At 41.6% G+C, this 144,179-nt stretch overlaps 1 protein-coding gene across 1 annotated transcript; it reads right to left on the bottom strand.

Moving 5' to 3' along the window:
- Nucleotides 1-15,200: 15,200 nt before the first annotated feature.
- Nucleotides 15,201-119,418, bottom strand: LOC126298939 (diuretic hormone class 2). The gene is made up of 4 exons (XM_049990537.1): nucleotides 119,375-119,418; nucleotides 40,383-40,472; nucleotides 25,418-25,525; nucleotides 15,201-15,470 (listed from the first exon to the last, which is right to left on the bottom strand). The coding sequence occupies exons 2-4, from the start codon at nucleotides 40,469-40,471 to the stop codon at nucleotides 15,305-15,307; spliced, it is 363 nt and encodes a 120-aa protein (XP_049846494.1). The 5' UTR covers nucleotide 40,472; nucleotides 119,375-119,418; the 3' UTR covers nucleotides 15,201-15,304.
- Nucleotides 119,419-144,179: the final 24,761 nt, after the last annotated feature.

Raw genomic sequence — 144,179 nt, forward strand, 5'->3', positions numbered from 1 at the left:
CCGATATGGTTGCACTATCGGTCTGAGGGTGGCATTCATGTATCGTACAGCCGTTACGGCGCCTTCCATGACCACTAGTGGCGTACGTCGGCCCTACATAATGCCATCCCAAAACAGCAGGGAACCTCCACCTTGCTGCACTCGCTAGACAGTGTGTTTCACCGGGTTGCATTCAAACACATCTCTGATTATTGTGTGGTTGAAGACATATGCGACACTCATCGGTGAAGAGAACGTGATGCCAATCGTGAACGGTCCATTCGGCATGTTGTTGAGCTCGTCTTTACCGCCCTGCCTGCTGTCGTGGTTGCAAATATGGACCTCGCCATGGACGTCGGGAGTGAAGTTGCACATCATGCAACCTGTTGTGCACAATTTGAGTCGTAACTCCTCCATGTCCGAACAACATCGCTTTGGTTTACTCTGAGACGCGTGGACACTTCCCTTGTTGAAAGCCCTTCCTGGCACAAAGTAACAATGCTGACTCGATAGAACTGCGGTATTGACCGTCTAGGCATGGTTGAACTACAGACAACACGAGCCGTGTACCTCCTACCTGGTGGAATGACAAACTGATCGGGTGTTGGACCCCATCCGTCTAATACGCGCTGCTCATGCATCGTAATTTACATCTCTGGGCTGGTTTAGTGACATCTCTGAACAGTCAGAGGGACTGTGTTCAAATGGTTTAAATGGCTCTGTGCACTGTGGAACTTAACATCTGAGATCATCAGTCCCCTAGAACTTAGGACTACTTAAACCTAACTAACCTAAGGTCATCTCACACATCCATGCCCTAGGCAGGATTTGAACCTGCGACCGTAGCGGTCGCTCGGTTCCAGACTGAAGCGCCTAGAACCGCTCTGCCACGGCAGTCGGCTAAATGGACTGTGTCTGTGATACAATATACACAGTCAACGTCTCTCTTCAGGAGTTCTGGGAACCGGGGTGATGCAAAACTTTTTTTGTTGTGTATTTACGTTACGTTGGGACATATTACTCCATAATGAAAGGAAGTGCAAATTAGATCAGTTGTGCGTGTGTGTTTCGTTTAAATACTCAGAAATAAACTGGAATAGTGGACCATGTAAGTTTCGGGCTTCATATCTCCAATGGGAATTGATCCAGAGTGGATGAAGGATTAAGGTGTCTGTACCTTAATTTTCAATAGTTTGGAAACGGACCACAAATACAAAAGTGGTCGACCAGCCTTGAGGAAGTTCGACGCGTCCGTGCCAAATCCGAAACCATACCCGAAAACCTCGAGAAAGTGTACTATGTGGAACTGTAGCATCAGAGTTTGAAGAGACAAGTAGGCAAGGTAAAGTTCCGCATTCTGCCCCTGGACCGACCTAACGGACGCGACCGAGCGCCGTGTTATATACATCTACATGTGCATCTACATAGATGCTCCGCAAGTCACCGTACGGTGCGTGGCGGAGGGTACCCTGTGCCACCACTTGTCATTTCCTTTCCTGTTTCACTCGCAAATAGAGTGAGGGAAAAACGGCTGTCTGTATGCTTCCGTATGAGCCCTAATTTCTAGTATCTTACCTTTGTGGTCCTTATGCGCAATGTATGTTGCCGGCAGTAGAATCTTGCGGCAGTCAGCTTCAAATGCCGATTCTCTAATTTTTCTCGCCCGCCTGCTTAGGTGAGTGGCAACATGCTTGCTTCCCATGCACCGACCTGGGTTCAATTCACGGCTTAGTTGGACATTTTCTCCGCTCGTGACTTGTGTGTTGTGTTGTCCTCATTATCATTTTATCCTCATCATCGGCACGTAAGTCTCCCAATGTGGCGTCGCCTGAAATAAGACTTGCACTCGGCAGCCGAACTTCCCCGGATGGGGCCTCCCGGTCAACATACCATACGATCATTTAATTTCATTTAAATTTTCTCAGTAGTGTTCCTCGAAAAGAACGTCCCCTTTCCTCTAAGGATTCCCACTGAGTTCCCGAAGCATCTCCGTAACACTGATGTGTTGTTCGAACCTACCGATAACAAGTCTAGCAGTCTGCCTCTGAATTGCTTCGACGTCTTCCTTCAATTTGACCTGGTATGGATCCCAAACACTCGAGCAGTACACAAGAATAGGTCGCAACAGCGTCCTATATGTGGTCTCCTTTACAGGTGAACCACTCTTTCCTAAAATTGTGCCAATAAAGGGAAGTCGACCATTCACCTTCCCTGCCACAGTTCTCACACGCTCGTTTCACCTCTTACCGGTTCGAACCGTTACGGCCCGATATTTAAACGACTTGACTGTGTATAGCAGGGCACTAGTAATACTTTATGTGACCATTACAGGTTTGATCTTCCTACTCATCCGCATTAAATACATTTTTCCACATTTAGGACTAGCTGCCATTCATAACGCCATCTGAGCGGCGATTAAAGGCGTGTGGAAAAGCTAAAGCCATCGGCAAATGAGAAGAAAGGGTACTGTACGTTTTGTCTAAGTCTTCTTGTATCTTCCTACAGTCACTCAACTTCGACACCTTACCGTACACCACGGCATCATCAGCAGACGACCTCAGATTGCTGCCTACCCTGTCCGCCAAACCGAGTATGTATATAGAGAGCAACAGCGGTCGTGGTCACACTTCCCCGGGGCACTCCTGAGGATGTGTTTGTCTTTGATGATATTGGGTTCTATTATTTAAGGAGTCTTCGAACCACTCACATATCTGTGAACTTATTCCATACGCTCATATATTTGTTAACAACCTGCAATAGGGCAAAGTTTCAAACGTTTTCCGGATATTTAGAAATGGAAACTGCCAGTATATAATGTGAGAAAAGGGCAAGCTGGTTTTCGAACGAGCAATGCCTACTAAAACCATGCTGATTCGTGGACTTAAGCTCCCCAACCTCAAGAAAGTTTGTTGAATTCGAACTGAGAATATGGCCATGCCAGTGTCGTCACGGGAAGAGGCATGGAGGGCTTTGTGGGCAGCACACGTTGCAACTGGTACTCATCGGCGGAGTAGCTCCTCAGTTAGGATCACGAGGCTGAGTGCAGCCTGTACAGTCCCTCACCGAGGAAGAATCCCTGCCATTACCGGGAATCGAATCCAGCTTCCATATATGGCAGTCAGACGGCCTACCACTCAGCTACGGAGGTGGACAGAGCGGAGGTTAAAAGTGTGTGAAATAGCTAACGCCATCGGTCGACGAGAAGAAAGAGTACGATGCGTTGTACACGAAGAGTTAATTAAGACAGTCCTTTGCGCGAGGTAGAAGTTGCATTCGCGACGTGCGTGCCAAAAGTAGATCAAAAAGAAATGTCTCAGTAACATTTTGCGCTGTTTCAATTAAAAGCGAACTCATTTTATGCATCGATTTGTTACTATGGATAATATGCTTGACACCTCAACAATACCTCGTATCTTGACAATAATTCTCCAGTGTCCTCACTGCAACACGTGTTTGATATCAGGAAAAATAGAGAAATACAAAGAACTGTGAATGCTTTTATATGAGAGATATAACTGCGTACTACTAGTTGTTACATTGTAATGTTTAAAAATATCTTAACGTCGTACTCTCGTAAGTTGCCTTAAAACTGAAATGGTTTTGTTCACTTCATAGTGTCACATGTCGTTCACAGTTATTGTGTTTGTAGTCAGTCACATTACTGATGGACAGTACTTCGAAGATTAACACATTTTTTCCTCTACCTTATCGTGCCTAGTATTTTATGCAGTCTATATTGGTAACGCTGTCACTGAAGTTCCTTATCGTTCACCGTTGTGGGTATTGCCAATTGTTTCTTACTAGTGCTCTGTTACATGTTCTAAGTTAGGAGGCAGTCGATATTTATGCGTTTATTGATTTGTTTGTCACTCTGCTTTTCGTATTTCAGCCATAAGTGGAATATCCTCCACGGTGTGTAGGTCTTGGATCGTCTGCTTCACATCTGCTGTGCAGCAAGCTACATAAATTTAAGTATTAACTGTGTTTTCTTACTTGTCACTTCTTTTTCTGTGTGTCTTTGCTTTTAGGAAGCTTTAATTTTCGAGTACTAGCAATTGTGTCCCATAGATTTCGTGTTTGTTTTGAATACATTCCAGAGACAGTTAGTGCTTATTTTCATTGTTTCCAACAAGAAGTGTCTAGTAACCACACTTTAGTCAGCTATCAGCCGCCTTCAGTGAATTAGCAGTCTACCTAAAAGTTGATTACTTAACTCTCTACAGTAAATTGTTGATTTATTAGGATGGATAGGTTGCTTGATTGCTGTGTACGGACGCAGGAGGAGCTGGCCACAGTTCGCGAAGAGCTGAACGTGCTGATGGCCGCGGTTAGCCGTCTTCAGGCTGCTGCCTCGGAGTGTAGCGGCAGTGGGGAGTCTGGTGCGACGCATGGTACACCCCAGGTGTTACACGCTTCACCCACTGTCCCTGCTGTCGAGACATCTTCGCGGGTACCGGGCGCTGTTGGGCCACCCTATCCCCAAGGGGAGTGGAGGGTTCAGCGGCGTTCACGGCGCACGAGGCGGAGTGTCAATGTGGAGGCTGGCCGTGAGGCATCGCCCGCTCTGCCTGGACATGTGTCCGCTCCTTCAGCAAGGTCCGAGCAGGCACACGGAGGGAGGGTTTTATGGTGACTGGGAGCTCCAATGTTAGGACGGTAATGGAGCCCCTTAGGGAAATAGCGGAAAGGCCGGGGAAGAAGGCCAGTGTTCACTCTGTCTGCTTGCCGGGGGGTCTCATCCGATATGTGGAGGAGGCCCTGCCGGCGGCGATAGAGAGCACTGAGTGCACCCGACTGCAAATTGTTGCTCATGTCGGCACCAATGACACCTGCCGTCTGGGTTCAGAGGTCATCCTCAGTTCATATAGGCGGCTGGTAGATTTGGTGAAGGCGGAAAGCCTCGCTCGCGGGGTGGAATCAGAGCTAACTATTTGTAGTGCCGATCCCAGAACAGGTCGCGGTCCTCTGGCTTGGAGCCGAGTGAGAGGCTTAAACCAGAGGCTCAGACGATTCTGCGGAGATCTGGGGTGCAAACTTCTCGACCTCTGCTATCGGGTGGACCTGAATAGGTCAGGAGTGCACTACACGCAGGAAGCGGCTACAAGGGTAGCGGAGTACGTGTGGAGTGCTTATGTGGGTTTTTTAGGTTAGAGAATTCCCTTCCTAGGTCCGACAAGACGCCTCCTGAGACGCGACAAGGTAGCAGTAAGCAAAACTCAACAGGTAATGACAATATTAATGTGGTAATAGTAAACTGCAGCAGCGTCTATAGAAAGGTCCCAGAACTGCTCTCATTATAAAACGGTCACTATGCCCACATAGTAATAGGGATGGGAAGTTGGCTGAAACCAGAGGTAAACAGTAATGAAATTCTAAACTCAGATTGGAATGTATACCGCAGAGACAGGCTGCACAGTGTAGGGGGAGGCGTGTCTATAGCGATAAAAAGTGCAATAGTATCGAAGGAAACTGACGCAGATCCGAAATGTGAAATAATTTGTGTGACGGTCACGGTTAAGGCAGGCTCAAACATGGTAACTGGATGTCTCTATAGGCCCCCTGGCTCAGCAGCTGTTGTGACAGAACACCTGAAGGACAATTTGGAAAATATTTCGAGTAGATTTCCCCAGCATGTTATAGTTCTGGGTGGAGCTTTTAATTTACCAAATATACACTGGGAGACTCAAACGTCTATAACGGGTGGCAGGGACAAAGAACCCAGTGAACATTTTTAAGTGCATTATCTGAAAACTACATTGAGCAGTTAAACAGAGAACCGACTCGTGGCGATAACATATTAGACCTTCTGGTGACAAACAGACCCGAGCTATTTGAAACAGTTACCGCAGAACAGTGAATCAGCAATCATAAAGCGGTTACAACATCGATGTTCTCAGCCGTAAATAGAGATATTAAAAAAGGTAGGAAGATTTTTCTGTTTAGCAAAAGTGACAAAAATCAGATTTCAGAGTACTTAACGGCTCAACACAAAAGTTTTATGTCAAGTACAGATAGTGTTGAGGATCAGTGGACAAAGTTCAAAACCATCGTACAACATGCATTATATGAGTATGTACCAAGCAAGATCGTAAGAGATGGAAAAGAGCCACCGTGGTACAACAACCGAGTTAGAAAACTGCTACGGAAGCAAAGGGAACTTCACAGCAAATATAAACGTAGCCAAAGCTTTGCAGACAAACAAAAATTACACGAAGCGAAATGTAGTGTGAGGAGGACTATGCGAGAGGCTTTCAATGAATTCGACAGTAAAGTTCTATGTACTGTCTTGGCGGAAAATCCTAAGAAATTTTGGTCTTATGTCAAAGCGGTAGGTGGATCAAAACAAAATGTCCAGATACTCTGTGACCAAATTGGTACTGAAACAGAGGATGACAGACTAACGGCCGAAATACTAACTGTCTTTTTCCAAAGCTGTTTCGCAAAGGAAGACTGCACTGTAGTTCATTCTCTAGATTGTTGCACATACTTTCACCGAGGAGTCAAGCAATATATTGCTCCCTCCTGCGTATATCTCGCGAAGAGACCATGAGGATAAAATCAGAGAGATTAGAGCCCACACAGAGGCATAGCGACAATCTTTCTTTCCACGAACAATGCGAGATTGGAATAGAAGGGAGAACCGATAGAGGTACTCAAGGTAACCTCAGCCACACACCGTGAGGTGGCTTGCGGAGTATGGATGTAGATGTAGTATTACTAAACACAGATGTGTAATAATGCTGAAAGTAAATGATAACTGGATGGACTAACGATTATTTGAAGACTGTCTGGTACTCTGTTACTGAGGTTTCTACTCTTTTATAAAGTAAACACCAGATGAACCGTTCACAGTATTTTGCATGTTTCAGTTGGTAATATTATCGAAGATGTTTTCGTAATGTGGGTTAACGCTATATGTGAAACTTAGCAATTCGACCAAACACGTCACTATGTCGCACCATGTGTTAACGGCAATCAAAGTTCGTTTGTATAATCTGAGCCCGCATCTCGTGGTCGTGCGGTAGCGTTTTCGCTTCCCGCGCCCGGGTTCCCGGGTTCGATTCCCAGCGGGGTCAGGGATTTTCTCTGCCTCGTGATGGCTGGGTGTTGTGTGTTGTCCTTATGTTAGTTAGGTTTAAGTAGTTCTAAGTTCTAGGGGACTGAGGACCATAGATGTTAAGTCCCATAGTGCTCAGAGCCATGTGAACCATTTTTGATTAATCTGAGTTCATTCTTTACAGTTACAATTTGTGTTAAATAGAGGTTACAACAAATGTTTTCGAAGAGTCACTTTCACAGTTCTTCACGTACATCTAGACTGTAAACGAGGTTCTCACGTGTATAAACATTTTTCTACTCTGAGTGACGTTAAACTTGAAATCACAGTACTGCAGCTTTTGGGATCGCCTTTATCTAAGCAAACGATGAGACGAAACAGTGTTTAATAATAACCATTTATTATGTGTATGTATGCAGGGTGTATGATGACAGCTTTAATAAATTTTGGTACGTTGTTCGAAATAACATTATGAACTATTTTCAGTGAGTAACTCTTGTCCAGAGACGCTTCATTTGAGCGTTGTGGTGGAGGATGGATTGTCGAAGTTTGAGAATGATCCTGGCGTGGTGATTTTATGGTTGCACCGTTTCATCAAGAATATCAATAGGAACAGCATGCAGTTCCGTAAGTCATGAAATGTGTTCAAATTTTGGACATCCTACTTCTCTATAGAGCGTAAATCGGCGCTACAAAGGTGTACGCACATGACTAAATAAGCGCGGTTAGGTGCTGGGTACTTCATTTATCAGATGGATGCGAGATTCGTGCAATGTTCTCATGTTATGTTTGAATCGTAAAATCCAGCAGACGTTCCGAAATACTTCAAAGAAAATAGTCTAGAGGCATAAGCTCTGGTGACCGTGATGCAGCGTCGATGTGGTAGGTAAGTAACTGGTGAAATGTCAGTAGGCCGTATCATCCACCTCTCCATCTACATCCATACTTCGCAAGCCAAATTTGGTATGTGGCGAAGGGTAATTTGTGTATCACTGTCTCATTGCCCTTTCCCGTCCCAGTTGCTTCGGGTCCATGTGAATAACGATATTTGGTCAGCCAGAGAGTGATCTCTAATCTTTCTAATTCTACCTCGACGGTCTTTTCGCAAGATATACGTCGAAGGAAAGAATATATCAGCCGTTAACCGTCTTGCTGATAGTAAACCATCCTAGCTTGGTCATTTCCATAGACCTGTGGAATTACGAAGTTTTCAAGCATATCGAATACATAAGACCAATGACAGTTTGTTTCATGAAGAAGAAAGGGCAGTACACTTTCAATTTACTAAGGGCACAAAACACATTAAGTTTGCGACTGTCGCGAACGTGTTCCAGGGTTGCATGTGGATTTTAAATGCCCCATATTCTGCAGTTGTGGGTGTTTAACATGCCAGTGATATAAAATGTTGATTCATTGTTGAAGATTATTGCGTTCAGGAATGTCTCGGCGTCCTCTATCCGATGCAACATTTCCGCACAGAATTCTCCACGAGCAACTTATCTGCATCACTTATGTGCTGTGCCATTGTGAATATGTATGGTTTCAAGTGTAAACGTCTACACAATACTTTCCAATAAGTCTTTTGTGGAATATCAGTCTCATGAGACGCACGTCGCCTTAATTTTTGTGGACTGTTGGCAAAGCTCTCCCTAAAGTGTTCAACATAATAATCAACACGCGATAGACCTGGTGATTTACCGTGTCGGTGTGGACAACCAATCTCAATGAAGTTCTTGTGCCAATAGTAAATTGTAGGCCTGCTTGGAAGTTCTTTAGCGTTTCGGTGCGAAAGTAACGCCAAAGAGTCACTGCAGAGTTCGTTTCATGAAACCAAAACACACAGCATGACGCTCCTCAGCAGTGAAAGTAGCCATTTTTACTGCGTACTATTCTGGCTCTCCTGGTGACCGAATGCACTACGTGAATAAAACTTGAGGTTATTTGGTACAAAAAGACATATCTATCGATTCTGTAAATTATCTCAATAAATTTCTGCATCATTTCAAAGTTGTAAAGTCCTTTTTGATTCAGCCAGTATATAAGTTTATTTTAAATTACTCCGGGATTTCAGATTTCAGAAGATGACTACCCAAAAACTACAAGACATATAGAAAACAGACATATCAGTGGATAGAACATTTCTCCAAGTTTTTAACTCACATCACATGGGCACAGTTTGTGACAAGGAAAAAGTGAATACGGGAGAAAGAACGAGTGTGTGCAGTTCATTGAAGTTGCAACTGCCGGGGATGATGCAACGAGAGCAGGCAACTTTTGAAATCTGTTCGTTGGGTTGCCTATCTGAAGGCGCGAACTCATTCATTGCTACATTACGGAGTGGTTTATTTGTGTACATGTTCTGAAATGTCTGCCCCATAGTGGTGCGCTGTACAATTATAGCATGACGAATCAAGACTTCAAAGGATGTTCTATCGATTAATAATACGTGTCCTTTTTCTGTATGTCCCATAGATTTCGCACAGTCGTCTTCCGAAACCCCTGAGGTACTTGCGAATAACACCTTCTAACCACTATCGATGTTTTGATACTCTGTGCGTACAAGATGGTTTGGAGATGATGTTCAGGATTGTTTGATTAGTGCTTTGATACTAGGAAACTGTGATCTCCAAGAACACGTTCCTGTGATTTTTGGATGTCTGTGCGGTAGAATCTGTGGTACAATGCACTGTTCACTAGTAAATTTGCTGTTAATGCGAAGAATCATTCTATTCGTCGAACTTTCCCTGACAGCTTACAGACGGTTGTGTAGGGCACTGTGGAAGCATAGTCTCCACCCTGCACACACTGAATGATGGAGAGGGGCAGTGTGGGGAGCAAGTTTTACCTAACTTCCAGAATTAGATTTTCAGTCTGCAGCGGAGTGTGCGCTGATATGACACTTCCTGGCATGTTAAAATTGTGTCGGTCCCGAGTCCGAGGCTCGGTCCAGCACACAGTTTTAATCTGCCAGGAAATTTATCTACCTAAGTTGCTACTACACTAGTGCTATATGTCTAATAAAGAGACTGAGCGGATGACGCAGTGGTTAGCGCAGTGGACTCTTATTCGCGAGGCTGACGGTTCAAACCCGCTTTCGGCTCTCCTGATTTATGTTTTCTTTATTTCCATAAATCATTTCTGGCAAATGCCAGGATGGTTCCTTTGAAAGGACACGGCCGATTTCCTTCCCAATCCTTCTTTCATCCGATGGGATCGATGACCTCGCTGTTTGGTCCTCTCCCCAAAATAAACTAATCAATGAACAGTAGACGTGACCTAAGGAAGTAAAGAATGCTTAAATGTTTTGCGATGGTGCATTATTGACATGTTAATTTTCGTGAATGATATTTACTGCTACAAATTTTGAATCAGTTCTCGAAAGCAGTCCTCAGTAATATCTTTCTCACTTCATTTCATATTCTAACCTCCTCTATGAAGCTTAAATGTATCCCGCGGTAGGCCGGAATCGCCAATCGCCCCATTATAAGTTTGAACAATTAAGTCCGATAGCGCAACACTACATTCATCACCTGTATCTAGTCGTAACGCTACAAAACAATACAAAATGGAACGAGCATGTAAGGATTGTAGTACAGAAGGCGGATGGTCTTCGCTTTATTGGCAGAATTTTAGTAAAGTATAGGTCATCTGTAAAAGCAACAGCATTTAGGACGCTACTGCAATCCATTCTTGAGTACTGTTCGTATGCTTGGGATCCACACCTGCGCGCATTAAAGGAAGACATTGAAGCAATCCAGATATGGGATGCTAGATTTGTTATCGGTAGGTTCGAAATACGCAAATATTGCGGACATGATTCAGTAATTCAGAGGGGATGGCGGCGTTCTTTTCGTGGAAAACTACTGAGAAAATTTAGAGAACCGGTATTTGAAGCTGACTGCAGAACAATTCTACCGCCGCCAAAGTAAATTTCACGAAGATAAGAGAAATTAGGGCTTGTACGGAGGCATACAGACAGTCGTTTTTCCCTGGCTCTGTTTGCGAGTGGAACAGGAAAGAAATGATTGCTAGTGGTACGCAACGGACCATATAGTGGTAGCCGGCCGCGGTGGCCGAGCGGTTCTAGGCGCTTTAGTCCGGAACGGCGCGACTGCTACGGTCGCAGGTTCGAATCCTGCCTCGGGCATGGATGTGTGTGATGTCCTTAGGTTAGTTAGGTTTAAGTAGTTCTAAGTTCTAGGGGACTGATGACCTCGGATGTGAAGTCCCATAGTGCTCAGAACCATTTGAACCTATAACCTTGGCAGTGGACGTAAACTAACACCAATGGCTCGAAAATACCTGACTGCCGCTGGATTTTAACGGTTTAGAACTTGTGAGCTCAGCAATCAGGAATAAACAGACAAACAGAATGTCAGTTTGAGAATTTCGATTGTTGGATATGCTGAACGACGTACTGTCGGTAATAAAATCTAATCTCTATGTGGCCTACTTTATCGTTCACATAGGCAAGACAAAGTTATTTTAATCATCACCTTAATAGGGCCTTGTCCTATGTCGCACGGTTTCCTATTATTAAAGAGGTTAGTACTCCTAAGCGCATACAGCCTTCAATACTTCATTTCTCCTGAACGTTTTTCACGTTCTCAAGGAACTTTGGGAAAGGGGAGGGGTGATAAGTATTACGCATAGTCGATGATCTGCCCTCAGTTCTGTTTTTTAAGTGGTAAGGGGACGAATACCATTCGAGTTTTAAAAATTTTTCTCTGGTCTGAAATCGTATCCAAACTGATAGTTAAAGTTTCCTGGGTGTCTAGCCTATCCATATTTTTGTGAGTCGTCAACCAGCTCCGCTTTCCTAATTTGTTACATTACAACTGTACAGTTATAGTGTGTTACTCCTTTTCTCCTCCTCCTCCTCCTCCTCCTCCTCCTCCTCATCATCATCATCAACAACAACAAAAACTCTCCATTGTATACGCCAACTGACTGTTATAGTTTCTCTGGAGGAGGTGATACAATGTTATGAGGTTTTAATAGAATATTTGGTAGCTCTGCTTAATCTAATCGGCTGTGGTGTCGTCCGAAGAACGAGGTGTCACGGCAAGGTTGTTATCTCGCGACGGAACCACAAGCAAGTCGCTCCCAGTTGCAAGGACGAATGACAGATGTTGTCGTAGACACAGACTCAAGAGTTTCCATTCGCCACTGCTGGCACAGGCTTGCTTATGGCAGAGTGGAGTGCTGCTCAGCCCAGTGTGCAGTCATCGCCGAAAGCGACAGCATCGACTTCCTGCAGGCAGCAGTGCGAGAATTGTATTAGACAGCATTCTGCGTATTAGTTGATAGCCAATTGTAGTTCAAGATTAGAGACTATTATTTTTTACTGTATCAAGTGATAAGTGAGTGTTCAGTGACAGTAGCAAATATACATGACATCCTGTGACACTGGACTGTTTCAAAGTATTCCGACTTGGTTAAGTTTTAATAAAGTGATCTAATATTGTATATGTGTAGTATCAACTCGACTTCATGCAGAAGTAACCTAGGAACTGTGCTGACGAGTGTTATTTGGTCCTGCACAACAAAGGTCGACGAGTCTGGAGACTTTTCATAGCGTCCAAAATACTGTTTCTATATTTTTGTGTGTCCTATAATGTGTTCAACCATGTGTGAGCATGTACGGGAAACGTTTCTAAACGAAGCTGTTTAATTTGAGGCGCAGCAGATTGAACGACTGCTGATCTGTGTACAAGCAGCACCACAATCGCTTGCTGCACACAGAGATCGCCAGCTCAGTAGTGAAGTCGAGGACTGGTCAACAATTGAAGCCGACTTCTCCGCTTACAACGTTAGAGGTACGGAAAGCATGGCTTTTTTTTCTTCCGGTAGTCGGAGCCAACGTGTACTGTCCATGTTTAAAACTGTATCCAGATACTCGGCCAGAAGGTATTAGTTACAACGAATTTGTTCGGCTTCTAGGTGATCATTTTGATACTCGGGTTCATGTCGCTGCAGTGAGGTTTAAACCTTTTAGTCTCAAGGAGCAGCCTCCACAGACTTTGAAACGGTGGATTGCCAAACTTCGGGGGCTAACAAAACATTGCAGATTTAAGCGTTCTTATGGACTCAGACTGATGCTCTGTTATGTGATGCAGTCACGCAAAATGTGTCAGATGGATGCATTCACGCTGCTCTTCTAAAACTGCCATATATCGGTCTGAAGTAGTTTTGTCTCTTGTGGAATCTCAAACTATTGTGGACACAACTGAAGTTGACTTTTAGGCTCTGTCTATTTCTGTTGTTAAAAATCCACAAGGAACTCAGTATAAAATTCGTGCTACTGTTACAGTGAATAAAAGTAGGGCTCTGATAACAGTAAATGTGAAGGTAAAAACTTTAAGTCTTGTAGCACGTGAGGCGTACTATGTAAGTCCTCTCGCCAGTGCTTTCAGAACGTGACAGAAACGCCTGTCGTTGTGGTGATGCACGATGTGTCCGGCGTGGTAGGCACGCAAACAGAGTGTTTACGAGGCAGACAGGTCACACGCTGCACTGGCGCACGGTTTCAGCAAAGCTTTGAGGATGTGATGTTGTGTCGGCATTGATATTAGAGCCAGCACAAGCAAAGGCTCACATTTACATGTCTCAGAAATCTCTGCTGTGAACAAACTTTATGTCCATTTAAGAATGGCTCAAACTGCAATTCAACTTCAGTTAGACAAAAGTGCATCTGTTTCTCATATCAATAGAGGCATACATGAAGGGATCAGTAGCACATGGCTGCAGAGGCCTAGTTTTGTTTTGTTTGCATACAAAGGGCACAAAATACCAGTATTTGGTTTGATGTTACAAAATGTGTTTGATTTTATGTACTCAGTTCAAGGAACAGTGCAAACATTTTTGGTTTAGATTTGCATGATTTGTTCAATCTGTACATACAAGACAATGTGTTACAAATCAGTGTTTCATTGCCTCCTACAAATTATTCTGACTTACGTAATAAGTACAGTGAACAGTTTGAAACAAGTTTAGGAAGGGCTACAGATTTTGAAACGCACATTACTGTTAAAGACAAAGCGTAGTACATTTTTTTCGCGTAAGGCGCCTTCCCGTGCAGTTCGTTAGGAAACTGCTTAGGAACTGCAACGACGGAAAGACAATGGGGCTATACAAACTGTTTCTGTAAGTCAGTGGGCATCACTTTCGATCATTCTCAAAAAGCCACCAGGAGGTTTACGTCTGTGTGCCGATTTTAAACCCACAGTAAACCAACATGTTGTCGTGTATTCATTTCCTCTCCCATGTCCGGAGGAATTAAAGGACAATTTGGGACAGGGCAGATACTTTCCCGTGATTGATTTACAAGATACATACTAATACCTACCGCTGGACGAACAGTCCATGCAATATTTTATGATCATCACTACCCTTGGAGTGTTCCAGTTTCAGAGACTACCATTTGGAAGTACCTGCGGCAATTAATAAGAGTAGAGGGCGTGTTACACAATATAATTTTTATGTCTCCTGGACGTAACAAATTTTTTTCCAGTGTGTTCGTATATGAAAATTTTAATGGTAATTTCGGTTTTTACTTCTTACCTGATTCGTTTGTCCATTTTCCTAGTTTACTGCTTGTGGATTAAATTTGAATTAATGATGTGAAAGTAAATAGCTACTGACTTTAATCTTTTGATAGTATTTTGTGTGTTATGTTTGCATCAATATTTTCATTTGTGTTTCCTGATCAGTGTTTGGTAGTAAGGTCCATTTCTTTAAGCCATTAAAATAAAAATATATTGTACCTCAACTATCATGTTGTGTGTTGCTTAGATAGACTCATTTCATAATGCCGCACCCAGTCCTCTAGTCTGGTAGACAGGGGAGAAATATCTACGGATCGAACACAACTTTTGATAACAATATACGCTGCCTTCGAAGTCACGGAACTTTCTGGCACTTGCCAATGAAACGGCCTTGATAATCATTTCGAGTACTGCAAAATGCATCTGTGTCACTGTTACCAATAAATAAACATGTAAAAATTTTTCGTACTTCTTCGGAAAATGTAAACAATAGGTCATTACTGAGAGCCACATAACATTTACCGCTCCGTGTTGACGACGTGCGCATTATATTGTGGTCGCTCCGTAGACATTCCAGTGATAGTGAGTGGGAGGTAGTAAATGAAGACACAGGCAGCTGTCTACAGAGTGGTTTATTAGATGACTCAACAGTAAATAGACGGTGAGTGCGGTACTACGGTAGGAGCTACGGTCGCGCTACGAGTGGTGTCCGGCGGGCGGCCTACGCGGAGGTGTGGCCCGCGGGCTGCTGCGGCTGCTGGTGTGTGTCGCGGCGCCTGCGGCCGGGCCCTGCTGCGTACTGAGCTGCTGCCAGGCCCATCAGGTGTTTAGCCGCCTGCGCGCCCGAGAAGCCGCGGTTGATGCCCAGGTCCAAGCCGCGCTTCGCCCTGCAACAAGTTCCGTCACAAATGCAGACCTGCAACAAAACAGCACTCGCTGTTACGTATCACCCCATCTCTCGTAAGAAGCCAGCAAGCTCTCGCTGCAAGATTAGAGCAGAATCAGTCTCCCCCGTGCAGAACGTTTCAGGCAGGTCCTACAATGCGGCTGTGGCTGGCTGGAAATCGGAATAGTCATCTTCACCCCGGAAAGGTTCTTTGTGAGTCGAAAACCCAGCTATCAAACTCCCAGACGTCCATCTTCCTCTTGTCACCTGGTGTAGGTTGGACATGGAGAACAGCTGCTACTTTATTCAGCTGGGAATGGCGAGACTCTCCAAACTGTCACTGCAGTGATGTGTAGTGTGGGGTGCGTACTGTAAAACCTTCGGTACACACCATCAGATTATTTGACTTGTCGCTCTAATGAAGTATGCGAGTGTCAGCAATATGTCTCGTGGTCTTATCGTGGCGTGTTTATCTTCTGCCGTTAGGTCAGACGATAGAAATGCCACTTGCACGCTTAGAGTAGCAGATTGAAGGTGACCAACTTTAAACAGAACTTGATTAATTTTCATACACATTTATTAAAATAATAACAAGCATAAAAATAACTTAACTTGGTTCTAGATGCTATTTAAATTGACAATCTGAAGTTCTGAAGTTCCTTTGGTCTTGGTACGTTAATCTTATTCTCACATATATCTCATACTTGACAAAGTGTCTATTCATTTATCTTCATGGCTATGTACAGAATCTGATAATCTTATTAGGTGCAGACTGAAACTTGACTATAGACTAATGCAGACTGGTACAGAGTGGTGCAGACAAATGCAGACTAATGTAGACTGACTAATCGGAGGTCTGAAAACTCGTTATAATACCTCGAGCATTCAGGTATCACTGTGCGAGTGTGATCCGCGAGGAGAAAAGGTTCTACGTTAGCAGCAATCTTATTGACTGCATTACATATTAATACGCGGATCGGCGGAAGCAGAATTTGGTCCGTCTCTAAGACAGCGCCATCTCGTAATGCGGAGACGGACGAGCTCTGCGCCTGCGCTGTTGTGCTTAGCGGGGCGCGCTCTAGTGGGAAAGTTGTGTACGCGCTGACTACGCGGAACTATGTACACAACATGTAGTCTATCTATACGTGGTTTAACAATGAAATTCGAAAAATACTGAGGAAGCAAACCGTGTTGTGCTCTCGGTTCAAATGAGAAAGAGCAAATGACGACTGACTAAAAATTGTGAAGATCTGTGCATTTGTAAAAAGATCGATCCGCGAAGCATACAGCTACCACCGTTATACCTTTTGCAACAGACGTTGCCGAGAATGCGAGAAAATTCCGGTCCTACGTAAAATCGGTAAGCCAGTCTAAGGCTTCTCTCCAGTCACTCGTTGACCAGTCCGGTGTGGCAATAGAAGACAGAGAAAAGAAAGCCGAAGTTTTAAATTTCGTGTTTAAGAAAGGAGAGTCTTACAAACATACCGTTGATTGACATTAGCACAGACACCTGTACGGAAGACATAGTAATAGGCATCCCTGTTGTAGATGAACAACTGAAAGAATTGATAACAAATAAGTTACCACGTCCAGATGGATCTCGATTCGATTTTACTTTACGGCATTGCGTTTATCGCGAATCTCTCACCCATCGCAAAGTCCCAAGTGACTGGAAAAAAGCGCAGATGACTCTTGTGTATAAGAAGGGTAAAATAATGGATTCGCAAAATTACAGACCAATATCCTTAACACGGATTTGCTTCAGAATTCTACACATTGTCAGTTCGAATACAATAAGTTTCTTTCTTTGAGACGGGAAAGCTTCTGTCCATGAATCAGCACGATTTTAGAAAGCACCACTCATGCGAAACTCAGCTCGCCCTTTTCTCATGTGATGTCCTGCGAACTATGGAAGAACGGCAACAGTCAGATTCCATATGCTTAGATTTCCGACAAGCATTTGACACCGTGTCCCACTGCAGACTGTTAACGAAAGCACAATCATTCGTAATAGGTTCCGCGTATGTGAGTGGCTCGAGACTTCTTAAGTAACAAAACCCAGCTTGTTGTCCTCTACAGCGAGTGTTCATTAGAGACCAGGGTATCGTCAGGCGTGTCCAGGGAAGTGTCACAGGACCACTGTTATTTTCTACATACATTAATGATATGGCAGACATGGTGAGGAGCAATCTGAGAACTGTTTGCTGATGATGCTGTGGTGCACCGGAAGGTGTCGCCGTTGAGAGACTGTAGTTGGGTAGAAAATGACCGGGACCAAATTTTTAGTTAGTGTGATGAATGGCATAAAAATGTGAGTTATTGCAGATTAGTGGGAAAAAATCCCGTAATTTTCGAGTAAGACATTAGTAGTGTACCGCTTTACAGAGTCACAGTGATTACCTATCTAGGCGTAACGTTGCAGAGCGACATAAAATCGAAAGAGCATGTAAGGATTGTAGTAGCGAAGGCACAAGATCGGCTCTGATTTATAGGGAAAATTTTAGGAAAGTTTGGTTCAACTGTAAATCAGATCGCATATAGGACACTAATACGACCCATTCTTCAATACTGCCCAAGTGTTTGGGATACGCACCAGGCCGGATTAAAGGAAGACACTGAAGAAATTCAGGGGCGTGATGTTAGAATTGTTACCGGTAGATTTGAACAACACGCAAGTATTACGGTCTGTCTCGAACGGAAAACAGATTCTTGACGCTGCTTGCAACGTAAAAAATGAAGGAATAATTGCCGAATGCTCTGTCCGGATTCTGGACTAACTGAATTAAAAAAATATGTAAAAGCATGTTGTAAGAGAAGAGAAGTAGTTTAGCTGTAGGATTGAATTTTCTCATTTAGAGAGGTGAAGGGCAATCTGTTTACTTGTTAAAAACCATTCAACAGCCAAGACCGCATAATTTTTTTTATATTTAAGATAATCGATTTCCAAGAAACTATGCTGTCATCATCAGGTCTTAAAATCTTTTTGTTGCAAAACATGTTCATTCTATTCTGACATCACAAACAAGTGAATTCGCACTCTTTAGAATATGCCCAGCATTTGTAAACAATTGCGCTTTAATGTACCACGTTTGGATGACGTAAGAATCAACTGTGAACTATATATATATATATATATATATATATATATATATATATATATATATATATATATATATATAGCTGTTGCACGAGGTGCTTTAGGCTTTTTAAATATTTTAGCAATGACAAACCATGTATAATGTACCGTTTTTATGCACTTGACATTTTGTGCGTGATGTCAGCGTAAAATGAACAAGTTTTACAACGAAAAGGTTTTAAGACCTGAAGATGACATCATAGTCTGTCGAAACCAGTTGTCTTAAATAAAAAAAATATTTTATGCGATGTGGGCTGTTGAACGGTTTTTACTTGTAGGAAGCAAGATTATGGAGGCTATATGAAGACAGAGGATTGTGAAACGTGGGCTGTACCGGCTAAGAACCCTTTCCTAAGAAAAAAAATTCCCTGGTGCCTAATATTGATCGGGATTAAGCAAGAACTATCTAACATTACCTATCTAGAGCACCTCACAGTATAAATGTGAAAAATAGGCAAAAAGAAATTTTCAGAACTAAACATTAGTAGCATTTGATAAGTGACGATACAGCAGGGCGCTAAAATAAAATGAAAAGACCAAATGTGAGAAGAACATTTTTCAAGTGGAACAGGCAAGGAAACATGCCACAGAAATAACCTTACTAGAGGAAGGAAGTTGGAGATGGGACATGTCCAGGAAATATAGGTTTCTTTAATGTGTAAGTAAAGGGATCATCGCCTAGTACTCAAACTAAGAATACACGGGGTGCGAAATAACAATTTGACCGAAAGTGTGGAGCAGAAAGTCAGGGCCAAACGAAGGAATGGACTACGGCGCTATTCCTGGTTCAAAACGGTGATCAGTTTGAACATTTGGTCGATGCACTTACGTTAATTAAGTGGTAACAAGTCTGTGAACAAGGGTATACTCATTTTTCATTTACTTTGACCTTTATAGGACATAATGAAACATGGAACATGGACATGTGAGTATTCTGATTTCTAAAGAAGTTCCGTATGGTACGTCACCTAAGTACGATACACGTGTAAGTGATGTTTTAAGTTTTTCCTGTTCTCATCGTGACGATTAGCTAGTCCACACATTTTGTTTACGTATACTTTTCTGTGAGTTACATTTGATTCTGAGTAAAGGCGTCCATATGTCAGATTTCAATTACGTTTCTATAGCGGCGAATGTGTTCCTATATTCAAAAGCCTTTGTTTGATGTTGTCTTTCTGCTCTACATTTATGGCCAAACTGTATTTCCGCACCCCGTATAAATCTTGAACTACACTTGAATGTTACCCGCGAATTAAATGTTCAAAGGAATTTTGGGTTGCAGCCGGTCGTCGTTTGCTCCACTCCACGATATTTCGACTGGGGACCTGCCCGGTATCCCATCTAATACTCACTACATGGAGAAACTTTTCGGCAGTCTTCGGTGGTTCACTTGACGATGACTGACAGATGCCGACTCAAAACATTGTAGAGTGTAGTAAACGACGACAGACTGCAAAACCGAAATCACTTTGAACATTGAAGTACATATTATAAAGCATCGATGATATTGTTTGGAAGAGGAAGAGATTCGGTCAGACTTGGGAAAAGCTGAGTATGGCACGCTAGATCGTCTGCAGACTGCAAAACAAAAAAACAGGTTATATACTCTTATTCTGGAAAAATGTTGGAAGATTTCGTTGTAGTATTCTTGTAGCCGAACCATTCTGCCAAGACAGCCATTTCTACACAACTTCCGGGTAAACCTAATATATCAGAGAAAGGAGAACCCTGCTTTTTACTGAAAAATGTTCTTCCAGTTTGAAAACGTCGTATAGTTATTTAACTTTGCGAGTCGGAAATGGAAAGCTTTCTCACTGCATTTGTTTAGTAGAATGTAAAAAATAACGTAAATCCACGCACTAGGTATCTAGAATACTGGTAGTAAAAATAATGGAGCTGAAATTTCGGAAAGAAACGTTGTCTTGCTTTCGTAAATCCTAAACGATAACGCATAATTGCAAAAAGAGACTCGTGTCTTACATAGCAATCAAATCCGGCTCTGAAATCAGTAATTACATTCTTATCACATTTCCGCTGATCTCCACGTACTAATTGTTCTTTCTCGTCTGATATTTCAGTGTCCTGTAGATATTCGTCGGAGAGATTGCTGCAATCCCTCCGACATCTCTATCTGGAAAAGAAATTCTTCCACAGAGCCCGGATTACGATATTGATCTCAGACGTCATTTGCCTAAACGCCTTCCGCACCTATCAGGCAACTAGGACTCTTAAGACTTTGTACGGAAAGGGAACAACCTGTAGACGACGGAAATACCAGTGGCGAAGTCTACATGGAAAATTTGGAAATTTGAGATAAGGACTATGGGACCAAACTGCTGAGGTCATCGGTCCCTAGGCTTACGCTCTACTTAATCTAACTTAAACTAACTTACGCTAAGGACAACACACACACCCATGCCCGAGGGAGGACTCAAACCACCGATGGGGATGGGGAGGGGGGGGGGGGCGCGAACCGTGACAAGACACCTAAGACCGCAAGGCTGCCCGGCGCGGCAAGCCTACATGAAATCTTCCCTTTAACAGTAGCAAGTTGATCAATAGGTCTTTCCAGTCTCACGGATCTATAACGTGAATCTATTTACTTGTCTGTATAAATATAATACTGGAGCTTTATTTATGCGTGATATATGTCTTCATGCTGCTATGAACAACGAGTAAACATCGCTGTTATTTTGTTGTCTCAAAGATGTATTGTACCCAATATAAAATAAAAACTTAACTATTTGAAGAGGCACTGAATAACCTAAATATCAGTACATGCTACTCTTCCGTTGACTTATTACACGAAACATTAAAGTCCTTTATTGCATCAGTCACCTTTGGAAAGACAGGGATGAAAACGATCTCATCACAGATTACAAGCAGTCGTATCAGAACATGTGACAGACATGATGCCATCAGTAAGTCAGAATAGAGTCTTATGCTATTTACAGCGCGGACAAGTTGTACAGTTTGCTGCTCTTCAGATCAGGCTTAAGCAGGCGTACAGGAACCTTCAAAACCTCCACATTTTATGAAATTCACCAGCATAGCTATTGACTGACACAGGTACTTGGGAAAATCAATCAGCTCATGATATTTTATTTCATTTTGTCTTTTTTATTCCTGCAACATATTCTGCATCTGCAAGTCATGTATGCCGCCGCTGTGTCCGAGCGGTTCTTGGCGCTTCAGTCCGGAATCGCGCCGCTGCTACGGTCGCAGGTTCGATTCCTGCCTCGGGCATGGACATGTGTGATGTCCTTAGGTTCGTTATGTTCAAGTAGTTCTAAGTCTAGGGGACTGATGACCTCAGATGTTAAAGGCCCAATGTGCGTAGAGCCATTCGTAAGTCATATATGCTCTTAATGCTCTAAGATGCTTAATTTAATCTGGTACACACATTCTTAAATAAATTCTCCAATCTGTATCTCTAGTCGTGCTCCTAATAAGTCTGTTTCTTTTTAGTTTTATATCTCTTCTGCGAGACTATAATCACTTTAATTTCGAAGGTGGTTTAGGAACAACACATTCTCAACAATGTGTTTGTTATTTCATGAAATAAAGTCAGCCTCTTTTCTGTTAAATTTGTTCCTTATCGAGGCAATACTCTGTTTTCTTTTGAAAGAATGTATTATGCACAAAACTGCAAATGTAAAAATCTCGGGCCGGTCGGTGTGGCCGAGCGGTTCTAGGTGCTTCAGTCTGGAACCAGGTGACCGCTACGGTCGCAGGTTAGAATCCTGCCTAGAGCATGGACGTGTGTGATGTCCTTAGGTTAGTTAGGTTTAAGTAGTTCTAAGTTCTAGGGGACTGATGACCTCAGATGTTAAGTCCCATAGTGCTCACAGCCAGCCATAAAAATCTCGGTAGTTACATTTCGGGAAAAGGCTACTTGAACATTGTGGAGACTGGCTGTGTTGAATTAATTGGCCTATCTATTCCAAACAGATACGTTAAGAATAGTACGTAATTTCGAAACGGAATAAGTCTGCCTTAATATCTCCAAGATGCACGTCAGCGGAGCGAATTCGGCGTTTACGAACAATCGCCATTTGTAGACGTTAGTAGTTTCTGTTGTGGATTCGGTTTCCACCATTATGATTCTAGTCGTGTTTCTGTTCCTGTTGTGACAACGAAAGCGACGGGAACAGACATTCTAACTGTTCCTGTGTACAGTAGAATACGGCTCGTGGGCAGTTTGTATTGCTCTTTGCCGTTCGGAACAGCAGTCAGCTTAACAGAGCGGAGACAATCTCCCAACGGTATTTGCCCTCGATACGTAGACCTCGCACTAATCTGCATGCCTTGCGAGATAGCGTTGTTTGAGTTTAGAATTTACTTTAGCCACATTCATGCTGGAGGGGGCCACAGTCTGTAACGGACGTTCCACAGCTCCCCGCTTCCTAAAAGACTTTTTACGAGCAGAGTTCTTTCAGACGCGCCGCCGTATTCATAACGCACTACTAACGAGGGCAATAAATCGCGTCGGAAAGTTTAAAAACAATCACAAAGAAATCTCAACTACTTAGGAATTTCATTAACGGGAAAATAGTGGTATCATAAGAAAAGGATACACGCGAATCTAACCTGCAGAAGAGTAATTATTTTCAGAGAGAGAATCCTCGGGGAAATTATTACACCCTTAGAGTGTTACCAAGACTATTGTCACTTGAAGTAAACTGCGAAAATTTAATGGTGTTGAGCTGCAGAAGCAATATTTTCCAAGTCGCTGAGAACACTCTCTAGCACTGCGGATAAGGTGTAAACAAAACTCTGCAAATAAATTACGTAATGGGCGCATATTTCTTGTTTATATATCACTTAAATTATCATAACTTTGTGAAACAAAGACTGAAGCTGCTTGTATATTGAGTTATGTTCGGGGTTGATGTAAAGTGTCCGTTAAATGAAATATTGTATGTTTTGTAGGAGTCGTTACAGTAGTGAAAATCAGTACAAAGAAAGGTTCTTAAAAAAGTAAAGTACCCAGGATATATGTATCGAATTTATTATGAAGGTACTCGATACATATCTAACGTAAACGATCATAACGAAATTACATAGTTTCTTTCATAACACGAGTAACAAATATAAGGCGTTTGCATTTCCTGGATGGAAATTGGTATAAAGGCACTCACTATCCTGTTGTGGTAATGCATGGTTAGTACTTTGTCCAACACCGTTCTTGTTAATTACCTCAAAGATTCTCTTCGGCATTGAATTTGTTAGGGTTAGTCGTTCTTGCAACGAAATTGTCTCCCACTCTTCTCGTATCGCTGTTTTCAGCTCACTTGCTGCCTCAAATTGACTTCTATTTCGACAAACACCAATTGCAAGTATTCCCCAAAGGTTCTCACGAGATTCAGGTCCAGGCTACGTACAGATCTGGGCAAGACATCGATATACTTCAAACCACTTTTTTGTTGAACAGAAACATACATAGATGCATTATCTTCTGGAAACATTAGACTTTCGTTCCCTAGGTCGTATACACTGTAATCCATTCTGTCTCTAGTATCTTAGTGTACATATTAGAGTTCATTCTAGCGTTCACCCAAGCAATGAGTTATTTACCTTTAGTGCAGAAGACTGCGCAAATCATAATTATACCACCACCAAAATTTCTGCATACTGAAATACATCCAGACAATCTAAATTAAACTTATTTTCATCTCTGAAGATCACTTTATCCTACTCTCAAGTCCATGACGTGTTTTGCAGCAATCTCCAGTCTAGCCTGTTTATGTTTGGGTGTTAGAGCAGATTTCTGCAGTATTTTCTGGAAAGCAAGATGTTCTCGTTTGACAAAATTTCTCGTACACGTCTGGCAGTTACTGGTAACTGCAATTCATCAACAAGTCGAGAAGAATAACGATTTGTGGCTCTTGCTTTACGCAATGTAACAGTTTGGATACCTCAGATAACTTTCTACTTTGCCCATATTTTCCGTTGTGTCAATATCGTGAGCATAATCTAATGAAATTTTATCAGTGTACTTGAACGGTTAGTCTTCTTGGCTATTAGAGACTTCCATTTCGTTCTACGCACGTTTTTTGCTTTTTCATCACATGATAGCTGTCTTCCGCGTGACACTGTCACAATAATGGTTTATGTACGCGATACACATTGTCACTAATGGTGTCTATTTCCCATGTGCAGGAAACACCGAGTTCCACCCTCTACCATCTGAATTGATGTCTTGTTATATACTGTAATACTGACATCAAATGCTATAATCAGTGTACTGAATTCATACTCTTGTATATACACTGTGCAGAACTATTGCAACCGACATTGTTGATTTTCCTACAAATGTTCATGCCTTTATGCTGATTTCTACTACTATATATGTCCTTAGTCATCGAAAATTTTTCAGTTATAGGAAGGTAATTAAAGTCTGGTTTCTGTTCATCACGTATAGTGAAACTTTTGTGTACATAAGCAACAAAAGAATTAGCAAGACTACACGAGTGAGACACGTAACCGAGTGCAGATTGCTGTACTCAACACATAACGCAGCGCAGTGTTGTAAAATCGATATATTTTTTTCGAAACAAATAGTGTTTAGTTACGATACCATGCTTCAAGCAACACTATGTACGTTTATCAGAGATTCTTACACAAGTATTTCATGATAATAAATATGATCTGAGCCAATGAATTTTCTAACGTTTCATAAAAACACTTCATACAAGTCCTAGAACACTTATTCCAGCTAAGATAGTTTATGGTCAGTCATTGACTTAGAAGTATTTATCCGATTTTCGTCCTAGGGTAATTTAAAAAGGTGGTTTGGCTCATTGACTTACGCTGGGTCTTCAGCGATGCTGCTTGTCTGTCGCAGCTTGGAAATCAGCTCCAGGATGCTAAGAAGGGGCGCAGTTTGCTCCATCTCGTAGTCTGACACGTAGTTGTTTCTGGAAAACAGAAAAGGCAACTGTACGCAATATCTTACTATCTCTTGCGCCACATGATTGTTTTTAATTATAAAAGTTAATATATTGTTCTTTATTGATCGCTTTTTATTTTCATAGACCACACAAATTAAAGCGTTTCGGTTTAACCAATCGTAAGAATCGCTTTTAAAAGTGCAACGATAGACAGCATCTTGCCAGATTACTATGTACGAAAACGTACCATTGACAATTTCTATTATGACGGTGAACGCGTGTTATAATTTTATTTCATTTAGAGACGTTTTCAACTGTAGAAAAATGTACAATTAGCAGCAGCATAAGTTAGTAGAATTTTGCTGTAATTTAGGTCGTTTATTGTACATGAGGCCATTGGATTACATTTTAATCGAGGCAGTTTCATCTGAATTTTGATACTGAAAGACTGTCCTAGATTGCAGAAAGCTTTTTATTGGCTCAAAAATGACACGTTTCACGCAGCTAGAGCATCATGATGTTATCACGTGCAGTGTGGGTTGTCGGTCATAGCAGCACCGAGTAAGGCACCACTCACAAACTCTTAACAGTGTATACAATGCATGAGTGCGGATTGGGCACCAGCAGTTACCTATGGGGCCATGCTTACAGTTTTTGAGCATGTCCTTACACTGTGCTGCCATGACTGACTAACCGCAATTCACGAAATAACCTGATGATGCCCTACCCTCTTAAGAAGCGTCGTTTTTGAACCAATAAAGAGATTTCTGCAACCTGGGGTCCTCTTTTACCATAAATCACAACAGAAGGTTGCTGTACTACCACGCCAAAATAAACTGGAATAAATTTCATCTGAAGTTGTTTCCTCCGACTACATTCTTTCCATTATGAGCAGAGATAAGATTGGCTTCTAATCATTTACTTGAAGTAACTGACCTGCAGACTACCATTTACGTGTTATGTGCATGTAAAACATGGAAGAGTGAGTATCGAAGGAAACGTGTAAAACGTAGTAACAGTCAGCACTTCATTCCGAGAGAATTACGAAGAAAGTAATGCACCGCATTTTTTTTCTCAGCCGAAAACAATGATACAAATTCGGAACGTTACTTGTGTATTATTTGAAGTCTCCCGAGTGAGAGCGCCAAGTTTCCGTCACTTCCGACAGATAGCGTAGCTGCAGGACAGTTTCAAAATGGCGTCTATACAGTGGCGGATTTACATACAGGCACGGGCCTAGGAGTGGCACCTTAAGGGGGGCAACAGTTTTTGCTCTGTACTCATTTTAACCTTTGACGTTTTAAAATAACTGCGCTTACAAACGACAACATTTTTTAATATTGTTAGACAACTTGCTAGTTTAAATAAGCCTTAAGAACGAAATTCAACAATACAAGCTTGGGAATATATATAGTTTACTTAGTGACTGAATGGAAATTTAACATTGGGTTTCTGTCTGGTATCATCTTCATGATTGTTCAAAATATTTTGAAGTAAGCTGTCAGGACAGCAATCTACAATACAATGTCTGAAACGTTATTATTCCGAGAATGTTGTCGGCTCCTACTTAACCCTACCATATATTCTCCGTGAAAATACCGGGACCCCTGAAAAGCTGTGATAAACTAATCAGCAGTTTCTTAAATACTGTAACATGTGTGGGCCTCAGTATGTAAAACCCAACTGTACTTAAATTTCTTGTACAAATTATGGGGAATTATCAAGTCAACCCTCCTTTATTGTAATTAACGTGAAAGCTCTGTGATCTTCAGTATCTGTGCTTTGATTTAATGACTCCCGTTTAACAAAACATGTTGATACTGGGAATTACATTTTTAAACACATGTGTATACGGAAAGAACATAAGCAGAATATCTAATAATGTGTGAAATATACTACACAACAGTTTAAAAATTTTCTTTATTTATTTACTATGTTACTTTCTTTGGAGAAAAAAGAAGAAGAAACCAACTTTCGTTGTCTCATTTACTGTGCTGCAGCCTGCTTTGTGGTTGGTTGGTTGGTTGGTTTGTGGGATGAAAGCGACCACACCCACCCTGTGCAATCGGATGGTACGTGGCATTGCAAATTTTATATTAAACTTCTGAGCTAAGCTTTCGTTTCTTCGAGGAAAGGCTATTTTTATTTTATGTTGGAAAAAGTGGTGCATTTGCATTTAGACATAACAGAAGTGTTCACACAAATCACAACGCACCACACCAACTGCCAAGAAGACTACTTAAACTTTGTAGTCTGTCCACTCTGCACACAGAAACCGCTAAAATGTTATAAGAATAAGTGAGATAAGAGTCGACCCAGCAGAGCTCACAGCAAGAAATTGCGAAAATTACTTGCTTTATAAATTAGAGAGACATACTTGCGTTCCAGCTAAAATTCCGGTGACGCGGGAAACAGAAGCCAAAAAAAAGGGACTGTCCCGTTTTCTTTACGAGATGAGTTCCAGCCTGCAGGTGTGCTTCTACTGTTCACTGACAACAGAGAAACAGGCGACAATGCAATTAAATTATTCTGCATGGTCGTTCTGTCATAGCACAGCCACGTCGAGTAATCCGAGTTGGTCAGTTCATCGCTCCGTGTTTAAAGCAAAAATCTTTGTGCTCGTGTGCCGTGTTTAAAATAAAAAGCTTTGTGCTTATGTGCGGCGCAGTACGATTGGAACTGGATTCAGACTTTCTTTCTTTCCTTTTACAATTTTTTTCTTTTGTTTTGACTGTTGGTTGACAATTTTGTAAGCGCCTTAACACGAATAACAGTGAAAAAAGCAAACGTGCAAGATTAAGTGGTGCGGATTTTCGGAAATTATCGAAGGAAAGGCGAGAACGAGAAGCCAATGTTCTAAAAACGCTTGGCAGAGTAGATAAATTTTTCGCAAAACATTTTGCTGGTTGACTGCGAGTTCAAGTAGTACGGATGATATTTCTGGCACTGTAGCTGTTGTAAAAAAAAGTAAATAGAGACGAAACAAAATTTTAAAATGAGGAAAAGCAAGTTGTTCCTGATTTCTAGTTTCACGAACCTAAGTGTCGAGTCAGACATTACCAAAACAAATAACCTCGTTAGTGATGATCGTGCAGAATGCTGTGTCAATGAATGAACAATCGACATTCTCTTACCACGTGGCATTAATCAAAATTCTAACGGTGATTTTTTTAATTCAAGAAGATCAAAGGAATGGGGGAAAGAAATACAGTAGAAGAAGAATGGGTAGCTTTGAGGGATGAAGTAGTGAAGGCAGCAGTGGATCAAGTAGGTAAAAAGACGAGGACTAGTAGAAATCCTTGGGTAACTGAAGAAATATTGAATATTTATGAAAGGAGAAAATATAAAAATGCAATAAATGAAGCAGGCAAAAAGAAATACAAACGTCTCAAAAATGAGATCGACAGGAAGTGCAAAATGGCTAAGCAGGGATGGCTAGAGGACAAATGTAAGGATGTAGAGGCTTATCTCACTAGGGGTAAGATAGATACTGCCTACAGGAAAATTAAAGAGACCTTTGGAGAAAAGAGAGCCACTTGTATGAACATCAAGAGCTCAGATGGAAACCCAGTTCTAAGCAAAGAAGGGAAAGAAGAAAGGTGGACGGAGTATATAGAGGGTCTATACAAGGGCGATGTACTTGAGGACAATATTACGGAAATGGAAGAGGAAGTAGATGAAGACGAAATGGGAGATACGATACTGCGTGAAGAGTTTGACAGAGCACTGAAAGACCTGAGTCGAAACAAGGCCCCCGGAGTAGACAACATTCCATTGGAACTACTGACGGCCTTGGGAGAGCCAGTCCTGACAAAACTTTACCATCTGGTGAGCAAGATGTATGAAACAGGCGAAATACCCTCAGACTTCAAGAAGAATATAATAATTCCAATCCCAAAGAAAGCAGGTGTTGACAGATTTGAAAATTACCGAACTATCAGTTTAATAAGCCACAGCTGCAAAATACTAACACGAATTCTTTACAGACGAATGGAAAAACTAGTAAAAGCCGACCTCGGGGAAGATCAGTTTGGATTCCGTAGAAATACTGGAACACCTGAGGCAATACTGACCTTACGACTTATCTTAGAAGAAAGATTAAGGAAAGGCAAACCTACGTTTCTAGTATTTGTAGACTTAGACAAAGCTTTTGACAATGTTGACTGGAATACTCTCTTTCAAATTCTAAAGGTGGCAGGGGTAAAATACAGGGAGCGAAAGGCTATTTACAATTTGTACAGAAACCAGATGGCAGTTATAAGAGTCGAGCTACATGAAAGGGAAGCAGTGGTGGGGAAAAGAGTGAGACAGGGTTGTAGCCTCTCCCTGATGTTATTCAATCTGTATATTGAGCAAGCAGTAAAGGAAACAAAAGAAAAATTCGGAGTAGGTATTAAAATCCATGGAGAAGAAATAAAAACGTTGAGGTTCGCCGATGACATTGTAATTCTGTCAGAGACGGCAAAGGACTTGGAAGAGCAGTTGAATGGAATGGACAGTGTCTTGAAAGGAGGATATAAGATGAACATCAACAAAAGCAAAACGAGGATAATGGAATGTAGTCGAATTAAGTCGGGTAATGCTGAGAGAATTAGATTAGGAAATGAGACACTTAAAGTAGTAAAAGAGTTTTGCTATTTGGGGAGCAAAATAACTGATGATTGTCGAAGTAGAGAGGATATAAAATGTAGACTGGCAATGGCAAGGAAAGCGTTTCTGAAGAAGAGAAATTTGTTAACATCGAGTATAGATTTAAGTTTCAGGAAGTCATTTCTGAAAGTATTTGTATGGAGTGTAGCCATGTATGGAAGTGAAATATGGACAATAAACAGTTTGGACAAGAAGAGAATAGAAGCTTTCGAAATGTGGTGCTACAGAAGAATGCTGAAGATTTGAAGGGTACATCGCATAAATAATGAGGAAGTATTGAATAGAATTGGGGAGGAGAGAAGTTTGTTGCACAACTTGACCAGAAGAAGGGATCGGTTGGTAGGACATGTTCTGAGGTATCAAGGGATAACCAATTTAGTATTGGAGGGCAGCGTGGAGGGTAAAAATCGTAGAGTGAGACCAAGAGATGAATACACCAAGCAGATTCAGAAGGATGTATGTTGCAGTAGGTACTGGGAGATGAAGAAGCTTGCACAGGATAGAGTAGCATGGAGAGCTGCATCAAACCAGTCTCAGGACTGAAGACTACAAAAACAACAACAAGATCAATAGGCGATTAAACCAGATATTTAAACAAAAATGTATTTTACCGTAAACTTTTAAATGATGAGTCAACTTTGCGCGATTTTCTAGTATAGTCCTGTAGCACCGGTGCTGTTTCTTGTGCACCATGTAAATTGTTTGGAGGTAAGGTCGCTATTGCTACTAATGGTACTGCAGATCGGAAAAATATTTCTAATATTTTATCTCATCATGAGAATTCACTTGAACACAAAATTTATGAGTTATCACTCTTAACAAGAAAAAAGTCACTTGGAATAATTGATAACCATTTCGACTCATATGTTGAGACAGAAAAAATGTACTGGCGCAGTATGTTGAAAAGGGTAGTGAAGAAGCTAACAAATCGTGGACTTCCCCTACGTGGACACGTGGAAAGATTCCATTCATTACGCAATGGTCAATTTGTGATGTCTCTTGAACTTATAGCCGAGTTTGATGCTTTTCTCGCAGAGCACGATATGGAAAGCCAGGCAGAGACATACAAATTATCTTTCTTCAACAATCTGTGATGAAATAATAGATCTTTCTCAACGAATAAAAAGAATTATCATAAGTGAAATAAAACAGACCAAATATTTCTCCATAATAGTAGATTCTACAGCAGAAATTTCACATATTGATCAATTATCTTTCATATTGAGAAATGTGAACGAGACTGGTGAACCTGTTGAACGTTTCCTTCTGTTTTTATCATATCCAGGATACAAGTCCGAAAACTTAGCTGAGGCCGTACTAAAGGTCCTGTCTACAAATTCCATTGATATTACTGACTGTAGGAGCCAGTCATATGACAAGGCAAGCAAAATGTCAGGAACCTACATTGGTTTGCAGGCACGCATTAAAGAGCGAAATCCGAAAGTGCAATGTGCGTCTTATGCAGCGCATTCTTGGAATTTAGTCGGCACTTGTGTAGCTGTTGTCGGGGAGCATGTTCATTTTTTAATCTAGTGCAAAACCTTTGTAATTTTTTCTCTGCTTTTACACAATGCTGGGATAAACGTTTTTCTTCCATGAAACCAGAAAGCGAAACGGTAAAAAGTTTGTCAAAAACACGTTGGCCAGCAATAGAGGAAACGTGTGTAAGTCTATATGAAAACTGGGAGGGTGTTATCAGTGCCCTCACACATATTGCCAAAAACACGTTTGAAAAACCACTTGTGCGAAATGAGGCGTCAGGTTTATTGAATCAACTAAGCTGACTAGAAATAGTATTCATGATGACAGTTTGGAAGGACATACTCCAGAGAGTTAATAGCGTAAATCTGAAATTGCAAAGTGTAAGAATTGATATTAAAATAGTGCATGAATTATATGAATCACTTGTAGGATTTATTGTATCTATTCGTGGCATGTTCGAATATTATGAAAATAAATCCATGGAGATTGTGACTGATATAGACTATGAATGTACCTATAAAAGATCACGATAATGTAAACTTCATGATGACGAAGAGGCGGACTCTGAAGAAGTTTTTCTGACGGGAAGGGAAAAATTTAGGGTCGAAACATTTCTCCCAGTACTCGACAACTTGTGCGCCGAACTAGTGAGAACGAAGGAAAGCTATTGAATACTGTTGGAGTCCTTCACAGTTTTCAGTAACCTTAAGAACAGTTCACCTGACGATATTGTTGAACGTGCAGCAAAAATCCATGATACAGATTTAGAGCCTTCCTTCCCTAGTGAATGTGTACATTTTGAGGAACTTTTGAGTTCTTCTAAGATTAGTAATATACCAGTCGAAATGAGTAAATTTTTACGGAAAGAGAGGTTACAGTCCGTGTTTCCTAATGGTAACATTGCTCCTAGAATATTTCTATGTATGGCACTTGCAAATTGTTCAGCAGAAAGCTCGTTTTCGGCCCTTAAAAGACTGAAATCGTCCGTACGTTCTACGTTGTTTGAGGCGAGACTGAACGCCTTGTCCGTTCTTCACCTCCAAGCCGACCTCCTAACTGATAACCGTCTGAACTGTGAAGATATGATCAACAAGTTTTCTGCCGTCAAAACCAGACGCAAACTTTGCTGACTGGTGAGTTTGTTTACTTATTCATGTCAGTTTTAAAAATTTAAGATTGTAATATGATTTTTATTATAACTTAGGGCACGTTCATTGGATTTACAAACTACGTATTACCTGTTTGTTTTACAATTACCTCGTTTACGTGCAGACGTGACTGGAGGCGCCCGACGCCATTAAACAATACCCGAATGACCCGTTCCCCTCGGCGCTGTTCAGTCAGGACGGCCGAGGTGGCCGAGCGGTTCTAGGCGTTACAGTCTGTCGCTACGGTCGCAGGTTCGAATCCTGCCTCGGGCATGGGTGTTTGTGATGTCCTTAGGTTAGTTAGGTTTAAGTAGTTCGAAGTTCTAAGAGGCTGATCATCTCAGAAGTTAAGTCCCATAGTCCTCAGAGCCATTTGAAACATTTGTTCAGTCAAGTCAACTGATGAGTATTCTTGGCGTCTGCTGAAATGTATAGTTATCGCGGAAATATACATTATCGGAGAGTACGCTTGGATGAAAAAGTGTTAATAAATAACCTATTTCAGTTCTGTAGATAAACACGTAAAAGCTTTGCTAATACCGTTAGAAAGAGCTATGGTGAGAGCAGTAGCTGCAGTACAACCCTGTTCAGCCCTTACATGGTTAAAGGTATTATGTACATTTATTATGCAGCATCTAGCTACACAGACACTAATGCTTTACACGTTAACTATTAGATTATAAAACAAATTTGATTTTTCCACACTAGTCTGTAACATTATGTAATAACAAATCCAGTTCTGTGTTTGTTCGTCTGTTTTCAGTTATTAGTTCGTGCGCCGAAATCTCTATTTCATTTTTATTTCTTACGCTTTCCTATAGATTCACGTATTAATACCAAACGCGTTTTTTTTATCTGCTACACGTTCAAGTTATTAGATCGTAAAACGACAGTTTAATTGTAAGTTTGAACGCATTTCTGTAAAAGTGCGTATCAATTTCTAATGTACGACACGTTCGCTTCAATTCGTAACAAAACTTTATTTTCATTTTCAACGGTTTCCTGTAAAAGAAAATATTAAAAGTGAATATATAACAAAAATCCGTTGTCTCCACCACACTCTGCTGAATTTTTAGGCCATAAAAGAAAAGTTATTTTCCGTGTGTTCGTTTCTATTGTCTTTCGGAAGAAGAATGTGTTAACACGATGCAGTTTTAAGTTTGTTTTATCCGCTGCCGTACAATACAGTTCAGGAACCATATTACAGTTTGATTGAGCGTTACTAGACCGCTGACGAAACGATAATTTAATAAAGATCCTAAGGGGTGGTGATATACATCAACGAGGACAGTTGAAAACGTGTGCCCCAACTGGGACTCGAACCCGGGACCTCCTGCTTACGTAGCAGACCCTCTATCCATCTGAGCCACCGAGATGAGTGCGACTGCAGAGATTTATCCCTTGCACGCTCCCCTTGAGACCCACATTCCCAACTTAGTGTCCACACACAACATCCGTAGTGAGCCTGCCCATTACACTCATTACTCGCGGCAGACAATCTTACCGAGTCCCGTAAGAGTTCGGGCAATGCGTGTGCATCCAGCACAGAAGGAGAAGGTCAATGGCCGGTTAGCCTTAGCTATATATGAAGATGGTATCTGTTCTTTCGGACATGTCTGAAAGAACAGATAACGTCTTCATATATAGACCGCTGTCGCCTCCTTCAGAACAACGAATAGCAGAGTACGGAAACAGCTGACAGCGCTCCCACCCAAAACGGCAATTGCGAAGTGATCGGGTAATATTAATTATTTAAAACATGTTTTTTGGGGAGGGGGCGCATATAATATTGTGTGCCTAGGAGCGCAAAATTTTTGAATCTGTCACTGCGTCTGTAGGTGATGTACTTTAAAGGCAACGTGCCGTCATTGAATTTCTCATTGCAGAGATAGAAACAGTGAAGGGAATATTCACAAACTCTTGTGTTAAGTTTATGGAGCATCTGCTGTCGACAGAAGTACAGTCAGTCATTGGATATGAAGGGTGAGGTTACCAGAAGGCGGTTCGGCCGAGCTCCACGATTTGCAGCGGTAGGGTAGAGTATATACGGCTGTCACATCTGACATGTTGCAGCGAGCTGATGTCATTCGCGAGGGAGGACAGACGCATTACGACTCGGCAGTGGGCATCTGTCAAGGATCCACACAGTGAAGCACTGGCTCCGCCACCAGCACAAGGATTGGTACCGACAGGGCATAAATACCCTTGTTTCGCGCTGGAGGAAGGCCACAGAACGGGATGAAGATTACGTGGAAAAATAGGGTGTGTAGATAAAACACCATTCTTTAGTGTATGTAATTATCATTATGTTCGATAAGGAATTGTTGAAGAGAAAAATTGCGGTGCATTATTTTCTGGGCAACCCTCGTAGTACTGCATATGTCCCAATACTTATCTCAGCATTTAATCTCTTTCTTGTAGTTTTAGTTGTGTTACGCAGACATCCCTCGACAAAAGAAAGATGAACGAGAAACTTGTCTGAAAATTTTGAATGTATTCTAAGAGAGCTACGTAAACGAAGTTTTGAGTGTAAATAATATCCTTTTTGAAGTTACACACCACACAGTTTCTAGCATATGGTACCTGGTGGTTTATAGGAGTAATCTACAGTGACCCGAGAGGGTTGGATTAACGAAGGGACGAGGAAGGCAATCTTGATGTTTCCAAATAGAAGAAAAATCTTTTCATACATTAAGAATTTTAGTGATTGACAGTGGAGTACATGATATATAAAATCCAGCTTCTATAAGAATGTCGAAACTGGCGGGCACGTACTTCGGCTCCAGTATAGGGTGGCTTGGACCACGTCACTTTGTATCCTGTTTATTCACGCGTGTATTTAGTACGTGCATATATGTTAATGTACAAGTCGAAAGGACTTGACAGGAAATATTTATATCTTACGATAAACGAAACGCATCTGGAAGAGAAGTTTTAACGAGTCTGCGTTATGATACATCGTTCCATAGGTGAATATTGTACGAACTGTACTAATTTGCTGCCTTAGTTGATTAGGGATAATCACTAGCTTAATTTTTCTAAAGACTACGTTCCTTTTGTTCTTCAGACGGTGCCGTGGAGCTTGGTTTCTTACTCTGAGATAGATGGGACAAGTGCCATAGCATATGCTGCTGATCAATGTAGTTAGTCATCTTTCTTGCTCTGAACCTTAGCTTCTCAGTTAGTTTTTGTTGCAGAGGAACATTAAAAGACATATTAAGCTATGCTTAGCCGAGCTCACAAGAGAACTTTCAAGTTAGCAAGTTGTCTCTTAGTGCACATGCGTTTGGACCACGATATGCGTGTACTTCGTTTATGTCACGTCCTTTAACAGCGTCCAGTGGCGGATAGATGCACTGACGACCCATTGCCTCAGAGAACGGCTGTTGTTTCATCAGTTAAGTGGTACAAAATAAACTGAAACTCTCTGTACTGAAAATTAAGTGGTGGAAATGAAGACCAGAGAGAAATGTCCTAAGGAGCACAATTTTCAAAAGGGAAGTGCGTGACCTCGAAAGCTCAGAGACGCAAAACTCTGCGTCTTACCAAGAGAGACATTTGAGTGGTCACCTATTCAAGGTCTGAGAGAGACTGCGAAGAAACAAAATAGCGATATAATAGGACCAAAAACACGCACAAGATAACAAAATATTCCAATATCGATGCGTACTTCTTTAGGTAATACTTGCACCAAAGCACAAGCCTATGTTGCACTAAAGCTAAACTCCACCCGAACAGGCTATGAAGGCGCGACGGTACCGACCGGCCGCTACGTCATCCTCAGCCCACAGGCGTCACTGGATGCGGATATGGAAGGGCATGTGCTCAGCACACCGCTCTCCCGGCCGTATGTCAGTTTGCGAGACCGGAGCCGCTACTTCTCAATCAAGTAGCTCCTCAGTTTGCCTCACAAGGGCTGAGTGCACTCCGCCTATGTTACACTATGCAAGGCAAAAGGCGCCTAATGACTTGAGATACCAACTGAACATGTAATTAGTGAGGCGTTTGATACTGGGCTGCCTGAATGCAGGAAATATGTTGAATGTGAAAACGTGACTTTAGTCAGATGTGCACATTGTTCTGTTCCACTTTGCTTTTACTACTTCTTTGAGATCTGAAACCTCAACTTTGAAGTCTCGAATACCTCTGCAACACTATCAAGTCGACAGAAAAAGTTTATTGTTCAGCTAGCATTATTATCTTAAGCAGAGGAAATATAGCAATTAAGTCACGACATAGAAATGCGTGTGTTTTCATTCCTATTATGTTGATATTTTTGTGTCTTCGCCTTTCTCTCTTAGATCTCGAATATGTGGTCATTTAGATGTCTGTCGTGGTAAACCGCGCAGTTTTGCATGCAAAACGCTCATACCCCTGTTATTGGGAGGGACGATTTGTATTCTAAGCACATTTTCACGAGGCTCTGAGCGTCACAGGTCACGCACCTCCCTTGTCAGTGTATGTGTCTCAGCATTCGCAGAACTGTGATTCTACAGCCTGTCTTCCTGTAGGTTCCATAGTGCCACCTAAATGAGCAAAATACATTGTTCTTTCCTGAAGGGACCAAAGCATTAACTACAAACGTGTCATACCGAAAGGTACGGTGTTGTATGGAAAATAATTCAACAAGTAATCTACAGTTCTTTAACAAAAAGTGAAAGCAACTATTTTTCGTTTCGATACATTATTCACTTTCAATTACTATCGACATTTGTAATCCTTATACGCTCGCACTGCTCAAGTCATTGCCATGCCGCATAGAAAAGCATGTAACAGTGTCCCATCAGCATCTGGCTAATGTCGTAGCTACCGGTCACTGTCGGCTGGAACGATGTCCTGGAAAAGCAGCATGACTAAACGAGAGTGCAACCTTGTGTTCTTCGAAGTGCTTGGTACCGTTCTGGTGCTTCTCCCACTATCGACTGTCGGGACGTGTCAAAGTCAGAAGTCCACACATTACCTCCCCGGCTTCACCCTGTATCTCATTAGCTGAAGCTAAAAGTTTCATGCTATTCACAGCTGTCAGTATATAATCTAAAGTACTAGCTTACCTCATTATTATCCAAATGGATTGATATTCGACTTAGCTATGATCTCTTACCCTAACTGCTAATTTTGTTGGGACACGTTGCAGTACCACATTAAAACGACTACGGTAGTGGATGGTTCAGACTAGACAGTAAATTAACTTTTTAGTCAATGATTTAGTATCACCACTAAGGGGAAAACAACGTCTGGGAAAGTAAGCTGAGACATTATTTAACTGGAGGCCAAGTGTCGAATGTTGTGGAGTGTGCACCGCAAGATGATTCTAAACCGTGGACGAATCAGTTAATAAATCTTTCAGTAATTTGTAAGAAGTTGAATAATTTATTCCAAAGGAAAAAAAGAGAGAAAACTGATCCCATCTTACTCGATCGAGTCCATTAACTCATTTTAATAAACTGCTCTGCTATATAATTTTTTTATCACTTTACTAAATTACTGGCCTAGAACAAATCAGCTCTATCTTATACGAGATTTTTGTTCAGATAAAAACACTTCTGTTTAAATGGTGGGAAGTTATTACATGGGAGCCGGTGTCATCTCTCTGCAGCATCCAGAGAAGGAACCTCCCAGTCCGATGTCTCCGTTCTTTGCAGAAGTAGTCTATTTCGCAGAAAATATCAGACCGCACCACACATCTGCTCTCTCACTTGCTCTCTATATTGCTTTCCCGCAAAGGCCGGTTGACTTTTTGTCGGTTATATTTTGTGATTGTGAGAGCAGTTCACTTCTGATACGGGGTCAGTGTCATCGCTGGAAATAGACCAAAGACCAAATACATTTTGCAAGGGACGTTGTAACATCTGTAATCACATTAGAATCTTATTTTCCATTAATTTTTATCAGCTTTCTTTTAGTGTTTTGATACAGGGTGGCCAAAATAGGAGTGACAACGATAATTCTTTGAAGTTTGACACGAAGTTAGTTACTCTAACCTAATGTATCTCTTTGGAGTAGATGTTGGAAATGGCTGCAGATGACGTCGAGGTGACAGCACTGTGCGTGGGTTCTCAAAATGTGAAATGCGTGTAGTAAGCCTAGCTCTGTCTGAAGGTACGCAGTATTCTACTGTAGCTCTTTCGGTAGTGAGGGCTATTTGAGTACGCCTGACTGTTCAGCTTGACCTACCGGCAAAAATTACAGAGAAAAATCTGTCAGTCTTGGTACCAGATCTTATGCCTTTGTTGACTGTTCTCCCCTCCACGAATACCCCATGAACGCCACCGAGATTAGATGGGAGATGCATGGTATTTTCGAATATTCCTGAAACTATCCATACAACCGTCAGTCGGTTTGCTGTCGTCATAAAATTCCTCAAACGCTTTTCGGGCCATTTTCGTTTTTTACACCCTGCACATACTCTTAGTTCTGGTTTAAACTAAGCCACTTTAATGATTTAGTTTGATAAAGCTATAGCTGCATCCCCCCACAAATTCATTTCCAATTGTCGCGCAGCTGACCTTGTCATCTCTGTTTCTTGTATGTAAGCAGAATAGCTTGTTAGGGAGATGATACAACGAAATAATTTGTTATTGCATATGTGAAACAGGAGCGCATGTTGACTGAAATGCCTCCTGTACAAAAATAAAACAATCAAATTAGCCAAAATCTCTTAGCTGAAAAAGATGATAATAACATAGAGCTTTCGAGATACTAGTTTCATCAACTTTAAGAATGAATACAGGAGCTTGTGTAAGGGCCCTCAAACTGTTTACAGTATAACACTGCTTCCAATTTGTTTTTGTACGTGCGGCTTCACTTAGAGGGGAATCGGTACACTGGATTTTAGTTCCTATTTCTTATAACAGAACTAAAGCAGTGTCTACAGTTGCGAGTTCTCTAAGAAAAACTTTGGAGGTTCCTTGGATATTATATCAACCAGTCTTTTTTTGTATTAATTTTGCCTTCACTTCAGTTTTGATTTTTTCTTCTTGCCCTCTGAAGACAGGCCTTGCCACAAGATTTTCTTGCTTGGTTCGCCCTCACTATCCTACAGCACACGCTTATGAGCACTCGGTTGGTATTCTCTCATTTAAAAGAAATGCCGGAACTCTGGTGATTCGACTAAATTAATAGCTTGTCGTAACCCAATCCACAGTCAGATAAGCTATGGGGTTTGCCTGGTTTGTGAACTACTAACAAGTATGCCATTTTGGTCACTGCACAGAACAGATGTCAAGAACCCAACATATGTTGTGGATGTGGATACTGTTAGCGTCATTTTCTCACAAGAAAATATTTAACGTAAATGACCTTACGCAACCGTTAAGTTCGCATTCATGGATCGCAACGCACCAAATCGCATATGCTGTACTTTTAATTTTCTTTCCCAACACACATTTGGCCCTATGGCAAGCTATTGGGAGAACTTAAATACGAATTTGCATGTTTGGTTGTTACATTTCCATGGCATTGGAAACTAAAAAATATTATACGTGCAGTGAATGAGATAGAAAGCCACCAATTTATGACGGAATGATCCATTACAGAATTACACGGCCGAGTAGAGTTAATTGGACTTGAAATGTGCTTCAGACAATGTGTGTGATTGTACTTACGAGAGTTGGTTCGCCCATGCTGGCCTCGCTGGGGTGACGAGGAGCAGGACCACTGCGAGCAGGGAGGTTACCAGGCTGGCGAGATGCATGCTGTAACACACAAACAACCACACCGCTTGCTAAACAAATTCCATGATCATCTAAATAAAATACATCACCTCAAATCGTTTTAATTTTATTTCTGCTAACCAGTTTCGGCTATTTAATAACTAGGGTCAGAAAAAATTAAATGATGACAAGGACTCTGGAGCCGCTATTGCTTCCAAGATGCTCTCAAGTTCCTTACAAGAATGGGAAGGCCAATGAGTACTGAGAGAGACTATGTCTGTGATACAGAAAGAAAAAGAAATGCTGTCACCAGAATATCAAAAGCCAAAGTAGTCCTATATTCAGGGAACGAACGTCGAGGAACAGATGCAGAAATTCTGTATCGCTGTTCTGGGCTATGTACTAGTCCCTACCTATCATGAAGTGTCAAATGTGTGTTGTGTGTCGTGTGGATGGTTATGATGAATGCTTGTACAGTATATGTTGTTTTTGTGTTGTTATGGATGAAGGAAAGCAACAAGGTGAAATACGTGCAGGCACATAAGCTACTCCTCTCGAATAGCAGCAAGGGGGCCACGGAGCTTAACGTCCCCATCCGACGGACGGATCACCTTCAATAGCGTCACATGCCCTCACTTCATGAGACATTTTGTTATTTAATCCGAGAATTCGCTGCAAAGCCTGGTGATAGGGAACCTTACGCTACTCCTCCACCTGCTGGCCAACTACTGGGAGCGAAAATTGTCCACCTCGAGGATTCGAACCGTCCTTCTTCCGAGTAGAGCGACACCGCACAGGCGTGTGTTAGTCACATCGGCTAAGAAGGCGTGTTCACCAAACTATAATGACAAAAGAGAATCACAATAACTGTGTCGAATATGACGAATCTTAGCCCATGTGCAGAACACATCACACGGCACAAATAAAACAAGGAAAGGCAGTACCAGGCTGGGACTTCTTTTCGAAATTAGAATATTCTTCAGTATGTAAAACTGTTACGACATTTTGGAGCGTTGCTCCTGTAACCTGCGCGCTATCTTGCTCGGCAGGGATGTGAATCCGACTTGAATTAAATGCACGATGCGGATTAAGGACTGTTGGAATGGAACACTTTCCATAAAGGGTGTGGTTTTTAGGCGACGCTAGTTTAGACTAATGCTGGGCTGGCTCCCAAACTCAGCGTTAGAAAATATGACACACAAACAGCTAAGATACAATAAGGTACAGAAGGTCTAGGGCACTGATGACCTCAGATGTTAGCTCCCATAGTGCTCAGAGCCATTTGAACCATTTTTGAACCCTGAATCTGATGTATATCTTAACTCCAATAATTGCAGTATCGTTTCTTCTCTAACTTTCCTTCATTTCATGTTAATCATATTCTCATCCTTGCATTTCACAAATAAAAAATAACGGAAATTACATGTCGGTCGGCAAAAGTATGCTTCTACGAGGACTCTTCATGCTTTTGGCATTCCCTTTTTCCGGAAGAGCAAAGAAAGTATGGAAAAATCAACTTTTTCTTCGTAAAAAACGTGCATGTTACATGTTCATACATGTCTCCACATAATAACTTTATAGCTGTATCCATATCTAATTGCAAATGTGTTATAAAAATTTAATATGAAAGCAAAGATATAAGCACATTGTCGTGGAATAATTTTATTTTAAAAAAATTGCATCGTAAATATTTCTCAGTAGTGTTACATGGCACACACAAAATTTATCATAAATCTGAATCAAACACTACGAACATAATGTTTTCCTCTGTTTGTAAATAAGTTGCGGAGTGACATCCGAAACACAGAGCTGCTGAAAGCAGCAGGTGATGGCGCGGAAGCGGCAGAACCATATCAGCTTTAAAACGGCCACTTGGCGATGTGGAGAGTGGCCATCCAATAAAAGCAACCGCTCCAATGGAGCCTGCAGACTGCGTACAATTTCCATGCGCGAAGGAGCTGCAGGCTATGTTTCCCAATTGGCTGTTCGTTTGCGCGGTTTGTAAGTTGCATTACACTCTGCTCTGCAAAGAGTACGGTTAACGTTAACAGCTGTTCTTTGCTCTGCACCCTCTTTTCATTTAACCTTTGCAAAAATATTGCTTATACCGTACTGCACTGATAAGTTTTCGGACAAATCACGTCGTTTGATTACTTTTGTTAAAAGACCAAAAAAACTGAAATTGCCTCCCTCCTATGTGTTTTTTATAGTGGACATTTTCTACTATTTTGTGGCTTGTAGCCCCAAAACACTTGACAACCGCTTAAAACTTGAAGTATTTAAATTGCCGAAAAAATTTGTGTCCCACTCTAATGACTTGCTTAGCTCTTGTTTTTTCAAAACAATTTTTAATGACGTCTTCCATTCAGGACTTTTTTGAGTAGCGTAAATCAGTATACACAAGCGTCTCTGTAGTAGAGATACAAGGGGTGTTCAGTAGAACGGGCTGTGTATCCCATAATAAATGGGACAATGCGGGTTGTGTACACTTTTAGGTATGGCTAGATGCTTCTAACGGTCATTTCAAGCTTAGACTGCACGTAGATATTTTACGGCAAGTAAAGTTACCGACACAGAAAGTTATTCGTTGAAATGGCATACGCCACCACTGCTTCATTCGAATATTGAACGGCTGGCGTGAGACACGACACACTGAAAATTTGCAGTCGTTGTGTGCGTTCAGTATCATCAGCTAATGACCGCCATATACAAATTGTGGTTTGTAGTTACGCGGGGAGAAAGCAACAGAACTGTAGCCTGACTTTTTGGAGGTAGTAAGTAGCGCTGTGTGGACGCGGAGAGCACGCGTTTCTTCTAGGTGGTGGTGGTGGCTGTGGTTAGTGTTTAACGTCCCATCGACAACGAGGTCATTAGAGACGGAGCGCAAGCTCGGGTTAGGGAAGGATTGGGAAGGATATCGGCCGTGCCCTTTCAAAGGGACCATCCCGGAATTTGCCTGAAATGATTTAGGGAAATCACGGAAAACCTAAATCAGGATGGCTGGAGACGGGATTGAACCGTCGTCCTCCCGAATACGAGTCCAGTGTGCTAACCACTGCGCCACCTCGCTCGGTTTCTTCTAGGTGTCCGTTACGAAGAATGGTTCAAATACCCTTGCACTGCGGTGCGTGAAGACCACCAAGGACGCTAGTGGAATGGAACCTGGATCAATGGCGTCGGTTTCTCTTCAGCAACTAGCGCAGGGTTTCCTGTTGTCCAACCTTACTTGTAACATTTAGGTGACAGGTTGGTCTTTCCAGACAGTAATACGCAAGCGCACTGTGCCCATTTGGTGAACACGTTCATTCAGAAGACAAGAGTCAGCCAACTGGAAAGGCCTGGGGTATCTGCTGGAAAAACTCTACTGAGCACGCGTCGGTGGGACCAGTTGACAGTGAAAGGAACCTTCCTCACACACTACGTTATCTTTGACAGGCCAACGTCTGAGTGTGTGACACGCTTCAGTAGCAAAGTCTAGTGGACAACTTGGCAGGGAGTATAGAAGCATGTTACAACGCATCGTATTGAAATTTTATTCTTTCATTCCCTGTCCTCCTTAAATATAATCCCACACACATTCGGGGATATGCAACTGATGCAAATTATTTGTTTGATCAGTTTATTTAGAAACGCACTGCTCACGTGTGGGAGTGCCACTAGGCGCTTGTTTTTAATTTAGCCTTAAATATTTTGGAGGGACATGCCAAATGCGGCACCTTGTCTCCATACTGTGGACGTATCAGGGGTCCCATATTACTCCAACAGAATACGCCCCACATCAGCACAGAGCCTCCAGCGGCTTAAACAGTCCTTTGGTGACATGCAAGGTCCATGGATTCACGAGATTCTCTCCATACCCGAACACGTCCACCCACTCGGTACAACTTGAAACGAGACTCATCAGACGAGGCAACATGTATCCAGTCATCAACAGTCCAGTGTCGGTGTTGGCGGGCCTAAGTGAGTCGTAAAGCTTTGCGTCATGCAGTCATCAAGGGTACACGAGTGGACCTTCGGCTCCGAAATCCCATATCGATGATGTTTTGAATGGTTCGCAGGCTGATAATTGTTGATGGCCCTGTATTTAAATCTAGAGAAATTTGCGGAAGGGCTGCACTTGTGTCACGCTGAACGATTCTCTTCAGCTGTCGTTGGTCCCATTATTGCAGGATCTGTTTCCGGCCGCAGCGATGTCGGAGATTTGGGGTTTTACCGGATTCCTGATATTCACGGTACACTCGTGAAATGGTCGTACTGTAAAATCCCCACTTCATTGCTGCCTCCGAGTTGCTGTGTCCCATCGCTCGTGCGCTGACTATAACACCACGTTCAGATTCACTTATATCTTGATAACCTGCTATTGTAGCAGCAGTAACCGATCTAATAAACGTGCCAGACACTTGTTGTGTTATGTAGGCGTTGGTGACCGCAGCGCCGTATTCTGCCTGTTTACATATTTTTGTATTTGAATACGCACTCCTATACCAGTTTCCTTGCGACCAGTGTATTATACCGGATGTACACGTTCGTAGACAGTTGTCCGACGCAGTCTACCCAGACAGTCGGTATCAAAATATGAAGTACAGAAAGCGTGAACTTGGGATATTTGTAAGAGCCAAGCTGTCATTTAGGAGGAACTGGCAGGAAGACATTTGAATGAGGACGCTGTGAGTGTTGGTTATTTCACGGCTTTTGGTCGCGATTAATTCAGTTGTTTTCCTTAAGGAAGCATTAACGTTCGGCCCGTTACTGGCCATAGCGAAGGATTAGAGTGCGTCTCGCTATTTCCTCCCGTAACGTCAACATTTAAATGTATATAAACCGATTATAAAGCTCTGTGCCATTAAACAAAGTGGACTAAGATTGAATAGGTTCTTAAAAGCGTCGTAAAGCTACGTTTGCGGGCCACGTAAGCACACATCGGTGCAATTTCGTCTGGCTACAAGCAGCTGGAAGCGCAGAGCCGCACCTGCCGAGTCCCTCTATGGCAGCGCTAGTGCCCACTCCGTCGCTTTTATCTCCAGGCGTAACAAGTTGTGACGCTACTGGAAACACTGCTAGGATTCATAATGTCCCACGTTGTTGTGTTGCTGTTCTTGTTGTTTTATGGTGGTCCTCAGTCCGAAGAATTGTCTCAAGCTGCTGTACACGCATTGCATAATGAGTGACCTGCATTTGTAGCAAAGCGTTGGTCTCCCTCTACTATATTTACCCACCACATTTCTCTCCAGTAAAAAAAGCAAACATTCCTTGATGGCTCTGGACGTCTCATATCAACCTACCCTTTCTTTTAGTCGAATCCTGCCATAAATATCTATTCTCCCCCAGTCGATTCAGTACCTCTTCATTGCTTATACCATCCAGCCATCTTATCTTCAGCATCCTGCTAAAACATCATATTTCAAAAACTTCTATACTCTTTCTGTCTTAACTGTTAATCTTCCACGCCTCACATGCATAAGAGGCTACACTTCAGACAAAACCTTAAATTTGTATTAAATATTAAAAGTTCCTCTTTTCTTCAGAAAAGTTTTCCTTACTATGTAACAATTCTACATTTTATATGCCGCAAAATCATATTTGGTCACTAATCGGCTTTCCGCTTCTCAGACCATCTCCAAGTGACAACTGAATGTCGCAAACACAGACTTAAACATATTTTATTTGTACAGAAGATAAAAAAATCACGAAGTGTTTACATAGCAAATCATTACAATAATTACATTAACTAAAAAGTGGTACTAAACAAAGCTTTTATATGGAGATTACGTTAACAAATGATGAAACATAAGACGAATTTAATGTGAATCTTGCATTTGTCACGAAAACTTAATGTAACAAAGGGGAAATACGGAAATTGAATCTAATCTAGGCTGGCGTTTTGTGTCATGCGTTTATTGATATCCAGTATTTCCAATAGGTTCATCTTTCTACTTTTCTTGAGAAAATATCAAACTTCACATTCTACATCATGTTTATCTGTGTTTGCGACATTCAATTGTCACCTGAAGATGGCCTGGGAAGCCGAAAGTCGGTTCGTGACCAAATAAACATAATTTTGCAGAACATTAGGAGGCGTTTTCCTTTTAACAGTATTGTCATGTTCTACCAAACACTGATGTAAAACTCATTTAATTTTATATCCCATTTACCTTCGCTAACGTTAGTTTTTTAGATGCCCAAATAGCAAAACTTATTTACTACTTTAACGCCCTCATTTTCTACTCTAATTCTTTCAGCATCGCCTTATTTAATTTAACTACATTCCATCGCCCTTACTTACTTTAATTAATATTTGTCTTACAAACCCTTTTGAAGCCAATATCGACTCGGGGAGTGGCCGCGTGGTTTAAGGCGCCATGTCACGGATTGTGCTGCCCTGCCGCCGGAGGCTCGAGTCCTCCCTCGGGCATGGGTATGTGTGTTGTTCTTAGCACAAGTTAGTTTAAGTTGTGTGTAAGCCTAGGGACCAATGACCTCAGCAATTTGGTCCCTTAGGAATTCACTTACATTTCATCCGAAGCCAATATCCGTTTCATTCAAATCCAAGTCTTTTGCCTTGTCTGCGAGAATCACAACGCCACTGGCAAATCTCAGAGTTTTTATTTCTTCTCTCTGAGCTTAAATTCCCTTCGGAAATCTCTCCTTAGTTTCCTTTACTGCTTGCTCAGTGTGCAGGTAGAGTAACACGAAGGTTAGGCTAAGCTTCTCACTCCCTTCTCACTTACTGCGTCGCTTTTTCATGTCTTCGGCTATTATGACTGCTTTCTCATTTCGAGACAAGTTACACATAACCTTTCACTCCATGTATTTTGCCACTGATGACTTAATAATTTCAAGCGCTTTTTACTAAATCTACAAATGCTATAGATGTGGGTTTGTCTTTCTTCACTCTATTTTAAAACATAGGTCTTAGGGGCAATATTCCATTGTATGCGCCTTCGTTTCTCCGGAAACCGGATTAATCCTACTCGAGGTCTTTCAGTGGTTTCATATGTTACTCCCTTTGTTTACTTATCAGTGGTGTCCTCAATATCTCTTCTCACATAAGAAATACCTATCATTATTCCATAGCTGCAGTACCAGCATCTAGGCTGTACCTCTGCGTAATACAAATTTTTTCTCCATATCTGTCTCCATTTCATCCATCCGACAGGGGACCAGTGTCACTGTCACGCTGTAAACCAAGAATTCGGCTCGTGAGCCATGCTCTAGTTAGAGTACCACAGCAGTCAGCCTAGCTACACACTTCCCCCACTACCACGGCGTGCTGTCTGACAAGGGGAGGCCACGACATTGGGATCACAGATTTACTTCAAACTTTGTAAACGTTTAGTAGCACATTAAAACAACATAATGTGCAAGTAATAAGCTGCACTAGCTGCACTACTCTGGCAATTCCGAGAAAATCCCAAATCAAAACACCTAACCTTGTGAGTGTGACGGAGGGGAAACTGCAAATGCGCCGCATTTAAGTGACAATGCAGTGGCAATCCATGCAACTTGGCTTTATATTTCTTAACAACACAGATCACAATGATGCAAACTTTTGAGTATTATATAATTATTTTTGACACGTTGAAAGCATAATATAATTTTTATCTGGTACAAACTATCGGCCTATGGACTGACAGACAATTTCACAGATTTTCGCACTCAGGTTTCCACGTAACTGTGATCTATTTAGTTTTATAATCGAAAACGGTATTTCACAAACACACATATGTTGATCGAAATATTGTAGCACTTTTGTAACCTCATTGTGGAGACGTTAGAACTCTACCTGTGGAAAACAGTGTAGATGTCCTGAACAATCGGTACGTGCACAGGGACGCTTTCAACTGAAAAAGCAAATGGTCTCCAGAAGCTCGAAAACAGATGTGTGATTCGCAGTCCCCTCAAAATGTTTAGGAGACTGTTCCATCATAAAATCAAACGCTGGCAAGCCGGTATAAGCAGAGAGGGCTGTTATGAAGACGTCAGCCAATTGCACGCGGACCGACCCCTCTCTAGGACGACAACGAGACAGCAGCGGCCTCTAGGCGAAGAGAACATAAGCTGGTCGCGACCCAGTTGAAGACTAGCCAGTTCTGCGAGTTCTACAGCAGCTGCATCAAGAATAGGCGCTTGTATAGCAGCGACGTAGGAACTGTATTACTTCATTCGTATAAGAATTGTTATACTGAAGAGATTGCTTATTTTTTATGTCGCCCTTCGCATACAATACAGCTGTTTAACACAAAATTAAGTACTGTAATCATTTCCTTTTGTAATAAACTTCATTAATACGGTTTGCTTGAATTGTCGTCTAGCGATCCGAGAAGCAGGTTTTCTAATCACCCCATATTTGACGAGTAGGCAGGACACAGCAGAAACTATCCTTATAATTCTTTCGAGGCAACAATGAATTCTTCAAATTTCTACCTTTAACGCCAGTGACGGTCTTTTCCGCCAAAATTTGTTCTTTCCACAATACGATTTTCTTTTTAAACGCATCCACATCAAATCAGAATTTAGATGTTTCTCACTGCAGTGTCTTACCGTGGACAGTATGCAGTGAAGTCAACTTAAACTGCGAGGACTGCAATCCATTCGACATATTCTAATTTTCTTTCCTGAACTCCTTTTTCGTTCATAAATTCAGTAACAGCGAGTTTCAAATCGAAAAATCTTTGCTGGCATGTCCCTTGACATAGCCAATCTACATTGCAGTATTATATAGCGTTACCAAACTCTTCGTTCAATTCCATCGAAAACTGTTACAGCTGACCGAGGGATAATACGTACGACTTCATAAATTTTGCTATTCGTACCATCAATTTCTTCACGTGTTCCATCCTGCAAATTCAGCGCAAAGTGGTTCTTAATGTACAGAACAATGAATCTCGTCTAGAGATGTTTGTAAATTTTTGTTCTCTCATTATTAACTAAATGTTTCAATTCTTTCTGAGCGGTATTATAATGTTTCAAAGGATATTTGCAGTAAACATCGATTATGAGACTGAGTAACAGATATTGTAAACTCTCATGCCTTTCTTTAGTCACTCCTATTCCGTTTTAAAGGTTTGTGACGACAGATCGCTCTTTTTGTGCAAACTGCCACAGGGCCTGCGAACGTCCTTCATGCCACGAAAAAACAGCGAAGGGAAAACAGCTTTGACACAACGATTCTGCTGAACTAAAGAGAGTTGTGCCGACCGAAAAATGCCACACAGTAATGCTAAATGAAATGCCGCGCTGTACTGAGCCGGCCTGAGCCGTTTGGCACGCCGTGGCCGGCGCTACTGTAATCTGTCTGTGCTTTTCTCGTTCCTTTCTGTTTGTTTTCCTCCTTCCGTCTCATCTGTTAATCTTATTCTATTATTTATCGCTCTTTCTCTCATCAGTAGACTTCTGGTCCTAGTTTAATTCCCTTTGTACTGTTGCCCCTTTTCTTCTAGACGTAATTAACCTCATTCGACATGGAAGTAATGAGGCATTGCTTAATATGGCGTTAATAAGACACATTTTTTAAAAAAAATTCCATGTATTCATTACTGTACATATTATTACTACGAGGGAATGCTGATAAGTAATGCCTCCAAGTTTTTAAATTCTGTTCTCGTTATGTTTTGAGGTATTACATGTCATTCACTTCCCCGCTTTGCTGACGCAAGTTGCAGCCGTCTGCCGCTAGAGGATTCCGAATTATAGCACGTAACACGGCGATATATGTCGGAGCGTGAGAAACAGCGTGCTGTCATTGAGTTTCTAACTGCAGAAGAGTTCGTCCACACACGGACCATCCTGTCCTTCAGCATAACAATGCCAGACCACAGGGCTGCGAGATCTGCAGGTCTGATGCCTTAGACTCACTGTCATCGATCATCCTCCATACAGTCCAGACTTGCCCCATCCGATTACCATCCGTTTCCAAAACGTAAAGAATACGGTCGACGACTTCACTTTGATAGTGATGAAGTGGTGCAAGCAGACGCGAATTTGTGGCTCCGTTAACAAAGTCAAACATTCTGCAGTGACGGTAAAAAACACTGGGCTCTCGTTGGGGGAAATGTGTTCATCGACAGGGTTGCTGTGTCGAGAAATAAATACATAAACATGAAGAAAATGATTTTAGAATTTTAATAAAGCTTGTTTTATTTTAAACATTGACGAGTTTCACATCAAAAATTCGGAGATGTTACTTTTCAGCGGGCTCTTTTACCATGTCGCCCCCGTGCTATAAAAATTGTAAGCCGCGCGGGATTAGCCGAGAGGTCTTAGGCGCTGCAGCCATGGACTGTGTGCTGCTCCCAGCGGAGGTTCGAGTCCTCCCTCGGGCATGGGTGTGTGTGTTTGTCGTTAGGATAATTTAGGTTAAATAGTTTTAAGATTAGGGACTGATGACCTTAGCAGTTAAGTTCCATAAGATTTCACACTCATATGAACATTTTGAAAAAAAAATTAACGTTGAGTCACTAAGAATGTTTAATAGCTAGACATAATCACCTATGGCGAGCTAACAAACACTCACAAGCGGCAACACCGACAAGCTCCTGTAAATCAGCAACACTGACTGGATTTGCCAGCTGCTATTAAAGCTTACGAACGGGCTATAGCAAGGAAGCCGACAAGCTCGCTTACTAACGCACAAACACACCGCAAACACTACTCTAAACTGTGAATCCGATACATGACCTATCGGACACTAAAAGATGATGAACCCAAGTGTTACAGGCATGCTGATGCTGACCGAGGACCCAACGCCGGTACCTTGCTGCAGCCGCCGAGTAATACCGCTCCACAACGTCAAAAGTGTCCTCCTGAAAAATACCCACTACTAAGAAAGCCTACCCTTGCACGACCTGTCGCAGGCAGCAAGAAAACCGCTAATGCTCTTACCACCCGAACCAACTATCGCAGAATTTTTTCCCCTTGGCTTTTGCTTTGGCGCTTCTTTTCCTCTGCCTTTCAAACCGGTACCCTTCGTTCAACTTTCGACCCAATCGATCTCCAGATGAGCGCGTATTAATGATTAATCATAACCAGACATATGCAAAGATCGCAGTACCCACATCCTGCGAGACCTCCCTTTGTGAAAACTAACCAATATGGAGAGATGGCGGTAGACCTTTTGTGTTGGCCATCATGTCGGTGTGGATGTGGAGGGGGCTCCATCCTATATAAAAATAAAACAAGAAAAATCACTAAGGCTGTCGGCTGGGTGTAAGACGGGGTCTGAAGGACTCAATATTGCCAGGTGGTATAAACACGTGAATAAAAATAAATAATTAAATAATGTCTCGGTTACTGCGCAAAGTCGATCGGAAACCCGTTTCACATAATCGCTGATGAACCTCCTACCCTCGTATATCTTCACACAGTTTCTTTCATTTCCTTAAAAATCAAATAGTCAATGGCATTTTACTTCCTGCCACAATGGTGTAAAAGAGCTTAGCTACTGTTCGTAGCTTTCGTTGTTCAAATTTAACGGCCATCACAAAGGTATTTGTGCGGAAGAGAACTGATGTCGCCTCTTACTTCCAGTTTACAGCTACGTAAATCAAAGAGCACAATAAGCGCTCGGGAGTGGTTTTTTATTTGGCCGCGTAGTGGTCGTGGTTTCGACGGAGGAATTTCTTGCACTGCGTTGACGCGAGAGAAGCGGCTTTGGGGGCTGTAAAGGTGGAATGAAGTTACACTGAATTGAAGTGCCGCCAGTAAACGTAATTGGTTACTGGAGAGGGTTAACGACTCGCCCAAGCTCCGTACCCCAAGTAGTATAATGAGCTCTGCTGGTCTGTCATCCTTTATAGCGTTGCGGTGTCCGTAGTTGCCGCGCTCTCAGTACTGAAAGCTGTCGCACACTGAAGTAACCGGTCACTGATGAACGTTTAAACAGAGTATGGCATTTCTTAATCTTTAAAGACATTTACTCCAGTAACATAGCTATCTAAGGAGGTCGTAGTGTGAAGGCTTGTAGGAAGGAAGTTCATATAAACATTTAACCTGTTTGTGCAGAAATACGACTTCAATTTCGTTTTAACCTCTCTCCATAATATTTTTGAATGAGTAACTCTTAAGAACCCTCTCTATACTTTTAAGGGAGCTTTCATCGTCGTTATACGAACTACGAATTCGTGATGTATGTAACTGCTCAAGAAACTCCACTGGAAAGCGTTATAAGAGAGGTGTTATCCATCAAGGACAGTTTTACAACTGTTACTCTGAAAGAGTAGAGTTACTTATAAGTTCCGCCAATCGGCCACAACGAGAAAAATAGAACACACACAGTGGTTTATAGAGAGTCATTCTTCCCACTCACCATCCGCGAATGAAACAAGAGGGAAGAGTAAGGGTAGTGGTATTAGAGGTACTGACCGCCATCACCGTACGGTGTCTTGCGTAGTGTAGATGTAGATGTACGAGGGCAGAATGAAAAGTTGTCGGCGTGGCGCTTTGCTTTTCTTATGTCGACGTATGTTGTGCGAAAGTCTAGTGACAATTTGATCTGTTCAATAAGAGGCGACTAGCTTCCATGGAATTGCTCAAAGGTTTTACAATAATGATAAATTTGATGGTATCCGCTACGAATCCACTCCTATGCCTTACGTGTTTCCCACGCAGTGAATCATTCATATTAGGTCAAGAGCCGAAAATATGTGCATTGTTGTAGCTCTTACCTAAGACCCCAGCGACCCTACGCTTATGGATAACAACTGTATGCTTTGAGGACGATAGTAACTCTTCAATGCTTTTCTAGGGAATAAAGAGTTTATCGAAGTAATAAGACTGAAATTTATACATTTTTACACCAACTACTTAAGGATCACTCTAACCCGCGGATTTTTTACAGTAAATTGTTACTTTAACCAAATGTATTAGGTCTATACTACCTGCTCCATTTACAAATACGTATAACAACAGAAAATATTATTTTTGCTAACAGACTGCACGTACCTCCCCAGAGTGAGTTAAGTTCAACTCCTCAGGCGACGACAATTTCAATGTGTGCGTTGAGAGCCAAAGAAAAAAATGTGGCTTCCTTCATATAGATGTACTTTTATGCATATATGAGCGCACTAAAGAGCGTTCGCTCTCCTCATCTGGGCAAGAGTAAACGGTTCACGATTGCTATTGAGATCGAAAAATGGGAAAAATTCTACGCACTATCTCCTGGAACTCCACGAGATGTTAAGGGAATACACAATAATCACAGTCAGCGGAAAAGTCTCAGATACGACGTATAATGACTTGCAATATAAGGGGCGATCAAAAAGCTTCCGTTATAGGGCATTGCTGCAGTGTGTATGCAACCCAATGCGACTCCGATGCAAGTATATAAGCTCCGACATGTAGGAGAAGGGTTGTGTGGCCTTCGAACGGAAACTTTTTGATTACTCTTTATATATCTTATTTATGTTTTTATTTTGAATGAAACGTATTTTCGCCTTCAGATGTACAATTGTACATTTATTCTCTACTGGTTTCAATTATAACATATTAACAGAAGAAAAACAATGTACATCAATGGATCAAAATTATATTTCCGCCAAATACTTCACAACCAGATGTGGAACATACGTAACTGTCATAACAGTCTGTCCGTATAAACAAGCTGTACATTAGCACAATTTAGTCGTTGAGAACTTCACACTTAATAACTTGTCCAGCAGCTGCCCTGCTCCTCTCTTGGGCACCATGTCCCCTCAGTGTGGGTGCGGTAGCCTCCTGTGCGCCGCCGTTCATCACCTTTAACCCTCAGCAGTAAATAATGAACTTCCATCAGTGAGCAGAAAACAGCTGGTTGTATATTTTTAACAACTAGCCTGACACCACCGGACGCCCACATCCCGCCTAACTCATATTCTGGATCCCTCCACGAACAAGTGTGAAGTTGTCAGCAAGTAAATTGTGCTAACGTACAAAATGATGATATAGATTATGTTCAGACAGACTTTTATCTTTGTAATGTATGTTCAACATCTGGTTGAGTCGTATCTGACAAAATGTAATTTTGATCTACTGATTTATACTGTTCGTATCTCGTCAAGGTGGTTGTTATACCTGAAACCGATAGAGAATAAAAATACAGTTGCGCAGCTGATGACACATATATGCTTTTTTTCAGAATACTTAACAGCCGTAGAGAGTCACCTCAGAAATTTTTATTATGTATATTGGATTCCCATACCTCTCACCAAACGAAGTACCTGAGAGGTTATGACACTAGACTCGCATTTGGAAGCAGGGGTTTCAGTTGACTAGCGCCATCCAAACTGAGGTTGCGCTAAATCAGTCCAGACGTTTGCCTAACAGTCCGGACAGACGTACGTATTAAAGCGCTGCTTCTGGGAGAAGGGGGTGTACCAGCCGGGATCGAATCCGCACGCCGGAATAACGACGAGAGCTACTGTACTGGCCAGCCTGGATGAGGTTTTTAAGCGGTTTCCGGACTGTACCCAAGTCCCACCTCAGTTACACGATTCGTAAACATTTACAAAACTTTTGCTGACTTTCACATGAATAATAATACACGCAGACAATTGGGGTACACGTAATCCGTTCTGGGGTGGGGGTAACGGGGTGGTGACAGGAAGAACATTCCGTCACCCCTTAAATTAAGTGTGCCAAATCTGTTCATAACCATGAGGACACTGCGCCGATGAGGACAAAGGAATAAAAAAAAAGAGGAAAAAGACTCCAGACGTTTGCTAGGATGATTTCGTCAGATACGGTGACCTATTTCCTCCTTCACCCGTCAGCAAACAGATCTTGTGCTCTGTCTATAACGACATCATCGTCGACGCGACGTTAAACAATAGCTTTTCTTCCGTTCCAATCTCTTTTTTTCTCTACTAAGTTACCGATGCGTAACAGAAATGTGTAATTCCAATATTTCTCTCCTACACGACGTTACTCCCAGGCCATCAGTTCTTGAACGTTAATTACAGGAAAGTAAACCTTTCACATGGAACTGAGGGAGACGCAAATTACTATAACTGGATCGTGATTTGCACCCACTTCCTCCAGAAAACGAAGCCATTGTCTTAATTAGTGATCCACGTCGACGAAGTTTCAGAGTAAAGATTGCAGTACAAACAATTTATGAAGAGAGCGCTTTGCAAACTGATTAAAGGAAGGCGAATGTTTCCGCACTGTGCAGTGAATAAATTATCTACGAGCAGAAAGAATTTCGGGACAGCGGAATCAGTCTGGCATCCGTATTAATCTGCTGTTGCACTTTCAATTCCAAGCACGTTCCTGTGCTCCGTGACAGCAATTCCATTCCGATTTCTTTCGTAACAACCCCGTGTCAAATGCTGATCCGAATTTGAACACTGCGACGTGAGACGGCTACGAGACTGTGGCTGTTGACCGTCAAAACAAACCAAAGCACCAGCCAGGTGACGGCATAATGCGGACAAATTTCTCTGGTTTATTTGAACTGAGATTTAGCACAGCCCTGCTACACAAACCGCGGAAACGCGCATTGTTTCTGCAATCAGCGATGCATGTTGCAGCAAGAGGTAATTTGGCTTTACGGCAACAGCGTGGCATTGCGCACGCTTGCCGCAAAAGCCGCAGATGTTTATTTTCCTATGTGGCAGTCAGCCGCAGAACCACGACTTACGAAGAATGCTATATGCCACCAGCAACAGGACACCGACATCTCCCAGGACGAAATATTGCATGTTGCACTGTGCGCAGAAAGTAAAAGACGCGGAAGAATGAGTGAACCAGGTGGATATAATTTTTTTTCTTCCAATGAACACATAATGTAGTTGCATTCATATCCGAAAAACCTTAGCACTGTTAAATTTTTTTAAAGGCAATGTATAATAAAGTAAGCATCTTTTCAGTAGCGGTAACTTCTAAACAGGTTCGTAGTTTAGCCTCAGGAATAAACTGACATAGCATTTACACATTCTTGTATGAACAACATCAAGTTTTGAAAAAAAAAAAAATTACGGTTACCATTTAGTATCTTTTGTGAGTTAACGAAGGCTTTCGGCTTTATAGGTAATGGTACATTGATAAATAACGTAGAGTATTATGGAATAGGATTTCACTCTGTTGTTCTATAGGAAACAAAAATGCACTTTGCTCTGTCACGACTGAAGCTCTGAAAAGCTGGGTAAAGTGCTTTGACTACTTCCTTTCTCAGTATAGAAAAATGACTTATTACCAAGTGTGTCTTAACTGTCGGCAGTGAAAGCATAGTTGTTACAGATTCAGCTTCGAAACTGACTACTGAAACAAACAATCCGCTGTAAGAAAGCATTTCTTAGTCCATAGTTGAAAATTGATTCCCTCTAGTTGGCCTCTCACATGTAATTCTTATACGAGTGACATTCTACTCCCTTAACTGGTATTATGACTGTCGAAGTGGAATATATCTGATTTCTGAAACTGAGAACACGTATGCACACATTCGTAGCCTCTGGTGAGAAGTTGAAAGCAGCTGTCTTTACTATCAGAATATTACCCTCTGTTACCTTCTGCATAAAGCCTGTTTATTTTCCATTCTTTCACTCACAGACGTCATATAATGTAAGGGGCAGTCAAACGAAAACGAGACAGATGTAAAAAAGTAAGTAAGCTCTGTATTATTTCACAAGCAATCGCCGTAACAGTTACTACATTTATCCCACTGTGAAACAAGACGATCAGTGCCTTCATGCCTTGATGCCTACGGAACAATGATTGTAGTCAGGCGTGCACCTATTCTTAAGAAGCATCTTCAGGGCTCCAAAACTATGGAAATCGCATGTGGAGAGACCGGGGGATGTGTAAGGGCTTCCCAGAGAATCTTCTGCAGCGTATACGAAACAATCTTGGCAACATGTGACCGAATACCGAGATGGTTTCCAACAATTAACCATGACCGTCTGCTACCCCATTCCAGGCCGTGGTTAATATGCTGACATAAACATTTTCTACAATACATAGTTATTACTATTACTGTTGTTTGTTTATTCCATTATTGAAGTGCTCCTAGGAAATAAGAATAAGAAAATATGAATATATACAACGGAAATACCAAGCATTCTCCTGCTTGTGAGAGTAGCAGCTTTGACGGGAGGGAGTTCTTGGATCTACGGTCTTAAAATCAATTTTATGATCAAATTCCGCCCTTGGTTATCAGAAGTGTTTCTTGGCATTTAGGTTTGGACGATAGGAGAAGGAAAATTTCTTAACCGACGTTATTGAAATGTACCTATCATATTTTAAAAATGACATAGAAAAACAGTTAGAGAAAGGTAAAAAAAGAATGCGCCATTATGGTAATTAAATTACTTAAAAAGTGTATGAAATACAGAACACAGAATATGTTGTCAGCCTCCCATCCGAATGTAGCCACATTACGTAATAGTTACAGTTACATTACTTTCTACGGCAGATGACGTCAGCAGGTGGAGCTGCGGGCTGAAATGTTCTGATTAGCTGTCACGGCGGTAGCTACTGGCTCGATATATCGTTGCTGCGATGTCTATTAACTTTTCAATCACGAACCACGACAGTATCTTAATATAAATCAACTTCGCTCCACGAACTCGATCTTCGCCGATCGGCGCCTTTCGGTTCCCAGATAGTTTCAGGAATTGGGAAAACTTGAGACATCTGTCAGTTTGAAAGCGAAAAATGTTGTAGCACGGAGAAGTATTTATTCAGTTCTCACTCAGGGAAAAAATACAACTTAAAGAAGTGTGAGCGACTGTTCAGTCACTGATCTTGAACTTCTTGCTGATTCCATTATCAGCAAAAGTATCACCGAGTTATAAAACTAATGCTCCCAAGAAAAATACAAAGTAGTATGTACGAGATCCGACATACATAACCCGTAAGTTGCTATCAAATACAAGGCGGAAGATGTTTCTTACTGTTATCAACTGCTCACAATCTTGGTGAATTTGGTAACATAGCAGCTGATGATGCTTACGGATAGAGCTGCGTTCTACCAAAACTACGGTACCGCTGTTTTGGTACAGTACATAAATGACGTAGTAAGTGGCAGGGTTTCGGGTAGTACTGTCCGCCCCTGGTAGCTGAGTGGTCAGCGCGACCGACTGTCCTACCTATCGGCCCGGGTTCGATTCCCGGCTGGGTAGGAGATTTTCTCTGCCCAGGGAGAGGGTATTCTGTTGTCATCATCATTTCATCCCCATCGACATGCATATCGCCGAAGTGGCGTCAACGCTAAAGACTTGCACCACGTGAACGGTCTAGCCGACGGGAGGCCCTAGCCAAACGGCATTTACATTTTCCGCTGGTAGTATTGGTAGCATTGGTGGCGAAAGAAACATAAATGAATGTGTGAAAGAAAAACTGGTAACCGACGACTTCTCTTTGTTTTTTGGTTGTTGTTTTGCACAGTATTAAAATTGCACGTCTTTCAGTATTAGTCAATTGTGTATTTTATACCCTTACAAAACATAAATCTCATTTTATAAGTAATAAAATTTAGTTGATAGCGTAACTTGTGCGCTTTCATATAACCATAGCAATTTGGTTTGATAAAAGTACAGATTACATGCACAAACATAAAAAAATCATTATAATTATTGTTGTAACATTCTTCATCACGATCAAAGTGTGAAAGCTTTTTATGAATAACAGAAACATGTTTTATGTAAACTCGACGAAGTATTGAAACAATGTTTGATATGTTTTTGTCTTGCATTTTTTCTAATTTCCCTTTTTATGATGAAATTGCATTTTATAACGCTGTATGATAAATACTTTTAGTTCAACATACCTCCATTTCACGTTACAAATCAACGATTTTCGTATGAAACTGAATTTATAAATGACAATTTCAGTTTTTCTATAAATATTGTTTATTTTTAAGTAACAGATAGGATGTTAACTACATACAACAAAAATGTTTCGTAGCTTACGCTGGCCCTTTATATCCTCTCACTCAGTTTTTAGGCGGTTCACCGATTCCGGATTCTGGGGGACTCAAGTAAGACGCTGGCAAACAAGCTGCTGTGGACTATTAGAACAGGAGATGTCAGTCGTCCAAGTCTCGATGAGGATACTCTAAATATGAATGGTTTATTACACAAATGGATGATTTGAGACAAATAGTCAATAATTTTTTCCTTGGTTGTTTGTCCATACCTTGTACGCATCAGACAGATATCCTCCTGGAAATTTCCTTAGTTTTCTTGGAAATGCATAATCCGCCACTGGTGACAATTTTGCATTCCCCACTACAATGGTACTATCGTTTTCTTTGTCTGATACCTCTTCTTTTGATGCCTTTTCATCCAATAGATGAAAAGCGTGGTAACTTCTGCTATTAACGCATCGTCTTCTGTCAGCTGTTGCTTAATTTGTTCATAAATAACACGCTCTTCTCCTGTAGGTACATCTTCTGCAATATCAAAGTACTCCACTAACTGTTTTACAACTACTGCCTGTGTCATTATCTAGGGTGAAACGCACTTCCACATCACGAAGACATCTACATCTACGTGATTACTCTGATATTTACAATACAATCTGATGTACTCTAATAGCCAACACAAACCCATGTGACTTCTGCGCTACTTGCAGAGTGACACGTAAATGGAGGACTTTAACAGAGAGGAGAAACCTCCACCTATTCCCCCCTCTCCTGTCAATACCGTTAGAGCATAGCAGCTAAAACTGTGCAAAGAGTTTTTCTTTGTAGTCAGTAACAAAACAAAAACAATTGTGTTCTATTCTCTGCGACAATTACCGTGGCCTTCTCTTGTTGGTTAGGTGTTACATATAAATGAAGACTAGTGAGGATGTTGCTTTTACTTTGTTTAAATTAGATATTCACTTTTCACTCTACAAGAAAAAGAATGTATTCGCTGAGGCAAAGGATTAGCATGATTCTCTTCGTACCAGTTATGAAGACTGAAGGTTGTATTAAGGGAAATCATTGTGCTTCAAAGTAAACGGTTCCTGCATCTCTTAACTTTATTTCTTCAGTTGGGAATCACGTCTACAAACCTGAATTGTTCCATCTGTACGAACTGATCAACTGTTTAAGTTATTTGGAAATTGCATAAAAAACCTCCTATTCGCTGAAGATTTACACGGTTAGTTGACACGGTGCTTCAGCATTAGAGTGTAGGCATTGCTAGAGCAAAGCACGCAGTGACCCCGTATTCCAAGCACCTTCCGGAGGAGTCATATTCAAGTCCCAGTCGGCAGTGCCTTTTGTTGTGATTTTCCTAAGTAGTTTAAGAAGATCGAAAGGTTTGCTCGATACTGTCTTGGCAGTTCCTTCCCCTGAACCACGTCTGAATCTATAAGTGGCCCGTTCCTAGTTGCGCTAGTGTCTATGTGACGTAAACCTCAGCACGTAGGGACGTTCGCGATAGAATCTGATTTTAACAAATCGTTCCCGACTAATTGTGAAATAAACTTTCCATATTAATTGTGTCAGTTTGTGAAAACGTTGTCGTTCTACCTGATCTGTACATACAAACAATTAGACATCTGTGTCAGTGGCATAATTTCGTAGCATGCGTCGAACCACACGCAAAAGTTACTAGATAGAAAAAATAAAATAAAATCAGGACGATTGGATAAGGTAAACAAGCGTGTATCTAGAAACATCCCCCAGGCAGTGGCTAAGCCATGTCTCCGCAGTATACTTTCTTCCAGGAGTGCTAGTTCTGCAAGGTTCGCAGGAGAGCTTCTGTGAAGTTTGGAAGGTAGGAGACGAGGTACTGGCGTAATTAAAGCTGTGAGGACGGGGCGTGAGTCTTGCTTGGGTAGCTCAGTCGGTAGAGCACTTGCCCGCGAAAGGCAAAGGTCCCGAGTTCGAGTCTCGGTCCGGCACACAGTTTTAATCTGCCAGGAAGTTTCAAGCTTGTATCTTCTTCGCATCAACAGATTTCGCATTGATGAAACCTTCTCTAGATATCAGGCGAGTGTCAGTAACGTTTCAACAGCTTTAATACTCGTCCTCTTCAGGCTTTCATATGTGAAGTGGCAGTTTAGGAGACGAATGACCGAAACGACACTTGATTATGATCATTAGCATATTTTTGTCCGTATTTATTGTAGTCCTGTACGAAATTATTTACTTTATTAAATATTGCATTTTTATTTGACTATTGTATTTCCTTAACTACAAAGCTGAGTAAATATAAAATTTAAAAACTCCAATCAAGTTACTTTAGAGTTGTTTGTATACGCACAATGCAAATATTGTTGAGCTCTTCGCAAGTCAGTGTGTGTACAAGATTATGTGTCATTAAATAAAATGAACATATAAAAGTGTAGCATACAACAAAGTAAATAGCCACATAAACGAGTACAATTAACGAATAAAAGCTGACCTAAATACATTCGATAAAGTGACGTTCTAAAGTTTGCCAGCGAGCTCTGACTCGTGGTTTCGTTGTAATCTGTAGGCGCCGGGCATAAAGTAGCACTTCGGGCACGCTATCGGCTACCTCGAAACCTGATTTACGTTTAGAATTTCCCTGTGTGCTGCTGCTCAATATTTACGTGGACTGTGATGCTTTATTCTCTTAAAAAAGAAGCGCAACTAAAGGGCTATACAATATCGCGCAAATCGTTTTGTAAACATTGGTGTATTGCATAGAAATTTAAATCTAAACCTGACGTCAGAGAACTTCGTAAGTAGGTGAGAGTAAACTGGATGTGCCTACTTTTTACAGTGTTTGTTTGAAAAGTAGCTGTCGAGTAGTGATTAAGTGAAAAGATAGGCTCGCGGGAAGGGGTACTTGGAGTGGTAACATTAGCCTTGCTTGCAGAGCTGTCCCGTCTGCCACAAAATGAGTATGCCCCCACGACACTCCTTTGCTGTTCGTCATTTGATGAAACAGTACTCTTGCATCCAAGTAATTTGGTGGCGAACAAAGGGAAACAAAGGCATTATGCGTTGCTTGCTCCAAAGGGCAAATACGTTTCCTGTGTTCGCTCTCTGTCTGGTAACTTCGTGCAGTTCTTTATATGTTCCTCTTTAGTTGCGAGAGTTAATCCATTGCGGCTCTTGTAGCACTATTCTCTATTATTTGCAGGGAATAATGTGGAAGGAAATACAAATCATACGCTACAAATTACCAAACATGGCACTTATATTGTTTGAAGATTCATACTGTTAGAGATATTTACAAACAGATATGTCGTGTGACACCACTGAGCAGCAAAGTGATTGTTTGGAGTCGAGATCAACACTTCATTGCATTTTCTATGAGTCTGAAAGATGGAGAGTTACCGAAGACCGCTTAGCAAAGATCAGTGGGCACAAAACTAAATAATTAAAAACGGAGGCGATTATGGCAACACTAAGAAGACCGGGTGCCACTGTTGAGGAGTAGGTGATGGAAAGCTGTGAAAAAGCTTGAAGGAAGCGTGAAAAAATCAGAAACGTATGATCGAGAAAATGGCTGGTAACGTAACCAACTGGAGGCTTTCGAGGACGTCCTGTACATAATTATGAATTAAATGAATGGATGATGATGCTGATACATTAGAGATAAAAGTCACACAGTAAGACAAAGGATGGTTAGAGATTGATGCCTTGTCGATACCTAGCACGATACAGACGGAGCATTAATTCCAACTGTACAACAACAGGGATATGAAAACATTGAAAGGAAAACTCCTGGCAACCAAAGTGATTTAGGAAAACCATGGAAAAACCGAAAACAGTTTGTTATCATTGTAACATGTTATCTGCCATGAAATTTCTATTAGGGACCACAGTTCAGTCGTACTCATTCCTGTAGGACACTTTCAGGGCGGTTGCAAGAGATTTTACTGCACTCTTTCTGAGTCACTCCGTAATGCTCCTACAGGTTAGTCGACAAAAAAAGTTTGATTTTCAGTGGATAAGAAGTTTATGTTCTGGACAAAAAGTAGTTGGGCACTATCATGCTTAAATGTATTCCCAGGAGCGTGGTGAAATAAGTTGGAAGACGGATCAATCGCTATTTAGAACATCTGCTACTAGAAGTCTCTGACGACAATGTTTCACAATAGTGGTTGTCGCTCCTCTAGTACACAGATTCATAATGTGCGACAAACCACAACGAGTCATCTAATCGACATGTGACCAACACTCTAATACAACATAAGCGAGACTTTCTTAACAGTAATCAGGTTACACGCTTTCAGCGACTTCTTCTGGTGCGTCTGTTACTGCTACAAGTAAACCAGCCCCAGATATTTCGGGTTGCTTCAGCGTAAATAGGCATTCTTGTTAACAATCCTTTTGGAATCAAGATCGAAATCAAAAGGCGTATAGAAGGTTAATCATTTGATAACATTTCAAACGCGTTTCTCTCTTGTGGCGAGCCAAACGGGAGATTTCTCTACCATTTCTTTCTTTCTGGGCTAAAGGAAATGTATTTTTCTGCATATGCATTAAGTAAAACAATAATTCTACTTCGTGCAGCATTTGAAGTAATATGCAGTCAGTTCGCATGGCATGGATGTCACTAGAGTTTTCCTCGTTTGAAGCTACGTGCGCATCGAGGAATGTCTGACGGTTTCATTTTTTGTGCCACCATACTTTCTTAAAACAGATTCACAGCTATTTTTTGGTTAGCGCGTTCGTATTTTATACAGACCGTGAAGCCCAAGGCGCCAAACAATGCAGGATAACTTTTCGTTGTGAAGAGGAAAGCAACTGACGGACGAAGTTAGGCTTGTTATGTGGACACGGAAGCCCACGAGGCACTATTATCTGTCGTCGTCGGTAACGACCAAACACACATGTGCTTGCGGTTACTGCTGGAAACATGCGGCCAAGAAAACTTCACATTCATCATATCAGAGTTGATACTTATTATAAAACAAATCAGTTATCAATCAATAATTTAGAGACTGTTCGTAGCACTTTAATCGCCCGTGCTGATTTAGTTGTTTCGGTACATTAAACAAAGCGTTCGACATAAACGAAACCTTTTCTCGTAATTTCATAATAATTCGTTTCTCACCGAGAAATGAGTACCGTTTCATTTATTCAGTATTATGCTGGCACTTGAAATGATAATTGCTTCGGCTTCCACATGGAAAAAGACTTGACATGCGATACTGAATGAAGATTAAACTCAATGTAAGCCGTGCGCATACACTGATCAGCTAAAATATAACGGACAACTACAAAATAGCGAGATATCCCATTCTTGATATGCACAGCTGCAATTTCTCGTGATACGGATCATTGTCACGTGCCCGGAAGTTCACGCAAGGTACAGTAGTCGACATTTTCTGTGGATTACCTGGTGGTGAAGTCGTTTTGATATAGTGATACGGTGATATGCTGAAAACTGCAGAGTCCGTAGAGCAAATCACGAAGGCGTGCAAGTGTTCAGCAATAATGTTGATTTACCGGTAATGAACATTTTACCTGATGTCTTGTTTCAACAGCCACAGTGTGTTACTGACCTATGTAGTTCTCTTACCGAGAGTCGGTAACAGATATTATCCTGGAATATGACACACCGTATAACACAGTCAGCGATGTCAGTGACAAAGTTTCATACACTAACACGACAACCCACACACAGAACTTATCAAATGAACGCAAACCAGCATAAAATATCGTGGAGTTAAGGAGTGCCAGAATAAAAGTGATATTGATAACAAACATCGTCATCAACATAGTAATAATTAATGTACATTATAATTATGAACTTCATTTTTCTAGTTTTATTAATGGCGAGGGAAGGGGAAGGCTCCGGTCTATGACCTATTACTTGGGATCATCCCGGCGTTCTCCTAGAATGATTTGGAAAAATCTGGGAAAACTCAAAACAGGATTAATGGATGAGGCAAATTATCTTATATACTGAGAAGCTTCCTGGCAGATAAGAACTATGTACTGAATCGGAACTTGAATCAATATCCTTGTTTTGCCATTGACTTCAACTCCTGACCCGTAACGCAGTCTTAGTCTGGCAGGAAGCTGCATAACTGGGAACATTCTGATGGAGGGAAAATGATATATCTTGTAACCTGTATCATTTCCGAGAATAATTTTTGTACTTCTCAACGTACGTTAGTGATATGAAATTATAATAAGACAATAATGTGCGCATGTATGAACAACATTGATATAGTCTATTCACTTCTGTATATTACATCCCAGTGACAAAATTAATTCAGCCTATAGTATTCCTTGCAGAGGATAGAACGACTTCGTCAGAATAAAATTATTTAGGTTCAGATTAAAAATTTTGAAAAATGCAAATTTTTTCGGTGTATTTTCAGTTGACATCTCGCAGCTGTATCATCGTGTTGCGAAACGTTTGCTCATTTACTGCCAGTTGCGTCATAGATTGTCATTTGTTCTTCTTTGGAAACAGGGAACGTCTCGGAATTTCATTTTCTTGAGTTACGCATGAGTATCTAGCGCTCTGTCATATGATAGCAGTTTCGTCGCATTTATACACATTCTATAATGTGATATTCATCGTAGTTCGCTGGTCCACCACAATCTATTCTTAACTAAAGTCACTGAAATCAGCAGATTTTCCCATATTCTGCACATGGAGGCTACTGGATGATTTCTGAGAATTCCTGTCTCCAGTTATATACTTTTACAACCATAAGAAATATCTTCCGCGAGACTTGGGCGTACTAGTTGTGATAGCTGAGAGCACTTGTGTATTCTGGCTGACGAATATATGCATCGCAATCTGTGTCTTCATGTTGCTTTATATTCAGGCTTAACAATTATACGTCCCTCTCTTTCCTGGTGTTATTCTCTGTTGCCGGGTCGCACGCGATAGACGCTCTGCAAGCTCATCTCATCGTCATTTACCATAAGATGCGAAGAAAAATCTTTCACGGAATCGGTCTAAGAAATGTGTAAAATCAGTTTAGTGTGTGACCTTGTTTTTTTTAAACGTTTTGTGTACTGTTACAGAAACTCATGATACTTAGTCTATAATCCTACCTCGTTTACAGGATGTAACTTGTTGAAACGAAATATAGAGACATAGAACTTAGAGCTACTTAAACCTTACTAACCTAAGGACATCACACACATCCATGCCCGAGGCAGGATTCGAATCTGCGACCGTAGCGGTCGCGCGGTTCCAGACTGTGACGCCTAGAACTACACGGCCACCAAGGCCGGCGCAAATGACCTGAGACGGCTGCTCACATTGTCTCCTAAATCATTCGTATAAATAAGGAACAGCAGAGGCCTTATAACAATACCTGGGGGAACGCCAGAAATCGCTTCCGTTTCACTCGACGACTTTACGTCAATTACTACGAACTGTCTCCTCTCTGACAGGAAATCAAAAATCCAGTCAAATAACTAAGACGATATTCCATAAGCAAGCAACTTCACTAAAAGCCACTTGTGTGGTAGAGTGTCAAAACTCTTCTTGAAATCTAGAAATACAGAATCAATCTGAAATTCCTTGTCACGTCTTCTGAAACCTCGGAGGTACTTATAAAAAGCCATGTTCGACTGCCGAGGCAGTGAAGTGTTTGCAATGTGTGTCTAGTCACATCTGATCTGCAGCGGAGAGCAGATGTGGATCTGCCTTGAGGTGAGTTAAATTAAGTGCGAGACCAACCTGAAGCGCCGCTCTAAATCGAGCGGTGTGCCCAATCACCGGGCGCGCGTGATTAGCTGCGACATGTGTGGCCCACGAGAGGCTGGGTAAACTCGCGTTCTGCTGCTGCCCTCTTACCGATAATCGAGCGTCCCTCGCGCCGCTGGCGACAACGTTCCACACGTGTTCTTCCTCTGCCGCTTCCTTTTATCGTCCCTCTCGGACCACCACCTTCCGTCTACGCCATGCAACCGCACCGAGAAGCTGCCCCTACAGATACCGTTTTTAACAAGCCTGAGCGTTATATCTGGCCTTCAAAAACTACGAGCGAGATTTTCATACTCTCTCGCTCGCTAGGAACAAACTATTACTCCTACAGAAAAAAGTTCTGTAGGAAATTTAATGAAGTTAAATTCGTACAGAAGTGACCTTCAAACGCTCCTCCACCTCCACACTTATCCGTCAGCGGGAAGGATTCCTAATATGTTGTTCGTGGCACTCCCTCCTATCACTGTATAAAGATTCACGACTTTTCGAACTATTTCCGATACTCGACCTTTTTTGGTCTCTACTGATTGGGCTATTACATCACCAACACAGTCGGCTATTTCGTTAACATTATTAATTTAAATGTGAGCGCGAGGGCAATAAAAGAAAAATGACTTTTGTTAACATTACGCTAAAACTAATTAAGTTGACAGTTCGACCCAAACATAACCCTTAAAATCACGGTAGTAAGAAGGTCTTAAAGAATACAACGATAAAATTATTGTGTTATGCTCGTAAAATTAAAAAAACCAATTGTTAGCTAAAATTTACACAAGCGTCAATTTAACAAATTTTAAGTACCGATGGCGTATTAAGGCTAGCCAAGGAAGACCGAACAAATTGGAATGCGCAAATTTTTTGAGTGGTAGGAGGGAGAGCCATGAATAACGTACTAGAAATCTTGACCGGTTGGCCACGCGGGGTAGCCGCGAGGTCCAGGGCGTCTTGTTCCGGCTCCCCCCGTCGGAGGTTCTAATCCTCCCTCGGGCATTGGTATGTGTTGTCCTTAGTGTAAGTTATTTTAAGTTAGGTTAAGTAGTGCGTAAGCTTAGGGACCGATGACCTCGTCAGTTTGGTCCCATAAGACCTTACCGCAAATTTCCAAAATTTAACCGGTGGGGGCTGAGTGTGGGTGTGAGGGAGCGGGGGCGATCTTGCACACTGCACGTACACGCCGACCTTAAGCCACGACACACGGCAAGAGGGACATTATTGCAGCAACGCTTTACCAATTCTTATGCCATGTGTTCGTTGTTCGTTCCTGTCGTCACTCTTATGAAATAGCACTGATCATTTTCGACATTTTCTATTGTAACGAAATATTACAAACCAATGGAAATTTTACGAATAAAAATTACTCTTCCTTTAAAAAAGGTATATTCAAAAACCAAAAATTTTAGTAGTGCTGGTATGGTTAATCGATATTTCGGTTTTCCTACCTGCTTGTTAGTAAAAAATAAAAAAGATCTATTACAACTGAGGCCAAACAAATATCGAAAAATGTCGGTTAATCAGAACTAAAGTACCTGTATGGTTTTAACCGGTCGGTTTTTTCCATTCCTGTCTACTAGGAATGAAGACATGTACCTCGAAACAAACAAACAATTTTTTTTCCTATCGATAAATAAAACTTCATGACTATCTCATGTAAAAACATCTGTAATTAAACTGCAAGACCACAAATTTAAGCAGCGACTGTCTTGGGAAGATTCATTCTCCCATTATATTGGCAGATACCGCCATAGTTGGTCCCGCAATCGACTCTGTTGCAAGCAAGGTGGCGAGGTAGTTACGATACTGTGATTCCTTTCGCGAGGAATTAGGCTCCATCACCGTCCGGAAATTGTGATTTAGGATTTCTGTCGGTTTCCTGAATCAGTTCCGGCAAATGAATACTTAAGCAGTAGTTCTTTACACAAACCTTGTCCAACATTTAGAGCTCAGTGTCTACTAACATCGTTGTCGACGTCAAACATTTACATTATCTTCTTATCGAACTTCTCACACTCCACTTGAGCATCACTTCCTTTCATCTCTGATAATCTCAACGAAGGCCGCCTAACCATCCAAGTAATGTCCTGGTGAAAGACTTGCACCAGACCACCGAATCACACTATATTATTATTATTACTATTATTATTATTATTATTATTGGCTATACGAGTATTTGTATCTGTTTTCCTCTACAGATCTTTTCCTCTCCGTATTTTATCCTCTGCAGTTCCTCTAGTACCATGGAAACCAATCCCTGGTGTCTTAACACAAGGACTGTCATCTTGTTCCTTCTCCTAGTCAGTGTTTTCTACGTATTTATTTCCTACCCGATTTTGCCAAGAACCTCCGTATTTATTATTCTATCTAGAGTGTAGAAATTACTAATACCTTTCTTCAACTTGTCTTTGATCTCGAAGTCTTTCTTCTCTTTTGAATCAGTTGCCACATACATTCCTGCTTGTCTTCCGTATTTAATTTCTGAAATTATATCATACAATATCGTATCATATCAAAAAGATCTCATATAATAACCTTCTGTTTATTGTTTCCAAGCGATAGCGGACGTCTGTCAGTATTTTTAGCACCTTTAAGACACTGGGTCATTTTGATTATACAACTAAATTCGTTAATATAGCATAAAGTTTCTTACTTCACCTAGCTTGTAAACTTACTACGCAAGCGGCAAGACAACTATGTTTTGTGAGGCTGGAACACGAAACCATAGCCTTCCTTCATTTCTCGCAGAAGCATACTGCGACTTTAGATTTGCCTCGTCTGCAATATAGAATGTCAATGCTTAGGGCGCGGTGAGGTGTGTATAATTTCACATTTAATATTTCAGGTGACTCGCACTCACGAAGGGCGCAGTCCATACCGCGTGGAACAGAACGTGCCTACTCCTCCACAACGGTTTTCAGCCCTCCGCGCAGTCCCGGAAAAGTTTTACTGCCATTCCATCCCGGATGTAGCGCAAGCGATATCACAGAACGTTGAAATTAGTGTTTAGGCGGCGGCATAATTGTGAAATGGAGGATTATTATATTTGTACTTCTCAAGTCGTCCCCTTATTGCTGTAATAAATTTCGTATCTGCCTCAAGAAATATCGAAAATTAATACAAACTAGGCTGTAGAATAGGCGCTGTTCCAGTTTTTAAACTTTCAACTTTCCTAACAGTATTCACGACATGTTGTTATAAGTCCACATATTTCAGTGGATTACGTTTAGTTGATCAGGTATAAATGTACATAACATACTAGCAGTGTATTTTACGAAGTTGTTATCAGGATCCTCTCGTCTTCTTACACATAGATCCAGACAACAGAGTGCCAAACGATCTGAAATTGCGTGCGAATTCTGAATAGTGTAACCGAGTGAGGTGGGCCAGTGGTAAGGCACTCGGGAGGACAGCGGTTTAAATCTCTGTGCAGCCACCCAAATTTAGGTTTCAAGGGTTTCTCTACATCGATTAAAGCAAACACTGGGCTGGTTCCTTAGAATAGGACCCGGCCAATTTCCTTTCTCGTCTCCGCCTCTCACGACCTCTTGGTCGAGGTGACATTAAAACTCTAATCTTCCTGCCTTCTCTCCTGAACAGCACTCTTTACCAGAGTGCGTCTTCACGTCGTTTACCGTTTCCATCCTTCCATTCGTGTATATCGAGTGTCAGTTGTGTAAAGATAATTGGGTGAGTATATATTATATGTGATGTGATGGGAGGGCAACTGCTACATTCAATAACGAGATGAAGGGCTGACATTTTTTGTTTTAGTTTTAAACATTCTCTGATTTCTGCGGAATAGCTTAATGAAAGTGGACCGCTACTGACTTGCTATGAAATGTGGCTGATACTTGAAATGTCTAAGTATGACATGTGACATCCCCTTATGAGAGGTTGCGTTGTTTTCTGTTCGTGTTATTATGGATAGAAAGGAATGAAACTCAGGAAGGGAGATACACCTGGGAACGTTGCATATTACATTCTTCTATAGAAATCGTTGGATCCCCCAACAAAGAAGCAAAATATTTCCGATCTAGTGCAGAGGTTTGGTGTTAAGTCAAGTCGTCATAAAATTATACATTGACATATCAGTTTCTTTTGCTGCCCAGACTCTAGCAATGCAAATTTCTGGTGTCGCCAGGAATCGAACCGAATGTTTAGTGATCTGTTCATCAAAGATTCCACCTACCATAACGAAATAGCTTTCATGATTGGGTCGCTAAACGCTTGTAGACCTATAGCCCTCTTCGTGAAAACATCTGGTTCGATTCCTGGCGATGAAACTTCCATGACCAGAATCTGGGTAGCAGATGGAGAGAGAGGATAGATATCGTAGCAAGCACTTCTAATAAATGGGTCACCAGATTAAGATTTTCACCGAAAGGGCAGTTGGCAGTAGGATACATTTCAAATCACTTAGCCTATCAATAAGAAGTGTGCGTTTCGAAGCCAGTCTCCTTATCGGCAAAGCTGCGTCCATGGTAGTTTCTTCCGCCACGTGGGCATGAATTGATTACGCACTGGATGAAGCAGTATCATGCGTAGAGGAGCGTTATTTTCGACGACAGCTACTTTTTCAGCTAATTGTCACAGAAACGTTACGTTGGATGTTTTGAATGAGATCATGTAAAGAAACTGCAAGCAGCGCATCTAGCATAGCTCAGAGCAAGTGCCCTACAACAACAGAAGATGTTGCAGTCCAAGTTCACCTACATTTATTATTTCTATAAATGTTTTTTTATTACGATGTAGTGCTAAATTTCTATACAGAGTTTTCTACGGAGTCCAGTATGCAGATTGCATACTGGATTTAATATATCACTGTGACTAAAATCGATAAACATTCACAGAAAATACCAAATGTTATCTAGGATAAGTTATAGCAGACAAACATATAATCCGAACAATAGGTATACACTGAGTGCACGGAAATACCAAGATCACAAATGTTCTACATCAAAATTCAGAAGATGTAATAAACGCCCGCCAGTGATGTTACAGCTCTGATGACACATGTTGGGTTAAAAACTATAAAAAAAATTCTTCCGTGTTAAGAAATAAGTCCCTGTAAATCATTAAAAAATGAAAACTCTTTTCATCATCAACGAAGCGATGCCGACAGCTGCCTATCTGCGTTCGCCAGGAGCGCTCCCGCCTCGAGTAAACGCGTTACCCTATCTGTGGAAAAACTTCGTTAACGAGTTAATTCCGCGAATCAGACATCGATTTTGTTGGAGCACATAATTCGTCCCCATTTCAACACGTCAAGTGCTTAAATACAGAGTGTGAGAGACGTAGATAGAAACTCTACTGCGAGCAGAAGTGGCAAAATGAAAACAAAAAAAGTGCTTCTCCTTTGACTCCATCTTAATTATGCGAATATTTTGTTGCATGTTACAAGTTAATTGTCATAATCGATGTTGTACTCTTTTGCCGTAGTTTGGTAGGTCGTATTAAACAGTAGTCAAGAAGAATATTATGACGCTTATCACAATATAATAAAAAGTGCTCCTTAGTGGTACGAAGAATGTGGCATACTGTCCAATCGGAGAATACCCAGGTAGCCTCATTTTTGCTCTCTGTATGCTTTCCCTGTATTATGCAAATTATGTGATAGCGTGAGACGTAAAGATCAAGGTAGTTTGTAAGTTAAAATCTAAACCAGTTTATAGAAACAGGATACGTCAGGCGAAGAAAACTAAGGAAAATTTATTCACTGAAGCTCGTTGTTAATATTGCAAATCTCCGAAACTATTCTATCGGAAGATTCTAAGTTAATTTGCACTTGACGAGTCAGCTCATTAGGAACAAATATGATTAAATGTTTTACAATTCGTGGGATATTTCTACGAGACATCGTAGGAAACACATATCGAGAGGCAGCAAGATAGTACCAGCTACGAATGAAAGGCACTTTCCCCTTTGAAATGGAAGATGGAAAACCCCTTTGAAATTCTTATTGTTGAAATTTGTTTTCCATGATTCCAGTTCTGAATTTAATGCTTCCCGTTGTAATGACGTGGAATGCTTACATGCGTTGGGAGAAATAGTGGAACGTACTGGCAGAAATGTCTAATTCCTTGTACGTTTTTCTGACTTATTTGCAACACAATGACGTATTTGGTTTTTCACTTTTTGCTATAACAATTCTGGAAGTCTTCTAAATTACCATTATATATGTGATAATGGAGGTTCTCTATTAAATCTCCCATGACGGACCTTAAACAAACTCCCGAATGCCAAACTTTCGGCGACTGCTTCTTTGGCGTATTCGTGACAACAGTCACATATCTACTAAGCGTATCTACAGCTGCCGTGTGTAAAGGGGCTGCAGCAGTGAGATATGATGCCAAAATATCGTCCACTAAAGGAAACAGTGAAGAAAAAGCTAAGCATATTGATGGACAAAGGAGGAAATGAAAGAGGCTTTTTACCTGTCATTTGAAGGCAGTTGACACCCTGAGCTTAATAAAAATCTGCAGTACACAGTGTTAACTAAAGACGTCTAATGGTAGTCGTTAAAACATACGGGAGCTGCTAGCGCCACAGGTCATGTAAAACAATTGGTGCAAGACTCAAAACGTAGAGTTCCGAACAAAGGAGGTTTGTTGTGTTGTCTAATGAGTCTACTTTTACGGTGTCCCCTTTGAGGGATGTTTCGACATTTGGAGATCAGTAGCCAAAGAGTATCATCGAGATTCTCTCCTTCGAACGGTGAAGGATGTTGGATGTTCTGTAGTTCAGTACACCAAAATGAACTGTTTCATTGCTTTTAAAACCGTTCTAGTGACTGACCAAGACGTAAATGAATGTGGAGATTTATTTATACAGTACAGGATGAGTGGGAATATCTGTGAACAAGCAGAATGAAATGCATAGTAGAGGGTGCGAACTGTTGCGTGCTTAATGTTACCTAGCGATCTCCACTGGATACACACTTACGAGACTCAAGTTATTTTAACTTTCAGTCCTGAAAGATGATTCTTGATGTCTTAAAAACAAATTTTTGCGGAATGTTCGATGTCTTTCTTTTAGTGCCCGGCAGTTAAGATTTACAACGTTTGTGTTGAACTCTAAGGCCAGTGAGACTGACCAGTTTCCCACCACGCCACCATTATTTCTATACGCTCGATGTCCACCCTTAGTCCTGCATGGTATTGATCCCATACGTTTCAGTAGTATTCGAGTATGGAACATACTAATAGTTTGCATGCAATTTAATTTACAGAACTTTACATTTCTGTGCATAACGACCAAGTGGCCACTTTTTGAACCAGGATGATTTTTCTCCAGATATAAGTGGGTGTTACTGCAACTATCACTGTTTTCTTTTCTTTTCATAAAACTCACATAGCCCAATTCATCATTTCATTATTACACATTCCTGTTTTAAGGTAAACTAAGTTCTCTCACTTTAGTTTAGAAAAAGATAGGGCCATTATAATTCAAAGTGAGTTTTCTTTGTTTTTTATGATCGCTCTAAGATCAGTTTTGTCAGACAGCACATGACGTGTTGTTTAATGGGCTATGTAATAATGAAGAGAACAAGTCGTAAGTCGTAAGTGCTACAGTGAAATCAAATGAATTGTGTATTAACCGTTCAAGCAGTGAATATTTTACAAAGGGTATTAATTGTTTCTACCCTAAACTAATTACTTGCGTTACATCTATTGGAAGTGATTTCCAGACTTCTTAGAACAAGGTATATATACTGATAATTTGTTCAAAATCAGCAAACGTTTTGCACAAACAGTCTGGAGACGACGGTGTAGGGATTCACGACACTCGTAACACACAAACGTTCAAGAAATCTGGAGTGAGCAAATTAAGTGATCATACTGGTCATGCAAACGATTCCACCTACCATAGCTGCTTTCCTTCACAGAAGTTCGTCAGTATTGGTCGTACGAGAAGACGATCAGAAGCGAGAATGCGAAATGACGTAGAGAACACGGTCCGGTGGCGAGACGATCAAAACAGATTATAATTTCTCTGAGACTTGCAAAAGTAAATGAAACACAGATAATATTTTTTAACACTCTGTGATACTCTTCACAAAAGTCTTTTATGGACATTGACACATGGTGAAAGAGTCTGAACTCCTGACATGTAAAAAAGGTTTACTTTTAGCACGTCCTTACCAGGGGGATTGGTTTTGCTCCACGACAAAACTCCAACTCATTCCGCACAGGGTATCAAATTTTACCTCACCCCCTGTATTCTTCTGACATCACACCCAGAGACTTCTTCCTCTTTCCTCGGATGAAGAAATCATTGCGTGCTAGGCTTTTCTAAAATGACGACGAGGTTATTTTCGAGGTGGAACGTTTCCCGAACGGCCAAAATGCAGACTTGAACAACGAAGCTCTCCGGCAAGTCACCCTCCGATCACGTATCGTATTTAAGGCTGAACATGTAGAGACGGACTAGCACTATCAACAAGTTCCATGGTCGTAGATCGAATTTTTTCCGCGATGGTAATTAAAACCCAACTGCGACACTTCGTAATACGAGAACTATATTCACGTTCATCAGATTCATATTGGCCTTTATACCAAAGCATTGCGTTATAAATAAATAAAGCGTGAAGTAGCAAATTGTTTTAAATCATTTGATATTAATTTGCGTTATGTAAGAAATTTAGTACGGCCCTTGACTGACAGGCACAACTGGAAAAGTTTGCTCATGTCAGCTACACGCTAATAAAAGTTGGAGTTAAGCACGCAACGAAAATATCAGTAAAAAAGGCGTGTGTTTCTATCTAGTGCCCTTCCACTCATTAAAGACATCTCGCAATTAGGAAAAAAACTACGAATAAGCCTCGTGGCCTGTGTCCCAAGGGCTGTCCAGCTTTGTGTCACGGCTTTCGCATTTGTTGTACATTAGAGTTAGTATTAGCAGGCTTGCCACACGGCAGGTGCTGCGCCGGGCAGGGGAGCGCCCAGCGGCCAGCTTTTCCTTTGAAATATTCAACAACCCTCTATATATGGAGATTTTAGGCCGACGACTGACGTTTAATTTTTCACAAAATGTACTCTGATCCCGGATGAACGCTCTGCGGCGGAAAAGGTGTAAAACACACACACACACACACACACACATATACACACACACACACACATGAACTCACTGAACGTACACACGATGCTTGCCAAAGAGATTGTTTAGCACCAAAGAAGTGAGACATGGCTCATAATACGTCTCGCCATGAAAGGGTTTTTCTCAGCTGATCGGCGGCATTAGACTCATAGGTCACAGTGTTCACGCTTAGGTACAGAACACGCTTGACTCACAAAATGTTGAAAATATTATACTTAGGGTATTATTGGACAGTATACAACGAATGGTGACGGATTCTGTATCGTGAAAAAGAATTTTGGAAGCCAGGTTCATCAGCCAGTATTTCACACTGTACGAATCCTCAACAATGAAAGTGAAGTGTAGAGTCTATCTGCTGTGGCGTTTACTCTGATCCATTTATTGGAACTGATAATTTCGGTCAACCTTAACGTTCTCGACAAAATGTCGGACATTGTTAAGGGATTTTTTCTCAGTATTTTGGTACAAGGGACCAGGAGACTTCAGCGGCTCGTTTCCGGAGTAGTTGCAATTCGTTCGAATTTTTACCCCGTTTATATTTGTATTCGTATTGCACTGCAAAGGTCTTCACAACAGTGCAAATGTCGACAAAATATGCTGTGTGTCTTAGTTATTACACTGATTAGCCGTAGCATTACGACCACCTACCTGTTAGCTGGTATGTACACCTTTGCGGCGAAGTGTCGTGGCATGGAAGCAGCGAGGCCTTGGTAGCTCGCTGGAGGGACTCAGGACCACATTTGCACACACCTAATTCCTTTAAATTTCTGGGAGGGGCCGATGGGCTCTGAAGCCACGTTCAATCACATCCTACATGTGTTTGATCGGCTGATGAGCTGGGGGACCAGCACATCAATTGCAACTCGCCACTGTGTCTTGTGGCATGGCGCATTATCTTGTTGAAAAATGGCACTACCGTCGGGAAACATGATCGCCATGGAGGGGTGTGCGTTGTCTGAATCCAGTGCATGATACTCCTTGGCCTCCATGGTGTCTTTCACGAGCTCCACTGGACCCATGGATGCACACGTGAATGTTTCTCACAGTATAATGGAGCCGCCGCCAGCTTGTCTCCGTCACGCAGTACAGGTGTCAATGAGCTGTTCCGGAAGACGACGGATTTGCGCCCTCCCATCGGCATGATGAAGAAAGTATCGGGATTCATCAGACCGTGCAACTCTCTACCACTGCGTCAACGTCCAGTGCCGACGGTCACGTGCCCATTTCAGTCGTAGTTGCCGTGTGGTTGTGTTAACATTGCCACATGCTTGGGTTGTCGGCCGCAGAGGCCCATCGTTAGGAGTGTTCGGTGCAGTGTGTGTTCAGACACACTTGTACTCTGCCCAGAATTAAAGTATGGTACTAGTTCCGCCCCAGTCATGTTTTACCAGTCTGCCCAGCCCAAAATGGTTCAGATGGCTCTGAGCACTATGGGACTTAACATCTGAGGTCACCAGTCCCCTAGAACTTAGAACTACTTGAACCTAACTAACCTAAGGACATCACACATATCCATGCCCGAGGCAGGATTCGAACCTGCGACCATAGCAGTCGCGCGGCCACCGCATCTGTAATGAAGGGTGGCCGCCCAGCCCCACGACGTCTGAACATGGTTTCACTTTGGTTTCACCACCTGTTGAAGACACACACCACAGCATTTCTCGGACACCCGACAAATCACGCAATTTTCCAGATGCTCGTGGGAAGCCTCCGGTCCATCACAATCTGCCCTCGGTCAAACTGAGATAGATCGCGCGCCTTCCCATTCCACACACGGACAGCACTCTCACTGATACTACATGCGCAGTACCTGTGTGTAACTAGCAATCATCCCTCGACAGGTGACGTTGCTTTCGCCTGGACGGGTTTATGTCGATAGTAAGACGGTGGTCCTAACGTTCTGGCTGATCAGTGTACGGCACTCCTATACATACTCTCCAAAAATACCTAAGTAGTCAAGAGCGCTTGGCGAGCACGCGAATGAACTTCAACATTTCTCGTGGCCCACACAATGGAAACCACGTGATCAGTATTGACACTAACAACGCTGAAGGAATTAGTGTTACCTCGTTGGATGAACCGAGTTTAGTATGTAAGAAAACATTTCTCGAACTTAAACTTCCAAACGGTTTAAAATTGTGTATTGAATGGGAACGAACAACGGGAGATTTGCAGTTAGCGGATAACACAAAATGTTCATGGCCCTTCTCAGTCTGCCAGAATATCTACCTTTTCTCCTACTCTTAACGAATTGTAGGTAGCCACTCTCTAATGGACAGTCGTATTAATCTTTTTCCTTCAGGTGACTCTATCGGGTTGATAACTCCGTACCTAATGTTTTATTTCTATGATTGCCTGTTAAATCTGGAGTGTTTAATATTACTGACAATCCAAGCAACATACTTAAGTATTCCAAAGATGTACCAACAGAAACAAATGTAAAGAAAACTTTCAGTAAAATTATTTATTGGTCTTCGTGTAAAGCGACTATCACGTAACTCAGAAGAAACCCATGGTTCTGGCTGTAGTTTACATGATTGAATATAACTTAATCAGCAGCGGTTCATTATGGAGTAAAAGCAATATGTGAAGAAGAACGTTTAATTTATTGGTGTAGTTGTTCATAAAAGTGTGATTTGGAAATCACATTTTATAGATCACTGATATGATCAAGTTCAGCTATGTTTCCTCTGCATGTAATTGCTAAACTTGATGATGTAAGTATCAGAAGGTTAGTTTTTATTTGGGTGCTTAAATTCACTATCGGGAAATATATAATATTCGTTGCACAAAAACGCGCAGTAAGGATTATATGAGGTATACATTTCCTGCAGACAGTTGTTTAAGCAACTAGGACCATTAACATTAGCAGACCTTATTAAGTTAATAGTTACAACAGCTTAGAATTTACTACAACATATTTAACACCAACCTTAAAATTGGCGTCAGCTCTTCAGGACTTAAACTGACACTGACACGAAGAGAACAAATAATGTAAACATCTCTCCAATAAATTACAGGTCCTAACAGTCATAAAAACAGTTACAAATACTAACTGGAATAATTTTTAGTTGAGAAGACCTTCTTCCACTTCATAGAGGAATTTTTCCGAGTAGGTAATACAAGTGAAAATAGGTGATACATGTGAAAGCTTTTGAATTATGTAATTTGCACAAGTAGCAACGGCAATCTAAATATAAACGCAAATATCTGGCGTGATTAATGTGTCCTTATTATCACTTGGACAACGGCACATTTGTAACACTGTTGTCACGTCCCATATCAAATAAGAAATATCGCAAATGTAGCCCATGGAACCTACCCCATGAACTTAAACGTATTACGATGTTTGTTTGGTATTATTATTCAATTCAAGTGTGCAGTTATACAATAGAACAGGTCATTCTGCAGTTGTCATCAGGAAAACTAAATCGGCAATGGAAATGTCAGCCAATAACAATTACTTACAAGTCGTTTGGCTTCCGAAACTGCAACTTGCTTCGCAATCGTCTCGAGAAATATGAAGCGCCAGTGGCATCGTCGCTTAATGAGGTGCACGACCTGATCCTGAAAGTATGTACATTTATGAGGCAAGTGTTTACTAGGGTTTAGTGTGACTATTAACTTGGCTCGCCTAAAACAAGGCCTCCTAAGCCGTCAGCTATTAAAAATGTGCTGCTGACACCAAATTAAGCCCACCTCATCGCTCGAATGGGCCGAGATTTAAGTACTGGCATAAATCCTGGCGCTGGACCTGTTGCGTTTCTCACTCCATTTGTTAAATGCCTGGCTTCAGCGCCGGCATGAATAATTGAGCCGCTGCAAAACATGGCCTGTGATGCTACAAAGAAGGCAGGCCAGCAGTCTGACCGCTGCCCTTTGTGTGTCAACCTTATAATTGCCAAATGCGTGGCTCAAAGGGAACGCACACGGAAGACACAAAGCAAACTGAACCGTAGCGATCGGGGGCTAAGATCAATGCGGAAAAGGTGAACAGGTAGAAGAGCTCCGCTCGAAGGCACACACGCTAGCTCTTGCACCGCATCACTTTCTACTGTGCTCACTCGCTATCCTCTAGTTTATATTTTATACAAGTTATCTTAGAAAATATATTTACTCTTGAATGACGCACAGCAATGATACGAGAGTTGATTGACAAAAAATACCTCCGTGGCCGTCGTATATACAAAACTTGCAGCACTGACGCTAATATCGGTTTTAACTATTTTAGTTGAGTAACTTTTACAATCTCAGTTCTCCGAAAGCAATCAAAATTAACGATCGCTTGTAAACTCCCTGGCACATTAAAATCGTGTGACGAACCGGGACTCAAAGCCGAGACCTTGCCTTATCGACTGAGCTATCCAAGAACCACTCACGACTCGTCGTCACAAGGTCGAAAGTCGTACGTGGGTAGCTCATTCGGTAAGAAAATTGTCCACGGAGGCAAGGTCCCGCGCTCAACTCCCGGTCTGGCACACAGTTTTAATCTGCCAGGAGGTTTTGACATGCTGTATAATGGAAAGCTCATTCCAGAAATGATTTTTTAGTTGTTGTGGCAGGTAATGAATCTTGTGTAGGAAGCTCGTCACTGTGTTTTCATCAACGTGCAGTTTCTGTCAGCAGAGAGTATTGCTCTAGTTGTGATATTCAGATTCACGTAAGCTGTTTATGTTAATGTGTGTCATTACGAGCTATATTTAGTGTTAACTGAGATGTTAAGGAAGAGAAATTGAGACACTCGAATCATATGATAGGCGAAGGGAGTGACGACCTTTGCCAACTTCAACAAAAAAAGATCAAGCAACAAACACACAATAAAGGCAGGTTGTCCCCAGATTAAGATTCTGAAAGAGAATTTTCGTCAAAGAATTGCTTTTCTTGGTTATCGAAAGGTTTCTCGGTATTCCCGCACGTGAAGTGAAAGTTCACAGAATCGATATGTAGCAGCTACTCCTGTTTTCTTCGCCACTTTGACACTGCACACAGTACTAACCAGAAACGAAAAGGCAGTCCATGGCATACATATTCACTACATCAAAAAAAAAAAAATATTAACTGATAGACTTATCTGTGAAAATGATGTGAATTTCTTTTGTGCAGATACTGACACTCTCAGATGGTTACATAGAATACTCTGAGATTAGAAAGAGTGTTAAGAGGTTTTCGGAATGACTAGTTCAATGTGATTTTGTTGTACATATATAGTATATCAGGCGACTCCACAGACGAGTTTTAGAAGCTGAAGCTGTAGAGTATCACGTCCATCACACCCTCATAATTTACACCCTCCGAGGTCTATGTTCTTCCGAAACTGGAAAAAGACTTTCGGCGACGTTACTACAACTTCACTGTTTTAAACAGCCATAGAAAGAAGTTGCGCATACGGTATGTGGAGTTCTTACGTGACTAGTTCATTCTTGGAAAATGTGTATACAGTTATCTGGTGACTATGTAGCAAAAAGAATGTAAGTGATTAAAGACAATGTTTAAAGAAAAACACTTATTTCTCATTCCTTAAATTATTACAATCCAGTCTGCCACTGGTAGCTGAGTGGTCATCGCGGCGGAATGTCGTACCTAACGGCCCAGGTTCGATTCCCGGCTGGGTCGGAGATTTTCTCCGCTCAGGGACTGGGTGTTGTGTTGTCCTTATCATCGTCATTTCATCCCCATCGAGACGCAAATCGCCGAAGTGACGTCAACTCGAAAGACCTGCACCAGGTGAACGGTCTCCCCAACAGGAGGCCCTAGCCACACGGCATTTCCATTTCCATTACAATCCAGTCACAAATCCAGTCACACATAATGACCATGAAGGCATTACTTTTCCGCGGTCCACTAAATACCTCAATATTACTGGCAGAGCACGCAGCTTAACATGCCAGTAAACGGCATTATTCCATTTAAAGTCTTCTATTTAGATACGTTATTGACATGTAGGTAATTAAAAATGTTTGTTGTAGCCTCAATACACCACTGAAGGCATTTACATAACAGTGAAAAGTATATAAAGCCAGTGACAGCGTGTTTCTGTGACTGTCGCATGGAGTTGAAATAGACTTAAAGTTAAATGAAGAGGGAATGAAGGATCAAGGACGGAAAATTGGGGTGTTAGGTCACTGGAGAAGGAACACGGGGTCGGATTGGGGAAGAAAATCGGCGATGGCCTTTCAAGGGAATCATCGCAGCATTCGTATTAAACCACGGAAGATCTGACCCTCGATGAGCGAACGGGGGTTTGAATCTTCGTCCTCTCGAATATAAATCCAGAGTCTTCCCACAGTGCTCTTTTGTTCAGTCTGAAGAAGAAGAAACCAAATGAAAGTTAGAAGTATCTGTGAGCATAGACGATGGTTCCATTTCTAAATTTTAGGTGTTCAGATTCCTCGTAGATAAAAACTATGTATTTTTAACTTCAAGGCATAACAAACGCCGAATGAGGTACATAGCCTCATTTCAGAAATTGTTTCAGTCTGGGGTGTGTCTACACTCAATCATAAATATTTCGTTTTCTAGCAAATACAACCTATGGTTCGATATTAGAATGTATATAGCCCACTCAGTGGTGTAATTAGGCACGAATTCCATTAATTGATGTCATAGTTTGGAGCAAAAAAACCTTGATACTGAACTACTAAGCTCTTTGAAGGGTAATAATTTAAAATTGTGGATGAGAGTTTCGGAACTCGAAGCAAAGTCAACTGTTTATGTGGCAACTACTGAACGCTGTTTAGTAGAAGCTGTGCCAATGCGTAGGTCTAATGCAAATATGACAAATGGTAGGTTGAAGCGTGGGAGATTTCTGATGGTAGCAATGGCATACTTTTCTTTAGATGGCAAATCTGGCATTCTGTAAGAAATAGGCAAAAGAAATCTAGCGAGAAGGCTGAGGCAATATGATCTGCAGTGGCGGCGGTGTGTTTGAAGACCGAACAGGAGGCGGATGGATGGCCGCGGTGCCCCGCCTCCCTCTCCGCTCTGTTGATGGCACGTTAAACACTAGTCCTAACCCAATATTGATGTCACAAGCGGCTAACGAGCTCACTCCGAGAGACCAGAACAAGAATAACGCGCGCTCACTTGAAGCTCTGTGTGCACCATACGATCGCAACTGGTTATCGATATTCATATTTGAGTGGAAGGAAACCAGCAAAGGATGGAATAGTCGTATGGGACACGGGAGAGTAACAAGTTCGTTGTAAGTCCTCTTAAAGCCACAGAGAAAGGTTTTGAAGAAGTGCATGGTAAAGTTACACCTGTATGTGACAAAGAGAATGTATTAATAACAACGCCAGTGTTACTACTTCTGTTGTGTACCTGTAATACTTTTGGGCAATGTATTATTTCCTCTCATAAATGATCCTCTCATAAGTGTCTCACGAAACGACCACGACGAAAGAAACAGAGAAATTAGAGCTCATACTGACGTTTAACGACAATCAAAATGTTCAAAAGTGAGTGAAATCTTATGGGATTTAACTGCTAAGGTCATCAGTCCCCAAACTTACACACTACTTAACCTAAATTATCCTACGGACAAACACATACACCCATGCCCGAGGGAGAACTCGAACCTCCGCCGGGACCAGCCGCATAGTCCATGACTGCAGCGCCCAGACCGCTCGGCTAATTTCGCGCGACTAACGACAATCGTTCTTCCCATGTGCCATACGTGGGTGGACCAGGTAAGGGGGAATAGATAGTGGTGCCACAACCACCCTCCACGGAATGCAGATGTAAACGTAGATTGGTGCCCTCATTGCCATCTCCAGTTTGTGGTGTTATTAGTGGAGGAGATACGAGGAAGCGACCAAAATTGTGAAAAAATTGTTATTGGACTTTCATTTACTACATGGTATTGAAATTTCAGTTCCTGAATATTACGTCCCAATTCCACTCCTAAGTGTGATAATAATTAACAAAAGTTTGCAAGAGTCCACGCCACTTTTTTGTTCTATATTTTTTCATATTATTTATTTCTGCGTATTTTCTTCCAGTTTTACGTTGTCAAAATGTGGTTAATATTTCACTGTTTAGCAGATCCAGAACTTCTACAAAAGTGTGCGCATGGAAAAACTCAAAACCCTAATGAAAGTTTCAACTTTCTGATAGGAAGACCGTGCCCCAAGACAAAATTTGTTTCCACAAATGCTGAGGAAATCGTAGCGTATGATGCTTGTTTAGTTTTAAACTGTGCTAATCTTGGCGGACTACGGGCTCTACAGAGGTTAGGATTTGATCCAGGAGGTTTCACACTGTCAATATTGAAGGAAATAGATAAGCTGAGAATAGATGGAGCTGACATTATTGTTATTCAATTTGAAAATCAGGTTAATCTAAGAGGACAAGCAAAGAAAAGATTGCTTGAGGATGAAGAGGAGAATGCATATTATTTGTACTAGTTCACCCAGATGAGGTAAGGCCTAATAAAAACACTGTCAAATCTTTGATTTAGGTTTCCCGTGACTTACATTTTGGCAACTTTATGAACCTTTTCCCCACAAACCACTGACATTGTGATACTTAAATTTGGCATGCTATAACGATACATACTGTGCAAAGAATTTTCATTTACTACAATAAGGCATTTATGTAAGAGAAAAGCTCTAAGATTTGGTATATATTTTTCACAGTAATTTGGAGAGCTATCAAAAGAAGATATCGATATTCTCTTCCACAGATATTTTTAGTAAAGGTATATCAAACTTTGTACAAAAATATGTTAATTTAGTTCTGATAGATTTTTCAAAAAAGGAAAATTTATACTCACCATGTTGAAAAAAATTTCAGTTGTTTATAATTAAAAACGTATAACTTCAATAGCCATGAAAACGTATGTGTGTATCCATATATCATTCCATAACACTTGTGCCAAATTAAGTTACATTATCTTGGAAACTTTGGACTTTATAAGGTTTCTTCAAAGTACTGCAACTTTGCATACGTCCGCCCTTAATGCGTTTACTGTTATTGTATAGGTACGTATTGTAGTTCAACAAAATTATATGGGTTAGGTAGTGTGTGGCCGAGACAGAAACATGCCGGCATATGCTGCGAATAGAGGATGCCATTAGCACTATTGTCCCCCGAGAACGTCTCTGATCACAGGACTAATGATCGTCACGAGCCAAAATGCCTCTATTTTCTTACTATTGTTAAATCTATGCCAGTCACTGGGGGTTGTGGCAGGCCACAAGAAAATAAAGGAAGAACCTTAAAAAAGGTCTGTTGAAGCTGTACAGCTCTGTATTGATTAAGAAACAAATAAATGAATTAATATGAATTTATACTGAATGAGGCCGATAGCGACTGAACGTTGAGAGAGAGTGTAACTGTAAAACTACGCACCCATGTATAGATAATTCATATGTATTTCAAGAAATACTCCTTTAAAAGACAATGGGACTATGTTATGGAAAATAACAGAAGTTTGAATATAGATGTACGTTGCAGAGTGGTGGCTTTAGTTAAGAAGAAGTGTGAGAGAAGTGAATTGATGCTTGTTAAGTGCTTTATTTGACAACGTTGTGATTATAACGAATATTGATTTAACTATATTGCTGACATACTGAAAGGACGCGTACAGCACAAAATCGTACATGCCGACCTCGTCTGTTAACTGACAGAGACCACCGACACTCGACAAGGCTCGTAATGTGTAATAGGCAGAAAGGAATTCCAAACTGCATCAGGATCCACTGCAAGTACTATGAGAGTTAGGTGGGTAATGAGAAAAGTTGGATTTCATGGTCGAGCGGCTGCTCATAAGCCGCACATCACGCCGGTAAATACCAAACGACGCCACACTTGGTGCAAGAAGCATAAACATTGGACGATTGAACAGTGGAAAAACGTTGTGTGGAGTGACGAATCACGGTACACAATGTGGCGATCCGATGGCAAGGTGTGGGTATGGTGAATACCCGGTGAACGTCATATGCCAGCGTGCGTAGTGCCAACAGTAAAATTCGGAGGCGTTGTTGTGACGGTGTGGTCGTGTTTTTCATGGATGGGGCTTTCACCCCTTGTTTTGCGTGGCTCTATCACAGCACAGGCCTACACTGGTGTTTTAAGCACCTTCTTGCTTCCCACCGTCGTAGAGCAATTCGGGGATGGCGGTGGGATCTTTCAACACGATCGAGCACCTCTTCATAATGCATGCCCTGTGTCGGAGTGGTTACTCGACAATAACATCCCTGTAACTGACTGGTCTCCACAGAGTCCTAACCTGAATCCTATAGAACATCTTTGGGATGTTTTGGAACGCCGAATTCGTGCCAGGCCTCACCGACCGACATCGATACCTCTCCTCAGTGCAGCACTCCGTGAAGAATGGGTTGCCATTGTCCAAGAAACGTTCCAGCACCTGACTGAACGTGTGCCTGCGAGAGTGGAAGCTGTCATCAAGGCTAAGGGTGGGCCAACATTGTATTGAGTTCCAGCATTACCGATGGAGGACGCCACGGACTTGTAAGTCATTTTCAGTCAGGTGTACGGATACTTTTGATCACATAGTGTACAAAATGCCTTATATCAAGGTGGAGAGTACCATAACACCAACGATATAGAAAGCCTTAGTAATATAACCGCACAGCATAGGAAAAAGGTTTCTTCGTCAGAGACATTTCCATTAGTCCGCTGCATAAAATTGCTCACTGACAGTTTTTTTAGGCAGATAACTTATTAGGTTTTGCGCACCATATTGAATTCCTGCATTACCGATGGAGGGCGCCACGAACTTGTAGGTCATTTTCAGGCAGGTGTACGGATACTTTTGATCACATAGTGTACAAAATGCCTTATATCAAGGTGGAGAGTACCATAACACCAACGATATAGAAAGCCTTAGTAATATAAACGGACAGCATAGGAAAAAGGTTTCTTCGTCAGAGACATTTCCATTAGTCCGCTGCATAAAATTGCTCACTGACAGTTTTTTTTTAGGCAGATAACTTATTAGGTTTTAACAGAAATCCTGGGAAATAACTGGAGATGAACTGCGTAAAAATTCCTCCTGTTGTACCTGAAGCGAGATTCAAGCTGCTAAACTTTCCAACAGCTTTCACAGTTTATCACATGATATTATGAACAACTTTGATTGATGGCTGTTGTAGTTCCTTATTGTTTTGATAGTCAAACCAGGTCTAGAATATTTTCTGAAACTTATGAAACAAGATTTTTCACGTAAATTTTCTTCTGTTCTTATTCTAGCAACATGTATTTGTAGTATATGTCGCTAAATTGTTAATTTATTCATTCATTTTTTCTACATTAAATAAACTCGCTGAAAGGACACCACTGCTAAATTTGTTGTAAATGTCAAGACCGAGAAATTTATACTTTGTCTATATAACGGAGTTCAATTACTAGACTATTTTCACGGTTGACGTGTCTACGGTATTTCCAGGTGATGGCGAGACATCTAAGAGAAAGCTGTCGGCACTTAAATGTTGGTTCAGCTTGTTTTTTTTTCATCGAACATAACCCTGTTTTCGAACAGGAGAGACATATCTAGGAAAATACATTTAATGAAATCGAATCACCCAGTGCAGTGACTTCGTTTCCGTAGCGCTTTTCCTTGAATCGGAAGATTTAATATCAGGACGCCACATAACTTGAAACTTGCGCCTTAAGACAATTTCAGAACAAGGAACCTGAGAAGTTGTGGAATAAAATGTTGATATTGTGAAACTAGTTATCTGTTCCTGTTGGTAGTAAAAGAGTTTTGCATTCTCTCTTTCTAGAAGATATTCCTCCCTATGTCCACGTGGAGTGGGATCCGCCGGTAGCTGTAAATATCCAGAGTGGCATTGTTGGTGTGGCACTATGTTATTTCTATAAACAAGATGGCCACTCTTCAACTTATTTTCTATGTTAGGTGTCCAGATAGCAGTAAGAATGCCCTTGTGAACCTCTACCATCACCTCCACACTCATTGAAACAAGAGGCCCACGTCGTTACCATTGGGGCGGGACTGTTCTACAGCATCGCTACCTTCAAGTTTCAGTGTGACCAGTACGGAGACTTCTAGATGACGTTCACGATACCTTGATCATATTAACGAAGTGACTGACAGTCGAGCAAAGAAGCAGATCCTTACTGAATATCGTTCACACACTCTACGTTAACGTGCAGTATCGAGCGAGCTTTGTAAGATTGCCTGTTTATGTACACTTTCGCTACCGGCTTCAGTCATTCTATACATTAAAATAAAGTGGTAGCACATAGAAACAGCGAAAACTGAGAACAAGAGACACCTTGCCGACTGCAACTGTCGTTCGCAACTAACTCTAATGTGTTCATGGGTGTCATGGTATTGGCTGAGTGAATCTGTGAGCAAGCTATTTTCAACCGTAAAGTATATTTCGATCAATCCTCAAATTAGTTTTTTAGTGGCTACACCTATATCAGTAGCTCATAAGCACTTCTTGGACGATGTGTGTTAAAGTATGCAAGTATTCAACCTTCCCATTAGGCTCCTACTAGAGTCGTAAGTAGGAGTCTAGTGCAAATGATCACTCCTGGCTTGCTTTGATCCGAAAGAAGTGTTTATGAACTATTAATAAAGATTAGTCAATCGAAATTGTTATAGCCATTAAACAATTTATGAAACATTGACAGAAATATACTATATAGTTAACTATAATAAGCGTCAATCGAGATACCCCTGCGATATGGGAATGGAGCAAAAAACGTAATGCGTGCTCTCTGATTGGGTGTTGCTGTGTTAGCAGTTCAGTTATCAATTAGCTGCAGATCTCTTAGTTATCCTCACCTAGGTTTTGGCATTCTTCAAACAAACTCTCATTCACCCGGACTTCGTGTAACGCCCTATATCACCGTATAAACCATCTCTCCGATGTTCTATGGTTCACGTACGACCTGTGCCTGTACACTGTCGGTTTGGTTGGGGGAGGGGTGGGTGGGGTATTGGCAGCTGGTCGACAGTGGAGAAAGGTCGTCGTGCTGGGAATTCATTCGCACACACTGGGAGTCTCCTCGGTAAGAGGGTCGACAGAATCCTTTCCATCGCTACACATCCCCAGAGGTCAGAATACCTATCGATCTTGGCAAGAGACTTCTCATCTGAAGAATGACATGAGAAACGGTCGACCCATCTTCTTGCAGAGTCTCCTGTGGCTTCTGGTCAGAGACCTCAGCACAACGAAACGACATGCTCGCCCCTGCTCTCTCTAGGGGCCTGTGGACGCTGTCAGCATGATTTACGATACAAGCAACTTCCTGCTTTCCACTCCGTTGCTGCTGCAGTAGGCTTGATAAATGTAAAAAAAATCTTTTGTAAATAACTTTGTCAGAAAAAAGAAGTGAACCGATGTTTTCGTTTTTATTTTGGTGTCCAATATGCAAGAAATGGAGTACATACGGTAGCAACACCTAATTTTTTTCATCATCAAAGGCGTCAGTACTTCGCACATGAATTGGCACACTTCAAGAAAATAGGGTTTGTCAACAAGATAATGCGTTAGCATTATGTGAACACGTGAAAACATTATGGTGAAGCTCAAAGGCGTCATAAGAAATTATTGTTCATATTAAAAGTGAGTGAAGCAGGATCCGTGTGAAGTTTTGCAAATTTTGTAAGACAGTTGCAGTGCTCAATCGAGTATTCTACAATAAAATCCTTCAGAGTGTTTGGCCGTGTCATACACGAGAGCAAACTGCCAGCGTTTCAGCTGATATTACAAGCCGTGAGACTATTTGTAGCTGTTGTTACAGCTTTATGTAGACGGTGGTCAGAAACAGTTTGAAAAACTTCTAAAAGTTTCACAGAATAGGCTGTGCTGAAAAATAATTTTTAAGAAAAAAATCCGCGACGCTGCAGCGTTTTATGAATTAATTATCGTTGAAGTTAGCCAATCACACCGTTGAGCGTTCTAATTCAAGCGGAAACCCGGAGACGGCGTCGCCGACCGTGTTCTTCGTTTTGTTTGGTAACGCGGGACAAGACTGCGATGCAAAAATTGAACATGGGACGGTAGTAAGGATTGAACCCGAGCCAAAAACTGAACAGTCTCGTGCGCTATCGTCTTCGCTATGAGACCAACAGACAGTAATTATATTTGGTGGGCCGCTCGAATTTGCGCGCACAACGGTCTGCCTGGGAAACGTCAATGGTAATTAACTCGGAAACCACGCAATGTATAGATTTTTTTTCTTAAAATTTATTTGTGATCCCAACCTACCCTGCAACAACACCCTTAGAAGCTTTTCAGACTGTTTCCGACTGCCGTGTATATTGTTTGCAAATGGTTGTACGGTCTGGTAGCGGTCAGTTACTGCAACCCGGCGGGCAGAACGTGCTTAACGGAGTTGCCTAACAGCGCGCCTAAACGCCGGAACGCAGGCAACAAGAAGCACTCACAGGTCTCAACCGTCATCGCGCCACTACGTAAGCAGCATTACGTCACGATGGTAGCTTCCACCGGATTCACCTGTGACAATCAATAAAATAAACATCATATTTTTCCAGCAATAAGCATTTAACACGTACACATGACGATTTCCATAGCGCAGAGACCCACATGATTTTTAGGTGTCACAAGTATTTTATACTTGTCAGACACGTCATTTGGTGATGGGCTACATGCCAGAATACCGGTCGGGGATACAAATACTTTCGAAGTGCAATTCATCGTGTACAAGGAGATGTCCTTTATCAAATTAACACAGTACGCTAGGACATCCCAGCTATATTCAGATAATATAAAGAGGTAACCACAACCACACGTAGGACATCCCAGCTATATTCAGATAATATAAAGAGGTAACCACAACCACACGTAGTCGCCCTGATGAAGGCTTCGTGCCCAAGGAGTCGACGCCTCATGTAATTTCCTCACGTATCCCGTTGAAGAATTGTTCTGAAATGGATTCCGGCCACGAAACGCTATGAGCTTGAGAGGGGTAGTAATAAGGCTTTAATTATCACCTCGAGAAAATACAATTACGTAAGTAATTTTTGTTCATTTGTGGCTTCATGTTTTCAGTGCTTGCACACATAGAACTCCCCGCATCACAGTACCGTATCACACCGCTAGAGGAGAAAATTCAGCATCTCATAGTCATTTGATAAGGATGGATTCAAGTCCATAGAGAGTGTCGTATTAGTCGTGTGGTTGAAAGGATACTTGTTTCTGCATTTCCTTTTTCATAAGCCTTATCAATTATCTCTATCTACTGAATTATGATGGCTGTGAGACACGTTTTCGTTCAACTTCCAAAGATGTTTAAAATTCTATTAGCCTCAGCTATTACTACATTATCTGGGTAAATGCATGTAAGCCAGTGCATAGCTCTGAGACGTCAATTATGCTATGTGGCGGAAGTAGAGATAAGTTTAAAACCTTTCTATGTTCCTTCCTCTGCCATTCACTTTTATGATTCCCTGATGATTATTTACGAGGGCCGGCCGGGGTGGCCGTGCGGTTCCAGGCGCTACAGTTTGGAACCGCGCGACCGCTACGTTCACATGTTCGAATCGTGCCTCGGGCATGGATGTGTGTGACGTCCTTAGGTTAGTTAGGTTTAAGTAGTTCTAAGTTCTAGGGGACTGATGACCTCAGCAGTTAATTCCCATTGTGCTCAGAGCCATTTGAACCATTTATAGAGGAGTGTGTGCTGGAAAGTCATGTCTCCGAATTTTTTATGTGAAAACTCTTACAGCTTTTTAAATAATTCAATCGTTATTATCATTCTAAATCCTTACTCTTTGTGTAAACTTATTTGCACCCCTCGGCTGTAGTGTGTAATATGGCGGTGTATAAGATAACTATGTGGGTGCGTGAGAAACAGTGTGCAGTAATCGAGTTTCGAATTCAAAGAGTACGTCTATACATGGAGTATTCTCTCCTTCACTATGACTCTGCCAGATTACACACCAGGGATGCGACATCTGCACCAATCCGAAGTCTTCGCTGTCATCGATCATCCTCCATACAATTCCGATTTGGCCCCATCCGATTTTTATCTTTTTCCAAAACTTAAAGAACACTTTAGAGAACCTTAATTTTATAGAAATAAAGCGAAGAAAGCGGAGGTGGGATTGTGGCTCCGCCGACAAGGTCAAACATTCTAGAGCGACGGTATCAACAAACTGCTCTCTCATTGGGAGAAATGTGTTCGTGACCAGAGCGACTAAACTGTGAAAAAATATGTAGTCACGAACAATGAAGATCTACAATGTTAACAAAATTTATTTTCCTTAAAATACTTCGAGAGTTTTCACATAAAAATTTCGAAGCAATTACTTTTCAACACGCCCTGTCAACGCAGATCCCAGGGTGGATCTTAAAACAATGTCAGGAGTTTCCTCGTCGGCATTTTCTTTGAGCTTGCCTCGACGGGTCGTTAATCCTCGCAGATATTCCGAAACCAACGGAGACGGACAAACCTTGGCAGCGCGCGTGCGGGCACTCGCTTCCGGTTTCAGCGGGGCATGTTGAGGGGCGACACGAAAGTCGAGAAGCTAGGGCAGCTCGTCTTTCTCGAGCCATTAGGGTTGGTGCTGTTTCACTTGCAAGACAGGGCGGCGGTAACGGACGGTTCGTCACCCTCCATTTCGGGTCGACTGTATCTGACATTCCACCCAGACATGTCCAATCCCTCCGTCTCATCGCAACAGGAAATACGTTATCTATGCGCCGCCACTGCCAGCGTGGCGAAAGAGCCTAAAACACTGTTCATAGGTTACAGTATATTCGGGAAGGAAATGAACGTCAGTTTCTGTAAATAATCTGATTTCGACCTAATTGTTTCCCCGTTAGTCATTAGAGTACTAAATGATAGTAAGTATTTATATCAACTACTTGCGAGTGGATACCACGCAGCTGCTAAATATGAAGAAAGACCTTATTCGACTGGGTTGTATTTTACAGTTGTTCTTTATTAAGCACTACTAGATTCGAGAGTTACTTATTTTCAAGTACATGTATAACAGAAGTAGACATCATCCTCGTAAAATAAAAATCGCGTTCTGCGCACATTTACGCATGGCGCGCTGTTTTTGTTTGGAGAGGATGACTGAAAGACTGTCGAAAGTAGAGTGGGTTAATAAAGTACAGTACTAAAGTACAACCAGGTGGAGAATGTCTTTCTTCAGTTATGTCTTTAGACATGAATGTTTCACTTTGGCCTAGGTAGAAGCCGCCAGAATACCTAGACTTCATGAAGGCAGCAGCTGTCTCAGTCCGCATTCCTGGAATCCAGAGCTTACTGTTTACTTCTGCAGACCTCCAGATTTACAGATTCATTGTGTTACCCTAAAAACCATAGTAATTGACATTTGCTTTATTATGCAGGAGCACCGGCTACACCGCTCACTGCATTCTCATTTACCAGTCATTCCTTTCAGGTAAAGAAAATGAATTAGTGACAGGTTGATGTTTGTTTCGAGATAATCAGAACGTCTGGTCCTTATTCAGAATGTTCTGCTTTGGGCTGTTCTCACTTATAAAACAGTATATGGATTCAAACAATACGATACGCTTGTAAAACGTGTAAGATTTGACAGCATTGGTCATTTTAAAGGAAAAAATATAAGGCGTCACGGGTAAACGGAAAGATTAGTTCTTCTGTTTTAGAACTGCATCTTAAATTTAAGCTATAGTGATGAATTTCTTACCGTTCTTAATACTAGCATCACTCTATGAAAATTTTAGTAAAATGAGTTAGGAACTGAATCGTAATACATTTCTCAGAATTTAAAGATCACGTCATTAGGAACAGAGTTAAAAGCATTTCGTGCGAGGTCGTTCTATAAAGAAGAGTTTCATTTGTCTTACAAGTGTGGTCTTCAGTCCCAAAATTAGTGAAATGCAGGTCTCCACGCTGGTTTCTGCTGTGCAGAATGACTACTACAACCTACATCCATCAACACTTCCCTCCATTACCAAACTGACGTTTCCTTGCCATCTCGGGATGCGTCGTATCAACTGATACCTTCTTTTAGTTCAGTTGTGTCATGGATCTCGTTTTTCTCTTGGTCGATTAACTATCTCCTCATTAGTTATTCGATCTATCCTCTCAGTATTCAGCGTTATTTTACAGCATCATTCTCTTCTTTTCTTTGCTTATCGTCCACGTCTGTCAGTACGTGTGAGTATATTTCACGTGTCTCAAATATCTTGCTCACCAGGTGCAGTCGTTTTATCATGCTCGGCTCCCTCAAATATCTCAGTAATACCGAGGAAAAGTCGTCTACTCCAGAGGACTTGTTTCCAGTTAGTTCTTCCAGTGCCCTGTAACTTCTTTTTGCAGTATCCTATCTCCTGACCCTTCACCAGTTGCTTCCCATTCCGTTTCTATAATACTGTCTTCAGCTACATATCCCTTGTATAGCCCTTCTATATATTCCTTCCATTTTTCAGTTTCCTCTTCTTTGCTTAGTAGTGGGTTTACACCTGAGTCCTTGATATTTAAACAGTTACTTCTCTTTCCTCTAAAGATTCTTAACGTTCCCGTAACGGCTAGTCATGCATGCTTCTATAGACTTGCATTTCTCGTCCAGCGATTACTACTTTTCCATTTTGCATTTCATGTCAATCTCATTTTTAGACGCTTGTACGCTCTTTCGCCTGCTTCATTTGCTGCATTTTTATATTTTCTTCTTTCGTCAGTTAAGTTCAATATGTCATGTGTTTATCCTAAGATTTCTACTAGGCCTTGTTATCTGGTTAATCTTCTGCTGCCTTTAGTATTTCGTCTCTCAAAGTTATCCATTCGTCTTCTGCTATTTTCTTTTCCCCCATTTTAATCAATAGTTGCCTAATTCCCCATCGGTAGCTCAACAAACAGTGGTTCTTTCACTTTGTCCACGTTGAATTTCATTAGTTACCTACCTTTCTGCTGTTCATAACCGATAAATTATGATTAGAGTCCACATCTTCCCCTGGAAAAATCTATCTGATTTCGAAGCCTCTGGAAGGTTCCACTTTCTTCAGCTTCTTAAACGTTTACAACCTTCTTAAATGATTCTTAAGCGATGTGTTAGCAATAGTTAAATTATTCTCTGTGCAAAACTGGACCAGATCACTTCCTCTTTCATTCCTTTCCTCAGTCCATGTTCTGCTACTATTTTTCCTTCTATTTCTTCTGTTACTTTTCCCATTGTTTAATTCCGGTCCATCATCACAGTTATATTTTCGTCTTCCTCAACTATCTAAATAATACCATATTCCGAATACCTCATTGCATATAAAAGTTTATTACTGTCAAAATCAAAGGATAAACGTTTATAAATTAAAATAAGCTGCCATTAAATGTCGCAATATATAATAGTATATGTTTATGTTTAAAAAAGTGTTAAAAGCGTCACAAAATAGCCCAGTTTTGCGGTATTATAAAATGTTTCCGAATCTCGTTGACTATCACGGAAAGTGCTTGTGAAATGCTGTATTTATTTTTCAATTTCTATGGATGGGTTTGCAACGAAAAGGAAAGGGTCATTAAGCTCAACATCACTTTCTGAAGTATGGATCGCCGTCAACAATGTCACGTCATTGGGACACTGCAAACACCTTTCTGATTTAAACTAGCACCTTCACGCACAGACTGGCGGTCGCAAATTATATACCATCTTCGCTATTTCCCATGTCATTCAAATTCTGGCGACACAAATTTCTTCCACCATGAGGATCCTAAATCAAGCACTAGTCATACCTACATATTACCGAACAGTTACTTCTTGTGAAGGTTAAAGTTTGATGAATGTGAACATGATGAACTTAATATCAGTTACTAAACACTGAGAAATAAATACCGTCGTTTAACCCAATATAGTTTATACGCAAGGAGAGTGGATATGGAGGAGTACTGTCCTATGTAATACATGTTCAGTATTAATAATGTAAACTACAAAACAAGTGACCGATTAATAAACAGATCAAAGTTGTATTTGCTTGGCGAGATAGAGCAGTTGAACATTAAAAAAGTGCATTGCAAAAACTGTACGTAAGTTTATCGTTTTCCAGTGCATTACTTCTTCATCTACTCACTTCAGAAAGTGTGACTTTCTGAAGATCGTGTGGCTTCCAAAAGAAACGTTGTGTCCTCGGAATTGCTGCCCCCACGGGTGGTAGGTCGGTGCGCGATGTAAGTAACAGCGAGTAACAGTACTTTACGAGAACGACGAAGCGCTTCCGTGGTTTACAAGCGCTGTAAATGAACCTAACTGCCTTATTCAGCCGCCAAAATGAACAGCAAACTTTGGAAGCCGTATACTGTCCCTTACGCCTCTACCAATGACCGCTTGCATTGTTGGGATCAATTCCTAAGGGACGCAGACAATGGCTGCGACTCTGTAACAACGTTGGTGGTAACCTGGCGCTGCTGGTGTGACATACAACCCAACTTGTACCGACGGCTTAGCTGTATGTCTCGGAAACATATCTTATTAAAGAAAAGAGAAAAATGTGCAGCAAAAGATTTCCTTCTATGCGCATTTCATTAACTGACACTCTATTGATGGCATACTATACAGTAGTAGTCTGATTCTATATTCTGGATCGTAAATTTTTTTTCTAGATTCATTGTTTTGTTTACTTTCTTCATAACATTTCCTAACTCCATCACTTTCTCTGTTTTTGGACCGATTTAGTATTTATGTACAATAAGTAACAAATGATACAGATAGTTGGATATTGTACTATTTATCCAGCATATTACTTCTCCATTTAATGCAAACAGCATGTTTCTTTATTAGGGTGAACACAATACATTAATTAAAAAGGAACACTGTATGCAAGAGTGTGTCTACCAGCCTTACCGTATTTTTGCTAATATACACAGTTCACATTCGTACACAGCTAACAGTTTGGAGGCTACTCTTCGCATCAGGTAAAGTCGTATGTATTTATTTGTAAAATAGATCAACTCTTGAACTAGATGACGCGTGTGTAAGTGCTACTCCCCTGCACCTTCTACAGCAGCAATCAATTAAAGCATCGTATTTTGATGTAAAAGAATGTTCTTCGATTAAAAGAGTTTGTTTCAAATTTGAAAGGGACTGAGAACATAGCACGCTTAACTTTCTTGTGGTGATGTGGAGCCGATAATGAGAGACGTACAAGTGTCGCTGCTTTTTTTTTTAACTCATTTATGTCATGGGCGGCAGTCAGTATCTTATGTACTCTGGATAGTCGGAATCAAATTCGTTCTGAGCCCTGCTAAAGTTTGAGGTCTTCATGTAATGGGTAAGTTGTTTTTGACGCTTCTCAGTTTCTACGTCCTCTACGCATTTTAAAAAGCCGCCCGGGCTAGCAGCGTGGTCTGAGGCCTCTCGTCACGGTCCGCGCGGCTCTCCTCGTCGGAGGTTCGAGTCCTCCCTCGGGCATGGGTGTGTGTGTTGTCCTTAGAGTAGTTAGTTTAAGTTAGATTAAGTAGTTTGTAAGCTTAGGGACTGATGACCTGAGCAGTTTGATCCCGTAAGATCTTACCACAAATTTCCAACTTACATCTTAAAAAAATATAATCTGTATAAAGTGGAATTTACGTAATATTTCTCTCACATACGGCAACAACAACCCATTTTCAGCTGTTGTCAGCACTCGTGGTCGTGTTAGCTTTGTTGGCTATCGATCACGGGGCCCCAGGTTCGATTCCCGGACGGAACGAGAATTTTCTCCACTCGGAAGTGTGTGTGTGTGTGTGTGTGTGTGTGTGTGTGTGTGTGTGTGTGTTGTCTTCATCATTATCGGCGCGCTTGTCGCCGAAGAGGTGTCAAACAAAAAGCGTTGTACCAGACAAACAAACAGCTCAGTAGATGATTCCCAACCAAAAATGGCATACGGATATTTTTTTTCGACTGTTGCCTCCTAAATTAGATACTGTATCTATTTTTTTTTTGGAGTCAGATGTAATTTTTACTACTCCCCTGTCTCCAGTTTGTAGGAGATCGCTTTGTTAGCTCACAGTTTCTTTCTATAATGTCTTAACACGTCATTGGAGATAACCGACCACTTGGTGAGAATTAAATCAGCACGACAGAGAGTGACTATGTGACTGACCATGCCAAGTGTGGCAGTTACGTGATTTTGTAGTAGCCCAGAACTTTAAAAAAATTAAATCCTCTAACGATTTCATTGTTTCCTGAAATACAGATTCACGAACACAGACATCACATCAAAAACGGCACTCCTCAAAGTAAAACCACTAGGTTCGGGACTTTTGGGTTAGTAGATGATTGTCTCCAGGACAATTTCTTTTGTCTGAAAATTTAGAGTAACTAAAATTATTTAACACTAGGCTCCTCAACGATTGTCTGAATGGGACTTGGTGAAGTCCGCTTTTCTAATATCATTCCTGGACATTTTATGATGGCTAGTTAGAAATAGCAAAATTAAGTAAAGGGAACAGGTCTCAAATGCTGCGCTCATTGAGAGTCGTTCCGCGCAATTTGTCGACAAATCTATGATCCGAGCTTCAATTAAAAGGAAAAGGAACAAACTACTGAACGTACAGAGGAAGGAGCCCACTATATAGAGAAGGGCACCACGTACGTGGCGCGTATCGACAGAGTAAGTTAGTGATTAAAAAGCGGCTCTTTGTGAGAAACATGTCAAGCTGGTAGTGTGTTGGAAAGGGAGAAATATATTGCCAAAATGTGTTGCAAACGAAAGAACGTATTATTTTTAGAAAAGGGATGAATATTGAAGGAAAAGGATAATTCTGACACATGATCGAAAGTTGGCTAGTAGTACAATAAAAAAGAAGTTACTTCGTGAACTAATTTTGCCGAAGCCAGCCAGTGTTCGGATGCAAGGACATTAGAAGAACGAAATTAAAGACGTGAGTAAGATAATGCGTTGTTTACACAAGCAGCATTAAATATAAATCTGCGGAGAGTTTCAGTATCGTAGCGCGGCTTACGAGGACCCCAGCGGAGGAAGTGGGCTGCAGCAGAGCCAAGGTGAGACGTTATTACACAAATGGCGCCCGTGACCGAGACCTGAAGAGATCAAAGAGCAGGCCTTAATAGCGCCACCTATCCCAGTCACTTACATTACTCGGGGCAAAATATGTCACCGATACGAACTTTCCCATACCTGTGATGAATCAATAACCAGTAGTCAGAAGTCCTGAACGCCCGATCGTAAGGCTTACGTTCCAGTTACAACATAGTGGCAAAATACGTAAAGGTATGGAGCAGAATCGAAGCGAGTACATCGTGTGTGCTACATTGAATAGTATCGTTTCCTTTGCAAAAAGTGTAAGGAAGATTTCAATATGTACTGGAAGACAATACTAGATGACGCAGATTTAATTTTTCGTTGTTCCATTGAAGTATTTTGCTACCATCAGCAAGGGCCCACGGAGCGAATGAAGTGTTATGTGACTCTTAATGTTTTTAATACACACTGCTCAGCCCGAACACTATGACCACTCAACTAAGATAGTGTTGATGCAATTCTGGCTAATAGAACTATTTAAATTTGTCGTGTGTTGGCTTGAAAGGTCTTGGCAAGCAGGCGGTGATATATGGATCCAGTCAGAGTCAAGTTTCCATTCACACGTAGTTCATTTTCTTCGGGTCAGGAAGCGTTCTGAACAGCTATCAACTGGTGCTTAGTGATGTCCTTGATGTTCCCAGTAGTATAAGCAACCGGTGAATTAAGAAAGGTAGGGGAGGGGGTTGGTAGAAGATCTACAATTTGTCATTATTCTTCTAAAACCAGTGCGGCAGCCCTGTGGCTATGTGGCATGCGATATTGTCCAACTAGAAAAAAAGTCCGGCGTGAACAAAATTAACAAGGAAGGAATATGTGTGCTTAGCAGTTCATTCAAGCTGCCTACTATTAAAAACACAGCTTCCATGGAGACCGAGGTTAATTTCAAGATAGCATGAAACTGCTATCATCATTCAATGTACGCCCAGTAGTGTATGTTTCGAGAGCAGACTTTCCTCTGAAATATCTCTGACTTCTTTTGAAGCGTGATTAATTTCACCAAGCAGTTTCTTTTCATGTTTCCACGATCTTGCCATGACGGTCCTGTGCTCCCTCACGCCTTACCTGATCAACAATCAGGCGTGTGGGTTGTCTGCTGAGGAGTTCCATTTGCAACAAGGCACGACGAACGGCATATTCTGGAAGCATACCGCAGTATGTTACCTCATAGTGTCAGCTCTTTTTTCTGAAGGAAATATTACAACGGCTGCATTCTCACTATATTGTTCGCTAGCAGATTCACGGGTAAGTGCCCATCTTCGTTGGCTATTTAGGATGGTAGCGCGTAAGTATTCCAAGATCTTAACCCAGCCGTCTAGCCAACACAGTATTCCCTTAGTAAACCCCTCCTCCGCAGAGGGGCTAAAAAGTGGATTACTTCATTAAGCTAGAAGTCTCTGCTCAAAGTGGAGTACACCTTTGATACTAATGCTTGCTTCGTTGCCAGGTTGTCTAGTTGCGGCGAGAGCTACACGCAAATGTTCGACAAATCCCTGAGGGAAACGCAACAAGAAATATGCAGCGTGTCATGGAAAAGCTCGCTCATAAAATCCTGAGGTAGCTCGCTCTTAAAATCCTGAGGTACGATGCTCGAAAACGAGTCAAGAGAAATATTTCTTCCTTCGAGACACATCTGGCGTAATGCCGATGACGGTAAAATCACAGAGATTCAATCTTAAACGGAGGTGCTCCGACAGTTATTCCTCCCCCGCAGCACCCGGGAATTTAACACTTCGTACTCTCCGTCACTCGAAAGAAGGAAGGAAGACTGACATTTATCGTCTCGTCTACATCGAGGTCGTTAGAAACGGAACACAAGCTGAGAATGTTTCAAGGCTAGGAAGGGAAATCGGCTATGAACTTTCATAGATACCATCACGGAATTTGCCTGGAACGATTTAGTCAATCTCGGGAAACCTAAATTAGAATGAATGGAAGCGAATTTGAGCCGTCGTCCTCTTGAAAGGGAGTCCAATGTGCTAAAGCTAAACATTGCGCCACGTCACTCGGTCACACATCAAGAAGTGACGTAAGGAGTACATACGTAAATCGAGGTGCAGATGTCACTCGAGCAGTGGTTGTACCGTGATCCTGATAAAGTTGATAGTCCTTGGTAGTCGTAAAGGACCTGTATTTATCCATTCCTAGAGAATTTGCCCACTCCTCGTGTATAGGAGTAATGAATTGGGAGTTGAAGATTATTCCTAATTTCACCCTCCGTATTGGTTCTTCGAATTTTTTATGTAGCTTTCTTCGAAGAAAGTGACGTTTCTCGTGGGTGCGAGTTGAGCTTTTTCACCTTTCTAGTGACATGCTCTTTCCAGACAAATAAGCCTAGAGCTGTCTGCACCACCAATCACTGTGTACGCTCGATGTCACTTGTTAGTTCGCCCTGATAAGAATCCCATTTACGTGAGCCTCGAAAGAGTTAGATGAACTATTTATTTCGTACAACAACTACTATTTCCCAGTATCTTACCAATAGACAGAAGACAGTCAGTTGCTTTGCCTACAACGCAAATACTACATATCCCTACTCATTGCTATTCACAGTGATATATATGACATTATTTACTACAGGTGTATCTTGGTAAATATGAAGTCAACAACCACAAAAATTTAATTTCTAGTGAACTTGGCAGTTTTACATTTGTTTCCACTCAATAGCCGGCCGGAGTGGCCGTGCGGTTCTAGGCGCTACAGTCTGGATCGGAGCGACCGCTACGGTCGCAGGTTCGAATCCTGCCTCGGGCATGGATGTGTGTGATGTCCTTAGGTTAGTTAGGTTTAATTAGTTCTAAGTTCTAGGCGACTGATGACCTCAGAAGTTAAGTCGCATAGTGCTCAGAGCCATTTGAACCATTTTTTCTACTCAATAACAGTTGCTAGGTTTTGCACCAAGCCGATATTTTCTTGAGATCTGACTGGATACTAAGCCAAGATTTTGCAAGAAAACATTTCCACATAGATAACCACCCCTACCGACTCTAATCGTAATTGCAGCTAGTAGTGGCGACATTTATATGGTAAATAAATATGAATATAGCACACTTTCCTGTGTACGCACGAAATTATTTCGGTATTTCTTGATAGTCCGCCGCTAGTGGTCTCGCGGTAGCGTTCTCGCTTTCCGAGCGCGGGGTCCCGGGTTCGGTTCCCGGCGGGGGCAGGGATTTTCACCTGCCCCAAGATGACTAAGTGTTGTGTCGTCTTCATCATCATCATTCATCGCCATTACGGTCGGAGGAAGACAACGGCAAACCACCTCCTTTAGGACCTTGCCTAGTAAGACGATTCGGTTCTCCCGCGTCGTTCCCCTACTCTCAATTCCATTTGTTGATGACGCTTCCGCCAAGACATTGTGCTGCTTTGTTCTTTTGAAGGACTCAGTCGAACTTGTGACGTAACATCAGTTTCGTCGGTTGAAGTAAGCCAGTGAATGTCATTTATGAATATCATGACGCCTATCTAATTAATAAACTCATGTTTCACATAGGAAAAAAATGTTACATGTTACTGAAATTCTTCAGATGAGACATTATTGACAAAAAAAAATACAAAAAGTTATTTCAGTACGCGAAACATTACTGAATGTAAACAACACCATTTGTGTAGCATACGTTTGAAGACAAATTTGCTCAGTTTTAGAAAGTCATCGCATGTTGAGGAAGTAGCGATGGACGCGTAATAACACATCCTCTGTGTTGTAGCGATATCTGTGCCCTCCTGCTGGCCAGTGACACTCGGCAAACGAGATTCTGTCAGCTACAGTTCTCACCCCCCTATGCAGCCTTATGTAAGGTATGTCAATACCAACTACACGTTCCACGTTGACGCTTTATTCTTACGTATTGCATACCTCAGAAGTAATCGTGCAACTAACAAGGAAGGAATATTATGGTTTAACGTTCTATAGCCGCAAATAATAAGTACATCCAGTACAGTGGAATGTAACTTCGTAAATCCACCTTGTTTACGCGGAATCCGCGAGCAGAAGGTTTAATTGGCAATCAGTAAAGAAAATCATGTTTCTAAACACAAAAGCGGGTGGAGTATAAACATACGAAAGTCCAACTATTTAATGTCCCACTAAGAGCATCTGAAACCAAAACCTTCGTCGTTTTTATATTTTAACCAAATGAGAGTGGAAATTTTTGGCAAGAAACTGCTGAAATTGTAGTTTCTTTCAAAGAAATACGACGGTAACCAGAAGAAAGGAGAGAAGAATAACTGTATACACATTCATTTCAAACCGGAATTATTTCTAAAGTTAACAACTGTGTTGATTTGTAAAGCAAAAGATCCTGAAAAACTGCGGTTATGTAACTGAAATACTTAAAAATATCAAATGAAACTCAACTGGAAAAGAAGTATACGTGCATTGCAGCACGTGAGAGGGACTATCGTTTACTATAGAAAACAATTGGATATTCTTGTTTGAAAGTTTTCGGAGCATAATGAATCATCTCAACAGTTCATTTAGGAATATAGCTGACTGTCTTCTTTCCTATGAGCTTCTTAGGAACCGAAGGAGTGGGATGGAACTGACAGAATACTCATCCGTGTTCATTAATGTGTAATTTTTCTTCTTTTCCATCATGGCGATGGCTGAGATACTTTTGTTTTACTAGTCTGTTAAAACTTAACATAGCAATTTTGTTGCAGGAAAGTGAAACTTGACTTTCACAAGTATAAAATATTGTAAAACATTGAAATCACTGTAGTCCATCCAGTGCATGCTCCATCATCTCTACATTAATATTATAACCCACATCCACATATTCATGCTTACTGAAGGGGAAGCTTAGTCTCCTCCTACACAGACACATAGTAACTATCTACTGCTACCTTAGGGTGTGACCTATCGAACTACCCCTTCTGTTAGTCAGTTTGTGTTTCTCCTAGATTTTGTTTAGTACCAGTTCATTAGTTATTATATCTGCCGGATTTAATCCCCAGCATTCTTCTATAGCACCACATTTCAAAAGTTTCTGTTGTCTTTTAGTCAGTCCTGTTGCTCGTGTACGTTTCACTTACAAAAAAGCCTACACTTCAGACACATACTTTTAGAAAAGACTGCTACACTCACAGTTTTATATTAGATGTTAAAATATTTATCTTTCGCAGCAAAGTCCCTCTTACTACTGACGTTCCACATTTGGAACTACTTACTTCTTACTTTGCTCCTCAGGTATTAAAACTCTTCCCCAGTTTTTAGTATTTTACTTCCTAATATAATTCTCTAAGCATCACCTGAATTACTTCGAGTACACTCTATTATTGTTGTTTTATTTTTAATTTTCTCATTTTGTAACGGTATTCGTTCTATTCAACTGATGTTCTTACTGCTTAGCTGTTTTAACAGAATTACAGTGTCGTTGGAAAACCTTAAAGTTTTTATTTCTTCCTCCTGAACTTCCCTTTTCAAATTTCTCTTTGGTTTCCTTTCCTGTTCTCTCAGTGTACATATTGAGTACCATGGGGGATAGACTACATCCCTGTCTCATTCTCTTCTCAGCTGCGTCCTCCCCTACATGTTCTTTGATTCCACAGACGATAGCCTCTCCATAAAGAACTAGATTATTTTACGTTTGTTACAAATCGGGTGCACCTATCCGATGCTGCTCCAGTTAAACGCACTGACAGAGGTACACCTCCTAAAAGCTGAATACCAATCATTTCAATGGAAATACGCACGGAAAACGTATATTGATGAGCTCTTATGTTTGTTCTCATAATACCAGATGAGACTATTCCGACTGTTCAGGTAAATGACGCAGGCCTGATTGGCCGAGCGGTTCTAGGCGCTACAGTCTGGAACCGCGTGACCGCTACGTTCGCAGGTTCGAATCCTGCCTCGGGCATGGATGTGTGTTGAGTTTAAGTAGTCCTAAGTTCTAGGGGACTGATGACCTCAGAAGTTAAGTCCCATAGTGCTCAGTGCCATTTAAACCATTTGAAGGTAAATGACAAACGTAATGTGGGCCACATCTGTGAAAAACATGAGTATGTGAAAGGCAGCATCAGTAGCACGTTGGTGAATAACCAGTGCACAAATTTTATACGCAACGAACTCGATTACTCCTTTTGCCTACATCTTTTGCATGTGATACTCGTGCAGGTTGTATTTCTGTAGTACCACCCAACATCTTACTCGCCATAACAGGCGCATCTCTCCTCCACGGAATCCTCTAGAGTCCTACGTTCTTATATTTCGCCTCCAACAGCCCACAGGCTCAGTGCGAGGATTCCCTCTTTCTCGAAGGTATCGGTAAAGTGGAGCAAATGCACAGTGGGGTGAATGCATTCTGAAAGGAAATTGATATTCACAGGTGCCACAAACTTCTCTTTCACAATCCCTCACTTCACCGTAACACAAAAAAGTCTCTACATTAATATTATAACCCACATCCACATATTCATGCTTACTGAAGTGGAAGCTTAGTCTCCTCCTACACAGACACATAGAAACTATCTACTGGTACCTTAGGATGTGACCTATCGAACTACCCCATCTATTAGTCAGTTTGTGCTTCTCCTAGATTTTGTTTAGTACCAGTTCATTAGTTATTATATCTGCCGGATTTAATCCCCACATTTCAAAAGTAGGTGATAGTTAATGCTGGTTTCAAAATATTACGTGTCAACAAGTACTTTGGGTAGTTACCCTGACGAATGATCACGCGACCGGGATATATAACTCGCAGCGACTACGATACAATGCATGTACGAACCGCTCGATGGTGTCACAAATTTGCTCTATTGGACAGAAGTCAGATGGCCTGAGAGGCCAACTAAGCAGACGTATACCTGTGGAGTGTTCCTCAAATCATTCTGACACAATTTAGGTGCGATAATATTCTGCACATTCCTGTCGGAGAGAAATGACGCCAACGGGATGTTGTAGGTGAACAACCAGGCCACATATAAATACACTCCTGGAAATTGAAATAAGAACACCGTGAATTCATTGTCCCAGGAAGGGGAAACTACATTGACACATTCCAGGGGTCAGATACATCACATGATCACACTGACAGAACCACAGGCCCATAAACACAGGCAACAGAGCATGCACAATGTCGGCACTAGTACAGTGTATATCCACCTTTCGCAGCAATGCAGGTTGCTATTCTCCCATGGAGACGATCGTAGAGATGCTGGATGTAGTCCTGTGGAACAGCTTGCCATGCCATTTCCACCTGGCGCCTCAGTTGGACCAGCGTTCGTGCTGGACGTGCAGACCGTGTGAGACGACGCTTCATCCAGTCCCAAACATGCTCAATGTGGGACAGATCCGGAGATCTTGCTGGCCAGGGTAGTTGACTTACACCTTCTAGAGCACGCTGGGTGGCGCGGGATACATGCGGACGTGCATTGTCCTGTTGGAACAGCAAGTTCCCTTGCCGGTCTAAGAATGGTAGAACGATGGGTTCGATGACGGTTTGGATTTACCGTGCACTATTCAGTGTCCCCTCGACGATCACCAGAGGTGTACGGCCAGTGTAGGAGATCTCTCCCCACACCATGATGCCGGGTGTTGGTCCTGTGTGCCTCGGTCGTATGCAGTCCTGATTGTGGCGCTCACCTGCACGGCGCCAAACACGCATACGACCATCATTGGCACCAAGGCAGGAGCGACTCTCATCGCTGAAGACGACACGTCTCCATTCGTCCCTCCATTCACGCCTGTCGCGACACCACTGGAGGCGGGCTGCACGATGTTGGGGCGTGAGCGGAAGACGGCCTAACGGTGTGCGGGACGGCGGTGCGGTCCCCTACGGTACTGCGTAGGATCCTACGGTCTTGGCGTGCATCCGTGCGTCGCTGCGGTCCGGTCCCAGGTCGACGGGCACGTGCACCTTCCGCCGACCACTGGCGACAACATCGATGTACTGTGGAGACCTCACGCCCAGCGTGTTGAGCAATTCGGCGGTACGTCCACCCGGCCTCCCGCATGCCCACTATACGCCCTCGCTCAAAGTCCGTCAACTGCACATACGGTTCACGTCCACACTGTCGCGGCCTGCTACCAGTGTTAAAGACTGCGATGGAGCTCCGTATGCCACGGCAAACTGGCTGAAACTGACGGCGGCGGTGCACAAATGCTGCGCAGCTAGCGCCATTCGACGGCCAACACCGCGGATCCTGGTGTGTCCGCTGTGCCGTGCGTGTGATCATTGCTTGTACAGCCTTCTCGCAGTGTAAGGAGCAAGTATGGTGGGTCTGACACACCGGTGTCAATGTGTTCTTTTTTCCATTTCCAGGAGTGTAGAAGATTCCTGAACCGTTCGCCGCTGACAGACGATTTCGTCTCATGTTAACATCCTCCACACTAGAATATCTTTACCATTTGTCCGAACGGTGCCCTGTTAGCAAGTGGCGTTCATCGCCTCATGTGGTTTTATACGTTCTCGTACACTACCATCAGCACGTTTCAATGTGTACAGCGACTCATCAATCAAAGCAGTCTTTTTCCGAGCCTCGATCGAATGGTGGTACTTCTGCGTGTCTACATATCCCTGCGCCGTGTGACGTGGGAAGCTGAGGTACATGTATTGGGCTGTGACTTCTATATCCCACTGCGAAAATGTCGTTGTGCATAGTACGGTTGTCCATCTTTTGTTGTCCTGTCTTTAAGCGTCGTTTTGTTTCCTATACTGCAAAAAATGGCTCTGAGCACTATGGGACTTAACATCTGAGGTCATCAGTCCCCTAGAACTTAGAACTACTTAAACCTAACTAACCTAAGGACATCACACACATCCATGCCCGAGGCAGGATTCGAACCTGCAACCGTAGCGGTCGCGCGGTTCCAGACTGTAGCGCCCAGAACCGCTCGGTCAACTCGGCCGGCCCTATACTGCAGCAACAGCCGATAGCCGTCCCTGTTACCGATACGTTCTTCTCCACGACAGCGACTGATGTCTCTGAAAAAGTCAGTGGCTTCACGACTTCGAAAATGGAGCGTTGCATACGTCTAGCTCCAGTGACATGGTCGCAATCAAATGTGTTGAAAGCGCGTAGCTTGCCAGAGTGTGCCCGTCTGATCCACCGTCCTTCCAGTAATTTCATTCCAGCATTAAAGCCAGTTCTGAAAGGTCTACGAAATTCCTGTACACGATTATCATAACATCTTCATTTGACTGTAGAAGTTTTTCAAATGGTTCAAATGGCTCTAAACACTATGGGACTTAACATCTAAGGTCATCAGTCCCCTAGACGTATAACTACTTAAAGCTAACTAACCTAAGGACATCACACACATCCATGCCCGAGGCAGGATTCGAACCTGCGACAGTAGCAGCAGCGCGGTCTCGGACTGAAGCGCCTAGAACAGAACGACAGACAGAAGGTTCCACATTTGGTGAATAGGTTTGACGTTCCAGCAACTCGTACTTTAAATCCTTCAGATTTCATACTTCAAACGCACCCGTATGGAAGCACTGTCCTAGTGAGAAATGTGTCTTCATCTTTAACAGTCGATGCCTCGTGTCATTTATTTTTTTCCGCTAGAGGCTCGACCGGACTTGCATAGTAGTATACAGTTATTACTTTACCTACTCCAAAGTTGTACATAAGAAACATCCTCTTTTAATCCCAGACACACATTTAACCCAGAACCGTTGTATTCTGTTCTGACTGCTGTTTGGTTTCAGGTTGAGGTGGAGGACCTCCGACCAGACTACGGAAATAAACCGTCGCACAAAATTAGGCGAACAATTTGTTTTAAGGACCCAACATATCTCAGAAGTTCTTCTTTTCATTTGCTGGTCAAACTTTCACAAATGTGACACCCACCTTCCGTGAAGGATTTCCATATTCAATTCTTCATGTAAAATGTACTACACTCCCCTTTATGATGTATCCATAACGTCAGTTATTTTACTCATCTTTATTGATCTACAGTCCGCTAATATACTATGCACATTTTTTGGAATTTTCGTCTGTTGATTTCGGACAACCTTCAACAGATGTGCGGCTAAATTTGAATACGCGACAACATTTTCTATTGTTTGAAGTGAAGAAGCTGACTGCTAAAGCTCCAAATAGATGAGTTTCCCTTAACTAAAGAAAGAAAAAGAATATTTTGACGACCCAGTATTCCAGTTTATCCATTTGCACGAAACATTCGCTAAACAACTGTCATGATAAACTGTGTAAGGAAAACTGTTCTACGTTAACATTTGACTACCGTTTTACGCTTGTCTGCATGACAAAGACCAAGCTGCATTAATATTAATGCAACTTCTGTACGAAGGTGAAAATTTTTCAACTTTTCTTTAAACAGTCTTCGTTGAATATTGTCTGTTGCCCCAACAATACAAACGCGACATTAATCTAAGAAGATTGACTACTTATGATATAAACGTCGCACAAAAATGTAAGAGAAAGTGAGCTGAATCTCAAGCGAATCAGAGGGAAAACTAGAGTGTAACTGCGGTGGCTTGTGAAGTTGAAGTTACGGTTGGCTCTCTAGCAGCGGAGCACCATTTCACGGAAGCCCGTGCACGTTGCGCTTATATCTCTGGGTCCCGCCTCACTGTCGTCATTTTAACTTAGAATAAATATGCGATCCTGTTTTCAGATGAATCCTTTCGCAAAGCAGTGGAAAAAAGAGAGATTGTAGCGCGGAACTGCGGTTGTATCTCAGAGAACAAATTCTCTGTGTGCGTGCGTCACATAAGGGAGCTCGTGGACACTTTTTTGCAACCATTGCGTCCCGACCACCGCTAACTTGCGAGAAGATATACATCGCATGTACCAACGTGTACGGATGAGGCTTTTTATTTCGGAGGAGTCGGTTTCAATAAGGGATCTGGCTATTTCGATTTCGCTTCCCTGTCTGCTAACTCAGTCATTTCAGGTGAATACCGGGATGGATCCTTCAATGCGGCGATTGTTAATACGTCTCCCACTCTTTTCGGACAGTGCTGGCTCTATGTATGCAGTGGAGTCGCGACAGAAAGAACATAACACCGAGATAAAGAAAACACTTCATAATTTTAGACAGACAGGACTAATCTGAAGTGCTGGACATTGAGTTCTGCAGCCGTCCGAATAATTTAAGAGTATCACATTTCTGATTTAAAAAACCTAACGCTGCGAAGTTCGTATAAAACGAATTTATTTTCAAGCTCATTTTCTAATTCTCGAGGAAACGTTATCTACAACATGAGCCTTTTCAAGGTCTGGGGCAACAAATACGAACCTAAACAAGATTGTGAATCGCATACTCGATTTTCTTTTGTCAGTAAAACATTTATTCCGAATGGGAATCCAGCGTTTCGTCCGGTATAAGTTAAGACGTGTAAGGCCTTCCGGTATATCAAAGGATAGTTTCTGACGGTGCCAGTATTGCATTTTTGGTAAACGAATAAAACTACGTAACGCCGTCCACCATACCACGGGGCTAGTGGTTAACGTAAGTCAGGGCCTCTTCTTAGAGAAGCAGATGAGGATAAGGAAAAATTTTCTAGTAACGTATCCGCTAATTACTGGTTCAGCCTTTAATATTTTGCGGGAAGCAATATTAGCAGAAAGTTTTCTCGTTACCTTGCATGTTGAGGTGACCTCTGCCTGGGTAAATGCTGAATATATTACGATGAATGAACGAACCGATATTAACTTTCCTTTACAGTAAATAGGAAGAAAAGCCAACCGCCACAGTTGAGAAAAAAATGAGTTACGTAAGACTTTTAAAAAAAATACTTTTTTGCATTTACGTGGATATGTTCCATGATAGAAGAGGAATCCTTTACGTGAGGAAGGTAATCCAGACCACAAACAATATTTCTGGATGCTCTCTCTCCTCTCATTGATTTATCAGAATTTCAAAGGAACAGCGTTCTTGCGGAAGACTGAATTTACTTTCCACTCGAATTCAATGAAACAATTAAAACCGCTGACTGCGAGTAGAAATATCTCATTTTGCATCCCAGTACTGCATTCCAGTACTGCATTCCAGTATAGCATAAAAATATTTACAGAACTTAGTAGCTAGTTTATTAGCTGTATTTTAATACCGTTTCTGCAATATGCAATAAGGAAAGAAAGACCGATTCCTTAACTAAACGTAACATTGCCTTGTGTTAGAGATGGAATATTGTCACTAAGACTTATGAAGGTAGTGTTAAGTTGCGACTGATATTTAACGATTATTGTACCAATCTCTGAAAAAGTCTGTCTTCGTATCTCTTTACTGAATCATTACTATTATCTTCCATTTCAACGTATTCTCTGAGTGGGTACTTGTTGCCTTTTAGTTTTTGAGACATCTCTTCCATACTAGTACTGTTCATATAGCAATATGTTTTTCTGAGATAAAACTATTTTCGCCATTGTCGTTCTTTGTTAAACTGATTCTAAAGCCGCTTCTGTTTATTACTGAATGTTTATGACTGAAAAAATGGTTAATTTTGTTCTGCTTGTGGGCCCACAAGTGTACTTCCCGTTTCTCTTTTCTCCCATTTTTCTATTAAAAAGACACGTAGGCAAGACATATAGAAATATTATTCCTTGGTAAATAACTAAGCGTCAACCGTTTGATATCAGCGCTCAAGCGTTTCTGCTTTTGTTTCACATCTCACCAGAACAGCGAGGGGCTACCGTGGCTGCCTCACTGTTTGAACAGTTTCTTTGCCTGGCAACTTAAATTTTGCGGTTAATTTTTTATGCAGAAGTTTTTTCTGTTGTAAGAAAGAAGCAGCATAAAATGGGATACAATCGCAGCAAGATGCAGACGGTAAGCCGGCCGCGGTGGTCTAGCGGTTAAGGCGCTCAGTCCGGAACCGTGCGACTGCTACGGTCGCAGGTTCGAATCCTGCCTCGGGCATGGATGTGTGTGAGGTCCGTAGGTTAGTTAGGTTTAAGTAGTTCTAAGTTCTAGGGGACTGATGCCCACAGATGTTAAGTCCCATAGTGCTCAGAGCCATTTGAACCATTTTTGCAGACGGTAGATGTTTTGTGCACTGTTGCCCAGTTTTCACCTCATCATTTTATTCGACCCGAGTAAGAGCGCATATGCCCGCAGACAAGTAATTATTTGTCATGATAATATAGAGTGAAATTAAAATACGACCTCTATTTTCGAATTGCGGAAACCAGAAAGTTTATTCAAAGAAACTTCTCAAACTTAACTTATTATACAATGGATTATCATTTGTCATTACTTAGTATGTTATATAGCTTTCCCTTTTTGTCTCCGAATTAAACTACCTATCGGCATCGGAACCAGTTTTGACTGAGTTCGAAGTAGTATATGACTAGGATTGTGGAGGGGGTGCGGGTGGCGAGGAAGACGTCGTGCCTGTCCAGCAGAATGGTGCTCAGAATCCAGTGGAAATTTCAGTCACGCTACTTGACCAATTACTGGACACTAGTCTAGTTAATTATTCTCGTATCGCATCGGCCTGTAAACTTTGCAGCACCAGATGCCTGAAAAAATTAAGTACTCCTACGAGTACTTTTCAAAAACTGTCGATAAATGGGCGAACAAATGCATTTAGAATTCTCATACGAAGGCGACAGGTTAATGCATCTGAAATGCAAACGTATTTTAATCAACTTTTTACAAAGCTGAAATTTACATGGGGGTATTGTCAGAACAGCCAACATCGTAAATGGAATTAACAAGGGTTGAAGCTCTTCACCTGAAGTGTAAATGGAATTTAAAACAATTCGCAGGAGAAATGCTGAGTACACACGAAATTTATGCAACTTACTTTTTAGCGACAGGTTTGGGGAAATGCTGATAGCCATATGTTCCTTCCTTTTACACATCTCTGAGGGACAACATAGCTTCCGTAGCCTGCTATTTTTAGCTTACGCGATGATGCCGTTATCTACGAATTCACTGTACAGCGGCTATCACAGGGTATACGCAGATGCAAATGTATGAATGTTAGGCTAACAGCTGTGATCGCTTCTAATTGTGACGTAAAACTCCACGGATTTTTTTGTGTTTAGGACTCCGTCCCTCCCATTTTCACGCGCGCAAATTATTACATGAGTTTTGAGTGTTTTCGTTCTTTTTTTCGGCATCGCGTTGGTAGCGACTTTATTAGAAACGGAGCACTAGCTGAATTAGAAATGACCGGGTAAATATATCGGTAGCAGGGTAAATATATCCGTGGCAGTCTAGTTGAAGGAAACATTCGACATTCATATGGGCATCAGAATAGCCAGGGGACTTCATGGATGCTCCACGAGCCTTTCGTGTCTCGATGGACCCCTTCGTGAAACAGACTTCTTGATGTTGTGATCTTGAGACATGAAGGGTTGAGACACACGCAGGAATCATCGCTATAGTTCTCGTTGGAGTTTTGATTCTGTCTGATGGAACATTTCCGATAAGAAATATAATTTGACGAAAGATCAAACTTCTGAACTGACTAAAACGGTATGCCGACAAGGAACATGAGTCTCCCACTATTTTATTCTACTTAACTGCGGCGTGGAAATTTTCTCTTAGATGAAAGATATCTCATGAACAGTGAGCAGTACGCCGATACCGACAAAGACTAAGGTTTCTTAATTTGCTAACAAACTGAGACATGAAAGAGGAACAAAAGTCGATATTGTTATTTATATTTACATTAGACGAGAAGAGAAACTCGTCTCGTAACCAGATTCTGAAATTAGTCATTTTAGATAAATAGATAGTGGAATACATGAGTTTAGTCCAGAACTTTATAAGGCGTTTATCATCTGTACGAAGTGGTCTGTTCTCATTTATGAGCAATTGCAGTTTATCGTAGCAATTTTGACTCGCCTGCTGCGTTTCTTGTTATCTTTTAGTCACAGTTTTCATTTACTTCCTTGGAAAAATTTCTCATCAGAAATATAACATATTACACCTAAGACATTTCGTTTGTCTTTTAATCGACAAGAATCTTATTAGAGGCGTAGAAAACTGCTAAATGACTGCTGGACTACACAGTGCAATGAAATGTGGCATGTTTTTAGTTTTTAGAGACTACTTAAGTTAATTGCGCTACCGTCGCATTTGTATACGCGCGTTTTAGACTTTTTACCACCCAGCTAATACTCGTTCGGTTCAGTGACTGAGAAATCGGACTTTCAATCCACTACACTGGGAAATCTACAGCGGATTTAACGTGTATTAAATTTCGTGGGTATTTTATACTATAATGTTTAATTAACGCTTAAGAGACAGGAATGTTATATATTAGAAGGCTAACCAACAACTTTCACGCCCTAAATATTACCCGTATAGTTTTTTAAACTAATTAAATTATTAGTGTACGTTAAACCGTAATTCTGAGCTTCTTTGTGGAAACTAGTGCACATTCGAAGGTCTTTTCCAGGCGACAATTCGACAGTTAATAGTTCTGTGTTACAAACTTTTTCAATAAACACTAGAGTCTCTTCATTTTCTGGAATTATTATGCTTGCAAACTTTATTTTCAGAAGCTCAGTGCATTTGATAGGTCATGTAGTGCTCTGAATACGGGCAAAGGAATTGTTCTGTGACACTTGAGCCATTGACGGGAAAATGTCAGTGTGCGTTCGTCGGTCGATTGGCTTTGTGCATTACGCGAACCACTGCTCCGGACTGAAGGCTTCACAGAGCCTGCTCCAACTTCTGCCTTTAAAAGAAAACTGTATAAAGGGATATAGTACAACGCCCGAATATCTTTCCTGATCTGCAAGAGACACTCGACGTCCTGCACAAAGACCTCTATCAAGAAAATTCTTAGATTCTAAACGAAGCTTAAAGAAAAAAACTGGGTGTTCAGGAGAAGATTGTTTGATTCCTGTTGCAGTTAAGACATTTTTGATATTTTTATTCCTCTATGTAACTGAACAGGGGGGATAGTGAACACCGATTTTTACGAAACACATTTTCGACAAGAGAGAATTATTTATCTACAGCGGACTTGTGCAGTTTTTAAAATAGTCTCTTCTACACTTTTAACCGATTTGCCTGCAAATCTCCCCTCGTTAACGAATCTTCAAATTACTTGTTTTGCCGTTCAGTTGTTAAAGATGAAACAAGAAAAGTTATGTTGGCTTTGAACAAGGGCGCAAACAAGTAGAAAAAAACCATCGATTTCTTTGCGAGTGAGAAAATGTAAACTCTTTTTCGAGAAATAACCAAGTATAGTGAATTCACTTTGTTGGTGTGCCTGTTCCCCATTTCCCGAAAAACGTACGAATTCAATTTGGCTGATTGAGCGGATTGAAAAATTTTAACAGTTTTTATCTATTATTACTTAATCACAAAGTATTTTCACTTTTATTGAAGTTAAAAATCGTCATCCATTTATCTGAACTAAGCCACCAGTGGTTCTCCCGACAGGGCAGCCAGCGCGAATGTTAGAGGGGCTGTGGAATATAATGCTTGCACACCCTAACGGACAGTAATGTTCTCGTTTTATTTCTTAGAAGGGACGGCTTTTCCCAACAAACAATACAAAATATTGCTACCATACAGCGTGCCATAAAAAAAATTATATGAACAAATAATCGGACTGCCATACAATGAATTTTTTAGTTTATAGATGCGAGTAAAAAGCAAGGAAGAAAGATTAGAATACATCCCGTCGATAACAAAGCCCTCGGAGAGGGTGCAGTAGGCTTGGCCAGGGATACGAAAAGAAATAGGGCGTGGACCAAAAGAAATTGGGCATGGTCTTTTTGGAACTATAATCAAGGCAGTTACTTAACTGTAACGAGGAAGCGTTTTATCAGTAAAAGATTGCATTTTCTGCAGTTTTGCAACTATTTTACGTTTTACATAATAAATGTCGTCGGGATTCCGTGGGGTAACGTAATCAATTCTTCTCGCTTACGGAACAGGTCGCTACACATATGTTTCACAGAACGCTGATCCTCCTATTTATTTTTCGTTTATAAAATAAAATAAAACTCTTGGAAAGTGGGCGTATACAGAGTGGGAAAAATAAAACTGGTCTGGAAAATGTTTGAGGTGCCTTAAGGTAGGCAACCCAACTTACGTTATCCACACCTTGGGAACTGTATTACGGCGAAACTCCATAAGCTACTCAGAAAAGCTCATGTAGAGAATAAAAGGAGAATGGCGCAAGCAAACCGTTCTGTAAATGTCTGATATTTGAAGACTCTACCATTAGTGAATTCAGTGAAGAACTTGCAGAAGGCGCTCAGCATTGAGAGCTCGTTCGTATTTTTGACTCGTAAATGAATCCCAGTTTGTTAACAATTTCGACAGCCCCAATTTCTAGTTAAACAACACCTCAACCGTGAATTCTAAACATTCTTTTCTTCATGTGTAATGAAAAGCAGGCAGCTAAATGAATTTTCGCGAAGTTACCTAAAAGTAAAGGAGTATCTGACGTCAATGGGCTTTGGAGTATGCATATCTTTGAACTGTGCAGATTAATACTTAAACCTGGTAACCAACCAAATTCTTATCTAAAACAGAGCTAAAAATACCAAACCATCCTGTACACATGAGCCCATTGTACCCCTTAAACGTTTAAACATATTTTTTCATATGCTGATGACGTATTCTAAATGTCACTAAAGTACTTTGCTTCCCAACCGCTACAACAAAACAGACAGGCATTTGTTTTGTCGATTGCCAATTTCATGTCCTCACATACGGAAATGATCTTTATACTGAAAAAAATTACCATACTGCTGCTTGACTACTGAAAAAAAATTACCATACTGCTGCTTGACAGCTCTTTGAACATATTACACGTGCTCTTGATCAGAAGGAAGCAATTACAAATCTGTAAGTGAATAACTTATATACACGCATAGCTATAGACCGACTATACGTAGAAATGACACTTACTATTTCAGCCGTCTACTGTGAATAGGAACCACAGAAGATGTAAATAACTAACTGTAATCGTGCTTGCTTATTAATTATGCGCAGTTAAGTGTAAAAACTCTACAATGATAGTGTCTCCTCTAACCACAACCTGATTGTTGTGAGACAGTATTTTACTATAAATTAACAATGATCATTTTATGAGAAGACAAAAAATTCATTGACAACGTTACAATTTGCAGATAATACGACAAATTAATGAAGAATGAAAAAGTTACAAGATCGATAATAAATGGAAACGTGGATGGGAAAAGACTATCCTGACAGAAACCCGAGGAAGCAATGCAAAAACGTACTGAAGGTCTCAGCTCAGAAAACTACCCCTGTGCCGGTCACGTGGCAAGTGCGACGTCCCAGTGAAATCCTTGCTTTTAAGGCCTGGCCACAGGCGTTAATAGTGCTCTTAAATAGGTGAAGCAGCACTTCTTAAGTCTCGTAAATTAGATTAATTGGGGCAAAAGTGAGAGGAAAGTTTCTACTTATCGTAATTCGTGTTAAAGTGCCTCGCATCGAGCAGGGTATTTTTATACGGACTCGAGATCTGAAAATCTAAAGAAACCTTTTGCACCGCTCGAAAAAAAAATTATAAATCTGCTTCCAATGAAATTTTAGCCTGTGCTAACTTACTTTTATGTCATAATGAGTAACTGGAAACTTCTGGTATGGATCTAGTGAGCTGTACAGCCTGGTCTTCATAATAAAGATTTTTGCGTTTTGCACTGAAAATAGAAATATCTGTTGGCACACTAATACAGACAGCATCGTGACAGTAATTCCTAAAGTACTTTCTTCAGAATTATTTTATACAACGCATTAATGTTGTTGGCATTGCTCCTCGTACTGCAAGAATTTCTCCACATAACTAATAAAAATATTAAAAAATCCTTTAAAGAACGGAATTAAATTTGAAGTAGGTAGGGCAGACATTACTGCACTATCTAAAATAAAAAAAAAGTGTCAAGTAGAGCATCAGGAGATAGTAGTAAATCGTACGTTACATCGCTCTATTGTGAGACTGTAATATTTTGTGAGGACCACAAGAATTAAATTTCACTGGTATTGCATTTAGAGTATTTGCTATGTGATTTTCGCGAACAGTTTCTTAGCAGTGGCTGATATTTTCTCAGAATTTTGAATATGTGAGAAGCCGCAGCGATAGTTATCTCTTTGAAAATTACAAGTGAATGTCGAAATATGCCTTTCGTTAGAAACTTCCGCTGCTGCTTATACAATGATTTTGGATCTGTCTCTTTTCTCACTCAATTTTGTTTCGTACCCATGTGGTAACGGTCCGCGTAGCGGAACTACCAAAAGTCTACAAGCCCATTTACGTTTACATTTGGATAAAACACGGGTAATTCATGAGACAATCTTCGTATTAGGGAAAGATGAGAAAGTGATTGACCTGAAAAACTTATAAGAATGTTACCCAGATTTTATAGAACGATATTATTAAGTCTGCTTTTTTGCAGAACGGTCAGTTATGACGTAAATGCACGATGACCGAATTGTTCAGAAATTGTCAAACAATCGTCGCTTTTCCATTTTTAGTTAGTTGGTCCGACTGGAGGAGAAATGGTGCGACAGGATATAGCAGTAAATCTTGTTTCAAATACCTATTCATTGAGGATACTAAATATCGAAATTTCGCAGATGTTACATTTCGAGAATTTGCTATTCGAATTCCGGGAGTAGCTTCTTAGCAGTAAGCAGCTTATTTCGTAAGATTATTGTCTTTTTTTCTCTGTGTTTGAAGTCGCTGCTACTATATTTTCTTTTACAAATTGCAGGTAACTCCCGAAATATGTTTTTCGTTAGAAACTTCACCACTGCTTGTACAAAAATTTCGAATGAATCTCTTTTGCCATTCAGTTTGGCTCTTTACCTATCTCGCAAATGGACGCTCCACGAAACTATCGAGCCTCTGTAGGCCCACATATTGTTGGATGAAACAGTGGTTATTCGAGTCATTGATGAACAGTAAGGCATATTTTTCACCATCTTGTTAATGACTTTTGAGTGCGAAATGTATTATCGGCTCCGCAGCTGATAAAGTGTTCGTTTTGGGAATAGAAGTTTCACAACTACACTTTTTGGTTTCATTTTTTGTATTTATATACCGTTCTTTGAAGTTTGTTTCGGGATCGCTTGCGAATGGGCTGCTTGTCGCAAAGGATGAAATATAAATTTTAAAAAATAAAGTGTAGATGGGGAACTTGCAGGACGGTTCGCTGTTAATAACTTACGAATCTGGGAAAGAGGAGAAAATGATTTTTGTGAAAACCTGATACCAACAATACGCAATTTTTACGGAAGGACATTGTTAAGCTCGCGTTTTGCCTAGCGACCAGAAGTAACGTACGTAGTTGTGGTTCGAGACGAGCAAACCGTTCGTTTGTGGACGGTTCGCATAGTGGAAGAGAGACTGGAGAACTACAGGGAGGGGAGCGCGGTGCGGCAACCTGTTGTACTCACGTGCGAGACTGCTGGCTGCTGCGTGTGGCTGCGACCGGAGTGCGGACGCGGCCGGCGCGGGCGCTCTTATAGCGCGCGCCAGCCCCTCCCGGGCCCGCGCCCGCGCCACCCCCACCACCACCGCACTCACCACTCGCGCCCACGCATGCACCGCCTCCCTGCTGACCACCGTTGGTCGAAGACGGGGCGGCTCGCCGGCAATTTGTAGGAGGACACTTACCCGTCGGCTCGATTGACGCCTCGTTATTTTCTCGTCGTTACCGACAGCCCTATTCTTTAAGACGACCTAATTTCTGACAACTAATTGCCTCGCTAACAAATCGACTCTTTTTACACTTTGCAGAAAACTGACGGATCATCTCTCTGATTAAGCACTCGTTGCAATGATTCGGTGGAAAACCGCACCGGTGACTCGCGGTTTCACGGACGGTCGTCAAACAGACAAGTGTAGGACTATATAATTTAATAAAAAACATTCCGAAAAACACCGAAGGCTGCAGAGGAAGTGGTCTAACATAACAGTTTATGGACGGGCATCCACAGCCAAGCTTTTGCATGTTGCATAAAAACAGCTGAAACTCTTGTAAATCCTTTATTAAAGGCACAAAGGGTTTCTTAATTTAAATTACATCGTCAGGTGCAAATGTAATAGTGATCGAGCCACTTTTACAGTCCAGCCTCAACTCTTTCTTTAAATTTGGAAGTTTTCGCAAAAAGCGATATCGTGGATTAAAAGGCAGCAACGAAACTGGAACCTGAGGTGAAGCCGCGCCGGGACGGAACGCAGCGGCTGCCATCCATACGGCCATACACACGCCAGTCGCTGGGCTTCAGCTGAGGTTCCCCTGTAGTGCACAAGGATTAACCTGTGCACACAAATGCTGCCACTGGACACTCGGAGTACGCAAAAAAGGTCATTTTGAATGTTGAGCCTCGGTACACGTCGGGACACGCTGATGATGTCGTACAAACATATCAAATATAACATGCGACAGTATACAATGAGGCGACAGAAGTCATGGGATGCCTCCTAACATCGTGTCGGATCTCTTTTTGCCCGTCCTAGTGCTGAACCTTCACGTGACACTGACTCAACAAGTCGCTGGAACTTCCCTACAGAAATACTGAGCCATGCTGCCTGTATAGCCGTCCATAACTGCCGGTGTACGATGTTGCACACGAACTCACCTCTCGATGAGCTCCCATAAATGTTCGATAGGATTCATGTCAGACTATGGTGATGAAAACATTCGTTCGAATTGTCCAGAATGTTCTTCAAACCAATCGCGAATAATTGTGACCCACTGACATGGCGCATTGTCATCAACAAAAATTCCATCGTTATTTGGGAATATGAAGTCAACGAATGTCTGCAAATAGTCTCCAAGTAGCCGAACATAACTATTTTCACTCAAAGATCGATTCAGTTGGACCAGAGTACCCAGTCTATTTCATGTAAGCACAGCTCACACCACTATGGAGCCACACCAGTTTGCACAGTGCCTCGTTGACATCTTGGGTTCTCGCCTTCGTGGGGTCTGTGTCACACTCAAACCTCCCCACCTGCTCGGACCAACTGAAATCGGGACTAATCTGACCATGACACTGTTTGCCAGTCATTTAGGTTCCAAACGATATGGTCACGAGCCCAGGAGAGGCGCTGCAGACAATGTTGTACTGTTAGCAAAGTCACTTGCGTCGGTCGTCTGATGCCATAGCGTATTAACGCAAATTTCGCCGAACTGTCCTAACGAATACTTTCGCTCTGCCTCGTGATGACTGGTGTTTTGTGCTGTCCTTAGGTTAGTTAGGTTTCAGTAGTTCTAAGTTCTAGGGGACTGATGACCAAAGATGTTCAGTCCCATAGTGCCCAGAGCCATTTGAACCATTTGTACACGAGGGCGTGCTGAAAAGACTGCTTCCAAAGCTTTTATTTTGTTCTCAATATGGCATGAGGTATTACATGTCATGAATATTACTCGTTACACATTTCTGCTTCGCTAATGCAAGTCGCAACCGCCTGCCGTTAGAAGGCTCCGAATTGTAGCGCCTAACATGTCAGTGTGTAGCGTAACTACGTCGGTGCGTGAGGAACAGCGTGCTGCACACGAGTCGCTACCCGTAGGAAACGTACATCCAATTGCAACCCATAGAACAATGAATGCAGTGTACAGTGATGATTTTATCGACATCAGTAATATGCGACGCTTGATTGTTCGTGCTCGTAACGAAGAAAATGGTGGTGCTAACCTCAGTGTGAGTGAAAGAGCGCGGAATGGACGACAGCGTACGGCATCCGACGACACTCATCGGAATCGAGTTGATGAACTGATCACAGAAACACGTCGGATAACGCAGACACAGCCCTCAGACAAGTGTGGCGTGTTACGAGAGCGTGCCCAGACCATTATTGTAGTACTGCGGCTTGGTGCAAAGCCTAGCAACTCTTATTGAGTGGAAAAAATGGTTCAAATGGCTCTGAGCACTATGCGACTAACTTCTGAGGTCATCAGTCGCCTAGAACTTAGAACTACTTAAATCTAACTAACCTAAGGACAACACACACATCCATGCCCGAGGCAGGATTCGAACATGCGTCCGTAGCGGTTGCGCGGTTGCTGACTGTAGCTCCTAGAACCGCTCGGCAACCCAGGAGATTGGACATCTGTAAACGTATTCAGCTATGGCTTCCGTATCCCATAATGAATGGATGTTTCTGGATTGTGGGGCTGCTCTTCGGTTATGTTGATCCAGCACTGATGGTTGCAGTGTGTTCCGTCTACACATTGCTAAAATCAGCGGCAGCCACGAGCGACTATTGTCATCAAAACATTTCACCCATGGGAGTTGATCCGAGCTGCCTCTAAAGTACTTCGGTATTGAAAGAGGTGGCCTAGTGATTAAACCGTATGTCCCTTTTCTATTATTTATGTACTTTTACTGTCTTTCAGTTTGTTGTCAAATTTTCCACATATTTTATATTTTTAAATTAAATTGTAATACGCTGTGTAGTACACTGATGAGTCAAAACGTTATAACGACTGCCCACAACGAAGCTGAATGAATTCTGGTGGGTGTACGTCCGCATGACGGGGTAAGGAAAATATCTTCGTGTACAAAACTTAAAAATGAAAGTAGCTTTCTCGTGATGTGTCATTGCGAAGTAACGAAGCTCGATGAGACTCGGACCATACAAAGAAAGAACTGCTACAGTGTAGTACAGGAGGTAATTATAGGCAATATGCAGTGAGACGAATAGAAATAATACCTTTATTCAAGGACAATAATGAATAATAAATGAAGTAACATTGGTTTATGATGCTCGCCTGGACATTACAAAGTGGTTCTTAACTTGGTGTGCGATCATCACGGACAGCAACGCATGCTCTGCAACGAGCTTCCATACTGGCCACAGGTTAGCAAGGCGTTGTTGTTCCAGTCTCCCTCCTGCGCGGTTCACAACTGCTGGATGGTCGCTGGTGTATGTGGAAGTGCTGCATTACCCCTCCCCGACGCACCCCACACGCGCCCGACGGGGCTTAAGTCGGCGGAACGGGCAGTCCGGTCCATTTGTCGAATATCTTCTCGTTCCGAGGGCTCCACAACCTGTGCTTCTCGATGTGGTCGCACACTGTCATCCATAAAAAGGAAGCCAGGGCCGAATGCACCCCTGAGAAAGAGCTATAGTATCACAATAACGTTGACCGGTGACCGAGCCGTGTTCAAAGATTTAGAGGTCGGTACTCGCATGCAACATTATGCCTCCCCACACCATAACACCTGGATCGACAAAACGATCATGTTTGACAATGTTCCTGGGTACATTACGTATTCGCACCTCCCGCCATACGAGAGCACGTCCAGAATCACTCATCCGAGAAGAGCACGCGATCCCACGCCTCGTTGGTCCAGTCCCAAAGCTCTTGTCACCAACCGAAACCGTGATACCGAGTGTCAGTAGGACACAGCATACTGGTGGTAGGGCTAAGAGACCAGCTGTGCCACTGAGGAGCTTGAGACTGCTTGGCGTGTGTGCCTTCTTGCCTGTTGCACGTTGCGGCGCCATCTGCTGCTGCAGTTGAGTGCCGTCCACGACCACCCCTCCACCGGGTAGCAGCGCCTGTCGTTCAGAACGCTCCCCATGCGCGTGACATAAGGCCGCGAGCAATAAACTCCTGGGCTGCACTCGTCACTCATCTTCCAGCTACCTGACAGATCTTCACAATTTGATATCATCCAAATGATGTTGACACTGTGCCATATTTTAATGCTGAACACCACCACAGTGGACCGTAGCTGATGGCTGATTGGCACACTGTCTTTCCCATTTCTTCAACTGCGGGGCAACCCTATTTGGCGCTATATTAAGACTGACCACACGCCATATGACGTCCACCTGTCTGCAAGACGTCTGGCATCATATTCCCGCACTTTCATTCATGTACACCTGGTAGTACGTTCTTTATCTAGCTTGTCTTTCAGTTCTGCATAGCAGTGTACATAAAATGAGCACAGTCGAATGAGCAATTATTCTAGCGACGATGCAGGTCACAAATGGGGAAAAATATTGACATAAGCGAATTTGTCCAAGCGCAGATTGTCATGGCCCGGCGCTTGGAAACTATATTCTCTGAAACAGTGAAGCTAATTGGCTTTTTGCATACTACCGTCATGAGTAGCTATGGAGTAAACGAGTAGGCGGCAAGATGTTGGACATCCACGCCTCATCACAGAACGTAGAAATCGGAGGCTTGCCAGCTCTGTTAAGCTGGATAGGTGGCGGTCTGACTGCTGAGTACAATGGAGGTGCACGTCTTTGTGTTTCGGAGCACACTGCTGCGCACATTGTTGAACATGAGGATCCGCAGTAAACGATATTATCATGTTCTCGTATTGACTTTACGACGAAAACAATTACGGTTGTAGTTGGCACAGGATCTGTGTGCGACGGCTGCCCGGAATATAACTTCTCATGCAAGGTGATAAAAAAAAAGAAATAACAATAACTATAAATGCAAGTGTATGCCTTCTACTATATTGTTACGTCGAAACTACAATCATACGGAGGACAAGGACAACGTCTCTGCGCTTTTGTCCTCTGGATAAAGGCTCACCGCATCTCGTGGTCGTGCGGTAGCGTTCTCGCTTCCCACGCCCGGGTTCCCGGGTTCGATTCCCGTCGGGGTCGGGGATTTTCTCTGCCTCGTGATGGCTGGGTGTTGTGTGATGTCCTTAAGTTAGTTAGGTTTAAGTAGTTCTAAGTTGTAGGGGACTGATGACCATAGATGTTAAGTCCCATAGTGCTCAGAGCCATTTGAACCATTTTATAAAGGCTCACAATCCTCGACTTCATACGTGATTTCCGATAAGCGACGAAGGATACGATACGACCCAAAGTAGGCCTTTAGATCCGTTTCCATATTCGTACTTTCCGCACAGGCGCAAAGATATCAACCACGTCTACTGGGCTGTATCTCACTGGCCGGTGCTTCGAATTGTAGAGCTCTCAGCCCCTCGTCTCCAGGGTCCGCATACGAGTTAGCTGCGTTGCTTCTTCGGCCCTGGTGAAGTTCTTCACATAGTCATCCTGATTATTGTCTGTTTGATACGAGAGTAGTGTAAACACTGCCGCTTCGACTTCTCGATCGTGGAGCAGGAAGATCGGTGTGAAACCCGTAATGTTGCATCCGAATGTCACAACTGGCATTATTGTATCCTAATCACTCTGTTCGACATTAACGTACATCTAGAACATATCTGTCAGTGTGCTATTAAAGCCTTTTCTGAAGTCCTTCGTCTGTGCATGATAGGCGGTTGTCATCCTGTGGGTGATGTCTCAACGTGAATGCATCTCTGATACTGGTCTGGAGAACCTTTCTACGACAATAGATCATCTCACAGCGTGCTCCTTGCTTCAAAATTATGTTTTATCTAGGAAAATTTGCAATTTAAGGAGGTTCAGCAGTCGACGCAGCTGTAGTGACAGAATAGTGGGTGAGGTAGCCAGTGCACATAATTGTCTATCACTCCAGTTTGTCGACTTTGGGAACCTCCACAAGAGGTCGATTCCAATTCCGTGGAATGACGCTGTTTGCAGACTGGATTGGTACCAGATGGCCCGGAGTTACTTGCGACGCGTGCTTCCGTGAATGGTATTACAGTGTCTAACGCATCAGCAGAGACCTGGCCAGTAATATCCAAGTCTGGTTCTGTCTATAGTCTTCACGAAACCGAGGTGACCAGAAGTTCGAGTCTCGTGGAAAAACTTCAGGATAGCTGACCATAGATGATCAGGGATGACGAGCATGAATAGCAACCATTTCGCCTATTGGATCATAGTTCCACTTACACAATGCTCCGTCAATTAATTGGAATTTTCATTTATTCGGTTCCATTTTTAAGGCTTTTATGGTTTTCAGAAATGCTGTATCTTCCCTTCATTCAGCGGTAATGTCATTTAATACGGATCTGGCTGAGATTTCATCCAAATTGCTGGGTTTCACCAAAGAATTACTTGAAAGGCAGTCGATTTGTTTGTGTCTAATTTTGTATACCACTGTGATGTTATAAGCTGAAACCACAGTTCCCATCTCGTCAGTCAATGCGGTGGATTTTTCAGTCTAGTCGGCCAGGAAAGAAAATGATGGTCCGTCACGACAGCAAATGGTTTACCAAAAAATTTCTGTCGAAATTTGGTGGTCCGAACGTCTGTAAGCACTGTTTTTGGCTTGTAAAGAAGTTCATTCTGAAACCAGAAACGGAATCCTCTTCAGCACCTTCCTGTATTTGTACTGGAACTGCCCCTATCTCAACACTGCTATCTTCAGTATAAAGTTTCGTCTCGACATTTTCATGAAACAAAGAAAGAACTGGAGATGGTGCTTGAGCGTTCTTCAGGACAAAGAAAAATTTTTCTTTCGCCTGATACTGGAGAAGTTTGTGTTTCAGTTTCAATTTTTCGCATTCAATTTGTCCCCATGGAGCCACTGCAATAGTGGAAAGACGATACGACAGCAGGGATGAGAGGAATTTCGTGTCACTAATGACGATACGAATGAAAAGACAACACAACACTCAGTCCCAAGTTGAGAAAATCTTCGACCTGACCGGGTATCGAACCCAGGCCACCTGGGCTAGCAGCCTGTCTCACTGAGCCTGTAGATTTGGAGGCTGGCAGATTTGGTGTCTCCCTGCAGTAGTTCTTGCAAGAGATGTGCCTCGATATTGAAGTTCTGTATGAACCGCCATTGGTACCAGCACATTCCGAGGAAACTTCGCACATTGTGAATGTACCAAGGAGTCTAAAAATCTGAAACTGCTCTTATTTTCTTTGAATTTGGACGACTTCATCACCATTCGCTAGGTGGTTCTTGGGAGACGAAGAGGCACTTAATCGTATTCAAGTGGAGACCTGCTGTTTGAACACACTTGAACATTGTTGTCATGCAGCCTAGATGTTATCATATCTCTTTAAAAAACCCAACGAGAACGTCCTCCCTATAAAAAAGGCACATAGTCTATTTAACGTGTCGTAGTAGGTTTTCCGTCAAAGATGGCTGGACTGTTACACAGTCCAAACAGCGTAACTTTAAACTCATAGAGGCTGTCAGGAGTTATGAAGGTGTTTTTTCCCTCTCAGTCTTGTCCACCTTGATTGCCAGTTGCTTGTCTCCATGTCCATAGTTGAGAAGTACTTTGCTCCATTCAACGTCTAGTCTGAGATCACTGCGTGGCAATGGTTAAACAACGTTCTTCGAGATTTTGTTCAGTCGTCAGTAGTCGACATACAGACGGCATATTCCGTCCTTCATAAGAACCACAGGACAGGACCATTGCCTCCTTGACGGTTCAATGTCATCTAGCAAGATCTTCTCCACTTCCTCCCGGATTATCCGTTCTTCAGCCAGCGATACTCTATATGAGCGGTGGCTAATTGGTGGATGATCGCTAGTGTCGATACAGCGTGTAACCATGGGCCGCTTGGTTTGTCTTTTCTCCATTCCTGATTTAAAAGCATCCGAAAATTGATGCAGAATGGCTATCACTTCCTGACGTTGTTCTGCGGTCAGGTCAGATATTATTGGCAGTGAGATAGTAGCTTCATCAAAAATGGTTCAAATGGCTCTGAGCACTATGGGACTTAACATCTGAGGTCATCAGTCCCCTAGAACTTAGAACTACTTAAACCTAACTAACCTAACGACATCACACACATCCATGCCCGAGGCAGGATTCGAACCTGCGACCGTAGCGAGTAGCTTCATCCCCTGCATTGTTTGTCGTGGTAGCAGACCACGATTTTTCGTCAGTGACAGAATCTACCTATCCTGAACTGATTCCACTGTCCCTGCGCACATATTTTCAGGGATGAGTTGTGGCTGTTTGTTCTGCTTGACACCTACAATGCTTATGATCGTCGCCGGCATGTAGATTTCTTTTGCGACCCTCAACAGCTTTTTAAAATTGACAACAACTTTACAGTTTAACAGAGCACCTCGACTGACAGCTGGAACTCGTGTTCTTCATGACAGCGGGATAACAACGTCTTCAGAGGTAAACAATCGCCCAGAGCGATCTTTATTATCTGTATTTGTTGGAATAGCTTCGTCAGTCTGGAGTTCTGACCTTCCACAGTCTATGATTGCTTGTGATACCCGCAAGTAGCCCCATTCGAAAATAAAATCATGACTATGTTCTGCTAAAACGATAAATTCAAAAACTGCGTTTTGTCGTTGATAGTTACTGGACGCATTTTCCAATTGTAACCTTCAGCAGAATCGCTTTTGTATCACGGAACATATTCTTCTTTAGCTGATGACGGTAAGCATCCGATATTACAGAAAAAGAAACCTTTGACCTGACTGGTGCCCGGACAGGTCGGCCGTCGATGATGATGTCAATGGAACTTCCTGACATCTTGGTGACTGTTGTCCATGGAGGATTTTCATCCGTGGGAGCCTTACATCCATAGATGGTCGTCTCGTTTAGTTTGTCTGAATTCGGTGGCTGGGCAAGGGGCTCGTACCGCTGCAAGGCGATGGGGAACGGCTACGGCGTGTTAGGGAACTACCCCATTCTGGGTTTCTCGATGGACTTCGTCCCATAGGTCGACTGTAATCGTCTGCAGTCGACTACTGTGAATAGAATTGTTGTGAATGTTGACTTTTTGTGGCGCATCAGTCGTTAAACACTCGTTCCATTCCCTGCAGTAGCGTGCAACTTATCCAGGGCACTCACAGAGAAAAGATACCGGCGGGTTGTTCTCCTCCCTCGAAGAGTGTTTCTCTGTGACGCATTGTACTTGGTGGAGGAGTTGGTTGTGCCTACGCTAGTGAAAAGCCGTATCGTCGATTGACGGTTACGGCGTAAGTTCGAGTTGCTCAAGTCAATTTTTCATGGCGCGTTCGGATATTGGTGGTGACTGGTGCCAAAAATCGGCACACCTCTTGTCCGATATTGTGCATTACCTCATCACGTATGGGGTCAACATTCATTGCTGGTATCTCTTGGTATCTCTTGTGTATTCGATTAATTGGTTCGACATTTCTGGCTGCCATATATTGCTGTATCTCTTCCTTTAGTATCTGACGTATAAGAGAGGCGAGCTCATGGTTGTCTTCCACAACTGCCATAGGGACCACATATCGTTCGACTGCTCTCTCTCTTTCTCCCTTTCTTTTTTTTTCATTCCGTTGAATTTCCTGTGTTCGCTGGCACCTCTTGATGAATTTATTTGTCACTGTGACTTCCTTCATAAGAACAGCTTGGTACATGTCTTCTGCGACTCCTTTTGTCACGGGAGAGAGCTTATCGTCTTCTGCTACATTTGGGTTTACGATGTGGAGCAGGGACAAAATTTTCTGTATGTAAGACTTTGTCGTTTCCCCATGGCGTTGTGCACTGTTCTGCAACTGATCTTCCTCAAGTCGGACTTTTTGCTAATCGTCGCCAAACCTTTTCTTCAGTTCGGTTCTGGAATTTGTTCCAACTATCGAGCTTCTCTTTGTTGTTCTAGAACCACTGCTAGGATCTGTCGTCCAAGTAAAAGCGCCCATTTGCAAACACATCATGTCATTGTCATTTCATCTGTTGTGTTTGGTGCCGCAGTCAAATCCTTTCACCCCTTTCGTGGGGTCCTGACTAGTGTTTCCAGAAAACACTGCTGGATGCCTGATGTGCGACTGACTTCGTGCTTTTTAGCGACACACCTGTCTCCTGAATATACTGATCTTAGGAACGATGTACTGCTTGTATTCTGATTGCCGTCCATGCAGTCGATGGCTTTTAAGTTGTGCAATTGAAGCCACCGTGATGTAGATCTTTTGAGGTCACCGGCTTCCCCACCAAACTATGACACTCTGAAACCTCAATAAAGTCTAGATTCGAAAGTAAGGTCTTCATTGAAGTCCAATACTTAGAAGTAAAATCATGTTTATTACTAACATCAACATACACACAAAACAGAGCTTATTTCTTGGAGATAAACTGTTCGTAAATATACTGAGTATTCCAGAATGCCGGAATTTAGACAGCATCAAATATTCCTCAATATAAAAACATTACATTCATAAAATATTTCAACAAAATTCCAGGAATAATAAAACCTAAATAACAAATGATTTCCGGTGGTTGGATTTGAACTGGCGACCGGCACCATGCGATTTTAATCACTATGCCACATTGCGTGTGCCACAGCTCTCCGCGATGTTTATACATGACAGCCTGCCTTCTTCAGACATTTAATGTAACACGAAGCTGTTTATGTGTACCCTAGCAATAGACTAGTTAATTATCAATCTATTACGATAACCTGTTGGTGGCAGATTCTTTCTCTTGTCTTGATAGCGTCGTAGAGCTAGGAACGCAGTCTGGCGTTGGAGTGAATCAGGAAAGCACTCATTTCGTCCTACCATATCGTTTCTTCCCTGTGTCCTTTAAATATCACAGACGTATCAACTAATGTGTACTGCCGTCTGAACTTTGTTGAGACATGGGCTACCGTAATAACACGTGCAGTGAACGTTTCAATTTACTCATCATTGTAAGCATCTGCCATCACTTGTAAACAAATGAAAGAAAAATACATACTGAATGGCTCGCTTAACTGTTTCACCTGAAATATATTTTTCCATGTTAGTCAGCAGGACACACAGGGCTCGTTGTTCATGTCCGTGGTTCGAAGACCACTATGTTCACTTTACCATACTCCCCTCGCCACCAAGCTCCGCCGATTTAAACCAAATCGGGAAGCTGTAGGATGACCTCAGTCGGTTTGTACATCTCGTGGAGGTCCGCGCTGCAGGAGGTGGTTGTTCAGGCTCTTGACAAGTGGTCGCATTAATGTGATTGGACAGCATATATGCCACCCTTAGGAGGATTTCAGTTGAGGACGATGGACCTCTGTCAACGTATATCAAGCTTGTTGTGAGGGATGTCAAAATTCATGAACAATTTCTTCATTATAAAACATTTAATTTGTCGATTAGCTATCTGTGTTTACAGCTGCCACTTTTGTGTATCTGGGGAAGGTATTTCGTGTGACACTACCACGTGACCCTTTTCCTGCTTCATTGTCTAATAATGCCCATAAACGGCGACGTCGGGAAAACCCCACAAGATCTTACAAAACGTGTAAATGGATTTGATCTCCCCAGGGAACTACAAACAGCTCTGAATCGATTCCGTACAGGGCTTGGAAAGTGTTGCCTGTTTGTATGGCTAGGGGTTCCAGGAAGCTCCGACGTACGAGTGTGTAGTCGCTACGCAAAATACTAGGCGCCTGAGTGGAGAGTGTTGATTACGAAAATTTCCTTGTGGACTCAGTGAACTGCATTTGGTGACGCCACGCGCTGTTGGGTTAAGAGACCTGGATATTCAGTTACAAAACTTTTGAGTGTTTGTTTTTATATTGCGTTCTTTTTATGTTGCCGCTCGGAGTGGCCGCGTGGTTTAAGGCGCCGTGTCACGGATTCCGCGGCCAATCCCGCCGGAGGTTCGAGTCCTCCCTCGGGCATGGACGTGTGTGTTGTTCTTAGCATAAGTTAATTTAAGTAGTATGTAAGTCTAGGGACCGATGACCTCAGCAGTTTCGTCCATTAGGAATTCACACACATTTGAACACATTTTTTTGTGTTATGTATTTTTATGTACGTATATTTGATCGTTCGTACAAGAACTTAAATGACCATGTAGACCATACGAATAATAACGGAAAACTCGATTTTTTTAAAAGTCTGTTTAGCGAGTCGTATGCAGTGGATAGCAATATGTAGCGTAATTCGTCTTGGAACGTGTATTCTCTCATTTTTCACAGTAAATCCTTCTGCGACACACAACGACTCTCTTGTAAAGTTGCATGAGAATCCGTGAGTTGATCTCTCATTTACAAAACGAACTCGTGAAGAACTGCACTGTACTTCTTTGGAACTATTAATCGTACTTGGTTATGGTCCCAGACAGTCGAGTAGTATTCAATAAACATTCGAGGAAGGGTTAAGGAGCTAGCGTCCATAGAAGTTGCATTTGTATAAACTTCTTACAGGAAATAATAGCTTTGTATCTGCTATAGGTACAATGAGTTTTATGTGGTAGTTTCACTTTAAATCGTTCTACATGTACATTTATATACATACTTTGCAAGCGACAGTACGGTGCATGCCAGAGGGTACATTGTACCAAGACTTCACGGTCCTTACCCGAAATGTATTTTGACGGCAGTAGAATAGTTGTACAGTCAGTTTCAGATACCGTTTCTCTAAATTTTCTCAACAGTTCTTCACGAAAAGAACATCACTTACCCTCCAGAGATTCCCATTTGAATTCACGAAGCACCTCCGTAATACTCGCTTGATGATCGAAGCTACAGGTAAGAAATCTAGCAACTCGCCTATGAATTGCTTTGACGTCTTCCCTTAATCGGACCTGGTGGGGATCCACACACTGGACCAGTACTCAAGAATGGATCGCACTAGTGTTGTATACATGACCTCCTTTACAGGTGAGCTATACTTTCCTAAAATTTTCCCAATGAACCGAAATCGACCATTCGTCTTCCCTTCTACCGCCCTTACGTGCTAGCTCCACTTCAAATCGCTTTGCAACGTTAAGCCTAAGATTTAGCTGACGTAACTGCGTCTAGCAGCACACAACACAAGCTGTATTCCCACGTCACGGAATTATTTATCCTAATCATCTGCATTAACTTACTCTTTTCTGGATTTAGAGCAAGCTGCCATCCATCGTACCAACTAGAAATTTTACCTAAGCCGTGATGTATCCTCCTACAGTCACTCAACGACGTAAACATTTTCTTGGAATTTTCCCGTTTTAACTGTTCCTCGTAATTGATCTCTAATTGTGTAATTGACAACAATGTGCCATTCGGACTGTGTATGCGCAATGCATTAGATTTGCTTATACAGAGTGTCGACTGCCGGTCTCTGCACCATCTTTCCTCTATAAATTTCTGGCGTTGCAACTTCCCTCTATACAAAGGAAGTATTTGCAAACAGCCTCACGGAGTCTCTGACGTTTTATATCCCGTAATAAATAACGGATCTGTCACATTTCATTGGAGTAAGATCGATGAAACTTTTTCATCTCGTTATGATATTTTTAAGTACTCAGTTATTGCTACGAACGAAGGATCAGTATCAGTTTTAAAGTGTAGCAAGAAATGCGGCGAGAGCATTAGAACTGTATGCAGAAAGGTTTCGGGATAGACGCTATCCATCTTGTTTTACATTAATCACCAGAGTCCAAATGCTTCACAGTACTCGAAATTATATCGCGAACAAGTGCACTTGACATAAGAAAATTAGGACTGCAGCTGTTGAAACTGCCAGACTTGCAACTGCTTCAGTATTGCAAAGACTGAAAGACATTTTCTACGTATTTCTTATACATATAACTACCACCCTTTACGTATCTCATATCAAGAATTAAATGACAGTGATTTCCCGTCCACATGGTTGGGAGTATTATCAATGAATTATCTAGCAAGGCAATTATTTCGTGAAAATGTACGTAAGCTACTAATAGAACAGTTCCAGTGCACTTAATGCATATCATAAGGATGACAATAAACAACTGATCAAGTATATCTTATGTCAGTGACCCAATGCTACTGTTGATGAGAGTCGCGCCATTTCATACATCCAAAGCAAAACAAAGGAATTCCAATTTGAAATACATGTTTACTCCATAGTTTCAGTCGTACCTACGAAGAAGCTAAATTACTGACTTTTTCTCACAGAGAACTGTTATTTTTAAATAAAAAAGACTTAATTTCAAATGAAAAAACAAAATTTGTTAGTTGTTTCGTAAGTTGACGGTAACACATTGGACATTATTTGAGAAACCCCTGATGTCTGTTGGTGTAGGTGATAACCGATTGCCAGTGTCTCCAACGAGCCAAATGGGTTTTGAGGCGCATGTGTTAAGAGACAACCCATAGATATGAGAGAAACAGCAATATTAACGTGGCGCACGGCGAAAATTTATAATTTCACAACACGGTAGCTAGAATTCATCAATGGAAGGTGCTTTCAGGATCACCTGTCATAAATGCAAAACTTTTCACAATAAAACACACATTAATTGAACATCATGTAGCACGCTGCAAAATGCGAAACGAATCTCTAATTACTGGCAAGAAATCATCTATTCCAATTTAATTTATTAGCGATCCAAATGGTATCGTAAATATCAGTTCTCTTGTATAAGTGAAGACCGTGTTTGCTATCTTGTTGTAAATAGACTCTCCGGCTTATGACCGCCAGGCGTCATCCCAGCAACAGTATATCGTGTAATTGCGACTAAAGTTTGTTCTGAAAAGTTGTGTAAGCTTCTTTGCACAGAGTCTCCCAGCTTCTGAGGGCACGTTAGCGGCTTAGCCTCACCATCACTCCCTGTGTGCTAAACGGGACTTGCTGCCGAAAGCTTCAAAGCCTTTGCGCAAAGGACGGAAAGTTTTTGTTCACTTGCAGAAATATGAATTATTCACGAAACGAGGCCAACACAAAAAGTAGCTTTCAACAGTATACGAATTTTTTAATGTCTCTGGCGCTTTATATATTTTCGAAAATTACTTGATATACGAGGAACTGTTGACATCTGTTCTCTTATTTTCTGGATATTGACGTATATTGCAAGTTCACATCTCAGATCTCGTCGGTACACTTCTTAGCGAATTGAACAGATATTGCTTATTTTAAACAATCACGAGGATAGGGTTGTCGATATTATCATCTGAATAACTAAGCGCGACGCATTTTCGTGAATGTTCGTTAATACTTCACTCTAAAGGAGGGAAGAAACTATTTTATAAAATTACGATGTTATATTATTTTTAAGAAACAAAATCACGTATGATATGTAGCAGAGGGCTTCTGGACTGCTTCCTACCTGAAAATATGGTATGCAAGGTTTTTTTTTGTAAAGGTTAATGTTTTATGAGACGTGACTAAGCTAATGTAATAATGAACTTAAAAATGATTCTTGTTTCTTGTGTCGTATACAGGGAATCTGCAAAATAAGACATAATAAAATGAACTTTGTTCAGTCTAATCCTCACAGAACAATTCGTGTATAGTGCGCCCTGTTCGATTCCTTCCCAGTGAGGTAGCGTGTAAGAGTGAAAAAAGTGAAAGAGCAAATGAAAGATAATGAGAGAAATATACATAACACACTTGCACATAAAAATCGAGAAGCTAATATGGAACTTAACATGGCACTATTAACTAGTTAAAAGAACTATTGACCATCCAAACAGAACAACACAAACTTGTTTTAAGATGGTTCTCATCAACTGAGATTGGCACTTTAGCGTTCAGTCTACTGACTCTTGTTTCATACGAATTTTATTTCTCGCATATTGAAAGGCCAAGCGAAATGCTGTCGATCCGGCACAAAGAACGTCGAAAAAATGAAATTTCCTATAAACGTCGCGCAATAATCTAGGTCAAGTGCCAACACGATCTGCACAATTTTTTTGTTTGGTGCTGGTGTTGGCTGTTGGTATTTCACAGAGATGAAACGAATTTATCGTATTTGGTGAAGGGCTATTCGGAGTATGCTCATCTATTGTTTACAGTTAAGAAGTGGACTATTGAATTCAAAGGTGACACTGCTGCTCTTGAAAATAATCCACGGGAAGAACGATCAAAAACTGAATCTGAACAGCACAATAAAATGACAGACGGTTGTAGATTGTCTGCCACTAAAGGTATTAGAAATAGTTGTTATACGAATGTTAGGAGAAGTGATACGATACTTTTGACGTGAATAAGTAGCTATAATAAAACTTTAAGATGGCGCCACATTTTTTGATAATGACCAAAAGAATACTCTAAAAAGAAATTGTTAACAACGTTCTGATCGTTTGAAGATAATTCTGCTCTTGTACACCAATTTGCTACCGTCGATGAGACATAGGTGCACCAGTTACGCATGAAATGCTACAGAACAGGGTGGATGCTGCTGGCCCCATACTGCAATGCTACAGAAAGTTTTCTGGGGAGCAAAAAAGATTTTTGTTGTTGATTACCTTGCAAAGGGTTAAAAAAACCAGATAAAAGTCAAGCATGTCTTTTAAATCCGTTCGATGTTAAGATGCATGATAACAAGTATGGATTAACTTTATTTCTTCAGGACAATGCACGCAACCATACTGGTAATTTTGGCATAGGGAAAACTTAAGAATTTGAAATACAAATTTTGAGAACATCAGCACTGTTCCGCAAATTTGAAACTACTACGAAATATGAAGGAATTTGTGGCCGTGAAATGTTTTGCACCCAATGGAGAGGTTATGGAAGATGTTGATATACATTTTGCACATCTTCCAGAACCTGACTTAAAGGATAGAAGAAAATTACTGCTGCAGCCACATTAAACAAATGTTTTGGCTTAAAAAAGGACTGCGTCGAAGATAAAATAAGCCTAAAAGCACATTGTTTCACTGCAATGAGATATCAAAGTATAGTACTCAAAAACAAGAATCTCGACTGTAAAAAATTGCATCTGCACTGTGAAGATTTTCGCATATATGACCATGTAAAAACTGATAGCATCCTGTACAAAACACGCGACTTAAAACTATACCAAATTACGAAGTTTTGACCACATACGCCGCTGACATCGTCAAGGCAGCAGTTGACTGTCTAAGATGTGACAGAAATCCACTGGCGCACTTGATGTCGCGGCACCCTTGTGACCAGATAATACACCGTCGCCTGAGATCACGTGCCCTTAGCGTCATTTTTCCCGTTACCATATACAATACAGTGCATAGTTGTCTGTAATATCTCACATTGTTCCGACATGAGCTAAGTGCGTAGTCCGTATCTCAGCAATGTGTGGGAGAAGGGGTTACTTCAACAATGCTGTGAATCGAAAATTATATTTTTATTTTCCAGCACTCTCGTGGCGCTATATTCCAATACAAGACCGGACTAAGGTTTTTGTAATCTCCCTAAGCCACTGTACAGTGCATGGAGATTGGTAATCCAAACCAATTTTATCAATTTTTCTTTCTTATTCTACCCGCGCAGAGAGCGACGGAAATTGACTTCTGTATGTCGCCACCCCTAATCTCTCTTGTCTTATTCTCGAGATGGTGTTAGCAGTTAAACTGTCCCACCGTCTTCCTTGAATTTCCGTTCTCTAGATTTAAACAACTGAGTTTCCCGAGAAATACGTCATTTTTCTTCCCAAAATTCCAATATAATTTCTCTGAGAACCTGTGTTACGCTTTCGTCTCAGCTATACCGAGCTGTTACGTTCCTAGCAGCGCCTCTCGGAGTTCATTCGATGTCTTTTGTCATACCTCTTTGATAAAATCTCCAAACGCTGGACATGTAACCTAGAACTGGTCTTTCTCAGAATCCTTCCAATAAATCCGATAGTTCCATACGCCTCCTTTCCTAATGTTCATCTTACGTCTTCTTCCTATTCCATATCGCTTCTGAGTATTAAACGACTTGACGTGTTCCAGGTGTCAGATGTTCCTCACTAAGCTTTTAATTGAATACTATCGGATTATTTCTCTTTGTGGTAGCCAGGTGACGTTCATTGCACCAAATGGAATTTTGTCCATGTCTACATCTACCTTTCGATAGTCCAACAACGACACTTTCCTCTAGAGAACGGCATCGTGTGCGAATGATCTGATAATGCTACTGATCCTGTCTGGTAAATAATTTAAATTGACAACACTTTTGTTCCATTACACTCCCTTGGGGCGCACTATATGTTACTTCCCTTCCTGTTAAATATTCGCCGTCGATTACAGAATATCGGGGTTTGTTAATAAAAAATTCTGCGACAGAATAACCTATCTGCGAAGATACTCCGAGTGACTCTCTTGCTTATTAACCGACGATGTGTTCCATGGAAAACCCGAGATTTTGTATATTGTTCTTCCACCTTCCTGTCCAGCACTGTGCTGATATTGTGATCTGAGTGAAAACTCTCACGCTTTAGCTAGGTCATCTAGGTCTATGACCTGCAATATATTCGAAATAATATGTCGGTGCCAACTTGTTACTAATATTGACCTCGGTCTTTCATGTTCCATTGGCATCTGGAGTGAGAGCAAACCAAACAATTGTAGAAAAATGTTGAATGGGTGACAAATCGACTGTCACTTACTCCAATACCGATTTACTGCAGCCGGCCGCGGTGGTCTAGCGGTTCAGGCGCTCAGTCCGGAACCGCGCAACTGCTACGGTCGCAGGTTCGAATCCTGCCTCGGGCATGGATTTCTATGGCGTCCTTAGGATAGTTAGGTTTAATTAGTTCTAAGTTCTAGGGGACTGATGGCCACAGATGTTAAGTCCCATAGTGCTTAGAACCATTTACTGCCCGTTTATCAACAGCTTTGCCGTTTAAGTATTTACATCTCTCATATTCCTCCAAATTGTGCTTTAAACCAGAATTACGAGCCCGAAGCAACTAAAATAAATTGCATAGGTGTTAATTTCAGAATTACAAATCTGAATCACTCAAAAACAATTGTGAGCCTCTGTTTGTTCCAGAAAAAATCAATGCAGCTAAATATGATCATACAAAATGTACGCAGTTCAGACGAAAAATGACTGTACTGTAAGAAAGTAGCAGTTCTGAAAGCTTCCTTGTGTAGCACGAGAAGCAAGGAGGGGTGAATAGTTTGTGCTGGGGCGGTGGGGTGGTGGACATGCCAATATCCATGTCACGTAGCCGCCCGCCTCATGCATATTCTGTCACGCTCTCTTCAAACTGAATTCTGACCTTCACGAACAAAGTTATATCATCCCTGCTGAATATGCTTCCTAGTCCCCTCAGCAGCCAAGGTTGTGGGTATCAGAAACGTGCGCCGGTTAGGCTACTCTTACGGTTGGTACGGTAATTGAACGTGTACAGGCGTTGATTCCCCTTCCGTTCAATCATTCAGAACCCTCACACCTAAGTAACGCATTAATGGCCAGAACCGTCAAATAGTGCTTAACTTGATAGAATCTGTTCAGTTTGATGGAATTAGCGCAGTTCAAGAAGCTGAAGTGATGGAACAGTTGGTTTAGACGTTTTCAGTGGGAATTAATTGCTTACTGTGCATCTGCTGCTGAATAATTGATGATGTTGTGAACTGATACCGAGTGAAGTGGTAACGTAGTTTCGGAGAAGTTAACCAGTTTCGCATGTTGTAGACAGAGTTTTCTACGAAATAAATTCTGACAATGATATCTGTAACACTGCCAGACTTCTTTTACATTTTATGAATTCTATCGAAACCATGAGGATGAAAAGTGAGGTATCAATGTGCAAAGGACTATAAGAGAGGCAGGATCGTGAACAAGCGCACTTGATTGTCTAGGTTTTGAAAGGAACCGGAAAGGGAGAGTGTTCGGTTCTGTATTGGTTAGCGGCAGCTGCTGCCAGAACGTTCGCCAGCTTTAATATTAGATGGAGAAAGTTCGGTGTGGAGCTACTGAACACAGTTGCTCACAATTTTGTTGTTTCTCAACTTGGAGAAACAATGTTCTTGCCTCTAGTGTTTCCATAACAGCTGGGAGAACTTTCGTGTTAGAATAACCGTTAGACACATTCGGGAAATGTAATTGACCGCCTTGGTAATACAGCTGAAATAGTTCTCGTTTTCGATACTTTAATTTATGGGTAGAGGAGAGTCTTGTACCTAAAGGATAGTGACCTAGAAACACATGACCTTTTTTGGTCAGTACTTCAGTCTATCTACTGGTTTTAGAACCACATGAAGAAAAGCTCACTAGACACCGCCATAAGTAGTTTCCGCGGTTTTGTACAGTTTTTGTTGTTACTAGACATGAGTTTGTGGTTTTACGCAGCCTTTGTAAATATTTCGATTTCTACACATTTACGTGCGGTATAATATATTAAACCTATTCAGAATATATTGTTAAATCTTCAATTAGAGAATTTAATGGCAAGTAAAAGTCTGTAATAGTTTTAAAACTAGTTATTAACATGCAGACTTCCGGGTTCGATTCCTGGCTAGGTCGGGGAATTTTCTCCGCCCAGGTGCTGTCGTCCTCTTCATCCTCTCATCCTCCTCGACTGCAGGCACCGAAGTGGCGTCAAATTGAAAGACCGGCATCCGGCGAACGGGGGCCCTAGCCATACGATTAAATAAAATTAAACATGTGGACGGTAAAACCATACGTCATCGGTCGCATACCATTTTATATCTCGAAACAAAAGAAGGTCTTTTACCATGGACCGTTGGATATTTGTAAATTAACTGAGTATTGTTGATATCTTAACAAATTTTCTGTCTTGAAAATGGCAGTTTGTGTTATTTTCAAATAACAAATTTCAAAATATATTTAAGTTGTAATTAGTTTTCGATAATACTTCTGCTTTATTCGAGCTCACTTACTGATCTGTAGTTGAGTCATAATGTAACAGAGAGGGCAACTAAACACAGTACTGAGAAGATTTTCTCCACTTTCAACGCTCTTAAATTTCAGTGGAATGTTTATTCCTTGATACATAACCATGTTGTACCTTGGAATACGCTTTGAAATTTGGAAAAACCAACTTTTCCGGAGTAATTTTTGGAATTTCAGAAAAAGCCTGCAGCACATAAAAGTGAATGCCATCATTTAAAAATCGGATAAGAAAATATATTAAAAAGCTCTTAGAGAGCTGGCTAGAGGTGAAATTCTGCGAATTGTCCCAAGGGACAATACTCTCCCCTTACAATTCAAGTTGTGTTACTGATGGTCTTAATACTAGCACAGATTAAGTGTTCTCCTTCTTCTGTGGCTCTTTAGAACCATTCTTGTGTGTGAGACTAGTGTCTCTTGATTCATATGCTTCAGTAACATTTTAAGAAATGTTGTCAAGTACTACATACAATGATCTCATTTGTTCCTGTACCTTACCAAACTAATACATTGTTGGTAAGTATTGCTATTAATGGCTGTAGATGGCTGCGTGGTGACGGTTCGTAATTTATTACAAGTACCATTGATACTGCATGCATTTGAAAAATATGATATTTAAAGACGATAGTCTTCAAGGCAACGTATCTAGATCACACATCTGAGGTAAACTAGACCTGTAATATTTCTTCACGAAAGTGATTGTGCAGTGCGTCATGAATGTGCTGATGCCTGCGAATGGGAGAATCATTTTATTTTAATCACTATACTATAACGGTTAGCGGAAATAGTTAATACTGCCTCCGTTACTTATTTGTTCTTCGTCATCAGATTAACATTGGCTATCACTTTTCAACTGGAGTAATGAGAATAGTACAGGGTGTATCAAAAACAATCATCCGATTGGGCACATCTATATTTCTGAAGCTAATAAATATAGAGTATACAATGAATTTTGTTTTTTGATGAACGGGAAACTCAAAAAGTTTTTCCATATCTTTTCATAGGTGTTCAATATGTCCCCCTTGAGATGCAAGGCATATGTCAATGTGGTATTCACATTGTTCCCACTCTGCAGCGAGCATGACTTGAGTTACAGCGTCCACAGCTGCTGTTGTGCGATGTCTCAGTTCATTCATCGTTCTTGGTAACGGCGGCACATAAACAGACGCTTTTATAAACCCCCACAAGAAACAATCACTACAGTCAGGTCCGGTTGCCTTGTAGACCAGTAATGTAAGACTGAATCACTTGGTCGAGTGCGATCGTCCATCGTTTTAGTAATCCTTTGATTTAAAAATTTCCGCACTTCCAGAGGCTAGTGTGGCGATGCACCATCCTGTTGGTAAATGAAGTCGTTCGAATCAGCCTCCAACTGTAGGAAAAGCGTATCAGGATATGTACTTCTTGTAACAATGTTCTCGGCAAAGAAAAATGGACAATACACGTTTTCTCGTGAAACTGTCTGCCCCCGGTAGCTGAGTGATGCCGGCACGATAGCTAAGCGTGTTCGGCCAGAGGGTTAACAGCCCTCTGTAATAAAAAAAAACTGAGCTAATCAATCAACAACGAACTTAAACAGATGTCTCACGACGTCCGCCCCGAGCAGATGCAACGAATAAAAGTGCACAAAATGAGATTTAAAAAAAAAGTGGTCATCGCGACAGAATGTCAATCCTAAGGGCCGAGGTTCGATTCCTCGCTGGGTCGGAGATTTTCTCCGCTCAGGGAGTGGGTGTCGTGTTGTCCTAATCATTATCTTTCCATCCCCGTCGACGAGCAAATCGCCGAAGTGGCGTCAAATCGAAAGACTTGCACCCGGCGAACAGTGTACCCGACGGGAGACCCTAGTCACACGACATTTACATTTACCCGTGAAACTGCACGAAACCTATTAAATTTTGGAGAGTCCCTCTCATATTGTACATGTGGTTGTTCCGTAACCCATATTCTCACATTATGACGGTTCACCTTTCCATTTCAATGGAATTTTGCCTCTTCACTAAATACAAAGCCTGGAAGGAAACTCTCATCCCCCATCTGGCTAAAAACGTAATTACAGAAATCCACACGTTGTTGTTTGTCACCTTCACGGAGAGCTTGCAGTAGGTGAATTTTGTATGGTTTCATGTGTAAACGTTGACGCAACACACGCCAGACAGGCATCGGGAGCATGTTGAGCTGTCTAGCTGCATGGCGAACGGGTATCTGCGGACTCCTTGTGAAACTATGGCGGATGCGTTCGACGTCTTTGTCAGACCCTCGGGGACGGCTCGGGCTTTCGTTCTCAATCAAAAGATACGTCTAATAATGTTTTAAATGATTTATAAGTTTCAGATAGAAGCTCTGTCGCTTACGCTTAAGTGAAGGCAGAAAGAGTTAAATACATATTCGGAACGAAATGGAACATATTTTGCCGTATTTGCATGCGACAAAGCCGCGCGGGATTAGCCGAGCGGTCTTAGGTGCTGCAGTCAGGGACTGTGCGGCTGGTCCCGGCGGAGGTTCGAGCCCTCCCTCGGGCATGGGTGTGTGTGCTTGTCCTTAGGATAATTTAGGTTAAGTAGTGTGTAAGCTTAGGGACTGATGACCTTAGCAGTTAAGTCCCATAAGATTTCACACACATTTGAACATTTGAACATGCGAAAAAGCAAAAGTTCTTAATATGTAATGCCACGTAAAATACATCGTAATAAGCAGTGAGGAATATCTTATAGAAAGCAGCAATCTGATATGAAACTTTATGCTGTATCTTCCTAACGAAAGTATTTGACTACAGTTATTTCTCGCGGGCAGTAATGAACGAAATCCACATACAATTCCGCTCAAACAGAACAGAGGTGAAAGTTTGAGAAGCATGAAATATTACTAAGAGAATTTTCTGGTATTAAGTCATTAGCGTACAGAAGCATTTGTGATGTCATGTTTTATTAGGTAATATTGGTCTGTTACTCATATTTAGAAAATAAATAACAGTATTTAGTCACAGAATTATCATGTCACTTCAAATTCATGAAAAATTTGTGTGTGAACTTCTGAAATGTTCAATTATTAGAGAATAGACAGTGTCTTCAATAATTATTTTTAGTTGCTAGTATGTATGGTCTACTTATTTCATAGCAGCTATGTAACTGTTTCATACAGTTTTTCCTTAAGATTAGCGAATAGTATGACTAACGTGTAGATATTATAATAAGAAGCAGATGCGGTCGGAACAACAAATTAGCGGCAGGTGTAAATGTTATATGTTGGAACTATGGCGACATTGTAAAAGTTGAAGGACTAAATTTGATTCTCAAATTTTATTAGTCGCTTTCTCTGACATAAGGATACGATGTAGAAGTCGTACTCCTATAAGTCAGAGGTTGGAATCGCATGAAAATTATCACAGTCGAGAGCAGAGACAGGCTAAGTAACGCGGATAATAATTACGGTAAGTGAATGATTTCATGGTCATATTTGAAAGAGCGTTCACAGAAGTAAAACACTAGAGACAGCGTAGCTCTTCGTATTCTCTTAAGCGTTTTTAGCTCCGGTTAAAATGTCGCTCGTCTTACGTTCTTCACATTTAGAGACGGGAGAGCAGCTATCTTCCATTAGGGAGTCGTGTACCATTAAGCTGGAGTATCCTTGCAGAACCATTGTCACGAGGAGGCAGCATGCCCCATTAGGGAGGTGACTGCTGGGATGAAATTTCAACCTTTGCTCTGGAAACCTTGTTTCTACAGATGGATTTTGCTCAGCACAAACGCATGGTAATCAGTTTGTTCAATGACCGACTCAAGCATGATCATGTTACAGGGATGAAGTCAAGTTCTTTTAATTGATGCAACCTAGAAAATGCGGTGCTTACGATGAATTTTCAGGTCTCCATTGTTCTAGTATAGGACTAACTAAAATAGGTT

This window comes from Schistocerca gregaria, chromosome X (assembly GCF_023897955.1).
Source record: "Schistocerca gregaria isolate iqSchGreg1 chromosome X, iqSchGreg1.2, whole genome shotgun sequence".
NCBI lineage: Eukaryota > Metazoa > Arthropoda > Insecta > Orthoptera > Acrididae > Schistocerca > Schistocerca gregaria.

Coding starts and splice junctions, on each gene's coding strand:
- LOC126298939 (XM_049990537.1), bottom strand. CDS start 40,471: ATGCATCTCGCCAGCCTGGTAACCTCCCTGCTCGCAGTGGTCCTGCTC. Junction 25,526..40,382: donor GCATGGGCGAACCAACTCTC/GTAAGTACAATC, acceptor TCTGTTTTCCAG/AAACAACTACGTGTCAGACT. Junction 15,471..25,417: donor AGCATCGCTGAAGACCCAGC/GTAAGTCAATGA, acceptor AACTTGTTGCAG/GGCGAAGCGCGGCTTGGACC.